At 38.2% G+C, this 144179-nt stretch overlaps 8 protein-coding genes, 2 long non-coding RNA genes and 1 pseudogene across 13 annotated transcripts in view; 7 read left to right on the plus strand and 4 right to left on the minus strand.

Annotated features, from left to right (window-relative positions):
• Positions 1–4371: 4371 nt before the first annotated feature.
• LOC112178904 lies at positions 4372–5211 on the plus strand. The gene has a single exon (XM_024317176.2). The coding sequence runs from the start codon at positions 4405–4407 to the stop codon at positions 4945–4947; it is 543 nt and encodes a 180-aa protein (XP_024172944.1). The 5' UTR covers positions 4372–4404; the 3' UTR covers positions 4948–5211.
• A 9845-nt stretch (positions 5212–15056) lies between these two features.
• LOC112178468 lies at positions 15057–16228 on the plus strand. Its single transcript, XM_040511575.1, has 2 exons — positions 15057–15568; positions 15823–16228. The coding sequence occupies exons 1-2, from the start codon at positions 15057–15059 to the stop codon at positions 16226–16228; spliced, it is 918 nt and encodes a 305-aa protein (XP_040367509.1).
• A 15088-nt stretch (positions 16229–31316) lies between these two features.
• Positions 31317–32178, plus strand: LOC112178469 (uncharacterized mitochondrial protein AtMg00810-like). The gene is made up of 3 exons (XM_024316610.1): positions 31317–31506; positions 31572–31867; positions 32002–32178. The coding sequence occupies exons 1-3, from the start codon at positions 31317–31319 to the stop codon at positions 32176–32178; spliced, it is 663 nt and encodes a 220-aa protein (XP_024172378.1).
• Positions 32179–42195: 10017 nt separating this feature from the next.
• Positions 42196–47649, plus strand: LOC112175755 (O-fucosyltransferase 7). 2 transcript variants are annotated; one of them, XM_024313489.2, is made up of 12 exons: positions 42196–42593; positions 43098–43175; positions 43360–43459; positions 43542–43609; positions 44210–44298; positions 44389–44569; positions 44668–44796; positions 44903–45036; positions 45118–45331; positions 46522–46706; positions 46804–46899; positions 47079–47649. In XM_024313489.2, the coding sequence occupies exons 1-12, from the start codon at positions 42438–42440 to the stop codon at positions 47218–47220; spliced, it is 1572 nt and encodes a 523-aa protein (XP_024169257.1). In that variant the 5' UTR covers positions 42196–42437; the 3' UTR covers positions 47221–47649. The 2 variants fall into 2 exon arrangements, with proteins under 2 accessions (XP_024169257.1, XP_024169258.1); XM_024313490.2 differs by having other exon boundaries at positions 42196–42557.
• Positions 47650–47873: 224 nt separating this feature from the next.
• LOC112175756 (thylakoid lumenal 29 kDa protein, chloroplastic) lies at positions 47874–52713 on the plus strand. The gene is made up of 11 exons (XM_024313493.2): positions 47874–48101; positions 48260–48358; positions 48553–48637; positions 48728–48762; positions 48874–48939; positions 49074–49114; positions 49670–49800; positions 50040–50146; positions 51392–51529; positions 51822–51956; positions 52344–52713. The coding sequence occupies exons 1-11, from the start codon at positions 48006–48008 to the stop codon at positions 52452–52454; spliced, it is 1044 nt and encodes a 347-aa protein (XP_024169261.1). The 5' UTR covers positions 47874–48005; the 3' UTR covers positions 52455–52713.
• A 9823-nt stretch (positions 52714–62536) lies between these two features.
• On the minus strand, positions 62537–69601 carry LOC112178470 (putative ankyrin repeat protein RF_0381). Its single transcript, XM_024316612.2, has 4 exons — positions 68971–69601; positions 65809–66152; positions 63802–64302; positions 62537–63603 (listed from the first exon to the last, which is right to left on the minus strand). The coding sequence occupies exons 2-4, from the start codon at positions 66119–66121 to the stop codon at positions 62537–62539; spliced, it is 1881 nt and encodes a 626-aa protein (XP_024172380.2). The 5' UTR covers positions 66122–66152; positions 68971–69601.
• A 1234-nt stretch (positions 69602–70835) lies between these two features.
• On the plus strand, positions 70836–76406 carry LOC121048771 (annotated as a pseudogene).
• A 21-nt stretch (positions 76407–76427) lies between these two features.
• On the minus strand, positions 76428–92163 carry LOC121050805. 2 transcript variants are annotated; one of them, XM_040512003.1, is made up of 9 exons: positions 91938–92163; positions 90274–90616; positions 88027–88527; positions 86582–87829; positions 86193–86333; positions 85436–85513; positions 79214–79261; positions 78695–79128; positions 76428–77061 (listed from the first exon to the last, which is right to left on the minus strand). In XM_040512003.1, the coding sequence occupies exons 2-9, from the start codon at positions 90608–90610 to the stop codon at positions 76447–76449; spliced, it is 3402 nt and encodes a 1133-aa protein (XP_040367937.1). In that variant the 5' UTR covers positions 90611–90616; positions 91938–92163; the 3' UTR covers positions 76428–76446. The 2 variants fall into 2 exon arrangements, with proteins under 2 accessions (XP_040367937.1, XP_040367936.1); XM_040512002.1 differs by having other exon boundaries at positions 78695–79140.
• Positions 92164–95039: 2876 nt separating this feature from the next.
• On the plus strand, positions 95040–99309 carry LOC112175757 (thylakoid lumenal 29 kDa protein, chloroplastic). Its single transcript, XM_040511576.1, is given in 9 exon segments — positions 95040–95101; positions 95533–95566; positions 95677–95742; positions 95871–95911; positions 96463–96593; positions 96829–96935; positions 98023–98160; positions 98459–98593; positions 98903–99309. Coding segments are annotated over 9 exon segments (825 nt in total). The 3' UTR covers positions 99014–99309.
• Positions 99310–119327: 20018 nt separating this feature from the next.
• LOC112175921 lies at positions 119328–120026 on the minus strand. 2 transcript variants are annotated; one of them, XR_002926708.2, is made up of 3 exons: positions 119878–120026; positions 119704–119790; positions 119328–119621 (listed from the first exon to the last, which is right to left on the minus strand). It is a non-coding gene; the product is annotated as an uncharacterized LOC112175921 (long non-coding RNA). The 2 variants fall into 2 exon arrangements; XR_005803969.1 differs by having other exon boundaries at positions 119704–119809; positions 119878–120021.
• Positions 120027–134284: 14258 nt separating this feature from the next.
• Positions 134285–144179, minus strand: part of LOC121050807 — a 10405-nt gene continuing 510 nt past the window's right edge. Inside the window, exons 2-3 of the long non-coding RNA XR_005803971.1 lie at positions 144129–144179; positions 134285–134604 (exon numbers count right to left, since the gene is read on the minus strand). The exon at positions 144129–144179 is cut by the window's right edge and continues 382 nt beyond it. This is a non-coding gene — a long non-coding RNA (uncharacterized LOC121050807). The remainder of the gene's footprint in view (positions 134605–144128) is intronic.

Below are 144179 nucleotides of genomic sequence, written 5' to 3' on the forward strand. Positions count from 1 at the left end.
TATATATATATATATATATATATATATTATTTATTATATATATTTTTATATTATTTATAAATAAATATTTATGTAAACTTCATCTTTTTGTCAATATTTAAATTCTATTAATAAATATGTTCAAAAAAAGGAAGATTCTTTTAATAAAAGATTTTTATCAACATGTTAATTTTCCTTGATTGAAATAAGAAATTTATTTTATCTTGATGTTTGATTTTAACTAGGGCTGTCAATTCCGACACGACCCGATAACACGACTCGAAACCCGCACGAAATAAAGAGGGTTGAATCCGCACGATTTAAAAGCGGGTCGGTGGTGGGTCAACCCGCCATGACCAATTTAATAAATGGTTCGGCCACGGGTCAACCCGCCAACACGAAGTGAATCCGTATAACCCGATTGTGCTATATTTCTTCTTGAAATTTTGGACGTTCGGAGTATTTGATCATAGGATTAGACAATTTTAAATATTTTGCTTTTTAATTATTGGATTTGATTATTTATGAATTATATATAATTATTTATATTTTTTGTCTTGTGGAGTTTTTAGTAAATTTAATCAATTTATGAATTTTTTTAATTAAATGGGTCCCATTGTTAACGATTAAATATGTGTCATTTTGTCTAACAAGACACGACCTATTTATTAAATGGGTTAAGCGGGTTGAAAACGGGTAACCAGTTTAATAAATAGGTTGGGTTTGGATTTAAATTTTTGACACGTACGATTATTAAATGGGTTAGGTTTGGGTTTATATCTTGCGACACGACAAATACCTTGACCCGATATAAACCCAACCTGACACGACCCATTGACAGCCCTAATTTTAACTTCATATTTTACAATCCATAATTATTTGTATAAATTTTTATATAATAAATTAGTAATATTGTTAACGGGGATTGGGACGGGTACGGGGACCTAATCCCCAATGGAGACGGGGATGGGGAATACCCATTATCTTATTACGAGGATTGGGGAGGGTAAGGGGATGGAGAATGAAGTTGGATATGGGGATGGTAATTTAATCCCTTACCCTACCCTCCCCATTGCCATCCCTATCTCTATTCTAACCTTAAGTTTGTTAATTCAATGTCATTCAAATTGGCAAGGTTCAAAATATAAATACTAATTTCATATCCATAACTTCTTTTACGTTGAGAGGTTATTTTATGGTAAAAGAAAATAAATACTGCAATTTTTTTTTATAGAGAAGTTGGGTGTCAATCCATTAATAATAAAGGTGGATAACATTACAAAAAAACAACTCACCCAAAAGGATGGCTACGACAAGATTGAGCCATCCTTAGGGAACCCTATAGCCGAAACCAAATGAAAACAATATAACTAGGGCAACTTAAAATGCAACATCATCCTAAGATTAAGACCAAAGCCAGTAGCTTGACACTGCTAGAGAAAGTGCTGGAACGGAACCAAGCATTAACCCTAATTTATTTCTTCCCTAGGAGGCTAACCTTAGAGAACAATGCTAGCTTAAAAATATAAAAGAATAGATTTAAAAACCCTAAAAGACTGAGCCCAAACCAAGTCAAGCCCAACCTCTAGCCCAGCAACATGGAAGCCTAACTTGAGGCCCAGCACACCATCCTCATGAACACAAACCATACTAGCAGCCACCATGCATCGCCGCCTGCACACTGTGTCTGACCCAACTCGGAAGCACAAGGAACCACCGCCCTCCGCCCTAGCCAAAGAAGATGACACAGTACCCACATAAATACTGCAACTTTAAAATGTTTAAGATAATGAAGAGTAATAGCATTATGATGTACTTGTTTAATTAATTGATCTTCCGGCAAGTTTTAGAAGTCTCAATCCAATCCAATCCAAATAGCTCAATAAAGGGATAGAGCTTTTGAAGAATAAGGGCTGTATCTAGTAAAAGGAAAGCTTCCAATTTATACATTGCATTATTCATATTCATTTCCATGTAGATCAATTCATTATCGTAGAATTGCATACACGCCAATCCTGCTAGAATGCACCTACCTCCACCTGATAGATAGTTGAGATTGGTCCCAGTTCAAGAGTTGGATATGTTATTGGGATTTCGGCCTTGTTAATAGGCTTTCGCCACCCTATGGGCCTCATCCAGTGCTGTAAGTTGGTAGACTTGCAACTTGTTGGGTTTTGGCCTTTTAATTTTGTATAAAAGTCCATCACCCACGTCGTTTATGGATTTGGGTTCGTCTTCTAATTTTCTATTGGAATTAATATCTTTGAAAAACTGCTGGGCGTATTAATCTGAGGACGGTCAACGAGTCTACCAAGGATATTTGCAGGGAAGATTTATTGTCAAGAAAATTAGTTTATTCTCTCTTGAATTTTTAAATAACCTTTATGGTTCCTATACTCATTTTTCCATACAGTAATTACTATGACTAGTGTAATTTTTAAACTATACGGTCATTTTTATACCCAACGTGTTATTTAATAATTTTTCCTTCACCTTTTTCCAAATTTCCCACGTAGTCATTTTTCTTCCACGTACCCAGTCCCATTCAAGTTGAGTAAGTGCAACCCTAATGAATTAAAAGTTGGAACAAAGAAGTGTGAATGAGTCAGATTTTAGTTTAGATACTTTAGATCTTTCCTATGTACCCAATTTCTCTCCGACTCATTCTCCCGATTCAAATTTAGTACACGCAACCTTAATGAAATGAAATTAAGTTGGAACAAAAAAGTGTGGATGAGTGAGGCTGGGGAGGCATGGCCAGCTGGGCAGGAGGAATCGATTATTATCCCATCCCACTGTCAAGGAGCTGGTATTCCGCGTGCCAATTAATATGAAATCGATCGGTGTCACAGATTGGTAAGGCCAAAAGCTGATCTGATCTGATGCCTCACCACTCACCATCACCACCACCAACCTCCAACCTTCCTTTGCTTTTGTTTATTCATCATCGCCTAGCTTTAAGTACAATTCACATTTGCATGCTGCAGTTCACACTCTCAATTACTAGTATAAAGGATATGATAGATTCTTTGGCCCAGTACTTCTGCATTCATATAATTATTTCCAGTCTCAACCAAATGTCTATATATAATTATTTTTGTATGACACTTTCTAATGCAATAGTCCTACTAAGCAGCTGGCAACCTGGTTTGTGATGCTGCGTTTCCACTTGCAAGGAGGTGGAGATGGAAAAACAGGAACAACGGATCCAGATCTTCCGCAGAGTGTTAATATTTTAGTTGTTAATTTGTCCGTCTAGTCTTTTTTGTTTTTTATTTTATATATTTTTGGTGTCCTATTTGCTCAAAATATGAATATTCTTTAATCCGGGACGACAAAATAACTACTGACTTACCATGTAACAAAGAAAAAGAACTTGCTCACGGTGAAGTGTTTGAGCTCATCAATTTTCCATCATTTTGTTGGGCTACTTAAACTCAATTTTTTCATTGATCTTATATATGCTTCATATATTATTATTATCTTGAATGCACATGCAGTGGCAGAAATGAAATAATTAACAAATATTAATTTGGTTGATCACATGTTTCAAATGTCCAAAAACATGAGAAAATTAATTTTAAAAATCGGTTTTATTCTATTCTTCATGAAACTACATACAACAATCGCATCATAAATTTTGAATTTTGAATCTTTGAACTCACACTTCGGTTGTGATTGAGAAAGTTGGATCATTAGGTTACATCCAAATGTCTTGGGAAGTTGGGATAAATCATAAAACGTGTGGGTTTATGACTTCATCATAGTTTATTTTTACCACCAATTAAGAAGCCCAAATTGTTAACCAAAAAGGACTTTTAGCTTTTTTCACGACTGATAATTTTTCATTCTACATGGCCTACATGCATAACATGCATGTTTGAAGTTTGAATATTAACAACCAAATTATATTTATATTTTTTCCTTGAATACTTTGAAAGGAATTAACATGAGATTTGACTTTTGACTATTTGAATTTCTGATTATAAACACAAGTTTTGTAATCCTACCCAAAAAAAAGAAGAAGAAGAAGAAGAATATGTATAACCCACGTCCTTTTTAGTTCATTTTCATACATTCTCTACGTCCTCAATTTCCACCTTTGATCCCGTCCACTCGGACACTTTTTGCCCTGTCGACGCCGCCCCCACAGAAAGCTCAAGACAATTTCCACACCTTCGCACACGCATCAATCCCAGCCATCCACTTCAAACCCTTGATCAATCACATCCGTCCATTCAGTCGTCAGCCCAAACTTTTCAAACCCACAACCCGTCAAAAAAGGTAGTAGGAAAACCCTCAGAAGCTCCCTTGAACTATCATGGAAATTAAGTAATATTTGTGACTCTAACTCTCTCTCTCTTCTCCTCTATCTATATATATACCAGACAAACAAACGCACATTTTGAACGCAGATTGCCCCAAATGGAAAATCTCAGAATCCGATCGAAGAAAATCCGACCCGACAGTGGTGTGTGCAAGAAGCACCCGAAACACCAGCAACCACCTGGCGTTTGCTCCATTTGTTTGAAAGAGAAACTTACGAAGCTCTCAAACAGTTCCGGCAGCTCACGTAGAACCTCTAAAACAATGGGGTCGGCCACTCCTTCCACGACGTCTTCGTTATCGTCGTACTATTCTTCTACAGACGCTTCATCTTGCTCGTCTCCTCCGGCGGAGGCACGTAATTTCCGGTTTGCTGATCATGAAAGGGAGAAGGGTAGTTCGGTTGCGAATTGGTTGCTGGGCGAAGGTGGGGAGAGTGATTATGTGCTTAAGAAGAGCAGGTCGCTGGCCAATTACTTTCCGAGAAGACAGAGAAGTACTAAAGAGACTGGGGAAGAGAAGAAGAGTCGTCGGTTTTGGTCAAGGTTACTTCGTCCGATAAGTAAGAGGAAGGAAGATACGGCAACTTTGGTGCATTCTAGGACTGTTAGAGAGGTCAGGGTACCTAATAGGGTGCTCTGAACTTTGAAGGAAGCAAGCTAGATATTAATTTCTTAATTGCTTTCTTTTATTTTTCACTTTGTTCTTAATAGAATGTATATTAGAATGAATTAGACTTCTGATCACAATTTTACATCAGAAAAATGAAAGCAAAGAGGAAAAGAAAATTGTAATTTTTGTGTATACATATTCATGTCCTTACCTTTGATGTACTACACACGGAATGGTGGGGATTTTAAGCAAGATCTAGTAATATAAGTTCAGACAACCATTTTTCCAGATTTAGTACATGTATCCAATATATGTCAAAGTCAATCAAATCAAAAGTAATTTAATCATTTGATCATTCCCATTACCAGCCTTTCAGTTTTCGATGATAATCTAATTGGTTTCCTACTTATATATTGTAATGTTTTGAATCGTGAAAATAACAAGGTAAAAGGACGAAAATGTATGTCGTTAACTTTAGTTAGTTACATATAAATTCTACAAAATAAATTCAATCAAATGTTAACAAATGTATACAAAATCACGACCTAATCTTCTTTTCCTTGAGCGAAATTAAAGAGCCGCTCAAGCAAATTTCTTTATCCGGAAAGCTAATCAACCTATTTTCTATCACGACTCAATTCATGAGACTGTTACATATATATTTATGTTCTTATGAGTTTTATTTATTATCTTAAGACTTCATTTGGTTTGCGGAATGAAAAATTTTACCCTTTTTTGTGTTTGGCATGCCTTAGGGGGGAGAGTGGATCCTCCCACTGTCCCACATACCGTGAGATTAATTTTTCCTACATTAATTATACATTAATTGCCTACTCTAAACACCATTTTAAGTTTATCCAAGAAACTTTTTATTCTTAAATTGTTTATGTTTTTGATAATAAGGATGCCATTGGAAAATTGATGTTATTTATTTCCTATTTTATGACAAACCAAACATCGGAAAGGAAAGTAAAATATATTTTTCAATTACTTTCCTGACATTCCAAAACATTTGTAGGGAAACTAGAGGAAAATTTATTTTTTCATGCTCATGAAAAAGATCAAAAAACCAGTCAGCAAGATCTAAAATGTTGGCTGGATATCACCTCACTCTCGATCCAAACTCTCACTAGCTAGTGTTTTAGAAAATTAAGAAAATAGGGCTCATTTCAGATTTGATTCCCCATAATAATTTGTTGTTATGCAGTTCATATCGAAGTTGGTGACCCTATTGTCTCTGCATAGTGATAAGACAAAAGTTCTATATACAACACCAAAGAACCAAACTGGCATGACTTGGTTGTTAGTGTGCACAGAATCACAATCTTTGCTAGCTTATGACCCTAGCTAGTTAATTATTCTCCATCCAAGAAAGTTCCTTGAGGTTACAAATTCAATATGATTAGCCCACAGTCTTTACTCTATCTTTATGGTTAATTTCCATATTAGATTAAATCACAGTGGAAAAAGCTAGCAAAGTTCTATTGTGACAGGTAGTAAAATATGGTACGCGCGCGAGAACAAGTTCTGGGCAAGTTCCATATTCCAATGGGTTGTAAAGTTCAAACTGTTAAGCTGGCGATAGGAGAATATTAAAACTTGTATTCAATGGGTTTTGATGACTCTTACCAACTTCCCCAAGGGTTTCAAAGTGCACTACTAATTGCATATTAAAATTGAGACGTGTGTACCAGAAAAGAAGAGCCGTGATGATAAAGGTTCAAATGCCAGACAAATATTCTATGGAATTTGCGTAATGTTCCGCTTGCATTACGTTCAAATGCAACACAAATTTAGTAATAATAATACGAAGGTTCATATCAGGCGATTATTTATAATCAAACTTAACAACACAAAGTAATAGTAAAATGCTTGAAATTTCATATTAGTTTACCAAATTTATTTCCCAAAATACAAAATATAATCACTCATTATTCAATTCACTCTTCATTTCAAATGCTCAGTTGATTCTTTTTTCATTATTCAATAATGCTCAATTTCTCTTGAAATACTAAATATAATCACTTATTTTTCAATTCATTTCAAGTAGTCAGTTGATTATTTATTCTTTATTTAATAATACTCAATTTCTGGGTTTACATTTATGATGAAAAATATTGATCCAGTTGGATGTGTTAAAAATGGGCCTGTTTGACAGTCTTTCTAGAGGGCCTAAAAAGCTTTTGGATTAAATAAAAGAATTTCATGAAATCTAATTGTCTAAGAGGCTCAAGGAACTTAATTTCTCAAAAAAAAAAAAAAAAACTTAATTTCTCAACGCCATACCTCAACAAAACGTACTCGACTAAATTGCAAGCAGTCTCCAAACTCATTCCAATACGGACAATTCTTAGATTCACCCCTAGGGTGAACAAGCATAGTTACCCCTATTGTCGATTAACATACTTTTACTTAATAAATTTATAACTCAACGGTCCATATCTTAAATAAGTCTTTAAAGATCATATCTGTAAAAAATCAATCGAATCAAAAATCGTTTAGTTATCTAATTAAATCCAACAAATGGATGGTTCTAACAACACTTACTACTATTATGATAAATCGTCCATGTATTTCATAGAAATGAATAACTAAAAGGTCTTCAATTTGATTGATTTTTTACAGAGCTAATATTTGTATTAGGTTATACAACATGAATAGTCTGATTAGAAAATTATAAAGTTATTATGTCTTAATTGCAAAAGAGTGTGAATATGTTCATTCACCCTAAAGGTGAACCTAAGAATTGTCCTTCCAATACCGATTACATATTTGTCTACTGAGTGTATGTTTGTATTTTTTTAGTAGTGATTTTAAGTTTGTTTAATTTTTAATTTTTTTAATTTCAATTAGTTAAAAGAGTATATCAATGTACTGAAAGGTCTGAAGAGCTAGCTGTCAACCTACTTGGCTTTGGGCTCTTGATTTTTCAAGACTAACCCTACCACCATCAATTATGACAAGTTGCAGACATCCACCACCATTTTGAATGGTGACAATCCATATAAATATACGACTGTTGAACGGAATTAATTTATCACACAGTTTCGGCAACAAGTGATGACGGGTAATTGTTTTTTTGTCCAGATTTGGTTGAAATGCATATTGTGTCAATTTCTGAAATTTTATGTGGGTGACTAAATCTGATGTGCATATGCGACTAAATTTGAATGTCGAAACAAAGTTACTACATGTCACATGAAGATACTTCAAATTTATCTGTCACCTGCTCATTCGCTCAACATGTCTGACAATGGTTGGCAAGTTGTTTTAGCTGCTCATTGCCGACTCATGTTACAATTTGTGATTTTTGGAATTAAATATATGGTACATACGCTGTTCTTGTTGACTTGTGAGTCATGTTGTGTAGAATAATTTTGGTTGCTTATAATCTTGTAGAAGAAGGAAACTTAGACGACAAGTACACTTGGAGAACAAGTTTACTTGGAGATCAAGATGTGTAATGTTGTAGTGTAGGGCTTGTATATATAACCCCATTTACACCATTGAATCAATATGAGAAAATTCATCACTCACAAATATCTCTTCCTTTCCATTTCATATTTTGACATGGTATCAGAGCTAAGATCTGATAGGACTTTGTCTCTTTGTTTTTCCTTCATTCTTCTTTCCTCACACTCTGGGGTAAGATTGTTCCTTCCTCTAATTCAGAGGTTAGGATTGTTCTCTATCTTTTAGAAGGTGAATTTTATCCTTGTAACGTCTAGCTTACTCGCCCAACACCACTAGGTCCATCCAATTAATGCGATGTCTAGGCCAAGGATCAAATAAGAGAAAGGTAACCAAAAGGTTGAAAAGTGAGCATTGCTCCACCAAAATCTTAACCCTCCTTATCTGGTCGCATTAAAAGGAGTTACGAAAGGTTGCGCGATAGGCAACACCTAAGGATAAGATTTATTTTCTCTTTACTTAGGAAGTACTGCTACTTCTTGACTAGTCGATTAATCCCTCTCGACTTGTCAAACATACCTTCTGTCTCAATTCCACTGCATATTGTTTTTTCGTCGGTATTCCAATGGCTGGCCCTGATGCTCCACTTCTAGAAGGAGGGAAAACCAACAATTCCGGTATTCAAAAAGTTGAAGTCTCAGTTCAAAACCCAGATTCTTCATCAGGTTCATTCGGAGGAGCAAAACTGAATGGAACTGGGAATTATAGGACATGGAAGAAGATGATTTCCGCTCACCTTCGTGGAATCCATAAGATGGGTCATGTCATCGGTACCATTAAGGCACCGGCGAATGAGGAAAGTGAAGAGTATGTCAAGTGGGAAGATGTTGATGGACTTGTACTGTCAATTCTGTACAAGGCCATGACTGATGAGGTGATCCAATTGATCATTGGGTGTGATACTGCTGCAGAAGTTTGGAAGACGCTCAATGATCTCTATCTGAATGAATGGGAAAAATCTATGAATTGTTGTGCAAGGCAACAAGGATGAATCAGGATGGGCAAGCAGTTTCAGTGTTCTACACCCAGCTGAAAAACATTTGGGCCGAGATTGATCAACAGCGACCAAACAAATTGAAGAATGCTGAGGATATTACTTGGTACCAGAAGGAGAAGGAGTTGGAGCGTGTGCACCAGTTTCTGAGTGGATTAGATGCTAGACATGACAGTGCCAAGGGAAAGTTGTTGCATCGGCAAGAGCCTCCTTCCCTCACTGAGGCTTTTACCTACATCCGCAAGGATGAGTCTCAGCAAGGTAGCACAAAGGCAGCTCATTCTGAAATCTCCAGCCTAACAATCCAAGCTAAACCCCCTCGGGCTTAAGGTCCACCTCCTAGCTTCAGCACACCACAATCAGGATTACATCCCATGACTCACGGTTCTTCTCCAAGCAGGTCTGTATGCCAACATTGCAAACTGACTGGACACACCAAGGAGACTTGTTATAAGTTGGTTGGGTACCCTGCTGGATACTTCAGCAAACCCAAACTAACTGAACCTCGAGGTAGAGGAAAGGCAGTTGTTCATCTTGTTCAGAGTTCAGAGGACTTTGGAGTCGCTAGGTAAGATCATACCACAGGCAGTGATGGCCCTCCCTCAGTCTCAATGGTTGCTAGAGGTACTGGTAAGATTGGTATGGCTTTAAAAATTTCTAACTTTGTAGGTTCAGATACTTGGATTATTGATTCTAGTGCTTCAGATCATATGACCTATGATAAGAAGTATTTCATTACCTTATCCACACCTAATGTGTCATATGTTACAAATGCCAATGGTGAATCATTTCCTGTTTTAGGTATTGGGTCCATAAGAGTCACACCTACCTTAGTATTGCATGATGTATTGTATGTACCAGACTTGTTTCACCACTTAATCTCAGTTCCCCAATTGAATACTCAATCCTTGTGCTCTGTGACATTTTTTCCCATGTATGTGGTGTTTCAGGATCTTCTGACCAGGGAAGTCATTGGCAAGGGGTATATGAAGGGGAGACTGTTTCATCTGGATCAAGATTATGCCGGGGAGAGACCAAGGAAGAATGTCCCAGTTGCTTTGACTTTGACTTCTAGAGAGCTTAATGAAGTCTGGATATGGCATAAATGCTTAGGGCATCCTTCATTCAGTGTAATGCGTAAAGCTATGCCCTCTTTATTTGTTGGCATTGATGAGTCGTCCTTACATTGTGAAACTTGTGTTTTGGCGAAAAGTCATAGAGTCAACTACCCATTGAGTCTTTCTAATAAAAGTTCTATGCCTTTTGAGATTATTCACTTTGATGTGTGGGGACCTTCCAGAGAACCCACTGTTTCTGGAATGCGTTATTTTGTCTTGTTTATTGATGATTGCACTCGGTTATCATGGGTAGCATTGCTTAAATCTAAGGATTCTGTGTTTTCTGCTTTTCAAGCCTTTCAAAAATTGATTCAAACACAGTTCAATGGTCATATCAAAGTTTTTCGTTCTAATAATGGAGGGGAGTTTGTTAATTGTGATTTTCAGGAATATTTCCAAGAAAAATGTATAATCCATCAAACCACTTGTCCTCAAACATCTTAACAAAATGGTGTGTCTGAGTGTAAAAATAGTCATCTTCTAGACATAGCACGAGCATTGCTATTTGGTGCTCACATGCCCAAGTATCTTTGGGGTGAGGCTGTTCAAATTGCCTCACATCTTATTAATCGTCTTCCTTCCAATGTTCTTCAGGGGCGAATTCCCTTTGAAGTCCTATCAACCCATGTCTCTATTCCTTTCTTCCATAATCTTCCTGCTCGTGTCTTTGGTTGTGTTGCCTTTGTCCATATACCAAAAAATCAAAGGTCAAAGTTTGATGCCCAAGCTCTCAAATGCGTCTTTGTAGGTTATGGTTCTCATCAAAAAGGCTATAAATGCTATCACCCACCTACACGAAAGTTCTATGTCACCATGGACATGTCATTTTATGAAGATATGTGTTATTTCTCCCCCAACAACACCACTCTTCAGGGGGAGAATGAGTTTTTTGAAGAGATGTTTGTTGGTGGAAAGTTGAAGATGAATAAAGGCATAGAAGAAGAGAGTACTGACATCCCGAAGTTGACTAGTCAAATTTCCCAAATCGACCAGTCGAACGAGGAAACCTGCGAAATGGGTAGAAGTGTACTAGACCAATCGAAGGAAATTCTCGACTAGTCGATTTCTAAAGAGGACTCTATTCCAGCTTCCCCCTCATCTGATACTTCACTCTCTAATGCTGAACTTTCTAGTCAAGAAGCTCCATCTCAAGTATATCCAATACCTTCACCTGGTAACCCTGTAGAGTCTATATCTTCTACATATGTGTTACCTAGTAGGACTACCCGTGGTCAACCAGCAAAAAAGTATGAACCTTCCATAACTGCTAAAGCCAAATATCCAGTAGCTAACTTTGTGACACACCATAGGTTATCTAAACCTTATGCATCATTTGTGAATTAAATATCCTCTGTATCTGTTCCTAACAAAGTGCAGGAGGCTTTGGGAGACCCAAAGTGGGCCAAGGCAATGGAGGAAGAAATGGAGGCATTAGAAAAGAATCACACCTGGGAACTTGTACCACTTCCTCGTAGTAAAAAGATTGTTGGGTGTAGATGGATTTTCACTGTCAAACATAATGCAGATGGCACAGTAAGTAGGTATAAGGCGAGGTTGGTGGCTAAGGGGTTCACTCAAACATATGGGATTGACTATGATGAGACTTTTGCTCTGGTAGCCAAGATGAATACTGTTCGGGTATTGTTGTCACTTGCAGCTAATCTGAATTGGCCACTTCATCAATTTGATATAAAAAATGCTTTACTTCATGGGGAGTTGAGTGAAGAAGTACACATGGGTCTTCCTCTTGGATATGCATCAGATACACATGATGATGTTGTTTGCAGATTGAAGAAATCCCTTTATGGACTTAAACAGTCACCCCGGGCATGGTTTGGCAGATTCACTCAGTCCATGAGATGCTTTGGATACAAGCAGAGCAATTCAGACCACACCTTATTCTTAAAGCACCAAAAGGGGAAGATAATTGTGCTTATTATATATGTGGATGATATGATAATAATAGGGGATGACTTGGTAGAAATTGAAAGTCTTCAAAAGAAGTTGGCTTCTGAGTTTGAGATGAAGAATTTGGGAGATTTGAAGTACTTCTTGGGGATTGAGGTAGCCAGGGGGAGAGATGACATCTTCTTATGTCAGCGAAAATATGTGTTGGATCTCTTGGCAGAGACATGTATGTTGGATTGTTCTCCAATTGACACTCCAATTGAGCAAAATCACAAACTAGCAGAATATCCTGATCAGCGACTGATAAACCAAGATACTAGAGGTTAGTGGGACGCCTGATATATTTGTCACACACTAGACCTGATGTTGCTTATGCAGTTAGTGTTGTGAGTCAGTTTATACATAATCCAAGTGAACGGCATATGGAGGCAGTGGTAAGAATCTTGAGGTACTTAAAGTCAGCATCAGGAAAAGGTTTAATGTTTTCTAAATGTCAGCACCTCAATGTTAGTGGATATACAAATGCAGATTAGGCCGGTTCTATCACAGACAGGAAGTCTACATCTGGGTACTTCACCTTTGTGGGTGGAAACCTTGTTACCTGGAGAAGTAAGAAGCAAAAGGTTGTTGCAAGGTCAAGTGCTGAAGCTGAATATAGAGGTATGACACATGGAGTGTGTGAACTTCTGTGGCTACAAAATTTACTTCGAGATTTGGGTTTTAAGCCTAAGTCAGCAATGCAATTGTACTGTGATAACAAAGCAGCTATTGACATATCACATAATCCTGTACAACATGACCGAACGAAACATGTGGAAGTTGATCGACACTTCATTAAGGAAAAGATGAATGCAAAGTTAATCTCCTTTCCTTTTGTTCCAACCGAGTAGCAATTAGTGGATATACTTACCAAAGATATATCTAGCAAGTTGTTCCATGACTCACCAGGCAAGTTGGGTCTTCGTGACATTTATGCCCCAACTTGAGGGGGAGTGTTGACTTATGAGTCACGTTATGTAGAACAAGTTTGCTTGCATATAATCTTGTAGAAGAAGGAAACTTGGAGGACAAGTACACTTGGAGAACAAGTTTACTTGGAGATCAAGATGTGTAATGTAGTAGTGTAGGGCTTGTATATATAACCTCATTTACACCATTGAATCAATATGAGAAAATTCATCACTCACAAATATCTCTTCCTTTCCATTTCATATTTTGACTGTTCTCACCTCAATTGAAGAATCTTTGACTGGCTGGTTGTTGTTTTGCTCTCATGGAGATTTGGAAAACACGTAACAAGCTTCACTTTGATAATAAGCCTCTTTCCTTAATGCGTGTCTTCTGCTCTATCAAGACTTGGCTCCAATTTGTTGCCCCGCATATACCAGGTCACTTTGGCTTATTGGATTCCCAACTGCTTGTGATTTTAGGTATTCAACCGGTTACTCGTAGATACATTGCTCCACGTCTGGTTCTTTGGCATCCTCCAATTTCTCCATGAATTAAACCTAATACAGATAGTTTGGCTAAGGGCAACCCCAGACCTACTGCTTGTGGAGCAGCATTTCGGGATGAGTGTGGTCGCTGTATTGGTGGGTGTTGTCAAGGGTTGGGTCATCATATGGCCTGGCTTTCTTTGCGGAAATAACACCCTCAAGTTCGGGAATTGAATTCGCATTTCAACTTGGATGGAATAATATTTGGCTTGAGAGTTACTCCACTAGTATTCTTGCTTGGATTGGTTATTCTTCTTTTGTTATACCGTGGCCTCTAAGGATTGTTTGGTTAACTTGTTTAATGTGTATTCACTCAATGACCTTTCATTGCTCTCATGTTCTACGTGAGGGGAATACGGTTGCCGATACGTTGGCAAACTTGGGCTTGGCATCGTCTTCCTTGGTTTGGTATACCTTTCCTCCATCTGCTATCTCTCTATTTTTGCATATGGACAACATGGGGTTTCCTCATCAACGTGAGCATTAATTGATGATGCGCTACTATTTTAGTTAGCTGGTCTTAGTGGTTGATATATATTTATAAGGAGGCTTTTCTATGAGTCTGTTGTTGCTGCATCATGCAAATTTACACCACTTTATAAGCTGTGTCATGCATAATTTGCACCTTTTTACAAGTTGCGGCTATAGCAGAGAAATATCGGTCTTAGGATTGCTTTATTCTCTTTTGTATGGTTCTTAATTACAATTTTTTGGGATGGGAGCTTAGTCTTTCCATCTTCTTTTTCCTCAGATGTACTTTGGCGAAGGCTCTTACCAACTCAACCACTACACCAGTACTTACCAAATGTTTAATCGACTGTTTTGACAAGAAGAAAGTGAAAGGACGCAAGGTTTTTTAACCAACGCATAGAATATACATGAATCAAGAGACTTAAACCTAAGAGAACCAAATTTAAAGCTACAGTCAACTCTTATGTGTTGGAAACGTGAAAAACTCCCATATTATGCATGCGCCATTTAAACTTGCATCTCATGCATGCACCTAATTAAGGAACTTAACTCCAAAAAATTTAAGAATACAGCTATCGATCGGATTCCCCGCCATTGCTCCCCAAGTTCGCAACTAATTTGCATTAGAAGGGAGGAAAGAGGAAAACAAATCACAAAGTTCGAGAGAAAGCAAAACGAAAGATGAGAGAACCAAACCAAGATGCAGTAGTTTCCGGCCGCAAAATTGGACCAATCATCGATGTTTGCAAGGAGGAAGGAATTAAAATTCCAGTCCCAACCAGAACTAGGGACTTCCCAGAGATTAGTAAGAAGATCAATGATAAGCTTACATATAGCCTGTTGGAACTTCATTTGCTGCCTATTCGTATTTCAACTGTTGACGAGGCCTTCGCCACTTTCATGCAAATTATGACGCTGACCAAAGAAACGCTCAGAAAAATTCTTGTGAGAGGAGAATTTGATGAGTTCCTAGATGATGAGATGCATGGCACTGGAAAGCTGGCTGAGATGCTCAAGCAGTTCTCGGATGAGCTTGACCAATTTCATCACGAGTATGGTCTTCGTGACCTCAAAAATAACTTCTTAGAGACCAAGATCAACTATATCCTTAATACTCGGGATGCTGTCAAACAAGATCATGTAGATGATGCAGGGAAGAACAAAGAGGAGCAATGCAGCCTTATGAACACGAGGTTTGTGAACATGGTCTGGACTTACATCGAGCAAGTGATGTTGGATGTGTTAATGAAACAAATAGGGAGATATACTCATCTTCATTTGGAGGTCAGCTCTCTTTCCTATATTCTTTTAGGCAGAATGAGGCACATGACGCAGCAGTGGATAAATGAGACTATGAGAGTATGGAAATGAAGGAAACGTTAGTGAAAGATGGGGGTTATAGGCCGGATTTTTTGTCTGAGCATAATAGTCTCGAATCTAAATGCAGGGAATTCATATATGGAGTTCTTGATGATATGAAAAAACCCTCCACAATAGTTGTGGAGGGCATTGGGGAGATTGAAGTACTTGAGGGTCTGAGGAAGTACTCACGAGATGTATTATCCCGAGCCTTTTGTGTCAAAATGAATGAGATTGCACATTGGAAAATGTTCGCAAGAATATTTGTTGAACGTTTGGCTTCACATTTGAAGTTAAGTGTTGCAAACCTTGTGGACACATACATGGATGTGGAGATGTCTGATATGCAGATGTTGAAGGGGCCAGAATATGGTTTCGGATTAAAGGAGATGCTGGAGAAATATCCTTTGGCGCGCAAGGATCTTCAAAAAAGAATCGAAATGCTCAAGAAAGCCAAGGACATTTGTGATGGCATCCATCATGGGTGCTTTTAATGTGCAATACTAGCTCTCTTTCTAGTTTTTATTTATTTATTTATTTATTTTTGGTATTTTATTTATCATGCATGAGTTCAATCTTCTTCTTCTTCTTCTTTTCGTTTTTTTACCTTGGCTAGATTTATGTAAGGATGTTATAATGGTGTTTGGATCAATTATGATCTGTTTCTAACTAATTAATTAGGCATTCAATTTGTTAGCTTATCTAAAATAAATTTATCAGTAGCTACTGGCTAATGGGCTAAGTTATAGCTAAATCTGGCCATTAATTTTTATCACTTATTAAAATGTATAGCTCATTCATTGTTTCTGGCATTATCACTGCTGATCAAAAAGGTCATGGTAATCCAACTTCACCTTCTCTTTTCGTGTTGGATGTTACGTACCGATCATGGAGTATTCCTGAAAGATAATACAAGTAACAGCAACTATTTTGAATGAGAGCTTCAACACCTCAATTGATGACTGCGGTTGTTGTTAGATTATGATAGCTTGTAATAACAAATTGTTTGGAGTTTAAAGTCAATCTTAACCTCAGTTTTATGGCATGCATGTTCTGATTGTATGATAGTTAATGCATACATACATACATACAAACAAATGGTATAGCACATGGCATGGGATATATGCCTTGGTGGACCGTGGAAGTTGGATTATACGTACATGCGCTTCATAGATTTAAAACTTTTATACATGCACATTTACTTGCTCTTATAAACACGTGAGATGCGTATATATCAAATATGTACTGCATATGTGTTGATAGAAGTAGTGGTCTCAAAGTCTCAAACTAAATAGTTCGCTTCATATTATAAAGTTGACAAAACCGAACTAGAAAACCGAACCATTTCTAATCGGTTCGGTTTGTGCTTTTTCTCGGTTCTTAAACAATCTAATACTTGCTGGGAACCATCTCTTTTCTAGGCCCCAATTTCTCAGCTCCAACCCTTCAAAGCTTATTTGAAAGAAATCAAGCAAACCCAAATAGAATCAGAATTAGAAATAAGGAACAAACTTATGAATGATTGTGAATTTAATGTATAAACTGTTTTTATAAAATAACTCAAACTGCCCAGCAAATAAAGAATTGAACTTTCGAATTCTAAGCCTGTGAATACAGCAACCACAAAAACCCAATTTTATCAAATAACCAAGTTTATACTCACTAACTTTACCGATGAACAATTCGTCCAGCCCCTACAATTCATTATTTCAATATCCACTAAAACCTACCTCAATGAGAGACTCGAGCTTCTGCTGAAGACTTTGCATTTCTCCTCAGCTTCCTTGAGTGCAGATAACAAACTCCACAGCCACTGGGTGCCAAAAGAAACTCGAGAATGAGAGAGGAGATTGAAGAATTTGATATCGTATCAGTGAAAGATCGGTTTTTGGAGACTATGAAAAGTTGGGAGTTTTAATCTGGGGGTTTCATGTTTGGGTTGGAGATGACTAATAAACAATTGGTGAATCTGTGGGTTTTCTGTTTTCATCGAGAGATGAGTTCTGGTCTTTGAGAGAGAGAGAGAGAGAGAGAGAGAGAGAGAATTAGTTCAGTTCTGCACAAGTTTAAAAAATAAAAACCAGAACCAAACCGTTATTGCCATATAAAGAACTGAACCGAAAAACATGTATGTCAATATATTGAAGAACCGAACCGAACTGGATTTTTCGATCCTGTTCGGTGCGGTTTATCTGGTTTTAAGGTTCCAGATCCCAGCCCTAACCTGATCTTGGCACAATTATGAAGCCAACACCATAGATGAGTCTGTCATATGCACTTTGGCTGTCATAGGCAACTTTAGCATATTCTTCTTGGCTCTTAAAGTTGCATTCTTGAATGACATCTGGTTCTAAATGGTTTATTTCAGGCTCCAAGACTTCTTCATTATTAATAACAATGTCTACATAAGTAATTTTATCTTTAAACTCTGCTTGGTCATCATGGATGATTTCTTATGGAGCTTCTTCCATTAGAAATTCTTCTAGCTTTTCTTTAGATAAACTATTAATCTCAACTGGTAAAGAAAACTCTTTGGATTTTAACTTCTTCTCAAAAACCTTAAGAGGGTAATTCTTGATCGAGAAATCTCTAGGCAAAAATTTTTCGCTAAAAAGACCTTTCATCTTGCACCATGTCCGAACACGCTATTTTCCTTGTCTCTGACGAGACCTCTGCAATTGATCCCACCAATAAGCAACATCTTTCTTCAGCTTCCAAGAAACCATCTTATCGTGCTTGTGTTCTGGAACATCTATGATCTCAAAGAATCTATCTACTTCAACCTGCCAATCCAGAAAATCCTCAATGCTCATGTGACCAGAAAAGTAAGGAATATCAACCTTGGTTATGAGATCCTCGGAATTATAATTAATATCACCTCCACCACTACGTGAAGCTCTAGCACGTTGTCCTTCCCAGCTTCTGTTACAGTTGTTCCTTCCTTCCAACAACCCACGAACTTCTGCCATTTGAGCGTTCATGGCTGCCATCTGAGCATTTATGGCAGCGATCATCCAAGTGGTAAGGGCATCCAAATTCACTCTTGTGATTAGAGCACGTTCATCAACCATTGCTACAAAGGTAAATAAAAGAGACAGGAAAGACCTTCTCTGATACCACCTGAAGTAGTTGGAAGTAACCTAGGTTTACAAGCAACAAACCTTAAAAAGATAAATCTGGAGTGTACCAGAAAATTTGAGAAAAAAACTCTCATTTACCCTAAAAAGATAAATTTGGAGTATACCAGAGAATTTGAGAAAAAACTCTCATTTTATTAAATTTGATATCATAAACTGATCTTAATACATAGCATGATGATGGTTATATAGGCATCCAAGTCATAATCATAATCTAACAAGGAATCCTAATGAATTTAAATTAAAAAGGAAACTAAAAACCTAATAATAAAAGAATCCTAAAACAATTTCAAAACTAGCTTAAAAATATTAAATTCCGAATCAGATAATTAAATCGATATATTTTGGCCTAAATCTGTTAGGGCTCACTAAAGTGAGTCTTCAAGATCTCGTCGTTCCCATTCTGAAAATGTATCATGCGTCTCGAATGAACATTCTTGCCAAAATTTACTCCAATCTGATTCACAATCAAAACTTGATTTTTCGCACGAGAAACCTGAAAAATCCAAAACCAAATATTCTTCAATATTCCAGCGGTTAGTAACCTTATTATGCATGAGTTACATATTTTCCAATCACTCTTCTTAATTCTACTCCGCTTCTTTATTTTTTTTAGTTTTCTGGTTCAACCATGCCCATTCTCATCCTACATTACACTTGGAGATCAAGCGTCTTTGTCTTTGGATCACACGGTGAGAAGTTTAATGGGAACTACAAATAACTCAACACTACTCAAACTTCAAGACTAATGCTGATGAGGCTTGGAATAAGGACTCTTTCCATGGAGATGTTGCAGTTATCTTATGGGATTCCTCATGTACTCTCCTTGCTGGCTCCACTAAGAGTGTTGATGCTATTTTGGTAATAGCAGTTGAAGGTTTTGTAGTCTTGGAAGCCTTGACTCTTGCTTCCTCTCTCAATTTTTCATCAGTTTTAATTATATCTGACAATCTCAATCTCATCTCTATGCTTTCGGGTCCTTCTGTAACAGTATATTAGTTAGTTCATCATTTAGTTCGGGCCATTTTGGTTTTGTCTCGTTATTTTGTTTCTGTTAGCTGACTTGGTCCAGCAGAAAAGCAAACTCAGCGCCTCATTGTGTTGCCGCTCTTGCTCATAGGAAGGTGTGTCCTCCAGATTGGGTTGTCAATCCTTCTCTTTCCTTGTCTCATATTTTGTTGTATGATGCTGCTCCTATTCCCCCTTGTGGTCTGTGTGTTTAGGATGGTTCTGGCCTTTGGCCCTTGTGTTCTCTAATTTGGTTTAATAGATTGCTCATTTGTCCAAAAAAAAAAAATTTAACTTTTTGGTAAAGTATATGTAAGGTCCTCGTTAGTAAATTAATTTCTTGTTGGAGTGACCGATTGAGATGTCAAATAATAATTGTATGTATTATAAAACTATCACTATAGAACTCCACCACAAATGTGTGTTAATCAGAGTAGCTAGAAAAACACCTCCAAATAGTAGAGGTTGCACCATTATAGCCACCGAGAACAGGTCATTGAATCACCCGAAGTAGCCTATGATTAAAAAAATCTGATATCCACTAGGTTCACCATTGCTTTCACTGTGGTACTCAACAAACACAAACCTCAACGAGAACCACCAAAAAAGACAAGGAGATGAGATCTATGTGTTGGCTCCACCCAAAAATCACGAGAATTAACAGACCATCGAAAACCATTATGGAAGTTGTCATCTATGCTTGCGATATTAAAGCTTAGTTTGGGATTGTTGTGCTGTAAGCGGAAGCACTTTTAAAATTGCTGTGAGAGGAAGCACTTCTGATTTTGCTGTGACAAGAAGCAGCTAAGTGTTTGGTAAACTGTTTACGAAAATGTTGTGAGAACGAAAAGCAATTTCAGAGTGTTTGGTAAACTGTGAGTAAAAAGTGCTGTAACGGTTTATAATTACTAAAAAGGACATAAATGTTGAAAATACCCAAATAAATAACACTAAATAAAAAAAATTATGTTCATCTAATTCTTCTTTTATTTTCTATTGATTTTTCCTTTTGTTTTTTTTGAATGCATTTCTCATTAAGGGACCAACCCAAAGAAACAACGAATGAATTAACAAAAAAAAACCACAACAACAACAACAAATAAGCTTAGAAACAAGACCCAAACAGTAAAACAAGACCATTATCCATCCTAAACACAACGATCAGGGCAAAAGGAAGAAAGCCAAATAGCCAATTTCATCTTCATCTTGTTGATTTTTCCTCCTTATCTACCTTTTTCTTCACATTTCCACTCCGTTTCTCACTCAATTTCATTTACCCATATTCGTTTCCCCTTTTTTTTTCACTTTCTCTCTCTTCACTCTCATGAATTCTGGATCTATGCTTTGTTTTGGGTTCCAAAATTTATACATGGTGAGATGCTGTGATGATTATGTCAAGTTTGTTCCCTGATAGGAAGGGGATTTTGAGTAGGCTTTTAATCTTGCAGGTGCCATTTTGAGTTTCCTTTCTGGTAATTTTGAGATGGTTTTTCTGGGTTTCAATTCGATGTTGATGAGCTCTTGAGATATGGAGATAGGTCTGAGTCTACTTTGTTGATTGATTTTGAGAGTTTGGGGTTATGGGTCAGATGTTTTACCTCTTCAAAATTGTGGGATGTTGCTCTCTTGAATTTTAGTGATCGAAGAGGAAGAGGAAGAGGCGGAGGTACTGTAGATGAGGCTGTCGAGATCTTTGCAGAGGGAAGAGTGCAAGAGAGAAGGATGCAAAATTGAGAAAAGCATGAGGACAATTCGGATATTCATCAAAATTTCATTTAACCTTTCGCATCCAGAGTTGATTCTTGCAGAAGCTGAAATTAAAAGCTACAAATTGTAACTTCTTCAATTCGGTGGTTGAGGGAAGCACTTCTGTTCAGAAGCTGAATATTCTCCATGGTTTACCAAACACCACCAAACAATTTCAAAAGTGATTTGAAGTCAAAAGCAGTCCCAAAATGGGCCTAACAAAGTAAGGGAGAGAGTAGTCACTTATAAAAAATACTTCTTAGTTGTAATTGGCTCAACGACTGACAAACAGCAATTGGATTCTTTGATTAGTCTTTTAGAAAATTACTCTTAAGTGTCATTTTAAAACTCTAATCATCTATAATCTTCTTCAGAATAGCAAAAGGAGAAGTGAGAAAACCAGTGTGTGTACCCTCTGGCGGCTCGCCCTCGTGACGGCGTTGTCGGACGGGTTTGGAAGGGGCCTAGTGCCCGGTGGTGGTTGTCCACGGAAACAATCCCGTCAGAGAGGAGGTTGCGTGGTGGTTTCGCTGCCCAAAATGTGAGGTGGCGGTGCTTGCGGGCTCGGTGGCTTGAGTGTGGGGCTGGGCTCGATCTCTTCACGACCGGAAGGAGGTCAACAAGAGGCATCGTTTCCCAAAGGTGTGAAGGCTGGATCTGAGGGGATCAGATCAGATCGAGGGGTTCTATATATCTGGTCTGTGTCGTTTGGAACCTTCAGGTGCAGAGGAGCGGATGGGAGTGGCGGCGATGCTTACAGGTGTGTTAGGGAGGATGGCAGGATGGAGGGGCTGCTAGAGTTCATTCGATGTGAGAGGATGACCGTCGGTAGTAGGACGGCCTGGATCTAGTGAGCTGGACGGTGGCAAGCTGCTCGGTTTTCCTCTTTGGTTGGGCTGACTGGGTTTTGGGCCTAAATTCCCTTTATGTTATTTACTTTATGTTTTATTGTTGTTGGTCTTTAGTAGGTAATGGTGGCTATATGCCAATAATAAGTCCCTGTCAGTTTAGGGCAGGGCGACGTGGGCTTAGTCCCGGACTGCACCTTTTGTGTGCCTGGTTTGCCCTAGTTAGGTGGCGAGTTCCCAAATGGTCGCACCCTCCTAGTGGTAAAATGAAACTAAGTGTCGCCGGAGCTATTCTCCAGCGGCAACTGATTACACGTATTTATATACGTGTAATTATATCTAAAACACTAGAATTAAGTTGATCATCAAGTCAATTATTATGTAATTAATTCATTTTTATTCATATTGTAGTAAATAAGTGGAATTGTGGAGTTCGGAAGAAGTTGTGCGAAAATGGAGCTAATTGAAATTATCGACAAAAAGATGAAAAATCAACGATGGTCAATCGATCAATGCAAGCAAATATGTGACAATCATTGGTTTGAGGTCGGGAAAAGGAAAAGAAGAAGAGGAGAAAAAAAATAGAAGAAAATGGAGAATTAATTAAATGAATTGGCAGATAATCTATTAATCAACCAATTAACTAATTGGTTAATTAACCCATTAATTGGTTAATCATGCCTACCAAAGCCAACAGCACCACGTGCTTCACCTTTTCTCTTATGACGTCAATCCACCCTTCAACCACTGCAGCATTGCCAAGTGTCCCCTATCCTTTCCTCTTACTCATGAAACCATCCGAGCCACCCAGATTTTATTCATTCTCTCCTCTCTCTCTTAAAAAGAGACCCTAGACCTATTCTCGAGGACTTCTTCCTCACCAACCCTACAGTAGCCGCACACCCCAATTCTCTCTTCCTTCTCCAACAGTGCCGAACCCACCTCCATCTCTCTCTCTCCTCCATTTTTAAATTTCTTACCATTTTCTCTCACCCATCACCTCAAACTCTCTCCTCTTCCCTTCTTCATTTGTTAATTCCAATCTTTTAGGATTGGACACTCAAGGCCTCAAGGGAATCATCATCAAGAGTACCACATCTAAATTTGGGTAGTTGGGTGAAGAAATTGCTTGATTCATACTAGCTCATAGCTAGAAGTGACCAAGCTAACTCTCCCCTCTCTTCCTTATTATCTATTTCATAATTTTTATATACTTTTGTTGATGGATTCTTGTATGGGTTGTGAGTAGTTCAATTTTGGGAGTTAGGGTTGTGAAGCCTTAACTCATCTTGTATAAATATTGATGCTTTAATTTTAATAAATGCAATTTTCATTGTGTATGCTTTAAATCCCAATGTATTGGTCCTTAGAAGCATGTTTCTAGGCTTTGTCACCCTTTGAAATTATGTTGTGGGCAATTGTGATGAATAGATTGCTAAATTGACAACTTATTGGTCTTGTTGCATCTAGGATTGAAGTGTGGTAACCATTAGCTAGCTTAATTGTAGCTAAGCTTGCTTGGGTCTCTATTATCTTGCACTCTAAGCCTCTAATTTTAGATATTGCGGCCTTAACCGGCGTAATGCCTAAGTTAGAGAGTTGATTGTGGCCCTAACCGTCATAATCGATACACCGAAAGGATAATTGGTTTAGTAGCCTTGACCGGTACTAAATACGGGACTTAACACATATAGGAAATGAATGCATTTGTGAAATTGACATCAATACTTGTAAGAGAGTTAGTGTGAATCACCCGACACTCCATGCTAATCCGAATTTAATTTCTTGCTTGATAATTAGTTGTTTGCTTTTATTTTAGTTTGCATTTAATTTAGTTAATTCTCAATTCAAAACTCTCAAACAAAATTCTACATTCCATTGTGCATAATTCATTTGGGCTACAAGTTAGTGGCTTTGATTAGGCTTAGTGTGAGCTAAGCCGAGCATTGCTGAGGCTTGGTGCCTTGTGAATATTTTATTTTATTTTAGTTTACCTTGTATGCTTTTAAGTTATTCTAGCGCCAATTAACTCGGTTAGGTCCAACGCCTAATCCCCGAGGTACGATAATTAAGGTTCAAATACTTCCTTTACTTGACAACGATTCGTACGCTTGCGAGAGCATATGCATCAAGTCAGCAACATAGGGGGAAAGGTGTGTTAAAGCTGGATATTATGCTATGTTGTAATCGGGTTACATATCGAGTTATCTTTCCGTTGTGTCACTGCTATGTTAAAGCAAATGGAGTAGCTATTTGTGCACTCTTTGCTAGTTGGTGCTTGTTAGAATACAAGTCTCTTGTAGAGATTTCTGATATTATTTCAGAAAATACTCTAGATACTTATTGTAATCAGGGGTTTAGGCTCAATGTCCCCCCCCTGTATTCAACAGTTTCATTAATCAAGGTTTGAGGGCAGCCTCACCAGCCCTTTATTCAAAAAAAAAAAAAAAACACTTGCATCCTCAAATTGTTTCATCCCTGACGATTTTGCCCTTCCACCTAAGAAAACCAACTACTCAGATTAATATATATATATATATATATATATATATCTCTCTCTCTCTCTCTAAATCCTATACTAGAATCTAACTTTACACCACCATCGTCACCTTTGATTTCCAATTCGGCTTCAATTTTCATTAAGGCCATCCCCAATTTCAACGTGGAAGCACCCCTCCTTATTTCTCTGCTGCTCCAATTTGAGCACCACCACCTCTACGTCTTGGTCTCCGCCTCCGATTCTAGCAACCACCGGCACAGCGCAATCGAACCTTGCACCACCATCTTCACCTTCAATTTTCATTGAAGCCCTCCCCAATTTCAACAAGAAAGCTCCTGTCCATGTTTCTCTGCTGCTCTAATTTGAGCAAAACAGCCTCCACATCTTGGTCTTCTCCTCTGATTTTGGCGACCACCAACATGGCTTTGCTTGTTGTGAGGTGGGGGACGAGGTATAGGAAGCAGTACGCGGGAGAGAGCAAAGGCATCACTGAAGAGATGAGAAAACCTGCATGGCTACAGTGACAGTGAGAAGAAGACCTGGAAGCCTAGTACGGAGGAGTTTCTCAAGTACTTGGAGTTGGGACAGTAAGCTCATGTTTGAAACCGTGAGAAGGTGAAAAGGTGAAATCTGATTATTTGAGGCCATGGCCTCTTTTTTTTATTGGTGGGAGTGAGAGTAAATGGAGGAAAAGTTATGCAATTTTGTTTGTTTTTTGGGGTAGAGAAAAAGAATGAGAAAAGAGTAAGTGAAACGGCTCTCGGTGTTAGTGAGAATAGTTTTTATTGTTGGTCAGAGTAGTTTTTGGTGTTTGTGAGAGTAGCTTTTGTTGTTGGTGAAAGTCATTTTGGTTGTTGTTCAGAGTAGCTTTTGGTGTTGGTCATAGTAGCTTTTGACGTTGATGAGAGTAATTTTTGTTATTGGTGAAACTGTAAAAGTATCTTTTATTATTGGTTAAAGTAGTATTTGGTGTTGGTCAGAGTAACTTTTGTGATCTTGCCATACAAAATACATTGTTTTGTTATGGGCCTGATTTGGTGTTTCTTGGCCCAAAATATCGTATTGGCCTGTTCTTGTTTTGGACTTATACCTAAAAATGCTAAAAACATTTGGAAGCGATTTTTATCTAGTGTCGGTGAAAAATACAACCAACAAATCGTTATCGAATGCGTCCATCATTTGATGGACAATTGCAAGAAATGATAAGGATGTGATTTCGCTGCAAAACATCACTTAAATTGAGTCTAGTTCTAGCTAGCTGCCTAATTATATATTCTAGAATGAATGATGTGTGAAAGCTCGGCAACACCAATTTCAATTATTCTTAAGTGGTTTGGCTGTCACTTGGGTCATTAAGCTTGTGCTGAGTGTGTTCATGTTTATTTCTATGCTTGGATCTACAAGACACAGCTAACACCATCAAAAGTTGATGCCCCGCAGACTATATATAGCATTCACAAAGTTAACTTAGATACAAACTTTAAACTTACACAGGTTATGTTAAATGAATTATACAGGTTAAGGGTTATTATGCGGATTCAGAGTGGATGTCATCAAATGTAAAAATTATTAACGGTTCTGATTATTGAGTTACATGATTAATAGACTAATGTCAACCTGGTAAGCTTATCTAATGACTGTTTAGTGGTAGGTGAGCTTAACTTACGAGTTCTACCACTCAGAAACAACCAGTGATGATTCCAAAGAAAACCCGGACGTTTTGTCGCAATATCACATTGGTATTGGTTTGTACATTTGTCATGATAAATTTGTTTAATGCATCAGTTCGCCACTTCTAACTGGACTCATTACCTTGTTGTTATTCTTAATACTCTTCCTCAAATTTCAATAGTAGCTGAAGATTCATTTCTGAGAGGACCATCATGCAGCTCCAACAATTTATTGGAAAACCTTAATAAATAATAATATCACTAGTCACCCTGCTTTCATATCCTCGCTAAATTTTATCTTGACATAGTTAATTATTAAAAGGGGCCTCAGTGCCGATCATGTAAGTTATATGCATGAATTAATTAAAAATAGTGTGTTATCATGCTTAGATTGCAAATGGGCATGGATTGTAGCATTGTTGGAGTGGAAGGTCTTTGACCCTATCAGATCATCGTGACGTGTGTGTATACGTGTAATATATTTTCAATTTAGTATCTTAAACGAGTCAGGTTGTGTTCGAGAGTAAAAGTTTATTTTTATTTGAGAAGAAGGTAAATGTCTCTTTGAACTCTTTTTGAAGTGAGAAGATATTGAAGAAGGGGATAAACATTAGTTTCACGCTTACATAATTTCTATATATAAATAGCAAAAACACCGGTACGATCTAATAAGATTTTTTTTTTTTTTTTTTTTCCGACTAGGTATGATCTAATACGTACGATTGCTAATTGATCGATGAACAATTAATTGAATATCTGGATTTAAACAGCCGGGCCGGATGGTTCTCTAATCCGAGTAAGTACCTCGTACGCATGATCGATGTTAGAAAACAATAACAGAATAACTCAAAAAATTTAGTTCGGAAGGCGCTTTCTATTATACAGTTTGTTTCATCCTTTTCACTTCGTCGTCGATCTTGATTTGTGGTTTTTGTTTTTATAGGACATGATGATTGTGATGGAAATGAACTCGATCGAATTGACAACCATGAACTTGCCTTGCGCCGTATGACTTAAGTTGATGACTTGTGGAGACTCATGAGTTCCAAGTCTTGTTGACTTTGACGTTAGCGGGTTGGGGACCCATAATTCATGGTCTTTGTAAGAAAGGAAACATAAAACCCTAGAAAAAAAAACTACGAAGGTAAATGGAGAGACTCTTGCATCCTGTACGTTAGACCACGTAAGTGGTGACATAAACACGTAAAAATGCATGCAGCTCTTATATGAAACAACATATTTTCTCTCAATATGATCTTGTGTTACATTTAATACTTTTAATATGATCTTGTGTTACATTTAATACTTTTAAGTTTACACCTATAATTAAAGTGTATAAACTCTACATTAATCTGTTGTGAGTCATAAGTTATTTTAGGAATATTCGTATGAATAGGATTATATCAATTGTAGAGAATAAGGATTAATTACTTTCCTTGTTAGTCTAGAATTAGGGTTGTATGAAGTTGTATAAATATGCCTCTGTACAAGATATAAAAGAGAAGTGAGAATTCATCCTCCAAAGCTTCTTGTTCTCTAAATCTTCTTGTTCTCTTAGTTTCAACTTGGTATCAGAGCCAAGAATCCGATCTGGGATTTTTGGTCTTGGTTTTTTGTTCGTTGCTTCCGCAGTGTAAAGGTAGAAGCTTGTTGCAGTTCAGGTATCATGGGTGGAGAAGAGAGTTCCAAGCAGATTGTGACTTTTGATGTGCAGAAGGTGGAGGCATCTGTGAATCAAGAATCTTCAGGAGGGGGATTTGGGGGTGCCAAGCTGAATGGCACGAATTATCGTACTTGGAAGAAGATGATGACTGCTCATCTTTGCGGTCTGGACAAGATGGGATATGTGAATGGATTGATTAAGACATCGGATGAAGAAGATGTAGGATATGCATAGTGGGAAACTCACAATGATGTCGTGATGTCTGTGCTCTACAAGGCCATGACAGATGAGGTGGTAAAATTAATCATTGGGTGTGAAACTGCAGCAGAAATTTGGAGTACTTTGAAGCAATTGTATCTGAATGACTCAGATTTTGCACAAATACATGAGCTCCATACTAAGACGTTCATGATGACTCAGGATGGACGACCTGTGGCGGTATACTATGCTGCCCTCAAAGGCTTATGGCTGGAAATTGATCAAAGGCTTCCCAACAAGATAAAGAATGCTGATGATATCAAGTTACACAATGAAGAGAAGGATCTAATGAGGCTGCATATCTTCCTTCATGGTCTTAACGACAAGCATGCTAGTGCCAAGGGTGAGTTGCTTAGACGTGGAACTCTACCTACTCTTGAGGATGCCTTTGCATATATACGCAAAGATGAGGCTTAACTTGATAGCAGCAAAGCAATCCATTCAGAGTTATCAAGTCTCACTATCCAATCCAAGCCTTCACCGTCAAAGTATGTACCACCACCCCAACAACTTCGACCACAATCAAGTTCTCAAGGAGGAACACGACCATTTTGTACTTTTTGCAAGAATTATGGGCATTGGAGGACTAAGTGTCATCGATTGAATGGGTATCCCAATCAACAAAATACCTGGAATAAATCAGGATCTAATCAACAGGGCCGTACCACTGCTACAAATTTAATTCAGAACCTAGACTACCAGGGTATGGAGGAAAAGGATCAGAAGCCGGGTAATGCTTCAGTTTCTTTTGTTGGAAGAGGCAAGTTTGGTAAGGCCTTATTTTCCTCTGACTTTGTTGGCTAAGATACTTGGATTATTGGTTCTGGTGCATCTGATCATATGACTTACAATAAATCATCCTTTACCTCTCTCTCAACCTCACCAGTGTCCAAAGTTACTAACGCTAAGGGCGAAGCCTTTCCCGTCTTAGGAATAGGAACTGTTACCTGCTCGAGTCTTTGGGTGCATTGCCTTTGTTCATATTCCTAAGAACCAACGCTCAAAATTAGAATCACGTGCCTTGAAGTGTGTTTTTGTTGGGTTTGGAAATCATCAGAAGGGGTACAAGTGTTTTCATCCTCCTACCAAAAAATTCTATGTAACGATGGATGTCACCTTTTTCGAGGATGCCTGCTATTTTTCTCCCACTCACCCTTCTCTTCAGGGGGAGCAATATAGTTACTTCGAAGAGCTAGTTAGTGGTAGTGGCAGCAATGTAGAGGACAAAGATGGAATAGGGACAAAAGGAAAAGCAATAGACCGAAGGGACCCAGCAAGAGGAAGAGAAGAAAAAGAAATAGACAGAGAAAGAGAAAAAGAAAACGAAGGAAAAGAAGAAACCGGAAGAGAAGAAAGAGAAAGAGAAAGAGAAGGAGAAAGAGAAAAAAGACACCGACAGCAAAGAAGAAGAAAGAGAGACATAAAGCACAGAAGAAGAACGCGAAGGAGAAGGAGATTGACTGCCGGTTTTGGGTCGAAGGAACGACCGGCGTGAACTGGACGCTGGTGGTAATATGGAAACGGGGATCAAGAAGCGGTCGGTTTTGGGTCGAAGGCACGACCGACGTGAACTGGACGCCGGCGGTAATCTGGAAAAGGGGATGAAGGAGCGATCGGTTTTGGGTCGAAGGCACGACAGGCGTGAACTAGACGACGCCGGCAATCTGGAGAAGCGGTCGGCTTTGGGTCGAAGGAATGACCGGCGGCGTGAACTGGATGATGCTGGACTGGACTACGCCAGCGATCTGGAGACGGGAAACGACGATGACGTCGTTTGTGGTGAACTGGGGAACGCCACCGTTTTGGATTATGGACCGAATAAAGTTGTTTCAGATCAAGGACAGAAGTCTCCTCCCTCTTTTTCATCTCTCCCCTAGAGCCAAACTCTCCAAGGTTCTGAAGGTCAACCCGAGGTAATCCTTGAACCTAATTTGTCTGTTTACCTTCCCGTTCTACTCGTGGTAAACCACCAAAGAAATATGAACCTAGTCTGAAAGCTAAGTCTAGGTACCAAGTTGCCAATTATGTATCTACACATAGGTTGTCCAAGTCATATGAGTCGTTTGTGCATCAGATTTCCTCTGCATCTATTCCTAACAAAGTGCAGGATGCTCTGAGAGACCCAAAGTGGTCAAAAGCGATGGAAGAAGAGATGGAAGCCCTCCAAAAGAATCACACTTGGGAATTGGTGGTGTTACCTAAAGGGAAAAGATCAGTTGGATGTAAATGGGTCTACATAATTAAACATGATTTAGATGGCTCAGTTAGTAGATATAAAGCTAGATTGGTAGCAAAAGGGTTTACACAAACATATGGTGTAGATTATGATGAGACATTTGCACCGGTAGCCAAGATCAATACTATCAGAGTGCTTCTCTCTCTGGCAGCTAATTTGGATTGGCCTCTTAAGCAACTTGATGTGAAAAATGCTTTTCTCCATGGAGACTTGGCTGAAGAAGTGTATATGAGTCTGCCTCCTGGATATGAGACTGCTGATAAAACGGATGTTGTGTGTAGATTGAAAAAGTCACTCTATGGTTTGAAACAATCCCCTCGTGCATGGTTTGGGCGTTTTACTCAAGCAATGAAGCGATATGGTTACAAACAGAGTAACTCGAATCATACCCTCCTCCTGAAGCATCAGAAGGGTAAAGTTACGGCACTGATAATCTATGTTAATGATATGGTGATCACAGGTGATGATTGAGAGGAAATTAGGAGGTTGCAGCAACAGTTAGCTTCAGAGTTTGAAATGAAAGACCTTGGTGACTTGAGATATTTCCTTGGGATAGAGGTAGCCAGGGGGAGTAGCAGCATCTTCTTGCGTCAACGGAAATATGTTTTAGACTTATTGTCAGAAACGGGCATGTTAGATTGCAGGCCTGCTGATACACTAATTGAACAGAACCACCGGTTAGCTGAGTACCCTGATCAAGTCCCAGGTATCAAAGGCTAGTTGGTAGATTAATCTATTTGGGCCACACTAGACCTGATTTGGCATATGCAGTGAGTGTGGTGAGTCAGTTCATGCAAAATCCAAGTGAAGACCATATGGATGCAGTCGTGCGAATCCTGCGGTATCTAAAGAGAGCTCCTGGGAAGGGCCTTATGTTCTCAAAACATAATTGCCTGGAGGTGAGTGGTTATACTGATGCTGATTGGGCTGGTTGTATTACTGATAGGAGGTCGACCTCAGGTTACTTTACGTTTGTTGGAGGGAACCTTGTCACTTGGAAGAGTAAAAAGCAAAAAGTGGTGGCGAGGTCGAGTGCAGAGGCCGAGTATAGAGGTATGGCCCATGGAGTATGTGAGTGTTATGGTTACGTAACTTATTGCGTGATTTGGGGTTCAAGCCAAAACGAGCTATGGAGTTGTTTTGTGATAACAAAGCAGCTATTGAAATTTCACATAATCTAGTGCAGCATGATCGTATGTAGCATGTGGAAGTTGACCGGCACTTTATCAAGGAGAAGTTGGATGCAAATCTGATTGCCTTCCCATTCGTACCAACCAAGGAGCAGTTAGCAGATATTCTGACTAAGGGTGTATCAGTCAAGGCATTTCATGACTCACTTAACAAGTTGGGTATTCGAGATGTGTATGTTCCAACTTGAGGGGGAGTGTTGTGAGTCATAAGTTATTTTAGGAATACTCGAATGAATAGGATTATATCAATTGTATAGAATCAGGATTAATTACTTTCCTTGTTAGTCTAGAATTAGGGTTGTATGAAATTGTATAAATATGCCTCTGTACAAGATATAAAAGAGAAGTGAAAATTCATCCTCCAAAGCTTCTTATTCTGTTAGTTTCAACCTAATCTTGTGTGTATTCATTAAACCATGTCATGACCCTACACAAAACTGTATTAATATCATGCGTACATGCTTTTTTTTAACTTACAATTATGATAGCAGAGTGTACACTCAGGAGAAAATATATTATATTATCAAATTTAATCGTCTTAATTCGTGAGAAATGTAGTTCGACAAGCATATTATATAATGGTAATATACTTGGAGGGTGTGTTTTTTTAATGCATCGTGCTAAACCTTATAAAATACGATATGATCTTACTAATGCGAATTAACAAGTCATAGGTTAGGACTAAATCAATGGATATGCTTATGAACTGATTAAAAAACCTAATTTTTATCGTCTGCGATACTTGTCGAGGGGGCTACATTCACATGTGATCATTACACTAATCTGGTTGAGTTGTTTAAATCTCAAATCAAATCAAAATCATGGTTGGTGCTCGTCATAATCACCTTACTCCATCCAATCTCCACCGTCCAATGTGGTCGGTAATATCAAATGAGAATGCAAGTTTATGTGCACGTGCCCTAGTTTCTTTGCTCTTCGACAAGTACCCTACAATTCAAATGGACAATTTTTAGATTCACTCCTTAGGTGAATGAACAGATTCACCATCTCTTGCGATTAATGCATAATAATTTTATAATTTTCTAATCCAACAATTCATGTTGTATAATGTAATGCAAAGATTAACTCTGTAAAAAATCAATTAAGTTGAAGACTTTTTAGTTATTCATTTATATGAAATACATAAACGATTCATTATAATAGTAGTAAGTATTGTTAGAACTATTTATTTGTTTGATTCAATTAGATATTTAAACGATGTCGGATTAGATTGATTTTTTACAGAAATAATTTTTAAAGACTAATTTATGATATAAACCATTAAATTATGAATTTATTAAATACAATATGTTTACCCTGAACCGGAGAATTTTACGATTCAAATTCTTCAATATATGTGTCTCGTACATACATCAGCCTTAGTTTCCACTGAAGATCTTCTGCCACGTGTGGTACGATTATTCCCCAGCTTTTAATTTTTAAACCTAAGCTGTCACTTTAGCATAACAAAGTTGATGACAATCATTGGACCATACTATATAAACACGACACGTAGCTTTTGTATCAGAGGGCGATCGATGCCTTGCCGAGTAATCACGTCAAAAGTTGGTCGTTCTTGAAAGGTTTCCAGAAAATTAAAGGCCAAAAATATAAAACAAGAGTTATAAAGAAAAGAAGAATCCAAAGAACCCGAAAAATACAAAGGAATAATAAAGGAAGAAGCAAAGCAAACACAAAGGCTGCAAAGTGTTGTTATCACGTGTTAGATCTTTAATGAAAGGCTTAGAGTGCATGGAGTATCATTACTTTTTTTTTTTTTTTTTTAATTAGCTTATAGATGATCGAATCGGTTTTGATTTAATGTAAGCGAAAGTTTTGTATTCACTTGTATGTCTTTTTAAGTGAATATGAATATATGTTTCAATTGAAGCCGGCCTTACTTTGTCAGTATATTTGAATTTCTATGCAACTTGTGACTTGTGTTAGGTTGAAAATATCTTTGATTCTGCTTTGATTGTAAAAGCTTGAAGGAAATAGGAACTAGGAACTATGTACTTTGACATGAACCCGTTTAGAAGTGTATCATATGTTCGGTTTGCTTTCATATAATATCTAGAATGAAAGTCTTGCAAAAAATGTATACAAAGCAGATTTTGTAAAATAAATTTTGTCAACCCTCTTTTCATGTACATTATGCAATGTATTTCAATAAAACGTTGTTTGTATACATTTTCTACAATAATCATTCTGCAATTTTTTTCTTCTTCATATTGTACTTCAGTGAGGTCGATTCTTCACATTGTATATCCTCGTGAAGGTAATAAGACTACCCATGTGGTAGCTCATCAGTATGTAACCAAGGAACAAGGGGCGTGTTTCAATTCTAAGTTAAAGATTTGACCTTCTTAGATCATGTCGATTACCACTAATAAAATTGCTATATGTATCTCGTAGGATCTATGGAATTGCATTTGATTAATCAGACCCTCCCACCTTAATCATTTGTTTTTGGGAAGTAAACCAAGCGGTTCACCTAGCCAGCATTATCCCCCAATAATGATGTCATGCTATTGGTGAGGAAGAATCTAGCTTTTAAGCGTTTGTCCTCAATATGACGCCCTTTGATGTATGTATTGGATACTGATGGACATCTTTTATTGCCAACAGATAGGTCTATGCACTATGCATATAGCTATATCACTACTTTTTCTCTTTCATTTCTTCTGGGTAAAGCTTGAAGCAGTAGTCAATAGTCAATACTTTCTGATATGTCACTATATCAATTTAAATGTTGCACCTAGAATGGTAAGACACCCCTTTACCAACCCCCCTCTGTCACCACAATAATTATGAAGGTACCGTTTTAACTACAAACCGTAAGTTTGGTAAATGGTTGAATGCATTCTGCAGAATAACAAATCTGAATTGCTAATAGCAGCATATGACATCAACACTCCATTAGGGTGGTTTTGTTTATGAACAGTTTTGAATTGCAAGCCAAAATCATTGTTACATATTACAGGTAAAGCTCTATGGACCCCAAAACGCCGTTGCAAGCAATAAATGTTCTAGAATATTTGTTTAATTTATACATGAATTATACAAGTATATTCTAGGGGAAATGATTATTTACCCAATTTTAGATTTAAAATTGCCCACTTACTTAAACACTCTAAGAGATTATCCACTTATCCAAACACTCTAAGAGATTATTTCCCTAATACCCCATTAAATATTTTTTTGTTCTTTTTTATTTATTTTTGGGACAATTTAGTCCTCTCCTTTTTTGTCACTTAATGAGAGAAGTCATTGGAGACCTTGCCTGACTCCGGTGACCAGTGGCCGGCAGGGGACTCCGGCGACCGGAGACCGAAATCCAGCGACAGGAGACCAAAATCAGAGATCGGAGACCGGAATCAAGGGACCGGTCACCGGAATCCCGAATCCGGCTACTGGACTAGTGACCGGATTCCAGCGTCTGAATTTATTGCCCCTCAATAATCCCTCAATTACCCAGTAACCATATTATTGCACCCCAATAATTATATTATTGCCTCCCAATAATCATATTATTGCCTCCCAATACTCTTTTTATTGCCTCCTAATAATCATATTATTGCCTCCCAATTATCATATTATTGTCTCCTAATAATGATATTATTGCCCCCCAATAATCATATTATTGCCCCCCAATAATCATATTATTACCCTCCAATAATCATATTATTGCCCTCAAGTGAATTGCATAAACACCCAAAACCAAAATGAATACACTATAGACACAATTGATTAATTTTTTTTTTCTTTCTTTTTTTCCTTCCCCATTATAGGAGCTCACATTATACCAAAAAAAAAAAAAGTGCTCTGGGCACCCATCGGAGTGTGAGGCCGGTGCAGGAGTGGTCGAGGAGTGGTTGTGTAAGGGGAGTGGAGTCGAATCGGGCTGGGATTGGAGTCAGATGGTAACTGTTAGATCTACTCGCACAGGCGTCGCTCATGGAGAAGATCTGCTCCCACCGCTGCTCATCGTCGTCTTCCGACGATCTAAGAAGGACGATGTCATCAAGAAGACCGATGATGTCAAGCACAAGGTTGACTGGCTGAGGAAGACGACAAGTCATCTGCGCATGATTCCGTCAATTCCAACAAATTCAGGATATCTCTTGAGTTGTGGCAATTGGCCTTGGATCGTTGGTTTAGGTGACGAATCCTGATGCAGTCGTTGGATCGGTGGTTTGGGTGACGGCGGCGCTCAGAGTTTCAATTCTAATCCGGATGTAGTCGTTGGATCTTTGGTTTGCAGAGGTCGGAGGTTAAATTCGAATCTGGATGCAGTGCTCCGATCTTGGGGTTGGCTTGGGGGACCCATGACGGTTGAGGTCGTCTCTGATGGCGGTGGAGACTTGATGGAGGTGTTGGCCAGAAGATGGAGGTGGGGCGCCGGAGCAGCCATGGCAGAGAGAGAGAGAGAGAGAGAGAGTTAATTAATATGGGCAAAACTGTCAGTAGATGTTGGATTGGGTAAATGAGGTTAAAAAACTCTCAGTGGAGTAAGTGGGCAATTTTTAGGCTAAAATTGAGTAAGTGGTCACGACCCCTATATTCTATGATGGATAAACACACAAATACGATACTTGGTTTATTTGTAATGTATATCGGATATATCACGCGTTAATGTCATTGATGTATCCGACGAATTGATGTTTAACATGTGATCAATGTTTTTTCTTTTTACATCTCACTCTGTTTGAGCTTAAAAGTAATTTTGGAGAGCCAAACACACTCATCGTTTAAGGTTTAGAGTTTAGCTAATAAAATTTTTGACCATATTAACAATTTTATGTCTAAAAGTATTGAATCGTATTTACATTCTCAAGATATGATAACATACTCATCATTTAAAATTTAGAGTTTAGCTTATGAAGTTATTGATTGGATTAACATTTTCATATCCGATGGTATTGAATTGTATGTAAATTCTCAAGGCATGATAACATATGAAGTTATATTTTGTTAAACACATCATTAGATATAATGTCATATCATCTACATCGTACTTACTTTTTACCGTTTGACATTCACTTTGAAGTGGATTACTAATCATGTCGGTATGTCACGAACGGCCATTCTCAGCAATGGGAAAGTTGAAGGATAATACTTAAAACTTTGGTAAATCAACCTGAAATAGATTCTAAAAATAGCAAAGGCATGGGAGAGGTGTGAGATGTCTCCTTCTTTCTTTTTTATTCAATTTTTTTTTTTCAAGTTTTTCCTCGCTTTCCAGCTACTGTATTTTTGTCTAGACATGGAAAAATGTCACATGATGAAAGCTAGGGGTCCCTAGAGAGCAATGTGATCGATCATCAAGTGGTGGTATTACGCAGGATAGAGTGAGAGGGTGTCACGAGAACTAGGAGAGTTTGCTGGCAAAGAAATGCATTGCTTAAAGTCTTCAAGATATACACGCTTTCCGAATATTGCTTTGTCTTGTGCCAAGATCGTTTTATCGTTTTGTGATCGAGTACGTAGTTGCCGAGTTGCCGTTTGGATCTATTTTCTTGTAGCTAGACGATTACGTACGGTTGTAACATATAACCTTCATTTGTATCGATCTCTCCAAATCTCATTGTAATTATAGTATCTTGGCTTTGTTTGGGCCACGTACTTGAGATTTCTGTTGGAGAGGAAATATCTCATATTGAAAAAGTGACAAATAAAATATAACTTATAAGTTGGTGGATCTCACCTAATTGTACCGAGACATTTTGTTATTAAAACCCAACACCTATGGGGTGGTTAAGTTTGGACAATATAGGTATAATGATGGGCCACAAACCACGCTTATCGCTGTTTTAACATGGTATCAGAGCGGGTCTCTCTCCAATTGCTTCGTCATCATGGACCTGGATATGGGTTCATTCATTAATTGATTCACCAATCTCCTCTCCAATCATGGACCTGATATTGAGAAATTGACTGTTAACTAGTTCGGGCACATTGTTAATTCATTAATTCAGTTGCTTAATAATTCAGGAGGAAATTTTCCTACAACTGAGAAGAAAACGGAAAATTGGAAAAGTAAACTTGTTAATTGTTATATTCCAACAGTTAATTTGGATTATTTTTCAACAATACGTGAGTAGAGAGGATTCAAACTATTGGAAAACATAATCATAGAGTTACTGGTCAATTACTTATACTCCAAGAGCAAGTGCAGCGGTCTCGTTTTGATCGGGCATCAGCATTGAAACATGATGTGGTGACCGGACATTTCCATTTCCACTCCTTCACAGGGCCTAATTTACCTAACCAAAACTTGGCTTTTGATGACCCAAGGGAAGAAAAGGGGCAAAGCCCTGACTAATTTCTTGACCAGTCGAAGGAGAGGCCCAGCTGCCACGTTGGAAGGGGAGAGAACATGGCTGACATCACAGCACAGAGACAGACGCGGAGATGGCAGAGACTGGAGCGCACGAACGAATGAGATACTTCCAGCTGGCGTCTGCATCTTTTTTGTCTCCTAGCACACCAGAATTAGCTGGTTTGGAATTTGAGGGCCCAACGGTCAAATGATCTAGACCGTTGGATTGAATAGTGAAGGCATATCTGACAGCTAGGCAATTAATATGTATGATTATATATGTGAGGTAACAAAACAGTAAGGAAAAAAATTGTAAATTTTTTTCTATAAATACCTAGCATTTTCTTTATATCTCACACCCAAAAAATTCAAGTTCATAGTTATACCTTCCTCCTCTTCATATAGCTCTCATCATCCAAATTTTTCATTATCCAATATGGCCGAACAGTGAAAGTGAACAGTAAAAAAATTGATGAGCAGTGAAAAATAAACCGTCTTGACCGGTCAAGAAAAAAAAAGGTGCAAACCTATGTCCAGTGGCAGTGAACAGTAACTTGACTGGTCGAATTCTTGACTTTTCGACCTTGACATTTCTTGACTACAGGTGAATTTGCTCTAAAGTAGCGAACAATCAAACAGTTTACGGTCTTCTGGATCTATATTACTCTCCAAAGATCAACGGCTGTTTTCTCTTATAGATCGAGCAAGACTTTTGGATGCCATCCTCGGGTTGTTGTTATAACTACACGTCTTGCATGTAGACTTTCCACATTGAAGGAGATTGTTCTGTCGAGTATTTCAAGTAGAATCTGAGTGATCGATTATCGGAGTGCAAAGCACGCAATTACTATATATTATCAGATTGTGTAGAGGAGGCGCACATGGATACCATTCTTGTTTCATCAATGCAAGTACTCATTTTGACTCCATCATACATCTAATTCTTCTTGAGATCCACATTTCTGCACTCACATTTCTGCACTCACATTTCTTCCCCTCCATCACTCCTCCACAGCTTTCTATACTTCGGCTTAAGACTTTGGCACATCTAGGGAAACTCACAACCCAACTATTTTATTTTTTGTTCATTTTATTTTGTATGCTAGATCAAAGACTAGTCCATGCCAAAAGTATAAAAGGGTTTTAGAATCATTTAACTTTGGATTTTTTTTTTAGTTCAAATATATTTCATTGAAGAAAGACCAGAACGACACATACAAACGGTCCATAAGGACACCCGGTACCATTCACTATTACATATCTTGCTCAATTATTCAGAGAGCTTGCTAGAAACTAAACTTAAACTAGGCTTACTCAAAATAGTTTTGACTTGAACCTCCCTTTGTCAATGCAAGCAATTGTGGTGCACCAGGAAAATCAAATATTTAGTGTAAAACACATAAAAAATTTAGTGTGCAAGCTAAAACCAAACTTACAAATTACTCAATCTCTTTCCCCTTGCCATTATCTGTAGGGCTAGAAAAACTTGGTGAATAGGTGAGACTCAGTGGAGGAGTAGATTTTTTGTCATTCTTGGTCTTTGGGGGATTTTTATTTAGGGCTCCAAGAGGACGCCCCCTTTTCTTCTTTGTCTTTGCAGCTGCAACTGGCACTATTATACCTCCTAGTATTTCCTAAAGCCCTAAAGATTTTGCAATAAATTTGGTAGTGAATTCAGACATCTTGAGCGTCTTTGGTTGAGCCATTTGTCCCCTGTTTTCATCGATTAGAACTAGGGTTTGCACTCTCTAAGGTGAAGGGGTAGGAGTGCGTCTACCTCTCTTGCTGGGCATATGTTCTTCAACAGGCACAATAGCGAAACCATTACCTTGTCTTTCTTCAAGCTCACGAAGCACAATAGATCTTTTGGCTTTACGAAACCCTGTGTCTTTCAGATTCACAAAATGTGATATAGCAATAACAGTTAGAATAGAGGATTTAGTTGGTATTGATTGAAAGAAAGAAAATGAAAATACAAAGTTAACTACACTGTTATTCGTTTTAATTAAAGTTTTTCAACCGATTTTGGTTTTTTAAAATCAAAGCTAACATTTTACTTCAATTGTTGATACTTGATATGAATGTACGCCATATACTTTATTCTTGAAATAAGGAAAGTAGGAAATACAGACTTCGATCCACCAACTTATAAGTTATATTTTATTTGTCACTTTTCCAATGTAAGATATTTCCTCTCCGACACACCCCCTCACATGCAACCTAGCTCTAGGTCTGCACGTGAAATTAATTAACAATCCAATTCTCACTTGGAAATTGGGACACAAGTCTCATATTGGATACTTGGTCAATATAACAATCCAAGGCCCACATTGGACACTTGGTAACAATCCAATTAGAATATTCCGACAACAATATAAGGAACCCAAATTTGGGCTCATGACAATTGGAGACGCAATTGGAGAGAGACCTGCTCTAATACCATGTTAAACAACGACAAGCATGACCCGTAGCCGACCATTGTACCGATACTGTCTCAACTTAACCATATGTTAGGTGTTAGGTTTTTAATTACAAAAAGTCTCGGTACAATTGAGTGCGATCTACCCACTTATAAGTTATATTTTATTTGTCACTTTTTCAGTGTGAGATCTTTCCTCTCCAACATGAAATCTTTTCGAGACTTTAAGGACAATATTGAGTGAAAAACATAATATAAAAGTGAAAATCTTAGCAATTTTAGAGGATACAAATTCTAAATAGCCATGAAAAAGCAAAATTTAAAGTTGGTTTTTGCCCAAGTGAAAGGACGTGAGATATTTAATCCATATCTACAAACTTATTATTGTTTTGGTTTTCGTTAGAATGAATGTCACATTTAGGAAAATCAATTTATTATTCAAAGAGGACTCAATGGCACCTCCTTATTAAAAATAAGGGTCATGTATGAGTTTTGGAGTTGCAAATGTGCATTTTGCAATTTACAAAAGAAAAAGAAAGTAATTGTTCTTTCAGTTCTTCGATGGATAAGCCATACTTTTGCATGGCCAGAGCTCAATTGACCCAGCTATTTGGAATTGCAGGACTAGTTCAAGCACACTTGTATTGGTATGGGCTGGTGGCTGTGAATCCTGTGATCACTTTGAAAGTTTGAATGCCACATACATGTACCAGTCATTTACTAGTACGAGTAAAAGGCTTTTATTACCTTCATAAAATGCTCGTAATGGAAACCTTCACTTTTGTACCTAAAACTTCACCATCACGAGCCAAATATACCTAGATGTGATTTCTTTGTAACATTTTAAGCTGAATAGTGCAAAACTTTGAGTTATCATTTTCTAAAATTTTTGGAGCTTTAATCAATTAGAACCTAATCAAATAATTTTCACCAAATATTGGTAGTTGAAAGGGTAGATATGTAATTTCAATCTATTAATATAGCGTTTAAGAAATGTTAACATGCGAAAGAATATTCTGACTGAATTTTTATGTCTATTTACTATTTATATTATTCATGAAAATAATGTCTTAGTCACACAATAATGTCCTGGTCACACTCAAATTATTAGCCCTTTGAGTGATCTTCTATTTGTATTTGATAGTTTTCCTTGGGCATAGATCATGACATTTTATCTATTAATTTTAAATTTTATAACAAACATTTTAGTACAATTCTTTTTTAATTAAAGTGTTTTTGCTCACCTCTTGAACAAAATTTATAAACTAAACACCTACATAGGAAATAAAAAACTGTTCTTATCCAAATACGCTGTAAATTGAAATTCCCAAAAAAAAATGTGGTAAATCTTGCTAAAAATAACCAAAAGAAAATTATGGCTTATTTTCTCTTCTCTTCTCTTCTCTTCTTTTTGGATTTTATTGTTTAAATAACCGAACACTGTCCCTGCCGCTTGCCATTACTAAATAGACAGACCAAACTACCTAAAAGCAAAAGCGGCAAAACCCTTAGAAACAAAGAAGAAGAAGAAGAAGAAGAAGAAGAAGCAACATCATCAAAACCCAAACACATACCAATCCAGCTTAAAGACCCCACAAAACCCAGAATCCCATAGACACAGTCTTCAACCCCAAGCCTCGAGTCTTTTTGGGAATCTTCGTTTTGGTGATGGCTACTGATTCTTAAGAGACGATCCCACACCACAGATGCAGAAGAACAAGCTGTTAGCATTGGCGGCACTGAGGAAGCTGCTAACGTGCGCCATATGTGTAATAGCTTTGGTGGCTCTCTTCTCTGTCCACGTCCCCATTTTCCCTTCCTCTAAGGTCCCTAACTTCTCTGACCCCTTCAAGCTCCCCACGGTGATTTCTCTTCTCTTCTCTTCTCTCTGTTTTTTCACAAAACTTGAAAACCCAAATCATTCAATTCAGGGTTTTTGGTGTAATGGGTGCCAAGTGTTGTCTTGCTTTTGGAAAAAAGTTTCTGTCTTTGTGGATTTTCTGCATACCCTTTTATTCAATTCAGTGGGGTTTGGATTTTGATCACCGCCATTTTTGGTTCTACTAAGATTCTGGGTTTGTTAATTCAAGAAAGGTTGTGCATTTTGGTTCTGGATCTTTGACTCAATCTGTGAGTAGTTGTTGTTTTGTGGTTTCATTTTTGTTGGGTTTGTTTGAGATTACCATGGGCATTGACTACAATTGACTTCCCATTCAGGAAGTTTCTTTAAAGAGTTTTACTTTCACTCAAAGAAAAGAAGCACCTTTCGTGTTTTTCATTTTGTTTTTGGAAAATAGTTTGTTTGTTGATCTGAATTGTTATGTATATGTATACTGATTTTGAAGCAACATGATTTTATATACCAGAAGTTGACAACTGAGCAGAGCTGGACTCAGGAGCTTGCTCCACCTCATCTGTGGAAAGCGCCTCTCCCTTCTCGCAAGGTTGTATTTTGTTCTATACTTATATGATTGATGATTCCTTATGTACTCCATTTGATTGCTAGTATGTAAAAAAAATTGAGCTCCCTATTCTTTTAGTTCGGGCTGAGGCTTAGAGATTTACATATGCTTATTGATGTGAAAAAGTTATGCATATGTCATGTTTTCACTCCTTTAGACTTGACAGTTGGATCGTTCAACTGGAACTTTGGAAACTGACAAGCTATGGAAGCCTCCACCAAATCGCGATTTTGTGCCATGTGTAGAGCCAAGTACCAATTATACATGTAAGTTACTGGAATAGTTTTATTTTTAGCTATGAAATATCCTTCATGTTCCTGATTTCATCTTTACTGTTGCTTATTTCAGCTCCTACAGAGTCCCAGGGCTACCTTCTGGTACATACGAATGGTGGGCTGAACCAGATGCGTGCTGGGGTCTGTAAATACTCTTTTTCTTTAATGGCTCTCACTCTTTGTAATTTATATTGGCTGATCACCATATGAAATATTTTGTGTTGAGTTTCTGTCCTTTCTAGATTTTGATTTTAATGTTTAAAAAAAAAATATTGTGCTTTTTTCATTGGTGACTGCAGAACAAAGATAGCAGGGTAAATAAAATTCCTTGCAATGCACTTTCCATTGATAGACTGATTGGTTCATAATAGTGTAATCTTCCAATTTGGATGACTGTAGGAGGTTTTCTATTTTTTTATTCTTGTTTTTACTTGGTGAGAGTGTGTGTGTGTGTTTCTTTTCTTCCTTCTAACTAGAAATATGTGCTCCAGATGGTTGATTGCTAGATTTCTAGGAGTTATGACCTTGTGTTCGAACAAGATTCAGAAGAAAAATATGCATTTATTCCTGTTTCTTGCTCTTACCAAATGCCTAGCTGATCGATGTTTTTCAACTTTGTCGGACACACGGCCAATAGACTGTTTTTATTGATTATGCATATGAATGTTTTACTACTAGTTATCCCATTACTTGATAACATCTTACTGTTGTATGGATCTCAAGAGTGTCCTTGAATTGCAGATATGTGACATGGTAGCTGTAGCCCGTATCATAGATGCCACTCTTGTAATTCCGGAACTTGATAAACGGTCATTTTGGAAAGACTCTAGGTAGCATTTTTGTTTGTCTATTTTATGAATTTTTTTCATAATTTTATGTCATTGGTGCTATAATTTTGTTACATCTTGTTTGGCACACAGCAACTTTTCAGATGTTTTCGATGAAGACTATTTTATCAATGCTCTATCTAATGATGTCAAAATAATAAAAAAGCTTCCCGAGGAACTGGCGACTGGTACCAAAGCCGTTAAGCATTTTAGAAGCTGGTCTGGTATGGATTACTACCTAGATGAGATAGCTAGCATGTGGGAAGAATATGAGGTGTGATTTCTGGAACCCTCTTGAACACATTGTTTATAAAGTGTTTATTTTCTTGAATTGATAAAATCACATTCTGATGAACGTTATTCTTTTCCAAGGTTATTCGAGCTGCAAAATCTGATTCTCGCTTAGCAAATAACAACCTACCTTTAGATATTCAGAAGCTTCGCTGCCGTGCTTGTTATGAAGCGCTACGTTTTGCACCTCATATTGAAGCAATGGGAAAAGTAAATACTCAAATCTAAATGTTTGATTTACATGAAGTTGACTTTTGGATAACCATCATAATTTTTTTTTTTTTTTGGATTTTTTGTTTTGTTTCTATTGTTGTAGTTGTTAGTGGATCGGATGAGGTCCTTAGGTCCTTACATAGCTCTGCATTTACGATTTGAGGAGGACATGCTTGCTTTTAGTGGATGCACGCAGGATTTATCACCAGCTGAAGCTGATGAACTAAGAATCATTCGGTACGAAGTGCTTACATGATTGTCATTTTGTGAATAGTCCTTGGCATATGTGGTGCCTGACATATATATTGAAACTTGTAGAGAGAACACCCCATACTGGAAAGAAAAGGAAATAAACCCTGTAGAACAGAGATCCAAAGGATATTGCCCCTTAACTCCAAAGGAGGTTGGAATTTTTCTCACCGCCCTTGGGTACCCATCAAGCACACCAATATACCTTGCGGCTGGAAAGATATATGGGGGTGACTCTCATATGGCAGATCTGCGATCCCGTTTTCCGATACTTATGAGTAAGGTATGAGTCCTATGACTTGCATCATATTGTTGCTTGATTGTCATGTTTGATTTCTCCATTTTGTTAAATCCTATAAGTTCCAAATATAAATAGGATTTGGAAATGTTCGTGGTTGGGCTTTGAGGCGAACATTAATACATAACCTTTCAAATGTACAGAGTTTATATATAGAAACTAGATTACTATCCTGACTGATTTAATTTAGAAGTTGTACAGACTGATTAATCCAAAACTGGGCCAGAAACATGATTACTATTGTAAACTGATGGTAGTAATTATCTCCTTACTCATATGTATTGTCCTGCGGAATAGGATCCTCTACCTTCCAGTGATCTGATTGTACAGATTTTCTAAAGCTGGCTACAGAATATGGATTCTTTCCTGACATCATTGAAACTAGAACCGTTGTCATAAGTAGGATTGATCAGAATTTGACCTATAGAGCTTGTGAGGGATTCAACATTAGTATTTTGGAACATGTTAATAGGAACCTGCTAATAACGGTGTCTACTATCAAGATAAGATGACCAACCTATTGAGTTGAGAGCCATGTATATCAATATGCACAGTTGTTCAATTTCTTTCAGAAATGTGGAAAATAATATTTCTTGGTTGACACTGGAGCATTGGTTAATTGCCCCGATGGATGAAATAACAATATAAGCCACGAGTCATTTATGGGTGTCAAAGTTAGGTTTGAATTTACCTTTCTTTTGGGTGTCAAAATAGAGTTCCTACAGGAGCCACATTCCTGAAAGAAAGAAACTTTGCTTGTGGTGTTACGTTGTTGCTGAGCTTAAGCAGAAGCTTAAGTGATATGTTGCTTTGTGTTAAGCTAGTCATTCATCTATTACTACGAGGCAATTAAGTGAACTTATTGACTGATAGACTCTGTGGTGGGGCTAACAGATGAAAAAAGTGAGTGGTGTCTATTCTCAGCTATAATTTAAGTAGGAATCACTGTCTATCATTCTAAGTGAGGGAAGGTCAGATGTCGATGTCCTTGCATGATATGTGGAAAAAGTCTACATAAATTCCCATCACTATGTGGAAGACTCATTTGTATATTTTCATCTCTATATATCTAATTTGATTTTATGGGGGATCGGGTGGGGATTGCTGAAATCCATCTATGGATTATTCTGTCATGCTGGTCTTTTATTCTTTCATTTCCTGATCCTTCCTTTCAGGAAACATTGGCATCTGTCGAGGAGCTTGAATCTTTCAGCGATCATGCATCTCAGATGGCTGCACTTGACTACATTGTTTCAGTTGAAAGTGATGTATTTATTCCTTCATACTCCGGAAACATGGCGAGGGCAGTTGAAGGTCACCGTCGCTTTCTTGGTCACAGGAAGACAATATCTCCTGACAGGCAAGGAGATTTATTTTCCGAGCAGACTCCAATATAACATTCCTATGGCCATAAAATGATTACTGAATCTGTTTTTATGCTTCTCTTATTTCATCAGAAAAGCCCTTGTTCGTCTGATTGACAAACTTGAGCAGCGAACCCTGAAAGAAGGAAAAAATTTATCAAATCGAGTTATTGAATTGCACAGGAGACGGTATGTAATCTCTCACCAAAACCTCCGAAGTTTGACCAATCACTTTAGATTATGTTTCTCGTTATTGTGTACTTTTAAGGACATTCACCAATAAAGACTTCCTGTTCTCAAATCTATTACATGACGGGTGTCCCCACTTTTCAAAAGTTGACTTTGTTGGTGATGTTGGTTATGCACAGGCAGGGCAACCCGCGGAAGAGAAAAGGTCCCATTTCAGGAACCAGGGGTACAGAAAGGTTCCGTTCAGAAGAACCCTTCTATGTTAACCCTTTACCGGATTGTTTGTGTAAGAAGGAATTGCCGATGCAAGCAACTGAGTAGGGGTCTCAGATATTGCAAAGCAGTGCTTTTGAAAAAAGTTCCTGTGCTGCAGGGTGGTGACACATCATTCTTTCCAATACATTAATGTAACTCTACAAGCTAGTGTTATGATAGGCATAGGGACGCGGATGTCTATGTATATCCTGAGTTTAGGTATAGCTGGGTTGGTATATCATGGTGTCGAAGAGGAAAACGCAAGAGTGTCATGTCAGGGATTGAATTGCCAGAGATAGCAAGACAGGGCCTTCCATATATGACCAGGGCATCGTTAATGTGCTTTGTGAAGTTGGCCTGTTTTCAAGGATTTGATAAAATGATTCATTGGGGAGTACTGTACTGGGTTTAGGGATGACTCCAAATTTACTTCGCACTCTTCATGTATTCATAGTCATCTGAATCAATAAAAATGAAAAAGAATTTGATTGCGTATTTCTGTTGCCGTGTACGTTCTTCTCTTTCGGTAGCTGTTCTTGATGATGTGATTGCAATTAGGATCTTGGGTCATTTTGACTTTGTTTCCCATTACCGATCTACCGTGAACCATTGTATAAGCCCATTATAGGAAGCCTTTCTTGTTTGTAGCGGGTTTTGTCTACTATCATCCAGATAATAAAAGATAGGATAGCAAATATCATAAACCACATACAAACCATAAATCCACCAGAGGGCCCCATTCTGATATCCTCTCCATTTTGGCTGTCTCCAGTCTCCACATTTCAAGAACAGTCTTGATTTCGAAGTAGACTGTAGACAGCTTCTCAAATTTTCTTGAACACAGGAGGACAATGGCGGTGTCTTTCCTTTCAACTGTCCCTAACCTGCTTCCTATTGTCCCCGTCAATGCTTCCATTACCTCTGCCCCAAGATATCCTACTCTTGGTGTAAGTTTTCATTACCTATGTTTCTATGTGCCTTTTGAGAAAAGGGTTGATGTTAAATGACAGAAGAGCGTTGGTTTGTCTGGTTTTTCGTGTGAATCAAATTGTTTGACATTGTTTATATAGATAGTGATTATAGCTTCCTGAATATGGAATTGTAGGCTACAGTTCGTTGCAGTAAAATTGAAGCTGATGCTGATAATGAGGAAAGGTTTAAGCGGAGGAGCATTCTTACATGCTTTGGTGCCACTGTCGGCTTGGTGAGAGCATATTTTTTCCTCATTATAATCTGCGTTGAGTATGATTTCAGTCTTCGCATTATGAACTCAGGAGAAATGTGATTAATTTAAGAGTTAAAAAGAGATAACTTTTAAATTGATGACATAGTATATGATGAATTCCATATATTAGAGTGAATTGATGATGAGTTTCTGCAGTTGTGGTATCATCTTAGGAACTAGTAAGAAGTTCAGGAACATTTGTTGAAATGGCTGAGGCTGCTGATTTGATACAACGCAGGCAGCGTTCTGAATTTCAATGTAAGTTTTTAGAATGGTTTTATTCTCAATGCTAGAGTGGAATCATCTACAATCTCCTGCTGATCCAGATTCATATTCCTTACTAAACAGCAAGTATCAAAGATACCTTATATAAAGCTATAAAGGTAATGGTATTGGTATCCTGTATTTTTAGATCCCATTCACTATGTAGATGATTCATCATCCGTGTTCTGTATATGGTCTCCTCTATCTTATCTGTCTTCTTTCCATTTCAGGAAAATCCAGATGTTATCCCTTCCTTACTCACTTTGGCATTGAATGATATTATGACTTATGATAAGGTCAGGCAAAAAACTTTGCCCTGTGATTGCTGTGAACATCATAGTATTTCCTTGTCTGGTTATATATAGTGATTACTCTTACACAAATACACAGGGAGGAAAGAAAATACTTACTTTCTCATCGTGTTTTTCAGGCTTCGAAAACTGGTGGCCCAAATGGATCTATCCGATTAAGGTAACTGTTATATATAAGATATTGTGTAATATAAGTTTGGCATTAAATTGTAAGATGAGTAATCTTTTATCCAAACCGGCCTCTGGACTACATTTCCACTTTTTTTTTTTGGATTAATATTTCGTTTAAGAAAATTAAAAGTGAAGAGAACTCTGATACATGAACATGAAAGAAGAATCCAAACATTTGCTCTTTCGAAAGAACCTAATGACCTCTTCGTATGTTTGTAAAATGATTTGCTTAGAGAAAGTGCCATTTACTAGTTTCTCCATCTACCTGGTACAAGAGTCTGTCATTCATGTTGTGTAGCTCATCCTCTCCCAGTCTCCCTTATCTGTCCATTGTTCCTTTAGTTCGTCGTCTGGATGTCTATTTGTGTTTAGAGCTTGTTAGGGGTGCCAACTGAAACGAAAAGGGTTGAAAATGCAAACCTGCACTAAATCATTGCGTATTAGTTTCAGTTTCTGGCTGTTTTATTTCTTTCTGTTCAATTTGGTTTTAAATCCTTGTACAAAAGCTACCCTCAATTTCTTGTCCATGTTTTCTTGCATGAAGCTCAGAGATCAGCAGACCTGAAAACAAGGGACTTGTTGGTGCTTTGAATTTAGTAGAGGAAGCAAAGAAGGAAATTGATTCGAATTCCAAAGGGGGGCCCATTTCCTATTCTGATCTGATCCAATATGCAGGTTTACATTTTAAATATCACCAACTTTGAGGCATGCATCATTAACATTAACATGACACTGACATAGCTGGGACTGTTTGTTTGTTAAATTGGTATCAAGGTAGATATAGGTTGTTAAATCACCTATCTAGCATAGGTTTATGCATGAAAGATGAACAGATTGTGGGCTTGTGCATGTGGTTGGATGGGTGGAGGTAAGGAGGCTGGTACCCTTATTTTAGTTTCCTTCATTCTATGCAGCACAAAGTGCCATTAAGCAAACCTTTCTAGCTTCTGCAATTCGCAAATGTGGAGGAAACGTTGAGAAGGGCAATTTGTTATACACTGCATATGGTTCAAATGGTCAGGTTTGTTCTCAAAATTTGTTGTTCCATACTGATATTACAAGTATCATTAGATTGTTACCATTTATTATAATTATACTCGGTGCTTCACATGGCGGAAATAAATTGCGGAAGTAAATTTTGGTTGTTATATCTGCTTAATTCTTAAAGTAAACTCTTGGTGTTTGTTGAAATTGTGTTGAGAATGATTCTTACATGTCTAAGTTTTGTTGAGAGATAACTCTCAGATTTACATTCTAATGCTCTATATATAACTCGTCAAGTGGATGTTTATGCAACGTGTTTTGTGCTGTGTGAACCCAAAAATTGGCATTTTCTACCCCTGGAAATGGTTTCCCTTTCACTCTATAACCATGCTCTTGGTGGAGTATATTTAACCTAGGTCTTTTCATTCCCTAATTGATCTAAAAGCATTTATCACTAATGATAGCTTTGGTTTATTAGTGAAAGTTTACGTAACCATTTTAACTGCTTAACATGTCTTGTTTTGACAAATCCGTGTATATGAGTCCAAGATAGTGAAGCTCTGCTCTTTGGTCTCTCATCTTGGCACTTGAATATCTTTTAAGTAATTTATTTGTGATGACGTATGTTTCTGTAAGTAGATAATCTCATAGGCATAGGATGTCTATTATTTTATTTTTCCAGAATCAAATTCTAACATGGAACATTGTCATGCTTTATTTATCAGTAAGCTCAAACGCAAAATGTTGATTTATTTGTCTCTCCAACCTTTTGAGGGGCAAGTTTGTTGTCTTCCCCTTGCACCGTCTTGATGTACTAGTTTTTCTTTTTCTTATAATATTTTTACCTCGCTTTGTCGAGGTTTGCTAAAAAAAAAAAAAAAATTTATCAGTAAGCCACGTTCTCGTTTTCAGTTACTGATTTGGTCGATGGAACTAGCCAATCATGGATAAGACAATTATTCTCATAGGATTGATTTTGTACTCTCAAGTCTTATAGGGTTGATTTCACAACTGTTTATGAATATTGATTCGTAATGCATTAATATGTACAACAGAACTGGTAATGATATTGAAAAGTGTGTGGTTGTACGCTTGTATCAAATTTGCAACTGTTGAAATGATTAGTTTCACTGCCTTACCACATGGCACGGTGAAGTTGCTTGATGCAGGCATATTTGTTTCCTAAGCTCACAGATGCTTCTGCATATAAGTAGCTATTCTTTTTCTTATTATCTAAATTATGGGTTAAGGCATATAATTACAACCATTGTTGTGCCAACAGTGGGGCTTATTTGAGAGGAATTTTGGAAGGGCAGATACCCAAGAGCCAGATCCAGAGGGAAGGGTTCCCCAGTGGGACAAAGCAAGTGTTCAAGAAATGAAAGACAAGTTTTCTGCCGTTGGCTTTGGCCCTCGCCAGGTTCTTTGTTAATTATTTAGCTGCATATGCATTTTAGTTCTTCAGCACGTTCAACCATGAATAGCAAAAAGAAACAGATATTCAGTCCAAAGAAACCTGTCCATTGTGAATTTTGTGGAATTTTAGATGAAGAAAAAAAGTTAGTTATGTACGAAATGATATAATGGTGCCAAGGAGCTATGCTTAACCTAACATCTTTATTTCTGACTGCTCCATAGATCAATGCCATGATTATTCTAATTGTTAGTTGGAAAGTTCCCCATTACTGATACGGACATTATTGTTATCCCAGCTAGCTGTTATGTCTGCATTCTTGGGTCCTGATCAGACAGCGACAGAAACTTTATTAGCCACTGATCCAGAAGTTCTGCCATGGGTTCAGAAGTATCAGCGCAGCCGAGAAACAGTGTCAGAAACAGATTATGAGGTCAGTGCCTCAGTAATTTTCTCTCCCACAGCTAAGTGAAGTGAAGTGACACAGTATTGTTGTAAAATCAACATGCTGATTGATAAGAGGAATGTCCTCTTACTAGATATATGATATTTTATATTGCCAGCCTACCATACATAACACATTCAAACAAAATACTTGGCTAATCAATGATAACCCAGTCTGCAAGCTTTCATGCATGTTAGACTAAATCGATTGTATATGTATTGCTCCATATCAATTGACAGCATTTCTAAATAGATTTCTCTTTTTCCAAATCTGAAGATTCTTGTAACCTCTGAACATGTACTAGGAATTAGGACTATCTGCATTCTCTTGTCAACATCTCAGTTCTCATTGCTGGGTGGAAATTGATTCTTTCAGGTTGATTTGATAACTACGCTCACAAAGTTGAGTGGTTTGGGCCAACAAATCAATTATGAGGCATATACCTATCCAGTCAAAAAAGTTGATTTTAGCAAACTCAAATTGTGAAGAGAGCACCCGATGCTTATCAGAGAAGTACCATCTCCTTGATTCTTCAACAATTTTACAGGAGATTTTTGTTTGGCCTACACTTACAGCTAGATGAAAGGTTATGAAAACTCACTATGGGTACTTTTTCTGGATTGACCTGAAGAAATTGTCAATGTGTTGTATTGGGTGACATGAAGTCCATGTAGCTGCAAAGCATACAGACATGGGATAACCCGCTTTGATATGGATGAAGTTGACCAAATTCTTTATAAACTCATAGACAATGTCCATTTTTTCCATGTGGAATTCATATTCTCAACAATATGCATGACGTTTTAATCGAACAAAATTTGACAGTAGTTTCGTTTAGGATCATAAAGATAAAGGATCCATTAGTCCTAAGATATACCATAGAAGTCCTAAACAAAATCCAAATTCCATTAAAATACAATTGAAATTGAAATTGATAAAAATCCAAATTCTATTAAAACACAATTGAAATTAAAATTGATATAGGATCCATAAGATGTTCTCGTCAGATCTACTACCATCTTACACTGACTAGCTAGTAAAACAGTAAAACCAAAGATGAACATCAAGCCTTGCATCAAAATTTATTTAATACCAAGGTTTGGTTTTCTTGTCAAATATTCCTGGCCCATAAGTAGAAATGAAAGTCCTTAGAAGGAGGGGAAACTGCACCCACACAAATGAGGCAATTGGAACACATACAAGAAAAATGCTCGGAGCAACTATCCAACAGTATCTTCCATGAAGCATAATGATAAGGGCAGAAGAAAATGCGATCATCATGGTAGCAATAGAGATGAAAAGTGTAAGAAGGCCAATCATCAACTTTCTAGGCAACGATTTGAGAAAATCGTCTTCTGCATAACGCGATGTAAGGAGTCCCAAAAATATAATCACTGAAGTTGTTGAAGACACAAGTGATAGAGTATCTGAAACTATAAAAATTAGAAATAGTTTTTCTTGTATGAACATGGGGATGCCTGTATTATCATTGTTTCCACCAGGAACTGTGAATGCTGCGGCAAAGATCATGGTAGCAATGAGAGAACCTACAACTGTACAAGAACTTGCCGTTTGTTTCACTGATTTTTCTGCCTCTTCCATTATTTTCTCGTGACTCTTGGTAAATAGTTGACGAGCTGTCAAGTTATCTACATGTTCCCTGTAGTTGTGTAGGTCAGGAGGAACAATACTCTCAACTTCCTGCATTTCATTAAACGGAGATAAAAAAATGACCACAAAAATCTTCCTACATTTTACTGAATAGACTGAATTATAAAATATGAGATAATTATGTTTCATTTACTACAGATTTTCAGCGTATGAACCAAAATCAAAACAGGAAAAAAAAAAAAAAAAGTTAACCCCAACAGAAGATAAAAAGTTACCATTTAGGCATTTACCAACTACTATATTATACGAATGTCAACCCCAAAATTATTGACATGGATGCTGATGCCCGTGATAGTATACACTCGTAAAGCAAACCTCACATCTCAATGCAAACAAAATGAAACATATCATTCGCCAAGGTGATAGTCAGTCGCACAATCCAATTAACCTTTTTTATATTTATCATCAAATATCGTTTAGGCCTCTGTTAAAAGATCATCTTCATTGATAGAAAAAAAGAAAAAAATCATCTTCAAATTTGAAATATGTGAACTCTTTTGAGCAAACCACCTCATCCATCCCCATTCAATCTCTTAGCCATTTTTTTCTTTAACGGTAAACGATACACTAGAGAACCTATAACTGTACAAAAGAAAGAAAATACATTAACAAACCCCTCATGGGGGAGCAGAGAATGCATCAGACAGTTCAGACTGCATAATATGTAGAAGGGGAGGTGGATTCTGAATCCAGTTCAGAATTTGCAGCATTAGTCATTTGACCAATACCAAATCCAGCAAAAGATGATCATTAGTACTTTCTCATTCAAGTTTTGTCCGACAAATTGTAATTTTTTTACACAATTTACTGACCAAGAGGTAATCAGTTTGGTTGCTCTTCAAAGAGGTGATTATTAATTTAGTGAAATTACTCTTAACAAGTCTATGCTATGAAGTCAATCTACACGATAAAGTTATGAGAAATTCTTACGTAGGGCAAACGTACCACGTGTTTGGTAGGGCTGACCAATCAGTGCACATGCAGATAGGTGTTTTGAGCATTTACTTTAATTTTGAAAAGGATTGATTTCATTAGTAATCAAACCATGAAAACAGGTCAGAGTCTAACATAACTTACATAAGAAATCCCGGGACAAACCGGATATCCTATCTAAGCCACCACTAAACTCATTAAAGTCTAAGGGGACGCTCGCTGAATAGCAAGCCTAATCTATGCAAGAATAACCTCGCTCCCTAAGGAAAAAATATTCATCTATTTTAATCTGCCAATCACGCAATTGTGGTACAAATATCAACTAGAAACATTTTAGAAAAGCTTATAGAAATTACCCATACTTCAAAAGGCTTGAATCCAGAATATCTAAAAGCTTGGAGGACTTAGGAGAGCGCAAGTCCCTTCCCCGTAGGGTTGGAACCAGCACCTTCTGCTGCCTCCTCAGTAGCCAACAACCCAGGCATCAGGTTGCTCCTCGGGCTATTCTTGAGAGTCTGCAGCATATAGCCCCCACTTTCAGATTTGAGCCCAATCATTGCCTTCGGCCCAGGTCTTGCCCTAGGCCCAGTCTTCTGCCCAAAGACTAGCCCGGTCAAATCAGTCGGAACTTCTTGTCCACAGCCTTTCACTGCACTGACCTCCAGGGGCGGATCCAGTATGTAAGTGGGGCGGGCTAAAGCCCGTCGCAAGATTTTGGGCAAAAAAAAAAAACTAGATGTATATATATATATTTTTTAGTTGGGTATTGTCTATAACTCCAGCCCAAGCCCGTTCACTCTACTAGTCGACTAACTCGACTTCGATTCTTCGAGACTTTGTTTAATTAATTGGGGCAATGATTCAATGTAAGATTTTGTTTAATTAATTGAATCAATCCAATTTGGGGCAATTTATAGGGTTTAAGGATTGATGTGAAATTCATGTTCCTAGGTTGTATTCAGGTGAAGATTTCATGGGTTGAACTCATTGAAGAATGAAGATTTCATGGATTGAACTCATCTTCGTCTCATCGTCTGGAATTCTGAAAATCTGGTATGCAAATCTGCAATTTAACATTTTATTGTTTAATTGTTATGGACTGTGGGTTAAATGTGATGTGGGTAAGTGGGTTTGAATGTTTGATTAATTGATTAAGTGGGTTTGAATGTTTGATTAATTGATTAAGTGGATGATCTGACTGGAGATTAAGTGGATGATCGGACTGGAGATAATGTGTTGATGAAGTGGGTTTGAATGTTTGATTAAGTTGATTAATTGATTAACTGTCAAGCGGTTTCATGGAAGATGAGTTTCTTGGTGATTGTATGGTCATTCATATTGAGAAGGAATATGCTGAATCTATTGACAATGAATCAGTGATCAAAGAGTTTGAAGCTTGTGGAACTCGTAGAGTTAGATTTAGTTAGTTTAGGTTCTTGTATTGCATTGCACGTTTATTTTGTTATTGATTTTGTTTTTTAGTTTTGTAAAGATATGCATTTGAGGGGTAAAGCTCACTACGTCCCCCCTTGACTAGGTGTATATTTTTCTTAAATTAATAAAATTCTCTCGCACCGTCGAGATTCTCTATAATATATATATATATATATATATATTTTTTTTTTTGTTGAAGAAATCCCAGCCTGTCCAAATTTTCAATCCTGGATCCGCCCCTGCTGACCTCTAACATCCCACCCGGCCCAGGCACCGGCAGCGCTTGAGAGACTCGCCTCGGTCCACCTATTGCCACCACAAAGCATGGCACACTTGCATCCCGGTAGCCTGAGAGGAGGACGTCCCAGCCTGACACAACTAAAGACATCGAGCAACGCTGCCACCGCCCAGACATCTGCAGGCGTCAACACAATCGTCTCCACTCCAATCAGATCCTCAAAGTCGCGGTCACAACCTCACCCTCAGTTGAGAATCTCTTCAACCGGAGCCCTCGAAATCCTTGATCGAGACCCCAGCGTCGCTACAGGAGAAACCATGATCTCTCCAAGTTCGCGCCGCCGTTGCCTCGCCATTGCCCGGTCTGGAGAGCACGAGCCTCCCCGTCGCTATCACGAAACCTAGGTTTCGCCTTCCTGGGTCGCTCCGCAAGTTTCGGAGTCCCTCTCATTCTATCCCCCATATGCTATCCACGATTTTGACTCCAAGGCATTTTGAGCATTTACCACTACTAGAAAAAGAGGCCATCACACACGGATTTTGTTCACACAAAGATTCACACGGAGAGAAAATCGTGTGAATAACTGTGTACTCACACACTTATCTGTGTCAAAACATTTGAAATAGACTATTTCATATCTTACTGAGGGTAAAAATGTAATATATTAATTTTTTTTTCTCCGATATTTCACACAAATATCCGTGTGAATGTGTTTGATTAGACTTAAGAGAGCAGAGATTCCTGTCATTGTGTCAGAATAGTTGCATTAATATCTACATTTAAAGACAGATTTCCGTGTGAGTGTATTAAAATATAAAAATAACTTCAATGTTCACACACAGAAATCCATGTGAATCATACTTCAAAATAAAACAAAAGGCAAATTAATTACACAATTTATGAATGTTTATTTATATCTGACACACTATTTATTGCAGGCTTCATGTGTTCATGTTTCACACAAAAATCCGTGTGAAACTGTGAATCCTTATCAATAACTTTCCCAAAATTCCCATTTATCTTCATTAATTCAAGTTAGACTTTAGACGCGTTCTCATTTATCCTCACCAAAAACCCAAGACCACATTCACCATGATTTCTCTCTCTAAACCCTCCCAATGGCCCTCAAACACCCAATCCCTCACCCTCCTCCGACTCTTCGATCTGCTCCACCTATACCCTAACTAAATCCCCACCCGACCCGCAAACCCCTAGACCCAGGCAGCTGCTTCGGGTTCGGAGCCCGGAAAAGCCCAAGGACATGATCTGCAGAATAATGGCCAATCTGGGATGGACGACCTCCAGATTTCCAGATCAGCATCTCATCAACTCCAAATTTCCAGCAAAAACTCAAGGTACTCATGAAGTGAAAACTTTTCAATTGATTATGAGTCTCCCATTTTCCGGAACTTCCAAATGTTTTGGTTAATTTGATTTTCAGATTCAACTGATTTCAATTTGTATTACTTGCATGGATCTTAGATCTGCAGGTAAGGGCATCTGTGTGGATGTTGAACACATCAATTTTCATTGATCTTAAGTGGATCTCTGGAAGTCTTTGTTTTCTATCTTATTCTCTAATATCCCTTATGGGCAAACGAAGAAATAGTCTTTTTTGGGAGATTGAGAGATTTGGGTTATCACTTCGGCTCTGGTCAGGAATGTCAAATTCCCTTTGCATCTGGTACGTGTTTCTCTCTGAATTGGTTGATTGGGTTTTGGGTGGTGTTGATTTGTTTGACTTCTGTTGAAGATATTATTTTTGGGTTGTGGTTGAGTTTTGTGGTCTTAGATCTACAAGTAAATAAATGCCTCTTTGTGGCTGTTGAACACGTTCTTGGATCGATTTGCTAATTTTACTAGGATTGTCTTGCAGAAATTCATTGGATGCAAACAAAGACTCAATCTCTACATAACACAGGTTGGATCTCAAGATTATTCCTTCAAGATATGGAGAATGACCATGAAGAACAACCTTTCAAGTTCTGCAGAATCACCATGAAGAACAAAGGGGCCGTGACCACTTACCTAATTTTAGCTTCAAAATTGCCCACTTACTCCATTAAGAGTTTTTTAACCTCATTTATCCAATTTAGTGTTAAATGACAATTTCAACCTTCAACTAAGTAAAAAATCTCTCCTCTATCTCTCTCTGCAGCTGCAGACTCTCTCTCTCTCTCTCTCTCTCTCTCTCTCTCTCTCATCTCTTTCCGGCGAGGAACATCCCCATCGATTTGGCGGTGCAGGTTCAGATCCTGATGGCGACGGAGACTGCGGTAACACGGTGAGGCTGAGTGATGCCGACGACGCTGCTTTTCCCTTACTGCTTTCCTTTCCCGGACAGAGGCGATCTGGATAGAGGCGACGCTTCGAAGCTAGCTCCATCTCTAAGTTCGGGTCTGGGCTTTGCTCGGACACTTCAACATCGCACAGACGGCGTCGTTCTCTAAGTTCGGGTCTAGGCTTGAAGTTCTCAGAGCGTTGTTCTCCAAGTTCTCACACGTTGACTCTTCAACGTCGCTCAGACGCATCGTTCTGTTGGATTTTTTTTTTTTGGTTAAATATGGCATAAGGCTTATACATGTCTATGGAAAGAGGAAAGAAGAAAGAAAAAAAAAAAGGTTTTATCGAGGAGTTATGCATGTCTATTATGGGTCAATAATATGATTATTGGAGGGTAATAAAATTATTATTGGTAATAATAAGATTATTACGGGGCAATAATAAGATTATTTATTTGAATAAACCTACAAAAACTTTCAAAATTATAAATATTTTCATTTTTCACTAATTATTGATCCTCAATACCCTTGTTATTGGGGAGCAATAATATGTTTATTGGGGGGCAATAATATGATTACTGGGTATTATTGGGGGGTAATAAAATCAGACGCCGGACTCCGGTCACCGGTCGCCGGAGACCGCAGCCGACCACTGGTCACCGGAGCACAGCAAGGTGGAGGATGACTTCTCTCTCTAAGTGAGAAAGAAGGAGAGGGCAAAAAAGTCCCAAAAATAAATAAAAAGAATAACAAAAGAATTAATTGGGTATTAGGGAAATAAGCTCTTAGAGTGTTTTGGGTAAATAGGGTTAAAAAACTGTTAGTGGAGCAAGTGGACAATTTTTAAGCTGAAATTGGGTAAATGATCATATCCCCAAGAACAAAAAGAACAACTATGACTATAATTGAGAATAAACGGAGGAATTTAAAATAAGTATCTAAATATGAATAATTGTAATACATTTATTCTGAAATATAAAGATTAATTATAATTTGGAAATTTGGAAGTTAATATAATTGGGATTCATACGGGACCCACCTAATATAGCTCACACAGATAAACTTTCCATGTGAAAGTGATTTAGCAACGCTCGCAACACGTACAAGTTGTGAATCCGTGACTGTACTGTGTGAAACTACTCATTCACACAGATTTCCGTGTGTATTTCAATGTATTTACACAGAATTCATCCGTGTGAAAGGACCTGTTTTTCTAGTAGTGTACTTTAATAAAGTAAGGATAGTTTTGAAATACACTTAAAATTTTCTGGATTTTGATTGGACTACCCCACCGTTATGTGGTACGTTTGCCCTATGTAAGAATTTATCGAAAGTTATATATAAGAGATTACTATCAAACTCATTGTGCAATCACATTAGAATGATAAAAACACATACATTAAGCCATACAAATATTAAAAGATCTGTGAAGAAGACTAGCCAATTCAGAAAATCTTTTAGAATTTTAACAGTGCCAAACAAATGGATAGACATAAAATTCCCAATCAGTATTCTAGATGATTTCTTGTTTCACTTATTTTAGCAAAGATGATCTTGCCTAAAAGATAAATTTTCGAACTTTCAATCCATTATGACAATTATGTATAATATTTTTCGCATCTAATTTTTTAAATATAAAAAGAAAGAAAATCAGAAAAGAAATGCGTATACATAAATTATGATGAGAATCTAACCTTAAACCTATGTAGTTCTCTTTGCATTTGCAGACTTGCACCTTGAATATTAGTCAATTGTGAAAGTGGGGATAAATTTGCTACACTGTGTAGCATAGTACCGTTGCTTTCCTTCCCCATCGACATCCTTGTCAATCTATCTCTTTTTTCCTGCTTGAGACCATATATAAGACTATAAATCTTTTCTTGACGACAGTTAGCGGCACATTGAAATATGTTTCCATATCTTTCTCCGTCTATGCTGTGATCCAGGAGTTTCGGATTTACTGCACATATATGAGAAACAAATTCAACATTCCCTCCTTCTACAGCTTTGAAAATTGATGTCCCCACCTTGAGTAATTCCCCATCCGTAAGATTGCCATCTCTGGTCACTTCACACATGAAACGTAGAATCTTAATGATTTTTTGATGAACCGATTTCATTTTATACATGTCATTGATTCCTGTGTTGACAACTAGAACAACATTATTAACAGGCTAGGTTTTATATTCCAAGCTTGAACAAAGGAAAAAACGTGGATGAAGCATACCCAATAATTTAGAGAGACCCGTAAGAGGTTCTGTGAACCAACTCATGTCTGCATTTCAAATTCAACATTGTTAGTCAAAGATGTTCAAGATTGGCACACGATAACAAAAAGCATAATTAATGTAGGAAAATAAGAAAAAGAAACAGGAAGAGGATATATCAAATCTATGATAAATTCCGTACATTCATTCACAAGGGGTACTTGGCAAGATTTTATATAGTCATATGCTATGCGCTCTTATAACTTAAAATGGATCAAGTGGGTTGATAAAATTTACTTTTATGTGTAAATCGGCCAAATATAATTTATGCTAGCATGACGTTTTTACCAATTGAGTTGTGTGATCCTTTTGGATTCCAAATTCGACACATTTATTAATTGAGTCGGGTTGTGTACGTTTGCATTTTACCACATGTTCAGTATATTGACAGGACATGACACGATCGATTGTCACCCCCAATTCAAAGCTTATAATGTTAATACTTCTCTGAACCTTTTGGCATCCTTACAGGTGCCAGACTTTCTAAATAAGTGTATCCAATAAATGAACACCTTCCCGTGAATCGAAGCCATGCATTTATTTCTTATAATTGGTTGACTAATGAATTTTCAATTTGATTGACTCTTTGTAGTGACGATATATATAACATATGAAATATGTAGCTTTTTTTATAAAAATATGAAATATGTAGTTCTGAATCAAAGTTTTGAGACTTTTGGCTCACAACGTACCTGAGAAAATGAGATTCCTTTGATTACCTTGATCATCTTCAAAGTTTGGAAAATCTGCATAAGTCTCATGCATATTTAAATCATTTGGCGGTTGAATGCGTAGCCCTATTAAGAAGAGAATGGAGAACAAAATCATTATATGCTTCTTCTAAATTCCTTCATTACATGTGTGTGTATAAGCCCTCGATCCTTACTGAGGAATTCTGTCTTTGACCATTAGAATTTTAGGTCTCCATGAGTAGATTACTTATATAATTTTCAGCTAAATTAAAAATCGTTAAGATATTTATCATCGTGATTTATTATTATGAATATGTACGGTTCAAATAGATTTAGTTCATCCATTTATTTGATCTATTTGGATATCTTAACAATTATCGATTTGGCTGAAAATTTGCATGAGTGATCTATTGATGGAGACTTGAAAATTGGACTGTTAAGATGCCAGTATATAATTGAAAAGTGAGTCCCATAGGCGATCCTTAACATGGCAAAAAAGATCCTTTACTAGAATGGCCTATATATACACACACACTTCACCTATTGTTGAGCACAACTGAGTATGTGAACAAGAGTGAGTGTGTGTGTGTGTGTAGATATGAAATGTAGGAAAGAATGTTCAATAGAAAAAGAGAATGAATGAATAAAGATCACAAAAGAAGAAAATATGTATTAACTATTGTATATCCATGATTGCCAGAATGTGAGTCGCACTCCACTGAAGAATGCATAATGTGCACAAGCCAATGCGTAAATAGGAGAGACGTTTGAGGGATGTATTGACAGTCTTGGGAAAAGTTGTAGTAAATCCCATGCCAAATCTAATGTAGAGTGAACAAAATTAGAAGAATTATAAGTAGGGGAATAAAATTCATACTCTCTATTTTACAATCCATACTTATTCTTTCTTTTTTTGGTTGAAATTTTGATGAGACAAAATTCAAGTAACTAAAGACAAAAGTTCGATTACTAAAAAAAAAAATATAGAATGTGAATTGTAAAATGAGAAGTGTGAATTTCACTTTCGTATATATATTTCAATTATCAATAATTAATTAATGATATTTAAAACACCCTTACCGAGCGCTTTCAGACGTTCAATAGCAATAGTAATAAAATGAGCGCCGTCAAACCCGTTTAGAGCTTCACGAGGAGTGACGAAATAGAGATACTGAGTTAATTTCCACTTGCCCCAGCCAGCAGCCCATACAACTGGAATGTCTCTACCCGAGCGCATGCCAAATACTTTTTTGTTCTTTCCAGCCATGAATTTAGCCATTTCCCAAATGTCTCCATCTATGGCGGGTAGCTCCATAGCACAACCTAAAGCTGTAAAACCTTCACCATTTTTTATTTCCATCGCTTGTGGTCTCATCAACGACATCAACTCTCTCACAATGTCCATATTCTTATTCTCCATGACTGCAAGGTGAAGAGCATTGGAACCCGCGTCGTTTTTTACTTCAAGACCCTCTTGTCTCATCACCAATACCAACTCTTTCACAATCCCCATATTCCCCATCTCCACTGCTTGGTGAAGTGCTGTGTAACCAAGAGCACCTTTTACTTCCAGACCTTCTCGCCTCATCCGCCGGACTATAATCTTCACAATATCCACATTTTCGTTCATGACTGCTTGGTGAAGAGCTGTAAAACCATTATTATTTTTTATTTCAAAACCTTCTTGTCTCATCGAAGGTACCAATTCTTCCACAATAGACATATCCCCCTTACTGACTGCTTCGTGAAGAGGTGTATCTCCAAAAGCATTCTCTAGTTCTAAAACACGGGCAAGCAGTATCTCATTCTGTTCAACCATGTACTTAGCCATTTCGACGACTGCTCGTTCACTGAGGTCTGCATTTAAATTACCCGTGGAAGGATCAGCATTTTTCACTTCCAAATCTTCTTGTGTCATCAACGACACCAACTCTTTCACAATATCCACATGCCCATGCTTGATTGCTAAGTGAAGAGCCGTGTTCTCATTTCCATCTCTTGGATCTCTTGCTCTTACTGCCCTGTAGGGATCTAGATCTCTAAGACAATAGTTTGCATTATTCCAATCACCGTCAATTACAGCATTAGTAAACGGTATATAACGGTCAAAGTCATCATCTGCCAATAAATGAATGAAGTTTGAATTATTTAACCATACATCGATCATTTAATTATAATTGCATCATATCTTCTGTTTAATTATAACTTATTACTTAACTTGGAAAAGGGCAAATTTCATTAACAAGAGAAACAAACTAGAAAAAAAATATGTGATGTCAATACTATAAATTAATGAAGTCAAATTCGTAATAATACCATGCGGCAGCAACTCTTTAATAGTAGACACATTCCCCTTCTTGACTGCTATGTTCAGAGCTGTAGAACCATCGTTGTTTTTTAATTCCAAGTCTTCTCTTTTCATTAACTTCACCATCCACTCTACAGTGTGTGGTTGCTGCCTAATTAATGCCATGTGAAGAACCGTGTTACCATGGCAGTCTTTTACTCCTCCCATCAGGGGCAACAGCTCTTTAACAATGTCAAAGCGCCCGTTGAAGAATGCTACATGAAGAGCTGTGTAACCATAAGCGTTTTTAGTTTGTAAATCATCTTGTCCCATCAGCAAGACCAACTCTTTCAAGATATGCAGGTGCCCTTGCCCGGCTGCTATATGAAGGGCTGTGGCTCCAAATTGGTATCTTGCTGTTATTGCATCTGGAAGTTTTGTAAGACACTCCTTTGCATTCTCCCAATCACCATTTATCACAAAGTTAGAGAAGGGTATGTAGCGCTCGATTTCCTTGGCATCGTTTTCAGCTGCAAGAAGACTTGACATTAACTTTAATAATATATGGATGTCTGCGATATTTATATGAGTTTTTCTATTGGGACATCTAAATTCCCTCAATTGACATCTCTTCTTTTTGAATTATTGAATTATCAAATTACTTATTTATCCTAAAATAAAATTACTATTATGGACAACAATTCATAGACAACAATAATTTCTCTACACCTCCTAATTGATGCAGAGAGGATGGCGGCTCAATTTGAGCAACAGTTAGACCGTGCTAAAGGAGGAAAACGAAAAGTGACTAGTAGACAGGAAATGGCAGTTCGGTGTCTGATTGGGACGCACCTTACCTTTCCGGAAAGGGAATCGCGCCAGAAACAAGACTCATCGCTTTGCCATGAACTGTAGCATTTTTCGGGCTTTTGGGATCGTTTAGGGCCTCAAAACGGTATTTTTCTATTTTACCCGTTTTTGGTTTTCTTAGTTATTTTTGGATTGTTTTCGTTTTTATCCATGGGCCTTAGGGTTTCGTTGTTAGTCGCCCTAGGGTACTTTTCTCTTATTTCTTGCGGCTGCAGAACGCATTTTTCATCTTTTAATCAATAAAATAGAGATCTTCTCTTTTATCTCTGGTGGACTCCAGAATCTTTTGCTTAGGTTTATTGCTGGTAAACCTAGTTATAAATCCGACTGCGTCACTAATTTACAAATGACAAACCCTATTTTCATCTAATTTATACAACAATTACTTTTTAAATTCATGACGCTAGACATGTTACGGACATAACTACTTCAATGTTTATTATATAGAAACAATATTGTTTATTGAAGTGAATACTCAACTTCAAAGTTCTCAATATGTAGAACATTGACCAGATAGATATGCAAGTAACCCATGAAAAACTATACTAATTTATACACTAACATTTATCTGCATGAATATAATTGATTAAATGAGCATTTTGATCCATGCCCTAGGCACATAAGACAAAAAAAAAGACCTTTATGAGTCAAAACACCACCAAAAAAAAAAAAATTGTGTTAGGAACACCTTCAATTGGGTTTGTAGACAATTAATAGTTTAGCTTTAGAGATAAAACGTCATGGAGGTTCAACAAAAATGGAAAATCAGCCAAAAAACAGGAAGAAATAATATATGTAAAGAAAAATTATTGCATAGAGCTATGGTGAGTAAATTCACCTCAAGTTTCTATGTATTACAAAATTTCTATGTTTTTTGTATAAACTATATGAATAAGGCTGTGTTAGTAATTTAAGGGAGGCATAGTGAGAATCTGTTGTTTAAAAAGAAAAATGGAGGTGGAGCATAGGAAGTCTAGAGAGAAAATTTGGAAGTCTCAATAAAAACTCTCTATCTATATTAATTTTAATAGCAATTTTTGTAATTGATTTTTTTTTAAAGAACTTAATTATGCTGAAAAATATTAAATTAAAAGTGATGATGATACCTGAAATTTGGTATAAAATTTTAAAGTTGAACATTGTTCATCTGACCAATAGAGCATTACCCTTTTGTTTTTCCTTGCATCCTTTTTCCAAAGCCTCCCAGGCACTTTGTGCGCTGCTAATTTCACAGATAAGAGAGAACATATCACTCCCGCATGAATTCAGAATTATATGCAACACTTTCGCATTCTTCCTTGTCCAATCCTTATTTTTTTTCACCATCATTGTCTTGTTCACCATTGTTTTCTTGTAGTTTATGAATCTCAGTGGTGGGTTCGATAACGTCCCAGAGGTCTTCAGACAATAAGTACGTTTTGACCCACAGACTCCAATGTTTATAATTAGTATGGTTGAGAAATTGAGGTATAATCGCATTCGGGACAACTGCAGCACTTGCCATGATAATCTGCAATTAGTCCATGGTTAATTTAGGTCAAGAGCGCATATATTAGTTAAATATTTCGGCAAATAATTAAATTGAAACCAAGTAGAACTAACTTTCGATATATAACATAGAAATCTTTAGAAAGTGTTCGTGAATTCCAAAATGCTCCTCAATAGTATGCACACTTCTAATTTATAGATGAAAACTGATGTTCATCTATATTCTTTGTTAGCCAGAGTGGATGTGAAATGGCAATAAAACCCTTAGATTTTATATTAATTTTAAGTAACTTTTAATAATTGGGTACCATATTTTTATTTTTATTTTTTTATTTTTTTCTAAAGAGAATCAAAGGGTTTCACTCCTGAAACCATGGTGACTCGAACCTATGACTTCGTACATAGGTAGTGGGTGCTCGAACCACTGAGCTAACACCATATGATAGATAGCAAAATAAAAAATTATATGAAAAAGAAAAGAAAATATTTTTTTAGAAAGTTAGCTACCCATGTCTGCAATAACTGCGTATAACTCAAATAACTTACCACTTTCTTTTTTCTCAAATAACTTCTATTTTCATCTCATTAATATAATAAATAAAAATAAAAAATTACACATGCAAAGCATGTGAGCGGAAGGGGAGAGGATCCTCTCCTGAGCTAGATTTCTAGCTGAGCTTCCTGACCTTTCCATCTTGCTCCGCCACGTGTTCAAAAACACATCCAACGGCTCCTATTTTATATTGTACTTATTTTATTTTTTGCAGCTTAATCCAACGGCTGTAACCAAACCAAAACATTCTCATTCTCTTAGTGTCTGCTCTCTCTCTCTCTTCTTCTTCTTCTACTTCTTCTTCTTCTTCGTCTTAATCAACTCCAGTCCTCCACCTATCTCTTTCTTCTTGATCATTCTGATTTTTTTTTCTCTTCCTTGCTCTCTTCAATTTCATACAGACCCAAAAAATAAAAACAATCATTCAGATCTCAGGAACTTTGGTAACTGAGATTGAACCTCAGCAAAATCTCAAGCTTGGTTAAAACCGGTGCCTGGGTCTTACCCAAATCTCATTCTGATTTGATTTGTTTCTGTTTCTGAGAAAAGAAACCAGTTTCTTGGTCAAATCTGAGATTGAACCTCAGGCCCTCATCAAAATCAAATCAAATCAAAACTTTGGTAAAATTATAATCGTTCAGTTTAATCCATTAGCATTCAGCGTTGGCATTCACTCTTTTCTCTTCTTACCCAAGTACCCAGACCAAATTAAGGTTGTATTTTCAATTAAATATCAACCGGAATCTCTAAGAAATAGAAGATGAAAATTGAATCTTTTGAGAAATAGAAGATGAAAATTGAATCTTTTGAGGTTTTTCTTTCGAGACCTGGGTTTGATGAGGCTTTGTTTTTTTATTTGATTTTCTAAGTGGCTGTGAATGGGAATTCGAAGCTGGAGCAGATGCAACAACATGGAGTTTGATGAGGCTTCAAGGCATAGCAGATGAGAGAGAGAGAGAGAGAGAGAGAGAGAGAGAGAGAGAGAGAGAGAGAGAGAGAGAGAGAGAGAGAGAGAGAGAGAGAGAGAGAGAGAGAGAGAGAGAGAGAGAGAGAGAACATGTGCCTCAAATTGGGTTCTGGGAAAATAAGATCGATTTGCAAGAGTGAGGGAGAGGAGATGAGGTATGGTCAGGAGTAGATGTGAGCCATTAGATGTGTTTTTGGACACGTGGCCGAATGAGATGAAAAGGTCAGGAAGCTCAGCTAGGAAACTAGCTCAGGAGAGGATCCTCTCTCGAGCGGAAGACTGTCTATCTTTATGCATGTTCACCTACAATAAAAAGATTCAGCAATTAAAAAATACTTGGGCAAGACTTGATTAATAATCTCTAGAACCCTAATTATAAATAATAGCTTTCCATGAACATCAGTACTCTTATATTTATTTTTAAGAGGTGAATGTGAAATTTTATTCACATGAGATACAAGTATAGAAGATATAAGTACCAGAGTGTCAACAATGACACCCAACAATCTAATATGAAAGCCAAAAAATAAAATCTCATTCACTACTAAACGTTGTGTAACTCACAAAAATACATACTTAAAACCATAAAATAAGAGAAGTGGAAAAATATCTTCACTTCTCCTCTAAAACTTACTCTATAAGACACAACACAAATGATGGTGGCTCATTAAAAACTTACTCGGATAAAACTCAATGAGAAAGACTCCGAATGAAGAAAAAAGTATCACCGACAAACAATTAAAATAAAGTTTATTATAATAAGTGTAGTCCAAAAGCACTGAAAACGGACACACCAAAAGACCAAAGTACCATGAAACAGCTCAATCATAGTCACCAAAGAACCTTTGATATACGAACGGGAGGACAAAAAACAGCAGCAAATTCCATGAACTTCATCAATCAAACTTAATTGACTGTGAAAACATTAATGTCTCTTGCTCTCTTCCAAGAACAATACTCTTATAAAGACTGTTTTTGGCCTACACTCTACAACTACAGCTAGCTTAAAGATATGAAAATAGGCAAAACTATTTCATTTTAAAACTCAATCGAAATTTAATGAACCTGATAAACTCATACTAATTCGTCCAAAAAAAAAAAAAAACTCGTACTAACTAACAGAAAATAAAATATGGAAACTAATTAATCGAACCGACTTAATATGCTTATCAAATAAAAATGACTGAAAAAATAACTGCAGAATTGCAATGAATCTGCATAATTGCAAACTCTAATCTTAATTTATATCCATGTCCAATATACAACACAAATGATAGTCCAAGCCCAAATTTTCTTCTCTTGCTTTCTCTGAAAACTTACTTCTCGATCTGAAGAAATAGCTGGTAAGAAGCAGGTTGCTCGCAAATCCACCGGCGGCAAAGCTCCTAGGAAGCAAGGAAGATTGAGAGTTTGAAAAGAAGAGCTGAAGATGAATTGGGGGGTTTTTTTGGTTTAGGGATTTGGTAGAATTCTTAGAAGACAGAGAACTAGGGATCACAATTCTGGTCGAAGTGTTGCTCGTAGAGGTCACTTTAGCTTGTTATACCGGTCGTTAAAAGAAGGTTGTACCATTCCCTATACACAAAATTTAGTCTTTCAAGGAAGAAAGGAATCAACTCTAATAAAAAAAGAAACGATTTGAAGGAAGAAACGAATCAGAGTCATTTTTTTTTCCTGGGTACAGTGGAGGCAAAAAACCCAAACAAGAACAAACAAACTAGCCAAGATGGCTTTTACAGACTTGCCTAGGTCTAGAGACACCTAGAATATCGTCAAGCAAAGCTTCCATAACTAGACTAGGAGGTCTATGAAAAGTACAAATCCCAGAACTCCAGAAGCATGCTGCATGCTGCATGCTCTCTTTGGCAAGAATACCTGCTACCACGTTCCCCTCAGCACGTATATGCTTGAGGAGCAGAATATCAAGTTGATTCATCGGCCTCTTACAGTTAAGAAGAATTGTTCCCAAAGGATGTAAGTCCACATTCTCACTATTTAAAAATTAAAAGAGTCACCAAATTTGCAGAATCAGATCAATATCTAATCTTTTAATATGTAAAAAAGAAACCAAGTCTTTGAAGAAAGGAATTAGACTCATATAAAAAGAAAAAAGAAAAAGAAAGGAATCAAACCAAAAAAAAAAGGCCAGAAAAAGAAAAAGAAAAAAAAAGGGAATGAGTTGCCACATGTCACAACCTATAAGAGAACCAATGTTAGTGTGTCATTATTGGGCTTGGCGGGCTTGAATGTTCAAAGCCCAAGGCTAGTTCGAAGTTTATAACTTATCAGTCCGGATCGAACGGTCCGGGTCATGTCCGACTGGGCTAGGTTTTCAAAATTTTAGGCTAAAATGCCCCGGCGCGTAGACCCAACTGATTGGCAAGATTTCACAACCTTGCCGATCAATAAACTGGCAATCCCCCCGACCAACTGGTTGTCGATCTGGCTATCTCAACAACTGACTGGCAACATTACTTACAAACCCTATCACCATTCACCACATTGTGATGATTCCACAACCGCCTAATCAGCATTTTCACCGATGAACCAATTATCTTACCAATCAATCAGTGACCAAAGGGTTACCTCACCGACCAATTGAAGACCACTAATTTTGTGAACTCCAGACTCCCAACAATTTTTGTGATCGAACTCCCTGATTTCATCTAAAATCACCCTTCCTGATTGAGGTCGGTCAGCTGATCGTGACTTGCCAAACCTTTCAATCCCTCCCTAAGCGTCACTTACAAACCCCCATATGGCCGTATCAAAACAGAGATGCAGCATGCCATGAAAAATTGCAAAAGCTTCACTAGCACTTGGTGAGATATTCAGATGGTTAAGAATTCAAAATTATCGCTCAAATGAGGCTTATACACCCACAAAAGCTTCACGGTCTGTGTCTGCTAGTCTACTGGGGCTATATTTCTACTTGTAGAGAGTGGCTTAGAACAAAACTTTCTTATACCCAGCACTGGGAAACACATACCTAGATATATAGGCAATTCGAAGGAACTATTGGCATGCTAGATGAGTGTGTTGCCTAGTCCAACTCATCTTAAGGTCTATTTGAGATTGTATTTCGGAGACCTAAAAAAAGCAATTTTAAATTAACTAAAAATATTGACTAATATAAAAGCATTTTAAAACGGGTCAAATGAATATAAAGCACTTGAAAGAAGTTTTGAGAAATGATGTCCTGTACAAAAACTGAGTCTGTTTTTCTGCTTTCTCTGATTTCATCAGAAAAGCACTTGTTCGTCTGATTGACAAACTCGAGCAGGGACCCCTCAAAGAAGGTGAAAATTTATCAAATCGAGTTATTGAATTGCACAGGAGACGGTATGTAATCTCTCACCAAAACCTCTGAAGTCCGACCAGCATCACTTTAGCCCATGTTTCTCGTTATTGTGTACTTTGAAGGACATTCAGCAATAACAACCTCCTGTTCTCAAATCTATTACATGATGGGTGTCCCCACTTTTCAAAAATCTGACTTTGCTGGTGATGTTGGTTATGCACAGGCAGGGCAACCCGCGGAAGAGAAAAGGTCCCATTTCAGGAACCAGGGGCACAGAAAGGTTCCGTTCAGAAGAACCCTTCTATATATGTTAACCCTTTACCAGATTGTTTGTGTAAGAAGGAATTGCCGATGCAAGCAACTGAGTAATGGAAAATCCATTACTAGTTTCTCCATTTACTAGTTTGGAGACAAACTAGTAAATGGGTTTGTCTCCATTCGGGTATATGGAACTTTAACCCCTGTGGCTACGCCTTCATTGCAGAGCAAGGCCATTTCAATTTCTCCCGTGCGAGTTTTGATGAATTGAACAACACTGAACAGATTCCACTGGTTGCTAATTGGGCAATTGGGAAAGACAAAGACCCCTGTGATGAAGCTCAAAAGAGGAAGGATTTCGCTTGCAAGGCTAAAAGCAGGTGCTTCAACAGGCCTGACAATGGGTCCATAGGTTACTTGTGCCAATGCTTGCCTGGTTACGAAGGAAACCCTTACCATCCAGATGGTTGCCAAGGTGATCTTTTATTTTTAGTTTACATGCTCAAGCGTTCAGCTAATATATATGCAACATTGCAATTTCACCAAATTAATTGATTTGTGATATATTCCTTTCCTATCTTCCATTTCAGATATTGATGAGTGCAAGGCTCCAAACCTCTGCCAGCATGGAAAGTGCTCAAATTCACCAGGAAATTACTCTTGTTCATGTCACAAAGGTTACAAACATGACCGCATGAATGACAAAATTTGCGTGAAGGACGATCCCCTGCTTATTGTTCTATTGGGTATGTGTACTTCCATACTACCATGTATTTGCATCATCCTATGACCATAGCCTAAAATTCTAACCTAAGCTTTTGGTAGACAGTAATTTTGGACACCAATTTAATTATCTACCTGAACTATTTTTGGTTCCAATTTCTTTTAAAAAGTTAGTAAAAAGAGGATGAATACACACACACATGCACAGAAGCTTTTTCTTTAAAAAGTTAATAAAAACAGAATGAATATATATATATATATATGTGTGTGTGTGTGTGTGTGTGTGTGTGTGTGTCACTGTGTGTGAGAAACCTTTCTGCTCAAATTTTTTTTATTGCATAAGAAAAACTGCAACAACAAATTAAGGGGGAGAAGCATCAAAACCTATAAAGCATGCTGATCAACTAGGAAAACATAACAAGTTAACAACCATCCTATACCTCTAAACAATATATGACAAAATATACAAAACAAAATTATTAAAATCAATGAATTTTCAATTATTTACAGGTGTAAGTGTAGGCTTCTTGGTTTTATTTGTTGGAATTTCATGGTTATGGTGGGGAAATAAGAAAATACAGTTCATCAAATTGTTTGGAGACAAACCCATTTACTAGTTTCTCCATCTATCAGGTACAAGAGTCCATCATTCATGTTTGTGTAGCTCATCCTCTCCCTTATCTGTCCATTGTTCCTTTAGTTCATTGTCTGGATGTCTATTTGTGTGTAGAGCTTGTTAGGTATGCCAACTGAAAGGAACAGGGTTGAAAATAATGTGAACCTGCACTAAATCATTGCATATTAGTTTCAGTTTCTGTTTGTTGTATCCTCTTTTCTTTCTCTGCAATACGGTATCCTATATTTTTAGATCCCATTCACAATTTAGATGATTCATCATGCATCCATGTTCTGTATATGGTCTCCTCTATCTTATCTATTTTCTTTCCATTTCAGGAAAATCCAGATCTTTCCTCTATCTTATCTATTTTCTTTCCATTACATGAATATGAAATAAGAATAAAAACATGTGCTCTTTTGAAATAACCTAATGACCTTTGGTATGTTTGTAAAATGATTTGCTTAGAGAAAGAGCCATTTACTAGTTTCTCCATCTACCAGGTACAAGAATCCGTCAATCATGTTGTGTAGCTCGTCCTCTCCCAGTCTCCCTTATCTGTCCATTGTTCCTTTAGTTCGTCGTCTGGATGTCTATTTGTGTTTCGAGCTTGTTAGGGGTGCCAACTGAAAGGAAAAGGATTGAAAATGCAAACCTGCACTAAATCATTGCTTATTAGTTCAGTTTCTCGCTTTTTTATTTCTTTCTGTGCAATTTGGTTTTAAATCCTTGTACAAAAGCTACCCTCAATCAATTTCTTGTCCATTTTTGCTTGCATGAAGCTCAGAGATCAGCAGACCTGAAAACAAGGGACTTGTTGGTGCTTTGAATTTAGTAGAGGAAGCAAAGAACGAAATTGATTCGAATTCCGGGGGGGGGGGGGGGGGGGGGGGGGGGCGGCGGCGCTATGCAGGTTTACATTTTTGATATCACAAATTTTGAACTATGCATCATTCACATGATATTGACATAGCTGGGATTGTTTGTTTGTTAAATTGGTATCAAGGTATATACATTATAGGTTGTTAAATCACCTATCTAGCATAGGTTTATGCATGGAAGATGAACAGATTGTGGGGTTGTGCATGTGGTTGGATGGGTGGGGGTGAGGAGGCTGGTACCCTTAATTTAGTTTCCTTCATTCTATGCAGCACAAAGTGCCATTAAGCAAACCTTTCTAGCTTCTGCAATTCGCAAATGTGGAGGAAACGTTGAGAAGGGCAATTTGTTATACACTGCATATGGTTCAAATGGTCAGGTTTGTTCTCAAAATTTGTTGTTGCAAACTGATATCACAAGTGCCATTAGATTGTTACCCATTTATTTATAATTATACTTGGCGCTTCACATGGTGAAGTAAATTTTGGTTGATATATCTAGTTAATTCTTATTGTAAATTCTTGGTCTACTCTTGGTTTGTTGAAATTGTGTTAAGAATGATTCTCACATGTCTTAGTTTGGTGAGAGATAACTCTCAGATTTACATTCCAATGCTCTATTCTTCAAGTGGATGTTCATGCAACTCGTTTTGTGGTGTGTGAACCCAACAATTTGCAATTTCTACCCCTGGAAATGATTTCCCTTTCACCCATGATGGTTATACTCTTGATGTGAGTATATTTAACCTAGGTCTTTTAAATCCATGATTGATCTAAACCCATTTATCATTAGTGATAGCTTTGGTTTGTTAGTGAAAGTTTACGTAAGCACTATTACTGCTCAACATGTCTTGTTTTGACAAATCGGTGTAGAGAGTCCAAGATATTGAAGCTCTGCTCTTTGGTGTCTCATCTTGGAACTTGAATATCTTTCAAGTATTTTCATTTGTTATGGTGTATGTTTCTGTAAGTAGATAATCTCATAGGCATAGGATGTCTGTTATTTTATTTTTCCAGAATCAAATTCTAAAATGGAACATTGTCATGCTTTATTTATCAGTAAGCCATGTTCTCGTTTTCAGTTACTGATTGGTCGATGGAACTAGCCAATCATGGATAAGACAATTATTCTCATAGGATTTATTTTGTACTCTCAAGTCTTATAGGTTTGATTTCACAACTGTTTATGAATATTGATTTTTAATGCATTAATATGTAGAACAGAACTGGATATTGAAAGTGCGTGGTTGTACACTTTTATCAAATATGCAACTGTTGGAATGATTAGTTTCACTGCCTTACCAAATGACATGGTGAAGTTGCTTGATGTAGGCATAGTTGTTTGCTAAGCTACACAGATGCTTCTGCATATAAGTAGCTATTCTTTTTCTTATTATAAAAAATTATGGGTTAAGGCATAAAATTACAACCATTGTTGTGCCAACAGTGGGACTTATTTGAGAGGAATTTTGGAAGGGCAGATACCCAAGAGAGGGAAGGGTTTCCCAGTGGGACAAAGCAAGTGTTCAAGAAATGAAAGACAAGTTTTCTGCCGTTGGCTTTGGCCCCCTCCAGGTTCTTTGTAAATTATTTAGCTGCATATGTATTTTAGTTCTTCAGCATGTTCAACCATGAATAGCAAAAAGAAACAGATATCCACTCCAAAGAAACCTGTCCATTGTGAATTTTGTGAAATTTTAGAAGAAAACATGTTAGTTATTGTATGAATTGAAATAATGGTGCCAAGGAGCTATGCTTAACCTAACATGTTTATTTCTGAATGCTCCATAAATCAATGCCATGATTATTCTAATTGTTTGTTGGAAAATTCCCCATTATTGATCATTGATACGGACATTATTGTTATCCCAGCTAGCTGTTATGTCTGCATTCTTGGGTCCTGAATAGCCACAGAAACTTTATTAGCCACTGATCCAGAAGTTTTGCCCTGGGTTCAGAAGTATCAGCATAGCCGAGAAACAGTGTCAGAAACAGATTATGAGGTCAGTGCCGTAGTAATTCTCTCCCACAGCCAAGTTTTTAAGTGACACAGTATTGTTGTAAAATCAACCATGCTGATTGATAAGAGTAATGTCCTCTTACTAGATATACGATATTTTATATTGCCAGATTATTTCTTATATTGCCAGACTACTATACATAATATACATTCAAACAAACCCAACAAACCCAATACTTAGCTAATCAATGATAACCCAATCTGCAAGATAACATGCATGTTAGACTATCTAAATCGATTGTATATGTATTGCACCATGTCAATTGACAGCATGTCTAAATAAATTTCTCTTTTTCCAAATCTTAAGATTCTTGTAACCTCTGAAAATGTACTACTAAGGAATTAGGACTAGATATCTGCATTCTCTTGTTAACATCTCAGTTCTCATTGTTGGGTGGAAATTGATTCTTTTAGGTTGATTTGATAACTACGCTCACAAAGTTAAGTGGTTTGGGCCAACAAATCAATTATGTGGCATATACCTATCCAGTCAAAAAAGTTGATTTTAGCAAACTCAAATTGTGAAGAGAGCATCTGATGCTTATCAGAGAAGTACCAGGTCCTTGATTTTTCAACAATTTTTACTGGAGATTTTTGTTAGGCCTACACTTACAGCTAGCCCAAAGAAACTGGATAATATATGTAATAAAGTAATTGTCTATGTGTTATATTGGGTGACATGGAGCTCATGTAGCCGCAAAGCATCCACACGTGGAATAACCCGCTGTGATATGGATGAAGTTAATCAAAATCCTTATAAACTCATAGATAATGTCTATTTTTTCTCCCGTGAGTTTCATATTCTCAATAATATGCATGATGTTCCAAGTTCTAACCAAACAATGAACATCCTAAATAAAATCCAAATTCCATTTAAATACAATTGAAATTGATATAGGATTCATAAGATGTTCTCATAGGATCTACTACCATCTTACATTGACTAGCTAGTAAAACTGTAAAACCAAAGATGAACATCACGCCTTGCATCAAAATTTATTTAATACCAAGGTTTGGTTTTCTTGTCAAATATTCCTGGCCCATAGGTAGAAATGAAAGTCCTTAGAAGGAGGGGAAATTGCACCCACACAAATGAGGCAATTGGAACACTCGCAAGAAAAATGCTCGGAGCAACTATCCAAGAGTACCTTCCATGAAGCATAATGACAAGGGCAGAAGAAAATGCAATCATCATGGTAGCAATGGAGATGAAAAGTGTAAGAAGGCCAGTCATCAACTTTTTAGGCAACGATTTGAGAAAATCGTCCTCTGCATAACGTGATGTAAGGAGTCCCAAAAATATAATCACTGAAGTTGTTGAAGACACAAGTGATAGAGTATCTGAAACTATAAAAGTTAGAAATAATTTTTCCTGTATGAACATGGGGATGCCTGTATTATCATCGTTTCCACCAGGAACTGTGAATGCTGCGGCAAAGATCATAGTGGCAATGAGAGAACCTACAACTGTACAAGAACTTGCAGTTTGTTTCACTGATTTTTCTGCCTCCTCCATTATTTTCTCATGACTCTTGGTAAATAGTTGACGGGCTGTCAAGTTTTCTACATTTTCCCGTATGTTATGTAGGTCAGGAGGTACAATACTCTCCACTTCCTGCACTTCAGTAAACGGGGATAAAAATATGACCAGAAAAAACTTCCAACGTTTTATTGAATAGACTGAATTATAAGTATGATATAATTATGTTTCACTCACTACAGATCTTCAGCATTTAAACTAAAATCAACAGAAAAAAATAAAATAAATAAATACAAACCACAACACAAGACAAGAAGTTACCAAGGTGAGTCAGTCGCAAAATCCAATTAACCTTTTTTTATATTTTGTCATTAAATATCGTTTAGGCCTCTGCCAAAAGATCATCTTCATTGATAGGAAAAAAAAAAAAAATTCAAATTTGAATATGTGAACTCTTTTGCGTTTTGAGCAAACCACCTCATCCGTCCCCATTCAATATCTTAGCCATTTTTAACCGTAAACGATACAACAGAGAACCTACTATTGTATAAAAGAAAGAAAATACATTCACAAAGCCCTCATGGGGGAGCAGAGAATGCATCAGACAGTTCAGACTGCATAATATGTAGGAGGGAAGGAGGTGGATTCTGAACCCAGTTCAGAATTTGCAGCATTAGCCATTTGACCAACACCAAATGCAGCAAAAGATGATCATTAGTACTTTCTCATTCAAGTTTTGTCCGACAAATTGTAATTTTTTTACACAATTTACTGACCAAGATGTTCTCAGTTTGGTTGCTCTTTAAAGAGATGATTATTAATTTATATTTTAATATTAGCCAAATTACTCTAACAAGTCTCTGCTATCAAGTCAATCTACAGGTTAAAGTTAGTTATGAGAGATTCTTACGTAGGCAGACGTACCATGTGTCTGATAGGGCTGATCAATCAGTGCACATGCAGAGGAGTGTTTTAAGTATTTACTTTAATAAAGTAAGGATAGTCTCGGAACACACTTAAGATTTTATGAGTATTGATTGAATTGCTTACCATCATGTAGTACGTTTGTCCTATGTAAGAATTTCTCTAAAGTTATATTTAAGAGATTACTATCAAACTCATTGTGCAATCACATTGGAATGATAAAAGCACATACTTTAAGCCATATAAATATAAAAGATCTGTGAAGAAGACTAGCTTAGAGCATTTTTAGCAGACTCTCTATTTTGACTCATTAGCTATTTTGGAGAGCATATTTAGTTTTTTATCTATTTTAGCAGTTGCACCAGACCCCTAAGAGCAGCTTTAGCAATGCTAGCCATCTTTAAGTCAAATTTTAGCCAAAGTAGCTAAAAAGTCATTTTAGCTAGCCATTTTAGAAATACATATGTATCAGTAGCTTCTATTTTAGAAATACATCTGTATCTGATGCAGACGTATTTCTAAAATGGTTAGCTAAAATAACTTTTTAACTACTTTAGCTAGAATTTAACTCAAAAATTGCTAAAGATGCTCTAATTTAGAAAATCTTTTAGAATTTTAACAGTGCCAATCAAATAGGTAGACATAAAATTCCCAATAAATACTCTAGATGATTTCTTATTTCACTTAGTTTAGCAAAGAAGATCTTGCCTAAAAGATGAATTTTCGAACTTTCAATCCATTATGACAATTATGTATAATATTTTTCGCATCTAATTTTTTAAATATAAAAAGAAAGAAAATCAGAAAAGAAATGCGTATACATAAATTATGATGAGAATCTAACCTTAAACCATTGTAGTTCTCTTTGCATTTGCAAACTTGCACCTTGAATATTAGTCAATTGTGAAAGTGGGGATAAATTTGCTACACTGTGTAGCATAGTACCGTTAGTTTTCCCAGCCGATACCCTTAGGAATCTCTCTCTCTTTTCCTTCTTGAGACTACTATAAATCTTTTCTTGACGACAGTTAGCGGCACATTGAAATATGGTTCTATATCTTTCTCTCACCATGCGGTAATCAAGGAGTTTCGGATTTGCTGCACATATATGAGAAACAAATTCAACATTCCCCACTTCTACAGCTCTGAAGATTGATGTCCCCACCATGCGAAATTCCCTATCCGTAAGATTGACATCTCTGGTCACTTCACACATGAGACGTAGGATCTTACTGATTTTTTGATGAACCGATTTCATTTTATACATGTCATTGATTCCTGTGTTGACACCTAAACAATATTATTAACAGGCTAGGTTTTATATTTCAAGCTTGAACAAAGGAAAAACGTGGATGAAGCATACCCAATAATTTAGAGAGAACCGTACGAGGTCCTCTGAGCCAACTCATATCTGCATTTCAAATTCAACATTGTTAGTCAAAGATCTTGAAGGATTGGCACACTATAACAAAACGCATAATTAAAGTAGGAAATGCACATATGAGGTATCTGACGACCTATTAGGAGACTTCCGGTGAGGTTTTTAGTGACTGGAGACTGGAGTTCGAAGTCCGGTGAAATCTCCAATGACTTTTTTCTTTTTCACTCTCTTTCTATCTCTATGTGACAAAGAGAGAGAGAGAGGGCAAACTTGTCCCAAAAATAAATAATAATAATAATAATAAATTAATAGAACAAAAAATGTGTAATTTGTTGGATAAGTGGACAATTTTATAAGATGTTAGGAGTAATACTTCTCTTAACCTTTTGGTACCTAGCACGAGCAGGTGCCAGACTCTCTAAATATGTGTATCCAATAGGCCTGGGCGTGGTCCTAGCCCGACATGGATTTTGTAGGGATCGGGACCGGGACCGGAATGATCGGGTCGGGCCAAAATTACAATTCCAATAATCAGGGACCAGGAAGGCCCGGACTGAAAGTATATAGGCCGATCCTTCGGGCCTTTCGGGTTTCAAGTGTTAGAATTGACATACAGGTGGTAGAACTGGAAAATTTCCAGAAACAACTTCTTTCTCTTGCTTTGCTTTCTCTTCGCTGAAGGAAGAAATATATTTGCCTCACCTCACTCAGAATGGATGGAAGCTGGCACCATCTAAGTCCCCAAGTGGGAGTTTCTGTTTCCATGGGATTTTTTGATTTGGAATTGGGAGGTTGGATTTGGATTGAGAATCTGGGATGGAGGAGATTTGGAGGGCTAGGGTTCTATCTAAATGAAGGAAATTGGTCGCTGAGATAGGCTGGGTATGGGATTTGACGAACTGGGTATGGGATTTAGGGTTCATTGGGTTTAAGCTGAGAAAGGGGTGCATATTGAAGGAGGGTGGGATCTTTATTTTTTTTGTGATGTTTGATTCTAAAACGAGGCTTGGGGCTTAGGATAGAATTGGGAAATTAGATTTTCGACGAAGACATGAAGGGGATTGAAGGCTGGGTTCGACGAAGGAGATTGAAATCTGAAAATTTAGGAATTAGGGTTCTAACTTCTAAGGTTTTTCGAAACTAGAGTAGAAGGGATTGGGGGAAAAAGTGGGAAAAAATGAAATGTATGGGGATAAAACTGACAGAGCATATAGGTGTAAAATTGAACGGGCTTTTCGGGCTTTCGAGGTTTATGGATTCTAGGGCCCCCGTTAAAACTCAAACGGTTCGGGCATTATTTTTTGTGTGTTTTTTTTTTCCTCAAAGCCCGGCCCGAACCTGACAGTCCGGATCGGTCCAATCTGGGCTTTCGGGCTAAAATGCCCAGGCCTAAAGTAGTATCCAATAAATGAACACTGTCCCACGAATATCTTTGTCGACCGATTAAAGGATTCTGGATCCTCTCTTTGGTTAGTATCTCTCCTTGGCTGTCTTTGACTTACAATCCCATCCCAATATTTCAAAATCCAAGGGTCATTAATTATACAACTCAGCATCTCAGTCTTTATTACCCAAAAGTGGGGTTTACAAGACTAATGCCGGTTACTCTCCCTGTCATCCAGGTTCTCCATCTCTTCATCTCTCATCGTTTTCTCAATTTTCTTTTTTGTTCTTCTCTTGCCCATTTGGGTGATTATCTTCAGATTCAAAGGTTGATAGCGTACTAATTGACAATATAGATGTATGACCCATCTTGAGTTCTCCATCTCTTCAAAATCCACTAATGTCGTTCTCAATTTGGTGAAGCCGAGTATACCAATCAGCCTCCTCTTCTGCTCATCTTCATCGTCGGGTAACAACAATTATCTACTTGAGTCGACATGATCTAGATTAGACCCATTCTAGTCCATTTGAAAACTGATCAATCCCTCTCTGTTTGTGGCCAATCTCATCTCTTGTAATCTATCGTACAATTTCTTTTTCTTTCACCTTGGCCGATTGCTTCAAATTGGGGTTTAATTAGGGTTTCCAACACTAAGCATAAGGCACCGTCCAATTCATGGCTCCTAGTAAGAAACCCAATTCTTCTTCTACCGTTTCGTCTCGGAAATCGAACTCGAAAGTTCAAACTCAATATTTTTTTGAGCGCCGCACCTAGAACTCTCAAAACCCCCAAGACACCACCACTTCCACTCCTCAGAACCCAAAGCCCCCAATTGCCTACTCACCATTGTTCCGCAGAAATTGATTCTGGAGATGATGTCATCTTGATTATCCTTCTGTTAGTCTCGATGCCTTGGCTTATTCTTTTGATTTCAAAATCTATCACCGTCCTCCATTTTTCTGATTCAATCTCGAAATCCAACGAAAACTCATGAGAGATTCTTACTTTTGAGGATTTTGTCAAATGCCTTCTTCTCAAATTTGAAGTCATTGTTATTGAGCGAGAAAATTTGAGAAGAAGGCATTTAGACCAAAAAGTATGAGAAGGAGTAAATCTTGAATTAAAATATGCCTTCGATAGAAGAAACCGAAGAAAATTTCGTTTGTATAGAAAACCCAAAAGTTGGGTTTTCTAAAGGTTTAGCTGCTGACGTGGGTGCCTTCGGATTTGAAACAAACGGATGGGATTGTAAATCAAAAACAGCCAAAGAGAGAGGCTAGCCAACGAGAGGATCCAGATCCTTGATTAAAACCATGCATTTGTTTCATATAATTGATTGACTAATGAGTTTTTAATTTGATTGACTCTTTGTTATGATGATATACTAAGAAGCACCGAAACGGGTACGAGTTTCCGGATACGATACGATCGGAAACGTGGAAACGGCAAATCTTAAATGTAATAGGAAACGGATACGTGAAGGAAACGCCAATTAAATATATATATATATATATATATATAAGTAGAAAAAAAAAAAAAAAAAAAAAAAAAAAAACATACCCAAAGTGTATAGCAGCAACAATTATACTGATCATATATATATATATATATGAGATACCCACAGTGTATAGCAGCAACACATCGCATAACAATATCAGAACAAATAAGGAACGACCGCACTGGGGAAGAGGAACGACCGACCGAACTGGAGGAGAGGAACGACCGGACCGGACCGAACTGGAGAAGAGGAACGATTCCGAGCATAAGAGGAACGACCGAACTAGAGAAGAGGAACGACCGACCGAACTGGAGGAGAGGAACGACCGAACTGGAGAAGAGGAACGATTCCGAGCATAAGAGGAACGATTCCGAGCATAAGAGGAACGACCGAACTAGAGAAGAGGAACGACCGGACTGGAGAAGAGGAACGACCGAACTGGAGAAGAGGAACGGCCGGAACTGGGTTGCGTCCGAGCAGAAGAGAAACGATCGAGGGTCTCGTTTCCGGACTGGAGAACGACCAGAACTAGGTCTCGTTCGGAAGTGGGTCGCGTCTCTGGTCTCTCTCGATCTGGTTGATCTGGTATTTTGTTTGTTTATTTTTTTTTTCAATTTTTGCCTAGTAAAAAGTCATTATTACCCCACGTTTCCTATTTATTTACATTCTGGCGTTTCCGAATTGGATACGTACGTTTCCAAACCGTTTCCAAATCCGGATACACGTTTCCTAGCGTTTCCGGGCGTTTCCGACCCGTTTCCGACCCGTTTCCCGTTTCGATACGGGAAACGAGAGCATTTTGGCGTTTCCGTGCATCATAGATGATATATAACATATTGTGACCTAGCAAAGCGCTCTGATAGGGTTTGTGGAGCGGTGATCCTTCTTGTTTGTCGCTACCTACACCTACTCCTTTCATGGAGAAAATCTCAGGCTTCGGCCTCCTCATCTTCGTCTTCGTTGTCTTCGGAGGTAGTTCTTGTGAGAAGAGTTTGGGTGCGGCTAAGGCTGAGGCTGTGTTGGTAGGCCAACGAACTGCTGGTACTGCATCAGTGGTTGGCGGTGATTACGGGGAGGAGTGGGATCCGGGTAGAAGCCACTGTGATCTTAGTGGGTTGCCTCCTTCCGGCGGTGCTGCTGAAGCGGTGGTGATTCAGTGGGTGTGAATGGGAGTTTTCTTCTGGTTGGATGGCATGACATTGTCGGTGTCGGGTCTGACTTGTGGATCTATTGGTATTGACGACTATTGTGATGGTGATCGGGTTTGCTCTCTGGCGTTTGTCGCGGAAGGTGGAGAATGGATTGGTTCCCAATCTGGGAAGCTGCGGACGTCCAGTGGTGTGGGGTGGCTGGGTTCGATCAAGTCTGGTGTGATGGAAGCGGTCGTTACAAGATCGGCGCTCTCTATGGGTTGGTGGTGGCTTCGAGTCCTAGATCTGGAGAGGACGAACATCTCAGCTGCTGATGGAGACGATGCACTCCGACAGTGGCGTAACTCAGTGTGCCGGAGTCGGGCTGGTGGGTTGGGCGCCCTGAGCACTTTTTTAGGGGACTGGAATTGGGCCTGTTGTCTAGTCTCATGGGCTGCATTAGGGCTCTTTGACTCTAGGGGCTTGGTGGGCCTGCTGGGCTTGTTTATTTTTAGAAGGAAATCACCTTCCATTCCTAGCTTTTAGTTTCTTTAATAGGTCGCAAAGCTCACATCCTCTGAGGGTTCATTTTACTATTGCTTCGGAGGATGCTGATCTTTGTTTGAAATAAGGATGCGTTATTTTCCTCAAAAGGTGGGTGTACTCGGGGTGGCCAGGGGCTTGTTATTGTCATAGAATAGGTGTTTAGGGTTCTCTAAGGAACGATTCTTTCTGTCGACCCCATTGGAGTGTTTCGTTTTTGTACTGCTTGCTGAATATATATAATGGGCTGACCTCTTTTGATAAAAAAAAAATGATGATATATAACTTATGAAATATATTATAGAAAGCAGTCTAATGCCAACGTCAAAAATAAAATAAAAAAGTTGTGGTTAGAGAACGCGCTCCACGCGCTGGCAAAGTAGAGAACGCAGTCTTTCGTCCCTGTCCGGCTGCTCCTTTGCCCTGGTGATGGCCTCTGGCCTAGCCGGAGCACGATGGGTGCGGCCGAACGGGTGTCCCATTTCATGGGCGTGTCTCGATCTCGAGAGCTAGGGTTGGGAGGTGGTGAGTTTTTCCTGCTGTTTCGGTCGAATGGGGCGGCTGTGTCGTGGTGGTGGGCCATGATCGGATCGGGGGCAGGTCAGAGCGGCGTTTGGTGGCTGTCCGTGGTCGGAAAGTTGGGTTCGTTGGCTGGCTAGTGTAGATCGACGGCTTGGTGTGTCGTTTGACGGAGATAATTGGTCGCCGGATGCAGATCTTCTCTTACTCGGTTGGTGTTAGGTTAGGATCACGGCGATTGGCATGGCCTCCCGATGGTCGGCCGATGACGCTAAGTCGACGGCGGCCCGACTTCAGTGGAAGGGTGGGGCGATGCAGACGCTGATTTGGGCCGAGAGGGTTGGCAAAGACCCACTTGCTGGTTTGGCTTCTCGGGCTGGGATTCTGCCTATTGGCCCAATCTGGGCTGGAGTTTGGGGTTGGGTTCCCTTTGTGGGCCCTGCTTCAGTTTTTATTTTATATTTAGTTGTTATTTACTTATGTTTCTTAGTTTATTTGTGCTTTTTGAGAGTAATAAGTCCCTACAGTAGTTATGCAGGGCTAGTCGGGTTTTGTGCATGTGTATGCACTCTAAGTGCCTTGTCTGCTCTAGGTAGGCGGCGAGTTCCATGCTTCGTCAAATGGTCGCTACCGCCTAGTGGCAGGGTGAGACTAAATGTCATCAGATCTATTCTCCGGTGGCAACATAGTAGGAAAGCTGTGCTTATGGTAATTATGCTACGCTGTAATCGGGTTACACATTGAGTTATCTTTCCGTTATGTCACCGCTATGCCAAAGCAAATAGAGTAGCCAGCAGAGCACTCTTTGCTAGTTGGTGCTTGTTAGAATACATGTGTTATGTAGCTTGATACTATTTCAGGAAATACTCTAGATGCTTATTGTAATCAGGGGTACGTTAAGGCTCAATGTCCCCTCCTTGTATTCAACAGTTTCATTAATCAAGGCTTGAGGGCAGCCATTTATTTCAAATATATATATATATATATATATATATATATATATATATATATAACATATGAAATATGTGTTTTTTTTTTTTTTTGAAAAAAAATATGAAATATGCAGTTCTGAAACAAGTTTTAAAACTTGGCACACAATGTATCTGAGAAAATGAGATCACTTTGATTACCTTGATCATCTTCAAAGTTTGGAAAATCTGCAGAAGTCTCATGAATATTTAAATCGCTTGGAGGTTGAATGCGTAGGCCTATTAAGAAAAGAATAGAGAACAAAATCAATATAAACTTCTTAATTTCTTAATTACATGTGTGTGTATAAGCCCTTACACGAGGGATTCTTTCTTTGACCATTTTAAGAAATTAATAGTGAATTTTGATTACACGTCGGCAAACTGTTAGAATTTTTAAGTCTCTATGAGTAAATCACTTATATAATTTTTCAGCCAAATTAAAAATCATTAAGGTATTCATAATCGTGATTTATTATTATGAAGATATACGATTCAAATAGATTTAGTTTGACCATTAATTTGATCTAGTTCGATACCTTAACAGTTATCAATTTGGCTGAAAATTTACACAAGTGATCTATTGATGGAGACTTGAAAATTGGACGGTTAAGATGCCGATATATAATAGAAAAGTGAGTCTCATAAGCGTCCTTAAAATTAGAGGGGGGGGGGGGGGGGGGAGGGAAATCCTATGAGGGCCTATATATAGTCCTTAAAATGGCAAAAAAAAAAAAAAAATCCTTTACTAAAAGGGCCTACACACACAACCCCCACACACACTTCACCTGTTGTTGAGCACAACTGAGTATGTGAACAAGAGTATAAGTGGGTGTATATATGGAATATTGGAAAGAATGTTCAATAGAAAAAGAGAATGATGGATCAAAGATCAGAAAAGAAGAAAATATGTATTAACTGTTGTAGATCCACGATTGCCAGAATGTGAGTCGCACTCCACTGAAGAATGCATAATGTGCACTAGCCAATGCATAAAAAGGAGAGTTTGAGGGATATATTGCCAGTCTTGGGGAAAGTTGTAGTAAATCCCATGCCAAATCTAACGTAGAGTGAACAAAATTAGAAGAATTATAAGTATGGGAATGAAATACACATTCATTTTACAATCCACTTTTTTTTTTTTAATTTATTTTGAAATTTTGATAAGGAGATAAAATTTGAGTAACTAAAGAGAAAATTTAAGTTACTACAAAAGAAAACATAGAGTGCAAATTGTAAAATGAAGAGTGTGAATTTCACTTTCATATAAATATTTCAATTAATTAATGATATTTAAAACACTCTTACCAAGCGCTTCCAGACGTTCAATAGCAATACTAATAAATTTAGCGCCGTCAAGCCCGTTTAGAGCTTCACAAGGAGTGACGGAATAGAGATAGTGAGTTAATTTCCATTTGCCCCAGCCAGCAGCCCATACAACTGGAATGTCTATACCTGAGCGAGTGCCAAATACTTTTTTGTTCTTTTCAGCCATGTATTTAGCCATTTCCCAAATGTCTCCATCGTTGTGGCCTACCTTCATAGCACAACCTAAAACTGTAAAACCTTCACCATTTCTTATTTCCATCGCTTGTGGTCTCATCAACGACATCAACTCTCTCACAATGTCCATATTCTTTTTCTCCATGACTGCTAGGTGAAGAGCATTGGAACCCTTATCGTTTTTTACTTCAAGACCCTCTTGTCTCATCACCAATACCAACTCTTTCACAATCCCCGTCTTTCCCATATTCACTGCTTGGTGAAGTGCTGTGTAACCAAGAGCGCCTTTTATTTCCAAATCTTCTCGTCTCATCAGTGAGACCAACATCTTCACGATGTCCACATTCCCATTCATGACTGCTAGGTGAAGAGCATTGGAACCCTCGTCGTTTTTTACTACAAGACCTTCTTGTCTCATCAACAATACCAACTCTTTCACAATCCCCATATTCCCCATCTTGACTGCTTGGTGAAGTGCTGTGTAACCAAGAGCACCTTTTACTTCCAGACCTTCTCGTCTCATCCGCCGGACTATAATCTTTACAATATCCACATTTTCGTTCATGACTGCTTTGTGAAGAGCTGTAAAACCATTACTATTTTTTATTTCAAAACCTTCTTGTCTCATCGAAGGTACCAATTCTTCCACAATAGACATATCCCCCTTACTGACTGCTTCGTGAAGAGGTGTGTCTCCAAAAGCATTCTCTAGTTCTAAAACACGGGCAAGCAGTATCTCATTCTGTTCAACCATGTACTTAGCCATTTCAACGACTGCTCGTTCACTGAGGTCTGCATTTAACTTACCCGTGAAAGCATCAGCATTTTTCACTTCCAAATCTTCTTGTGTCATCAACGACACCAACTCTTTCACAATATCCACATGCCCATGCTTGATTGCTGAGTGAAGAGCCGTGTTCTCATGTCCATCTCTTGGATCTCTTGCTCTTACTGCCCTGTAGGGATCTAGATCTCTAAGACAATACTTTGCATTATTCCAATCACCTTCAATTACAGCATTAGTGAACGGTATATAACGGTCAAAGTCATCATCTGCCAATGAATGAATGAAGTTTGAATTATTGAAATATACATCGATCGTTAGCATAATTGCAGCATATCTTCTGTTTAATTATAACTTATTCTTAATTTGGATAAGGGCAAAGTTCATAATTAACAAGAGAAACAAACTTGAAAAAAATATGTGATGTCAATACTGTAAATTAATGAAGTCAAATTCGAAATAATACCGTACGGCAGCAACTCTTTAATAGTAGACACATTCCCCTTCTTGACTGCTAATTTCAGAGCTGTATAACCATCGCTGTTTTTTAATTCCAAGTCTTCTCTTTTCATTAACTTCACCATCCACTTTACAGTGCGTGGTTGCTGCATAAGTAATGCCATGTGGAGAACCGTGTTACCATAGCAGTCTTTTACTCCTCCCATCACGGGCAACAGCTCTTTAACAGTGTCAAAGCGCCCGTTCCTAAATGCTAGATGAAGAGCTGTGAGACCATCAGCGCTTTTGGATTTTAAATCATCTTGTCCCATCAATAAGACCAACTCTTTCACGATATGCAAGTGCCCTTTCCTGGCTGCTATATGAAGAGCTATGTCTCCAAATTTGTTTCTTGCTGTTATTGCATCTGGAAGTTCTGTAAGACATTCCTTTGCATTCTCCCAATCACCATTTATCACAAAGTTAGAGAAGGGTATGTAGCGCTCGAATTCTTTGGCATCGTTTTCAGCTGCAAGAAGACTTGACATTAACTTTAATATATGGGAGCTGCCATATTTATATGAGTTTTTCTATTGAGACATCTAAATTCTCTCATTTGACATCTCTTCTTTTTTAATTATCAAATTACTTATTTATTTTAATATAAAATTACTATTATGGACAACAAAATCATAGACAACAATAATTTCTCTACAGCCAATTTCTCTACAGCTCCTAATTTACAACTGACAAACCCTATTTTCATATAATTTATGCAATAATTACTTTTCAAATTCATGATGCTAAATATGTGACAGACATAACTACTTCAATGTTTATTATATAGAAAGAGTATTGTTTATTGAAGAGAATACTCAACTTCAATGTTGTCAATATATAGAACATTGACCAGATAGAGATGCAAGCAACCCAAGAAAAACTATACCAAGTTATATACTAACATTTATCCGTGAATGTAATTGATTAAATGAGCATTTTTATCCATGCCCTAAGCACATAAGAAAAAAAAATACGACCTCCAAAATAAGTTCACCTCAAAAAAAGAAATTTGTGTTAGGAACACCTCCAGTTGAGTTTGCAGACAACTAATAGTTTAGCATAAGAAATGAAAAGTCATGGAGGATCGGCCAAAAAAAGGAAGAAATAATATCTGTAAAGAAAAATTAATGCATAGAGTTATGGTGAGTAAATTCACCTCAAGTTTCTATATGTTACAAAATTTATATATTTTTTATATTGAATAAGGCTATGTTAGTAATTTAAGGGAGGTCTAATGAACAAATTTGTTGTTTAAAAAGAAAAAAGAAGGTGGAGCATGGGAAGTCTTGAAAGAAAATTTGGAGGTCCCAAATTCCCAATACTATATTAACTTTAATAGCAATTTTTGTTAATTAATCTTTTAAAAAGAAATTAATTATGCTGAAAAATATTAAATTAAAAGTGATGATGATATCCAAAATTTGTTATAAATTTTGGGAGGAAATCACCTGTCCCCTTTAACCCTGTGCCAATTCTGTCACACGCCTTATAAGTTGCCATCTGTCCTCTTACTTAACGATCTGTTAACAGAGTTAGGTGCTTTGATAAATTTTTGTTTCAATCGAATAAAAGAGAAAGACTAAAAGAAAAGGAAATTTGAGTAATGAGTAATCTGTCTGAGGCTTAAAAAGACAACTAACAAATTGAGATGGGTTTGCAATCGATTTAAAAACGGAAAAGAGATGTTTCATAGAACTTAAAATAACAAGATTGTTTGATGGATTAAAGGGTGCTGAGTTTTTGCAGAGGTTTCGAAAGAAGAAGAATACAAATAGGACGAGGAAAAGGAAGAGGTAGAAGCTCATTGGGTTTTGTTTTTCTTCAATAGTTAATTAAATTTTTATTGAAAATTAAATTGATATCAGACTTACTTAACGGTGTTAACACCAGTTAAATAAAAGGACACGTGTCGCTTTATGGGAACTGTTACAGAATTGGCACAGGTTTAAAGGGGACAGGTAATTTCCTCCCTCAAGTTTCAAAATCTCAAACATCAGTAATGTTTATTTGGTCAGTAAGTGACCAAACATATTATGCTCAATCGCCATTAGATGTAAATTCAATGATGGAAAACAAAACAACCCAACTAAAAATTAATTTTTTCCACCATTAGATTTACATTCCCATGATGGTTGAGTATAATTTTCTTGGTCAGTTATTAACCAAGTGAACATTATTGTCTCAAACATTGTTCATCTGACCAACAGAGCATTACCCTTTTGTTTTTCGTTGCATCCTTTTTCCAAAGCCTCCCAGGCACTTTGTGCGTTGCTAATTTCACTGATAAGAGAGAACATATCACTTCCGCATGAATTTTGAATTATATGTAACGCTTTCGCATTCTTCCTTGTCCAAACCTTTTTTTTTTCACCATCATCATCTTGTTCACCATCGTTTTCTTGTAGTTTAGGAATCTCAGCGGTGGGTTCAACAACATCCCAGAGGTCTTTAGACAATAAGTACGTTTTGACCCGCAGACTCCAATGCTTATAATTAGTATGGTTGAGAAATTCAGGTATAATTGCATTCGGGACAACTGTAGTACTTGCCATGATAATCTGCAATTAGTCCATGGTTAATTTAGGTCAAGAGCACATATATTAGTGAAATATTTCGCAAATAAATTAAAACCAAGTAGAACTTCCGATATATATATGAGATAGAAATCTTCAGAAAGTGCTCGTGAATTCTAAACATGCGTTATAAGTATGCACACTTCTGATTTATAGATGAAAACTAATCTCTAGAACCCCAATTATAAATCAATAGCTTTCCGGGTAATTGATGGATCGGGTATGGGATGGTTTGCACAGTGGTCAGTTGAAGAAGAACATGAAGAAAGATTTCCACCATTTACGTCTGTTTTTTCTTTGGATTTCCTCCCTCATCCTGCTACTGCTTTATTCATTTCTACGAACCCTTTTCTTTACTTTATTTGGGCCCTGGGCTATCGCCCTGCCTGCCCTGGGCCAGGGCCGGGCCTGAGCACGGGACTACCAATAATGACACCCAACAACCTAATATGAAAAACAGAAAACAAAAGTGCATTCACTACTGAACGGTGCTTAACTCTCACGAAAATACATATTTATAAATATAAATTAGGAGAAGTGGAAAAAAAAAATCTTTACTTCTCTTGTAAAACTTGCTCTATAAGCCACTTGGTTGAAAGAACACAAATGGTACAGTGGTGGCCTCATTAAAACCTTACTCGGATAAAACCCAATGAGAAAAACTCCAAACTAAGGAAAAAGTACCACTAAAAAATAATTAAAATAAAGTACACAAGTGTAGTCTAGAAGCAGTGAAAACGGACACACCGAAAACACCATAGCACCATGGAACATCATAGCCACCAAAGAACCTTTGACATACGAAACGGGAGGTCAAAAAAGAGAATTCCACAATCATACCCATAACTTTCCACAATCAGCAGCAGCAGCAAATTCCATGAACTTCATCGATCAAACTTCATTGACTGTGAAGACATTAATGTCTCTTGCTCTCTACCACAAACAATATATACTCCTATATAGACTCTGTTTTTGGCCTACACTCTACAACTACAGCTAGCATAAAGATATGAAAATAGGCAAAACTATTCCATTTTAAAACTCAATCGAAATTTAATGAACCTGATAAACTCATACTAATTCGTCCAAAAAAAAAAACTCATACTAACTAACAGAAAATAAAATATGGAAACTAATTAATTGAACGACTTAATATGTTTATCAAATAAAAATGCCTGGAAAAATAACTGAGGAGGATTGCAATGAATCTACACAATTGCAAACTCTAATATTTATATCCATGTCCAATATACAACACAAATGATATTCCAAGCGCAAATTTTCTCTTAGTTTTATGAAAACTTACTTCTCTAAAGAAATAGCTCGTACGAGCAGATTGCTCGCAAATCTACCTGCAGCAAAGCTCCGAGGAAGCAAGAAATATTGAGAGATTAAATGAGTGGATATGGATTTAGGATTTGAAAAGAAGAACTGAAGATGAATTGGGGGTTTTTTGGTTTAGGGATTTGGTTGAATTCTTCGAAGACAGAGAACAAGGGATCACAATTCCGGTCGAAGTGTTACGAGGTCACTTTAGCTTGTTGTACTGGTCGTTAAAAGAAGCTTGTAGCAATTCCTATACACAAAATGTAGTCTTTGAAGGAAGAAAGGAATAAACTCCAGAAAAAAAAAAAACGACTTAAAGGAAGAAAGGAATCAAACTCTTATAAAAAAGAAACCAAGTATTTTTCTTTCCTCTTTTTTTTGGTACAGTGGAAGCAAAAAGCCCAAAGAACAAACAAACTAGCCACGATGGCTTTTACAGACTTGCCCAGGTCTAGAGACACCTAGAATATCAGGAAGCAAACTTCCATAACTAGACTAGGAAGACTATGAAATGTACAAATCCCAGAAGCATGCTGCAGACTCTGTTTGGCAAGGATATCTGCAACCACATTACCCTCTCTATGTATATGCTTGAGGAGCAGAATATCAAATTGACTCATCAGCCTCTTATAGTTAAGAAGAACAGTTCTTAAAGGACGTAAATCTACATTCTCACTATTCAAAAGAATCACGAAATTTGAAAAATCACATCAATTTCTAATCTGTTAATATGTAAAAAAAAAGAAATATTTTTTTAAATTTTTTTTTTTTTCAGTTACAAAAAAGAAACCAAGTCTTAGAAGAAATGAATCAGACTCTTATAAAAAGAAAAAAGAAAAAGAATGGAATCGGACCAAAAGACAAAAGAAAAAAAAAGAAAAAAAGCAGTGAGTTGCCACATGTCACAACCTATAAGAGAACCAAAAGAAAAAAAGTAAAAGAAAGGATTTCAGACCAAAAGAATATTTAAGGAATGAGTTGCCACATGTCACAATATATAGGAGAACCAATGTGTGTGACTATCAGGCTGACGAGCTTAAATGTTCAGAGCCTAGGACTGGTTCGAACTTCGAAGTTTAAAACTTATCGGTACTCTTTTTTATGCATTTCAAAGACCGAATCGAACGTCCGGGTCATTTCAGGCTGGGCTGGGTTTTCAGATTTTCAAGCCAAAATGCCCGGGCGTAGGCCTACTCAACCAACTGACTATTGTCAACTGGACAACAACCTTGCCGATCAATTAACTGGCAATCCCCCCGACCAACTAATTGTCGATTTGGCTACATAACTGGCTATCTCAACAACTAACCGGCAACAGTACCTACTAACTTACAAACCCGACCAGCACATTGTGATGATTCCGCAACCGCCTAATCATCATTTTCAACCAATTATCTTACTAATCAATCAGTGATAATTCTGACCAAAGAGATAGCTCACTGACCAACTGAAGACCGCATTACTAATTTTGTGAACTCCAAGACTCCCATCAAGTTTTGTGAACTCCCTGATTTCATCTAAAATCACCCTTCCTGATTGAGGTCAGCTGATCCTGACTTGCCAAACCTTTCAATCCCTCTCTTAGCGTCACTTTCAACTTCATGACAACAAACCCCCCATATGGCCGTATCAAAACAGATATGCAGCATGCCATGAACAATTGCAAAAGCTTCACTTACCACTTGGTGAGATATTCAGATGGTTAAGAGTTCAAAATTATCGCTCAAATGAGGCTTATACACACAAAAGCTTCACATAGTCTGTCTCTGCTAGTCTACTGGGGTTATCTGTCTACTTGTAGAGATTGGCTTAGAACAAAACTTCCTTATACAGTTATACCCAGCATTGCCTAAATAGGCAATTCGAAGGGTGAAGGAAGTATTGGCATGCTAGAATGCTAGATAAGTGTGTTGCCTAGTCCAACTCATCTAAAGGTCTATTTGAGATTTGTATTTCTGAGACCTAAAAGTAATTTTAAATCAACTAAAAATATTAACTAATTTAAAAACAATTTAAAATTAATGTGTCAAGGAATATAAACACTTGAAATACGTTTTGAGAAATGATGTCCTGTACAAAAACTGAATCTGTTCTTCTGCTTCTCTGGTTTCATCAGAAAAGCCGTTGTTCGTCTGATTGACAGACTCGAGCAGGGAACCCTCAAAGAAGGCAAAAGTTTATCAAATCGAGTTATTGAATTGCACAGGAGACGGTATGTAATCTCTCACCAAAACCTCTGAAATTCGACCAGCATCACTTTAGCCCATGTTTCTCGTTATTGTGTACTTTTAAGGACATTCAGCAACAAGAACTTCCTGTTGTCAAATCTATTACATGATGGGTGTCCCCACTTTTCAAAAATTTGACTTTGTTGGTGATGTTGGTTGGTTATGCACAAGCAGGGCAACCCGCGGAAGAGAAAAGGTCCCATTTCAGGAACCAGGGGCACAGAAAGGTTCCGTTCAGAAGAACCCTTCTATATATGTTAACCCTTTACCAGATTGTTTGTGTAAGAAGGAATTGCCGATGCAAGCAACTGAGTAATGGTCTCAGATATTGCAATGCAGGGTGGTGACCCATCATTCTTTCCAATTTATTAATGTAACTCTACAAGCTAGTGTTATGATAGGCATAGGGATGTGGATGCATATGTGTATCCTGAGCTTAGGTATAGCTGGGTTCGTATATCAGTGTCGAAGAGGAAAACACAAGAGTGTCATGTCAGGGATTGAATTGACGGAGACAGCGCCTTCCATCTATGACCAAGGCATCGCTTCTGTGCTTTGCGAAGTTGGCCTGTTTTTGATTTTCAAGGATTTGATAAAATGATTCATTGGGGGTTACTGTACTGTACTTTGATTTCTTCCATTACCTCTGCCCTAAGATATCCTACTCTTGGTGTAAGTTTTCTTCACCTATGTTTGGGTTATTAGAAATTAGATATATGGTATGTGTTTCTATGTGCCTTTTGAGAAAGAGGTTGCTGTTAATTGACAGAATAGCTTTCGTTTGTCTATGGTTTTTCGTGTGAATCAAATTGTTTGACATTGTTTACATAGATAGTGATCGTAGCTTCCTGAATATGGAATTTCAGGTTACAGTTAGTTGCAGTAAAATTGAAGCTGATGCTGATAATGAGGACAGGTTAAGCGGAGGAGCATTCTTACATGTTTTGGTGCCACTGTCGGCTTGGTGAGAGCATATTTTTTCCTCATTATTATCCGTGTTGAGTATGATTCAGTCTTCTGCATTATGAATTCAGGAGAAATATTGTGATTAATTTGAACTGTTCCGGCGAGAAGAGTTAAAATGATTTTTGAATTTGATAGCATAGAAGATGTAGAATTCCATATATTAGAGTGAATTGATGATGAGTTTCTGCAGTTGTGATATCATCTTAGGAATTTGTAAGAAGCTCAGGAACATTTGTTGAAATGGCTGAGGCTGCTGATTTGATTCAACGAAGGCAGCGTTCTGACTTTCAATGCAAGTTTCTAGAATGGTTTATTCTCAATGCTAGACTAGAACCATCTACAATCTGCGGCTGATCCAGATTCATATTCCTTACTAAACAGCAAGTATCAAAGATACCTTATACAAGGCTTAAAGGTTATAGTAATGGTATCCTGTATCTTAGATCCCATTCACAATTTAGATGATTCATCATCCATGGTCTGTATATGGTCCCCTCTATCTGATCTATCTTCTTTCCATTTCAGGAAAGTCCAGATGTTATCCCATCCTTGCTCACTTTGGCATTGAATGATATTATGACTTATGATAAGGTCAGACAAAAAACTTTGCCCTGTGATTGCTGTGAACATCATAGTATTTCCTTGTCTGGTTATATATAGTGATTACACAAATACACAGGGAGGAAAGAAGATACTTACTTTCTCATCGTGTTTTTCAGGCTTCGAAATCTGGGGGCCCAAATGGATCTATCCGATTCAGGTAACTGTTATATATAATATATTGTGTAAAATACGTTTTGGCATTAAATTGTAAGATGAGTAACCTTTTATCCAAACTGGCCTCTGGACTACAATTCCACTTTTTTTTTTTTTTTTGGATTAATATTTCGTTTAAGAAAATTAAAAGTGAAGAGAACTCTGATACATGAACATGAAAGAGGAATCAAAATGTGTTGTCTTTTGAAAGAACCTAATGACCTTTTGGTATGTTTATAAAATGATTTGCTTAGAGAACCCATTTACTAGTTTCTCCATCTACCAGGTACAAGAGTCCGTCATTCATGTTGTGTAGCTCATCCTCTCCCAGTTTCCCTTATCTGTCCGTTGTTCCTTTAGTTCGTCGTCTGGCTGTCTATTTGTGTTTAGAGCTTGTTAGGGGTGCCAACTGAAAGGAAAAGGGTTGAAAATGCAAACCTGCATAGCTGCACTAAATCATTGCATATTAGCTTCAGTTTCTGGCTGTTTTATTTCTTTCTGTGCAATTTGGTTTTAATCCTTGTACAAAAGCTACCCTCAATTTCTTGCATGAAGCTCAGAGATTAGCAGACCTGAAAACAAGGGACTTGTTGGTGCTTTGAATTTAGTATAGGAAGCAAAGAAGGAAATTGATTCGAATTCCAAAGGGGGGCCCATTTTCTATTCTGATCTGATCCAATATGCAGGTTTACATTTTAAATATCACAAACTTTGAAGCATGCATCATTAACATGACACTGACATAGCTGGGACTGCATGTTTGTTAAATTGGTATCAAGGTAGATACATTATAGGTTGTTAAACTATCTAGCATAGGTTTATGCATGGAAGATGAACAGATTGGGGGGCCTGTGCATGTGGTTGGATGGGTGGGGGTAAGGAGGCTGGTACCCTTAATTTAGTTTCCTTCATTCTATGCAGCACAAAGTGCCATTAAGCAAACCTTTCTAGCTTCTGCAATTCGCAAATGTGGAGGGAACATTGAGAAGGGCAGTTTGTTATACACTGCATATGGTTCAAATGGTCAAGTTTGTTCTCAAAATTTGTTGTTCCATACTGATATTACAAGTATCATTAGATTGTTACCATTTATTTATAATTATACTTGGTGCTTCACATGGTGGAAGTAAATTTTGGTTGTTATATCTACTTAATTCTTAAAGTAAATTCTTGGTCTACTCTTGGTTTGTTGAAACTGCGTTAAGAATGATTCTCACATGTCTACGTTTGGTGAGAGATAACTCTCAGATTTACATTCCAATGCTCTGTATATAACTCGTCAAGTGGATGTTTACGCAACTCGTTTTGTGGTGTGTGAACCCAAAAATTTGCATTTTCTACCCCTGGAAATGGTTTCCCTTTCACCCCATGATGGTTATACTCTTGGTGGAGTATATTTAACCTAGGTCTTTTCATTCCCTAATTTATCTAAAAACATTTATCACTAGTGATAGGTTTGGTTTATTAGTGAAAGTTTACGTAACCATTATAACTGCTCATCATGTCTTGTTTTGACCAATCTGTGTATAGAGTCCAAGATAGTGAAGCTCCGGTCTTTGGTGTCTCATCTTGGGCTCTTGGCACTTGAAGATCTTTTAAGTATTTTCATTTGTGATGGCGTATGTTTCTGTAAGTAGATAATCTCATAGGCATAGGATGTCTATTATTTTATTTTTCCAGAATCAAATTCTAAAATGGAACATTGTCATGCTTTTTTTATCAGTAAGCCATGTTCTTGTTTTCAGTTACTGATTTGGTCGATGGAACTAGCCTCTAATGGATAAGACAATTATTTCTCATAGGATTGATTTGGAACTCTCAAGTCTTATAGGGTTGATTTCACAACTGTTTATGAATATTGATTCGTAATGGATTAATATTTACAAAAGAACTGGTAATGATATTGAAAGTGCGTGGTTGTACACTTGTATCAAATATGCAACTGTTGAAATGATTAGCTTCAGTGCCTTACCACATGGCATGGTGAAGTTGCTTGATGTGGCATAGTTGTTTCCTAAGCTCCACAGATGCTTCTGCATATAAGTAGCTATTCTTTTTCTTACTATAAAAATTATGGGTTAAGGCATATAATTACAACCATTGTTGTGGCAACAGTGGGGCTTATTTGAGAGGAATTTTGGAAGGACAGATACCCAAGAGCCAGATCCAGAGGGAAGGGTTCCCCAGTGGGACAAAGCAAGTGTTCAAGAAATGAAAGACAAGTTTTCTGCCGTTGGCTTTGGCCCCTGCCAGGTTCTTTGTTAATCATGTAGCTGCACATGCATTTTAGTTTTTCAGCATGTTCAACCATGAACAGAAAAATGAAACAGATATCCAGTCCAAAGAAACCTGTCCATTGTGAATTTTGTGAAATTTTAGATGAAGGAAAATGTTGGTTATTGTACGAATTGATATAATGGTGCAAAGGAGCTATGCTTAACCTAAGATTTATTTCTGGGATGCTCCATAAATCAATGCCATAATTATTCTAGTTGTTAGTTGGAAAATTCCCGTTTATTGATCACTGATTCGGACATTATTGTTATCCCAGCTAGCTGTTATGTCTGGTTTTTTGGGTCCTGATCTGATAGCCACAGAAACTTTATTAGCCACTGATCCAGAAGTTTTGCCGTGGGTTCAGAAGTATCAGCGCAGCAGAGAAACAGTGTCAGAAACAGATTATGAGGTTAGCTCCATAATAATTTTTTCTCCCACAGGCAAGTAAAATGAAGTGACGCAGTATTGTTGTAAATTCAACCATTCTGACTTAGCTATTCAATGATAACCAAGTCTGCAACATAACATGTTAGACTATCTAAATCGATTGTATATGTATTGCATCATATCAATTGACAGCATGTTAAATAAATCTCTTTTTTCCAAATCTGAAAATTCTTGAACTTCTGAAAATGTACTAGGAATTAGGACTAGATATCTGCATTCTCTTGTTAGCATCTCAGTTCTCATTGTTGGGTGGAAATTGATTCTCTTTCAGGTTGATCTGATAACTACTCTCACAAAGTTGAGTGGTTTGGGCCAACAAATCAATTACGAGGCGTATACCTATCCAGTAAAAAAAGTTGATTTCAGCAAACTCAAATTGTGAAGAGTCTCCGATGCTTGTTAGAGCAGTTTCAGCTCTAGCTAGTCATCATTCATTCTTGCAGTAAATTAATAGGAGACTTTGGCTCAAACTTCATAGCTAGCTGAAAAGTTATGAATGAAAAGTTATGAAAATTAACAAATAAATATTTTCGTGTACAGGATGGTGCGTGCGTGTACGCGATAGAAATTCAAAACACTATATAATGAGTAATGCTAGATGAATCATCTTTTTGGTAATTACTTGTATCCCACATTGTTGTGTACCTTTTCTTGAGCAAGAGATCCCAAAGAGATAAATGACTGAGACATATGCTGTCTTCCTTTTGTAGTTTCCCTTCATATTATGCATGATCTTTTAACCAGAGAATGATGCCACTGTTGCCACACAACAACTAAGGTTAACAGCCAAGTCCTAAAAACAAAAGGGTTGAACTATTTGAACTCAGCAAATTTCTAAGTGTACTCAGTCCTAAAATTTTTAATTTACTATTTCCAATTTTACCCCCATTTTATAAATATTTGTATTTCATTGTCAACACTCATCTTCTCTCACACACCCGATTTGAAAGCTACCTAGAGTCCCAGATTCATTAACACAGGAATCAATATGTTTGCAAGACCTCTTGTACACATAGTATATAAATCTAGGAAAAATTTCACAAATGGTCACTCAACTAAGATTCATTCGACACTTTGGTCACTGAAGTTTCAAATATATTACTTTGGTCACTCAACTATTACATTGTCAATCACTTAAGTCACTTTGTTAATTTTTTTTCATTAAAAAAATAATAAAAAATACTTTTTGGGTGACTTAAGTGATTGACAATGTAATAGTTGAGTGACCAAAGTGATATATTTGAAACTTCAGTGACCAAAGTATTGAATGAGTCATAGTTGAGTGACTATTTGTGGAATTCTCCCATAAATCTATTTGCAATATATTAAAAGCATAAAAGGAAGAGGATTAGCTTCATCAATTGGTGTAGATTTGATATACGGAGTTCTTAGTCTCCATACTAATTGAACAAATTCAGGCAAGCAGAACTCTTTGTGATAACTGGCATTTATATCTATCAATTGGTATCAAAATGATAATTAATATTCGTGTATCCAAATCCGAAGATATATGAGGATTTCAATAAGCAAGAGTGCAGGGTGTAAATTCCAATAAGCAACAGCACAATCATATATGCAAGACTGTAGGGGGAGTAAAATCATATATGCACGGTGGGGAGGTGCCGCTGGTAAATATCCATAATAAATTGGGAGAAGTTGGATGTACCGAGAGATTTTTTTTTTTTCATTTAATTAACTAAGGGTAAAATAAGAAATTAAATTTTTGCTGGATTTACTTAGGCATTTGCTGGGTACATTTAGTAAGACCCAAACAAAATTACGTAGAATACAATTTATATTGAAACTGAAGTAGGATCCATATCACATTGGTCTCACATTGGCTCAGTCGTGGCAAAACCAAAGCGGAACATCACACCTTGCATCAGAGTTTTATACGAAGGCTGGGTTTTCTTGTCAAATATTCCCGGCCCATGTTTACTATTAGAAATGGAAGCACCTGTGGGGAAACTGCACCCATACAAAACAGGCGATTGCAACACTTCAAAAAAAAAAAAAACTTGGAACAACCAAAGATTATATCAGGGGATATTCTGAAATATATATATATATATATATATATATTTTAAAAGAGTCAATTTATTGGATTTACATATAAATAAATAGGAATGTCAACTTCATGTACATCCAAAAAGATACTCTAGGTGGTTGAAAAGTCGCTCGCTGGTCTACGAAGGTACAATAAATAGACCAAGACATATGACCCATATAGTACAAATTGTAGTGATGAACATGATAGTTATAAATTTCTTTGAAGCTACTAACTGTTTTCCCTGAAAATGGATAATAAAGATAAATCCAACTGGATGACTGATCATCTATTTTTCCGTATTTTTTTTTTTTGAGAAATAGATAACTTCATTACTTATCCATGGCCAGAAGGCACGTACATCATACGCTGTCTCACACCAAAAGAATTAGTTGGCACAAGCCGCCAAACATATGACAGGTGACCCTCATTAACAAACAAAATACGCACAGTTCATAGTGCCTAGCCAAATGAAACAAACTCCAAAACTATCTAAGTTCTTGCCATAGCAACCCTAACCACCTAGAGACCTCAATTGGTGTTCGATGAGAGAAGCTAACCTACATAGCACCAGACTCTACCTCAAATACTAGACACAAAGAGAGGAAAAAACTTAGAGTTTTCCTTTGCCCTTATCTAGGGCCAGCTTTCTGAATAGTAGTAGCAGATGGGTAGGTGAGGCGTAGAGGAGTTATCCCCACCTTCTTTTGGGACCTAGGGCCCTTGTTCTTATTTCCAAGCGGCCTACCAATCTTCTTCTTCAGCTTCACAAGAGCAACATCATCCTCAGCTGCAACTAATCCAAGGGCATCAACATGCAAAGTGAGTATCTTACCCCCCAATATAGTCTTGAACTTCTTCGGTGAGGGAACACAAGCTCCTGGCGCCCTCGCTTCTTGTAGGTCAAAACTTGCTTCTCCACAAGAGTCCCAGTAGTAACAGTTAGGTCATCTGACCCAGGTTCAGACGCTACCATCGAAACCAACGCAATGGCTTGATCCTGCAACCCAGCATTGCAGTTCATATGTACCAACTCTACCGTGTTAGCCACAGTATCCTCCTGAGCAGCAGATTCAGAAGATGATCTTTCCATTTGCCGAATAACTAGTTTCGTCTTCTTTTTCAGTAGGGTAGACGAGGGCATAGGCAGATCTCGACTATTCTGGGCTGAGAAAGAGAAAACTCCGCCGGAGGTGACAGGACTACCACCAAAATTCAAAACCCTAGGGGTCGAAATAACAGCATTGTGTTCCTCACACTTCTCTCCAGCATGCGTAACCAGTCCACACTGAGGGCAGCGACCTTTGAGATGTTCTAACTAGAATTGCAATATCGGCTCAACACTTGGAGCCAAGAAAACTCGAAGCTCCAACAGAAAGGGTTTAGAAACATCATGAGAGAACAGGATACGGATGCTATCTTTACGGAACTCCTTCTTGTCGTAATCCAAATAGCCCTCGAGAAAATTTCCAATAAGTATGAGGTTTTCCGGTTCCTCATAGAGAGGAGGGACACCAGAAACCCTAACCCAAATTCTGATGTGTTTCATAGGGATGTCCACAATGGAGAGAACACCATCATATTCTTCCAGGCAGACCAGAGCCTGATCATAACACCACATCCCACCCTTAAGAACCTTGTTTCGATCCCGGACAGAACCAAATGAAAACAGGAAGCGGTTATCTACGCGTTCTTGAATCCTGAATTCCTTTTCCACCATCCATGTCCGAAGGAAGTGGGATTTGAAAGCAGCGGGATCAACAGGTTTGTGAGTGAGCGGCTTTCCAAGGAGAAAGGACTGAGAAGACCTACGAACTGGACCTCCTCCAAGCTTCCCCAAATCAGGGTCGTTTCCCCCGTCAGCAAGTGCTAGAGAGGCAGCAAAGCTAGTAGTCACAGCGTTGATGGAAGCCATTGAGGAGTAGAGATCGTTGAGAGAAGACAAGACTGCTGCCTGGGGTGCTAGGTTTGTAGAGAGAGACTAGGATTCAAGAGAGAATCTCGGCTTGAGTTTTTTTTTCTTTTGATATTGATACGTTTCGAGATCTATTTTTCCGTATTGATTATATTAATAAGCGTTATAGTCAAATTAATTGTTGCCTTCATGAGATTCATTTAAGGTCCCATTGCGCTCTGTGCCTAAACTGATAGAGTCAAAACCTAAGGCAACTGAAGAAATATCAGATGGGGTACTTTGGTCATCAGTTGCACCTCTAATCCTCCTCCCATAAACAATCTTCTATTGAGCATCCTGACCAACTGTTCTAATACAAACTAAACAGAGTCACATACTACACAGTACCAAATGATTCATATAATTGCACTTTATTTTTTACACTTTTGTGTAGATCATAACTCAATAGTGTGTTCTCCTCGTCTGTAATCTTCATATAATTGAGAAAGATGAAGTGAGTGAGTTACTTTTTCAAACGTGGCTCCATCAAGTTTGTTTGTTTGTTTTTTTTTTTTGTGCTGATATTGCTCCATCATGAATTCTCCTCACCCAGATTTGTCATGGGAAATTTCTCCTCACTTAGATTCCACTCCGTACTAGGATTTCCCTCAAAGGGAATACTTCTCACCCAGATTCACTTTGAGGAGATTTCTCCTCACCCATATTTGCCTTGAGGAGATCTTTCCTTACACAGATTTGCAATTATGGAATTACTTCTCACCTAGATCCTTCTTGAGAGAATTTCTCCTCAAGCAGATTCGCCTTGAGACGATTTCGCCTTACCCAAATCTGCTTCAAAGGTTTCACTTCAAGGTATTTTTGTTTTTTTTTTTCCATCAAATTTTATAGATACTTCTTCATTTTATCTAGATATATCCTAAATATCTTATATATTGAGAATATTTGACGATATCAGGAAAATTTCGCAGAAGATAAAATATTTTCTCTCTATGATATATCGGTTTTTCAAAAAGGGAGATATTGGAGAATATATCGCAAATATGACAAATATTTCAATCCTTAAGAACAACCATCCATGAGTAATGATGGCTAAACAAAATGTAATCACCAATACAACCTAAAAATATCCAAACTACCCTCAATTCTCATAAACCAACATCCATTATCAATCAGTTTAGCAAATCAACGATCAAGATAGCACCATAGTTGATTGACCTCGTGTCAAAGATCAATGTCGCGTTATACACCATGACGAAGGTCTAATGTAGCAACATGTGACCAGATCAACTCTTTAATTTAGATGCATTAGGAATTTGGTTAAAAGGTTTATGGGTTTTATTTAAAGGAAGGGACTGATGGGATCCAACTACCCTTCCAAAGCTGCACTGAAGAACCATCCCTAATCTGACATAAAAAACCACGATGAAGAACAAGACAATCGCAACCAAGAGGTGCATAATAATTTAGGAATTGAATAATGATTTCATGTTATAAATTATTTAGCTTCTCTAATTCATGAGAGCATCTTAATGAATTGAATAATCATTTCATCTTGATCTTTTTTTTTTAGGCATATACAAATATAGCAGATGGATTATGAACATCTTATCAAGTGTTGTAAAGTTAATGTTGGGAAGAACAAATGCAAAGATATAGAGAAGAGACAACCTAATTCTATCTTTCTAATATAGATGTCTCTTTTAGTCATTTTATTTGCCAATTAAATTTGATTTGAAATATGAATATTAGGAATGTGTATTAAGTAAGTAATTAGATATGTGTATATAAAATTTCTCTTAAAAATATAAATAATAATATAAATTGTGTTTTTTGTAAACGTAAAATGACAATTGAAATTGGTCCACTCATTTCATTTCATAGTCCCTTTATATAGGGATAGAATTACAACGGAAATATTGATTACATTAATGATACTAAATGCTGATTGATCCGTAATTGCGCTGATTGATGGTAATCATTGATTCCTTGATTCCCTCTCCGTCAGTCGCTTTGACGAAGACACATAATGTGTTTTTCCTTTAACACTCCCCCTTGTGCCAAGTCAAAGACGAAATGGTGCATGAGTTGTTGCCTCACTAAAAACCTTGCCAAGTAACAACAAAAACCCTGTGGGACAAAAAATAAACCTTGGTCGAAGGAAAAGAGCACAACGCATCTTCTACATTTGAGGATGACACGTGTGTGTTAGACTCCCCCTAATGTCTACACCTCCCCCTAATACTTGCATCAATCAAGGAAGCTTGGAAAGACTTCACATTCCTATGTTTTTCACATGTTTCTCAAATGTGGCCTTGGGTAATGATTTGGTGAACAAATCTGCCACATTCTCCTCAGACCTTATTTGATTCACTTGAATCTTGAGGAGAGCCTGTTGTTGCTATTGTAGAACAACTTTGGCGATATGTGTTTTGTATTATCCCCTTGATATATTCTAGTTTCATCTGTTCGATGCAAGCTGCATTATCATCATCAATGCCAGTAGGCTCTTCAGTGGAAGAACTCAAACCACTAGTCCCTCGAATATGTGTAATGATAGCTCTTAACCATACACACTCACGAACTGCCTCATATAGAGCAATGATGTCTGAGTGGTTCGAGGAGGTAGCCACAAGGGTTTGCTTAGTTGATCGCCAAGATATCGCCATGTTCCCAATGGTAAATACATAACCAGTTTGGGAACGACCTTTATGTGGGTCAGAGAGGTACCCAGCATCAGCAAAACCAACCAAAACATCATTTGGCCTTTCGATGTAGTAAGTGGCGCTTTTGCCATCAACATTTCCTTTAGGGATTGCAGTTCCATCTGCGGTCCCTCTTGTCTCTCTGTAAGAAAGGAACAGTCCCAAGTTAATGGTTCCTTTTAGGTATCGGAAAATGTTCTTGATACCATTCCAGTGATGCTGCGTTGGCACTGAGCTAAATCTAGCTAACAAGTTCACTTGAGAATGTAATGTCTGGTTGAGTACATTGGGCTAAGTACAATAATGCGCCTATTGTACTTAGATAGGGAATTTCAGCTCCCAACACTTCTTCGTCATCTTCCTTTGGATGAAATGGATCTTTCCTTGCATCCAAGCTTCGACCTACCATGGGAGTGCTAGCAGGATGCGCTTTGTCCATGTTAAATTGCCTGACTTTTGGACATACGCAGACTGGTGGATTAGTATTCCACAAACTCGGTGTTCTAGCTCAGGGCCTTAACAGAATCGAGTTTTCCCAAGATCCTTCATCTCAAATTTGGATTTCAAGTAGCTCGCGGTTTCTCTTATTTCATCAAGAGTACCTATTATGTTCATATCATCGACATATACTGCTACAATTGCAAATCTGGAACTTGTTTTCTTTATGAATACGCAAGGGCATAATTCATCGTTCTTATATCCCTTCCCAATCAAGTAGTCACTTAAACGGGTATACCACATCCGCTCGGATTGTTTCAATCCGTAAAGTGAGCGTTTCAACCTAATTGCAAGTGCACTCTGTGATTTAGAGTCACTTGACTTGGGTAATGTAAGGCCATCAGACACTTTCATATATATATATATATATATATATATATATATATCTGAATCTAGATCCCCATAGAGATATGTAGTAACCACATCCATGAGCTGCATTTTCAGTCCTTTGGAAACTACTAAGCTAACTAAGTAGCGGAACGTTATAACGTCTATTACAGGAGAATATGTCTTAACGTAGTCAATTCCAGGGCGTTGTGAGAAACCTTGCACCACAAGGAGAGTCTTGTACCTCAGGACTTCATTCTTCTCATTACGCTTTCTGACAAAGACCCATTTATGTCCTACAGGCTTTACACTTGGTGGGTTTAGCACCACCGGACCAAATACCTGTCTCTTTGTCGAAGAATCTAATTCTGCCTGGATTGTTTCTTTCCATTTAGGTCAATCTGCTCTTTGTTGACATTCTGTAATAGAGCGTGGTTCGATATCATCGTGCTCTATGATTTCTTAAGAAACAGTGTATGCAAATACATCATCAATGTGTATGGAAGATCTTTCTATCAACTCATACGCACTCTCATAATCCATTGAAATTTCTTTGTTCTCTGGAATCATTTCAAACATCGGAGCATCCTCCAGTATTGATTCATGGACATAACTATAATCAGAGACAATCTCATCAGAGGGATTCTCTATATTGATGATTAATGGATCGGTTTATGCCTCACTCGCCCTCTTCTTCCTTGGGTGAGTGTCAATCGAACCAAGTGGCCTCCCCCTCTTCCTATGGGGAGCCACGGCCTCAACCACACCTCCACTAAGTGTGGTTGCAGTGCCTCTATCTGCTTCACCGTGCCCCTTGTTTGGAACTTCTAACCTTGCAGGCACATTTGCAGTTGGTATATGTGATCTCGTCACTTTTGCGATATCAGTAAACGCATCAGGCATCGAATTTGCTATGTTCTGAAGATCGATTATTCTTTTCACTTCACTTTCACATTGTGAAGTGCGGGGATCAAATTGAGACAGACTGGGGACAAACCACGACAATTCAGGTCGTTCCCTTAGAAAATCCTTTTTCCTATCTCCCCCTAATGACGGGAAGACTATCTCATCAAAGTGACAATCCGCAAATCTAGCGGTAAAGAGATCGCCTGTCAAGGGTTCCAAGTAGCGGATAATTATTGGGGATTCGTATCCAACATAAATACTTAATCGTCTCTGAAGACCCATTTTAGTGCGTTGTGGGGGCGCAATAGGCACATATACTGCGCAACCAAATATGCTTAAGTGTGAAATGTCAGGCTCATATCCAGTTACCAGTTGGTACGCAAAAAATGGTTGGCTAGTTGTGGGTCTGAACGAATAAGTAAAGCTGCGTGCAATATTGCATAACCCCATGCAGATATAGGCAGGTTGGTGCGCATAACCAATGCCCTAGCCACCATATGTAGCCTTTTAATGGTGGCTTCTGCGAGACCATTTTGTGTATGCACATGGGGTATAGGATGCTCTACATCGATCCCAATGCAATAATCATCAAATGCTTTTGATGTAAACTCTCCAGCATTATCAAGCCTTATAGAGTCGATAGGGTGATCAGGGTGGTGAGCCCTTAATCGTATAATCTGTGCTAGGAGTTTTGCAAATGCAGCATTTCTTGTGGACAATAAAACGAAATGTGACCAGCGTGTCGAAGTATCCACCAGAACTATAAAGTACTTGAATGGTCCGTAATCTAAATGGATAGGTCCACAGATATCTCCTTGTATCCTTTGTAAGAATGGAATGCTTTGTTTTGTATCTTTAGCATAGGAAGGTCTCGATCCTGTTTTTGCTAAAGAGCAGGCTTTGCAAAACGAGTGATGTGCCTTTGAAATAGTCAATGAGGCATAATGGGAGGGAGGTAGTGCTTCTGGTACTTCAGAAAGCAATGGCTGCATTTGAGCAGTACTAGGACCGACACCTTGCATTGTGGTGGATTTTTGTCCCATTTTATTTTTCACTCAAAAAAAGGGATGTCCGTGTGATTTCTTTAAAATACGGATCATCATGTCACGACCTGGATGCCCTAAGCAGTCATGCCAAAGCCTGTATGAGTCAGTGTCCCACATTTCATTGTTGGTGACAGTATAGGATTCAATTATCCAAATCATAGTGAGGTACAATCCACTAGATTGACTCATAAGTTTCTCTAAAATGCGTTTCATTCCACATTCATTAGAGGTAATATAAAGGTATTCAAGTCCATTCTCACAGTGTATTTCTACATGATAACCGTTGGCACAAATATCTTTGAAACTTAACAAAGTTCGATTAGCTCTTGGTACATACAGAGCATATCTCATTTTCTTTAGAGTATTTCTATTTAGTTAGAATGATAATCTTTTCATTCGAATAATTTTTCTTTTTCTAGATGTATTGCTTTACATCTTTATAGTGCTATTTCGAACCATATAAATATGTGTATAGTAAATAAATTTGAATAAATTTAGTGCTTCAGAATAAAATTTGAAATTTATTAATAAGTCAACGATAATCAAATCAAGGTCTTGTTCAGAAATCTAATTCATCAAACCATTATTGAAATAAATTTTAAGACCAAGTAATAGTCTAATTAAAAATGAGGCATTATGCCTTCACAACTGTCTTTGGAAAATAAATAGATAAAGCAGATCAGTCAAAATCTAGTCTATCCATTGACTGAGCAAGTTCCTTGTTGCCATTGAAGTCTGCAATTGTGAGGTTGACGTCTAGGTCATGGCCTCCTTCTTCCATATAGTGAGCCTCTTGTTCTTTAAACTCCCTATACCTCTTGTAATTGGCTGCTACTCTGTTGCTTGCTTGGCAGTTCTTGTACCAATGCCCAATGACTCCACATCTATAGCATGGTTCATTGCCAACTCTTTCCTGTTTGACTGAAGGGTTCTTAGGTGCCCTTTGCACCTTGTTGTCATGACCACTAGGGCCAGCACCACCATTTTTGCGCCATACATTGGGAGGGCCTCCACGGCCCATATCACAACCCCTACGTCCCTTGCCACGTGGTGCATTGTTGCCACGTGTGATACCTTGAAATTAGTAATTATTTTCCGAAAATTTTCCGGAATCAATTTTATGGTTATTGGACGGTTTCGTGGCTCGTGGATGGAGTGGAAGCATTTCGGGCGAATAATTATTCGAAGAATATGGTTTTAGGGGGGTTGCAAAGGTTGACTTTTTATTCGTTGGGATTCTCAGAAAACTTCCTTCACAAAAGTTGTAGAGCGCGTCAATACGAGTTCGTGGACATGTGGAACGCGAGAATCAGAGTTTGTATGAGAAAGTTATGGCCATTGGAAGGAATTTCCATTTTGGTATAAATAGAAGTTTCCCAAGTTGAAAACTTACTATTTTCATTATTTCCATTTCCGGAAAACTCACTTTCTCTCTCTTCTCTCTCGACTGCACCTTCAGAAATGAAATAATCAGACTGACCCGACCCGGACCCGGCCGACCCGACCTGGCTTTTCCTGTGAACTGTGGCGGTCTCCGGCGACGAAACTTTCCAGATAGGATCGTCTCCTCCGTCTAGTCGTCCCTGTGGTGTCCTCTAGCACCGATTTTCGGTGGTGGTGGCGGTAGAAGGCGACGCAGTTGAGTGTTTTCGGACCCGATCGGTTCTCCGATCTCGGACGTCGACGGGGCTTCAAGTTGAGCTTGGGGAGCTCAGGGCAGCCTCCTTGATCGATCCTGGGTGGTTGTTTGGATCGATTCACGTAAAACTTGGTTCAACTTAGATTGGATTACTGTTCACGGCTTGTGAGGTAGTTTTCGACCCTTTATGCTTGTTTTCTGACTTCGAGCTAGTTATGAGAATTCACAAGCATGCTTAGATGAAGCTCTTTGATGTTGAGAGTTTTCTGAAATATTGAGTTTTGGCCGGCGGCGGTGCGCCACCGCCTGTGGCAGTGTTCCGGCTATGTAGGGAACTGTTTTTGGTATTATATATATTCTACTTGTTAATACGAGGGTTTCGATATATAATACGCATATTTTGGAGTTCGTATGAAATTGTTATGATTTTTACGATTTCATATCGGTGAATTTATTTGATCCGTGAGGATTCAAGCTTTTGATCGACTTGTGGTTTGGACACCTAGATCGTGGAAGTACTCTGGAGACTTAGGAACGTCTCAGATGAGGTTTTGCCTCGATTGGCATTACTCATGGGGATTTAGTTCAAAACGAGGGTTTCAAACTTTAATCACTTTGTGATTCGTGCACTGAATCAATACCTTATGTGTTCAGGTGCTTGTTGAACGGATTGCGGCGATTGTGCTTGTTTTGGTTCTTGTGTGAAGATGCAGCGGGATTCAAAGGTGAGTAATCTCACAAGGTTCATTAATGAACGGATTACCTTTATCGTTTGGTGAGTAAATCTCACGATATTTGTTATGAGTAGGATCGATATTTGTTATCAGCAGGATCGATATTTGTTATGAGCAGGATCGATAATTGTTATGAGCAGGATCGATATTTGTTATGAGCAGGATCGATATTTGTTATGAGCAGGATCGATAATTGTTATGAGTAGGATCGATATTTGTTATGAGTAGGATCGATATTTGTTATGAGGAGGATCGATATTTGTTATGAGCAGGATTGATATTTGTTATGAACATGATCGATATTTGTTATGAGCATGATTTCCCTATTGTCTTGGAGTTATTAGGTTAACTACGACTATAGTTGGTATTAGTGGTATTCCTAAGTGAATGACTACGTTTATATATATATTATGTGAAATATATATGTATTGATGAATCTTTGTGATGATTGTCATGTAAAGCTTGTGTAGAAATATCTGTGTAATGAATCATTGAAATCAGTGTGATGAATCTATGTGATGATTGCTATCTGCGTGATGACCGGAAAAATCTATGTGATGATCGCTATCTGTGTGATGATTGGCGATATCTGCGTGAATCTATGTGATGATCGCTATCTATGTGATGACCAGCGCTATCTATGCAAGGTTCTAAAAATCGGCCTAGGCGGCCGCCTAGGCGCTAGGCGCAGCATTTCCGTCCCGATTCTCCCCTAGTCGAGAGAGCTAGGCGCTGGGAGTAAAGTCAGCCGCCTAGGCTGGGCTGGGCGGCACTGGGAGGGCTCTGGGCGGTCGGCGCCTAGGCGTTTTGTAATTTTTTTTTCCTTAAAATCTATTAATTAGTTAAGAGCTTAAGATCTCTCAGACTCGATCTTGACCCTAAAGTCAAAACCTAAACTCGAACTCTCGAGTCTCGACGAAATAGAAACGCCGTTGCTGAACGCCGAACGCCGCTCCCTCGTCCCTCAGACTCTCAGTCTCTCTCCGAGTCTCCGGCCAGCTCTCTAGCTCTCCAACTCGCTGATAAATCGGATTTGTGTGTTTGTGTTTCAGTCGAATTTCAATTTCTAGGGTTTCAATCTCATAGTTTCTGGGTTCGATTTCTTTTCAGGGCTTTCTGGGTTCGATTTATGGGTTCAAGGCTTCTAGCTCGGTGATTCTTCAAGGACGAAGCCTGCTGATTCTTCAAGGACGAGGCCTGGTGATTCTTCAAGAGCCATTTCTGGGTTCGATTTCTGGCCTTTTGGGTTCAAGGCTTCAAGCTCGAATCTTGAAGCTTGATTCTTGAATATTGATTCTTGAAGCTCGATTCTTGAAGCTCTATTTGCATAGCTCGCCAGCCCCGATTCTTGAATCTTCAATTTATGGGTAAGTTGCTGCCTTGGTTAGTTTCTTTTGGTTAGAATAATGCTTGGTTGAATATTGAATATTGAATATTGAATATGCTTGAATCTTGATGCTGCCTTGGTTAGTTGCTGAACGCTGTTGGTTCGAATAATGCTTGGTTGGAATGTTGCTTGAAGCTAGATGAATATTGAATTAGATATATTGTTATATTTACACTTTGAATTGCATATTTGGATTTGGTTACTGAATTGCAGATTTGCAGTTTTGGTAAATTGAATTGCAGGTTGTTTTTGCAGTTTTGGTTAATTGAATTGCAGGTTGTTTTAGTTAATGTGTAACCTGTGATGGACTTTTGAGTTTTGAATTTTGCAGTTGGTTTGGCTTTGTTTTGCTGCTTTTGCAGTTTTATACTACTACTTATTTTGGCTCATAATGCTTGGGTAGTTGTGTCACTATTAGGAGATGAGGAGAGCTACTCACTCTTCCCTACAGTATAAGTATTACTATGCTGGAGTGTAACTGTGTTAAGTGTATATACTCTTCAAATTGGAGTGCTAGAGTGCAGTGGCCAGTGGGACAATTTCCGATTGCGTTCATGCTCCCTTAAAAACTTATCAATTATCATATTTGATGACCACCATGTTTCGAGGAAGCTTCTCTAGAAATGATGTTTTCCATTGTCTAAGGGAGTTGAAAAGCATTTCCTTTCAAGTGCAGCATGTTTTGAGAAAACGCTAAGAAGGTCAAAGTATGAACTTTTATATAATTATATGTTATAAAAATAAAAATAAAATAAAAATAAAAAAACCGCCTAGTCCCCGCCTAGGCTCCCGCTATCATCACATAGATATCTGTGTGATCGCTATCTATGTATGGGTTAATCCTGCAGGTCAGGGAAATCGTGGTTGAAGCTGAGATGGCACCTTTGCAGCTTTACGGTAGGAAGCTATCTTTGTGACTTTACCGTTGATAAGGACTTCCGTTGTATAGTTACTTTGAGCTGCATTTACGTTTTATTTTGTTGTTGACAATTTAATTTGTAAGCATTGTAATATATGATTCTGTGGAGCGGATCAATATTGACATAGTGAGTTCAGGGTATCAATATGTACTTGGGTTAAAAGGGAAAAAGTTTCTAGGTATTTTGTATTGATGGCTGAACGTTCACGCATATGTAATTATGGGATTATATATATCGATTTTCATGTCAGTAAAATCAGGGGCGTGACACCACGTGGGTAGGGATCAGCACGTCCAACCCCCTTTGCATTGGGGTTCTTTCTACCTTTCACTTTGCTATAATTAGCCTCGGGAATTTTCTTTGTCCCAACAGGCCTGGCATTGTTGTTCAAAAGAACCTCATTATGCCTCTCAGCCACTTGCAGTAGGTTAATCAGCTTATTGAATGTTGTGATTCTTTTGTTGTCATACTCCAGCCTATACTGGTTCGCTAGTATAATTTCTGAAGTAGGAAAAGTAGAAAGAGTCTTCTGGATCATATCATCTTCTGTGAGTTCATTTCCACAAAAATTTAGACATGCCTTTAAGCGCAACATATCCTTGTTGAAGTCATTGACCCTTTTATAGTCAAGCAAGCGGATTTCATTCCACTGAACGGTTAGTTCTGGGAGCAAGGTGTCATGAATGTTCCCAAAACGTCCCTTAAGGGCATCCCACAATTCTTTGGGTGTCTTCAACTGAAGGTATTCCCAGCGTAGGTTAGGATCAATATGTCGCTTCAGAAACATTAAGACATTTGCTTTCACCTTGTCAGACGGTCCATCGTCTTTCAGGTCAATGGGAGTTTTGATGGTGGCAGTGTAGTCTTTTGCCACAAAGGCAGTTTCTACATCAGAAACCCAACGGTGGTACTCAAGTATGTCTGAGTCCAAGATGTCAAATTCAGGTCGAGTTGGATCAGCCATCTACATAAACAAGAGAGAAGATATAAATTACGCAGTCATAAAGACATCCACGTAAATTTTTTTCCAAAAATGTGAATTAGATTTCAAGACCAAGATTTGTAATGGTCACATTTTTTTCCTTTCGATGCTATGTGAAAATGATTTATCACAGTAAATGTGTATGGATAATGCACATGAATTTTCATTATCATGGCAAAACGGAATTTATATGTTGCATTCTAGAAATAACAATAGCACTAATAAATAAAACATAGCATATATAGAAATAAATTACATGACATGCTCAAATTTTACAAATATACAACAAAATATATGCTACACATAATATATCATGTGTAATACTATAAACAATAGCATAATATAAAAACATGCTTAGGAATAATTATATAATTGTAAACAAAAATCACAAAACATGCACAAAAATTTCATAAATGTTGAAGGAAAACCTAATTTGTGTTTAGCCCAAACTCTAGGTTACTTGACCTAGTGGTAATAGGATTTAATTAGAAGGATCTAGAATCCTAATCAATGTAGAATTACTTTCCTTGTATGATTGAGATTCTATGCATTGTAATCCTCTATATAAAGAGGCCCCTATTATCAATGAGAACACATAGCGAATTTCTCTCAATTTCAGTTTCTCTAAAACACGTTATCAGCACGAAGCCCTAACCCTGAAATCCTAAATTCGTAGCCTACAAATCCCAGAAACCACCGCCGCCCACCTTGAAGATCCCAACTTCAGAAATCCAGAACCGGCGGCCCCACCCCAAGAACCGGCCGGAAAACCACCGAACCGGCCACCGGAAGTATCGAAAGTCCCTTTGCCCGGTTCGATGCTTTCCTCCCAGCCAACTGCTACCAAACTTCACCAGCAGCTGTAGCCGGACCCCAGACCACCGGATCCGAAAGATCACCACCGGAACCGGTCTAGATCGACTCGAACCGGCCGCCGGAACCATCTGAGCCGCTGAACCGCCGCCTGCACCTCCTATCTGTGCTTCGGTCAACAAAACCCAACTCGGTCAACCCTAGGCCCAGCTGCGGTCAGCCCAAGCCCCTGTAGCCTAAGTACTCGGCCCAGCAGCCTGAAGCCCAATAACCTGAGGCCCAATAATCTGAAGCCCAACAGCAGAAGACCCTGACGTCATCTGCCACGCAATCATCCATGTCAGCATCAGCAGTAGCCACGTCAGCACCAGTGCCACGTCAGCGATCCGGTCAACCACGGTCAACCTCCGGTCAATGACCGCTGGCGACTTTTCCGGCCAACTTCCGGCGATTTTTCAGGCCACTTTTTAGTATTTTTCCGGCGACTTTTTCCGGTCAGCTACAGTAACTTCCGGCATCTACAGTAATTTTCCAGCGACGATTTTTCCGGCCATCTTTTAAGGTAATTTTTCTAAAAGTTCCCGTTTTTGAAGTTTTTTTTTTTCAATTTCTTCTTTTCTCGGGGACTTCCAACATCCCTCCTTCTACCCCCCTTTCTTCTTCATAGGGGAGACCAATAGTCGAACTGTGGGGGTTCGTGCTCACTCCAAGCTTGGAGCTTGTAGAGTCCTCCAAACTTAGAGTTTGTTGAGAAGAAAACGATCGACCATATACATCGTCGTTTCGATCTAATCCAAAACCCCTCTTGGAATCGGATTTTCTTGGAAGCGACTACGCTCAGAAAATTCCTAATTTGTTGGAAGCGACTACGCTCAGAAATTTAATAGTTTTTCGTGGTAGCCTTTTTCGCTCCGAAACTAACCCTAATCTTGTGTTGTTTTTCAGGATGAGTTACCTGAACAAGTTGAACTTTGTTCCACTCGAGACAACTGGCGCAGGATACCATAGGTGGGTCCGAGATGTGCGCCAACATCTTAAGGCTGATGGAATTCTGGAAACCATCCAAGAGCCTAGTCAGAACGTGCTCTCCATTGAGCAAGCTACTGCTTTTGAAGCAAAACAAGCTAAAGCCATAATTCTCATGACAAGGCACATGAATGACGCGCTCCAAAATGAATACCTCAATGAGGAAGACCCAAGAAAGCTATTGGTAGAACTTGAGCAGCGATTTGGCAACTTTCGTGGCTCCTTGCTTCCTGATTTAGAAGTGCGATGGCATAGCCTCCGCTTTCGTGATTTCAAGTCTGTGCTTGATTATAACTCAGAAGCTCTTCGTATCAAGTCTCTGATGGAGTATTGTGGCCAAGCCATAACTGATACGATGTTGATCGAGAAGACTCTCTCTACCTTCCCCGTCTCTGCACTGATGATTTCAAAGAATTATCGGATTGATGTAAATGCAGGACGTATCACAAGGTTTCATGAGCTCATTGGCGCCATGAACGTAGCTGAAAAGCACGATAATATCCTTGTGAAGAACTATAATGCTAGACCCGTGGGAACTAAGCCTATTCCGGAGTCTAACTATAGTCGCGCCCCCAATGGAGGACGCAAGGAGCGAAACCCTAAAGATAGGGACAATTCTGGACGTTCTGGTCCATATGTTCGCCCTAAAGAGGAAGGAAATCGCCAAGAGAGGCGTGCACGGAACCGTGGAGGTCAACGTGTGAAGAGAGAGAGAGGCGGAGCCTCCGACCATGGTGGTAACGCCACCAAGAGGATAGGTCGTCCAAATTGCGCCCTAATGGCGCCTTGATCAAGGGAGCCTGACCATAATGATGTTTGTTTTCGATGTGGATCAACTGAACATTGGGCCAAAACATGTACCGCACCCCAGAATGTTGCAAACGCATACAAGACGTATCGTGAAGCAAGGGAAGCGAATTACATGGCACAAGAAGATCAAGATGGCAATCTAGATCTAAGGGTGGAAGACTACAAGGATCAAGACCCAGAAATTGGCGATTTTGATTAAGTCTTTTATTTTTCGAGAGATGTAGGCGATTGCCATATTACTTTTTATTGGATTAGATTTTCTTTGATCATAGAAACAATGATGTATTCCGTTGGCTTATGAATAAAATTTCGAGTTCTTTTCATTATGACTCAATTTTGATTCTGAGCATATGACTTTGTGACTACGATGGCTAGACCATCAATATTAATTCAAGGACATGGAATAGCCCAAGTTCCACTTACCAAATGGCACCTTGATTACAATTGTCACAGAAAATGATGATCCGTCTACAAAAGACTTCACATGGACATCATTTCTTTCGAGCGAAACGAAGCATGAATCACAAGTTGATTTCTAGACTAAGTGTGACCGACGCTGCTGCCTAGGGCACCGCCTCAGTCCACCACCAGCCTAGGGCTGGCGTAGTCCCTATCCATGACTCCATGGATGGCGTCCATCATGGTGATGGTGCCCTAGGTGATGCTGCAATCACTAACTTGCTTCAAAATAGCGTTTCAGACGCTCAGGCCTAACCAAAATTCTCATTGGTTGCTTCTAAAGCCTCTCGCTTGTTTTACTAAAGCCTGTTCCTTAGGGAAATTAGGACTGAGACCGTCCTATGCAAAGGATATGACATTACTCATTCTGTTCTTACAAAGAATCCGTAGGGATTTTGTGGATTGATTCAACCAACATGCGGACACTTAAATATTTCATGATGTTGGTTGACACGCACACACGCTGGTCACGTGTTGTGCCATTGTCCACATATAAATGCTGCTTACGCTACACTCCTAGCTCATATCATATGACAATGGGCTCACTCCCCAGATCATCCTATTCAGTCAATTGGATTTGACTATGCTAGAGAGTTTACATCGAAAGACTTTCGATGGATATTGCAATGGGCTTGATGTTGGACATCACATTCCCATGTACACACCCAATTGGTCTCGCGGAAACTGTGGCGACCCGAGAGAGGGGTCCCACAGTGCCGCGACTCCGAGCCAATGAGGAACCGACATGTCACGAATGACATCCCGATAACCCATCAACCCGAAATCGCAAGGCCTTTTAGGTTCAGTCTGTTGGTTTACAAAACACTTTCTTGGACAAGTCGTTCTAGCAACCCAACAACACATTTTCAAAGGCGGAATTTGAAATGGGCTAAGTGTTGTGGGCTTGCAATCGGAGCCCAGTTTGAAAAATAAAACAAATCACTAAATAACTACAAGCATGGGAGACGCGCCCCAGGGTTACGAGTCTCCCGAAATTTTTGGTAAGCGAGTAGGAAATAAATAAATAAATAAATAAACAAATAAGTTACTTCGAAATCCGATAATGGACCAAAAACCGTACTTTAGTAAAGACAAAGAGGAATACGCCAAGCCGGGCCATGTGCCTCTCCTATACACTTCCCGACCACATGCTCAAAACCTGCACACTGTTGTAGGGGTGAGCTTTCGTCCTCGCATGCCCAGTAAGGGCCGACCCAACCATGCTAGGTTTGAAAATAATAATATACTTGAAAATATTTACTACATAATATTGTGCACGTTTCTCGAAAAATACTTTTGATAAGAGGCAACCACAAACATTTATTTTCTTTTATAAAGCATATGCAGTATGCTTCACACAATTTGGAGCTCCGAGATACTTACCTGCCGGCTAAATTCAAACACAACGGTGACCGACTCGGTTCGTCATCCTTCGAGAACCGGCCAACTACTCTGTAGTACTTCCGACTACAAGTAGCGAAAGTGTCCATTTCCTAGCCCTGAGTCTCCTATGACTGGTTCACTGTCTGTACTCACCCTTCCTCGACAAACATAGGAGCACGGCCCCCTCCAGAGGTTCACGGTTATCGACACCGTGGGATTCCTAGGAATCTACGCGTCTAGGTCCCATTCACTTTCAGGTCACAAGTATAAACATACAAGGGTACAGTATCTCAACATGCAAGTCTAGCCTCGGTTTTCGCAATTAGCAATTATCAGTTCTGAAAACACATGTATCACGAGGCATCGACTAATGAACAACCAAAAACGCACTTGCAGGCAACATACTATCTTAGTATAGCATTCCACATATATCGAAAACCTCTAACAAGGAAGGAACAGCTCACCCTACCTGGAATTGGAGTGCTCATACACAATTAGCTGCGTTTCGAACTTTCGATACTTCTTCCAACTTCACGTGCACACGCTCGAGTCCTTTATAATAAAAGTAAACCAATAAGTAACTTGACGTCATTAACTTAATCAATCGAGCACCTAAGGCATTCACTTAATTTCCTTGAAGTCCATTGAATTAACCTTTAACATAAAAATATACTATCCATTCCCAAATAATCCAAATGATATTGCATTGGAACCATTTGGGATATGGTGGTCATGCTTAGCACTTTGGTCTTTATTTCTTTGCCCTTTTTACTTTAAGAAAACAAATGACAAATTCCATTACCGAACAATTCACTTAACGTAGTGAGCTCATTCGATAGATGGTGATCACACTTCTTTCCATGTTAAAATTCCGGTCAACCGGTTTGACCTCATTTTACTTAATCATTAAATACTAACAAATAAATAGTAATTACCATTCCCGAATTATTACATTCTTACGATAACTTCGGGATATGGCAACACTAGAAACTCCGATTTTAACCTTATTTCATGAACGTGAATCCAATATCCTAATTTAGCTCAATCAAATAAAATCCACCATTTTCATTACCCACCTCCACTTAACATTGATAGTTACTCATGCTCAACATTTTCTTTCACAACAACGATTTAACTTGCAATTTACAACTTCTTTAAAGAGCTCACTGATTTAGTCATTCACCTTATAACAATGACATTTCCAACATAACCAATCACTCAATTACCATAACCAAATTTATATCACGCATACTCAATAAAACCATAACTTTGATCAGTACAAACAGTACACGGCCAAACAGTTTCCAAAATACACAGTCCCTTACCATTCTTCTTTTCCCCAGCCAGAGGCTATTTCTAGTTGCTGCAGTCCATCACTATCAACCCATTCGGACCTCTAGCAGAAAAACAATACTATCAATATTCAACACTCAACCAATTTCACATCCAGAATAGAGTTTGAGGTCCTTAGTTCTTACCTTATTCGATTTCAACCAAAGCTACCCCTGTAGCTCATCTTCTCCGATACTCCAAATTGCAGGTATCCAAGAACCTCAAGTCTCCATCTCCACAACAGAACAACAACTTATTTAATTAGTCTCAAAGTCCAAACAACAATCAAACTCTTAAATTCATAAGCCTGCATTCCTTACCCATTTTTAGTTCTGCCGAAACCACAAACTCCATAACGTACCGCTTCTTGCAGTCCTTCTGTATTCTTCACCATCCCACCAAAACTGAAATCGATACCAAGACAAGAAGCTCCCCTCTCATCTCAATTCCCATCCTCCAAGTCCCGAATTCAAGAACATCAACCAAAAGATTTGAACATCAGCAATCCACTACTTTGGAAATGAAACTCAACCAAATAACGAAAGGGGGCTTTAAAAACGGCTTACCAGAATAAGAGGACTACGCCGGCAGAGTTCACGGCGGCATCAAGGATTCTCACGGGCCGGCGCCGGCGGCGCGTGTGGCGGCTCTGGTCGGAATCGGAGGTCGGGTGTTTGGACTTTTGGAAAACGTGAGACGCTGATTCCAACCATGGAGGTGGTTTAGCACGATTCGCGTTGGAGATTAGAGAACGAAGGCATGCAGAGCTCGGTTTCCGGCGATGTGTGTTCAACGTCTTCTGGCGATGGGATGTCGGGGGCTTGATGGTCGGCGCTCCCTGAGCTCACAGGAGGCTACGGTGTATTGAAAAGGCGGCCAGAAATTGATGGAGGTTGAGTGGCAGCAGCGTCGCAGCCTTGGGTGGTCACGGGTAGAGGCTGCCGGCGATGTATTTCGACGTTAAGGCTCGGGCTTGGGTTGGTTTTGGATGCTGCGTCGATTGGTGAAGACGGTGTGGGGAGATGGTGGCCGGAGATGGAGTCTCCGATGGTGGCAGAGAGAAGGATAGCGGAAGAGAGAGGCCGGGTCGATGCATGGCTTCGATCTCTTATGGGTTTAGGTTGGATTGAGGTGCTGCTTCGATTGGTGGTAGCGGTGAGGTGAGGCGGTGGCCGGACGATGTGGTTCCGGCGATGGCAGAGGGAGAGGACGAGAAAGTGAGGTCGGGGAGAGAGAGAGTGTACGGCCGAGAGTGAGGGAGAAATGGCTTTTAGGGTGTTAGGGTGTCCAAGTATTCTATTTATACTCACGTATGAGAAATGTCAAATTTGCCCCTTCGACGAATTACACAATTCTCCTAGCTGATTGCTTTCGGTTTTGGGCTCGTGACGTTTCTTTTATTCGTCTTTCGTCGGAAACTTTAACAAACAGTCGCCTCATTAATCTTCGATAACCTTCTAGGCCCAAATGGAAGAATATCGGCCCAAACTTAAATTGTCAGCCCAATAGGTGGTCTCGATACCAAAATAATTTCCAAAATAAATTCCTTCACTTAAATTATCTTGCGGAAAAATCTTATTGGCGAAAAATTATTTTCGGAAATTAACTAGAATTTTCAGGGGCTCACATAAACGACTACGATGGTAGTCCGAACATTGATAATGCGCACCAATCTTCTTACATCCGCTTAGGGTGATGCAATATCGCATGCAGCTATGCTAATTCGTCTACGACCTACCGCCACACAATGTACCTCTGCGTTACAGCTAGTGATTGGGTACACGTCTTTTGTACTTACGCACATTTGAGTGAGCCATTTATGTGCCAATTGCGCCGCCACAGCGCCCTATGATGGGTCCTTACAAGACGAATGGGCAACTACGTTGGATTTGAGCTTCCAACAATTGTCCGCCACTTAAATGCCCTTGCTAGGCGATCTCCTTACCGCTAGATTTGCGGATGTCACTTTGATGAGACAGTCTTCCCATCGTTAGGGGGAGATAAGAACACGAATGTTCAACAGGAACGACAGGAATTGTCGTAGTCTGTCCCCACTATGTCTCATCTTGATCCCTATTAAAGTGACGAGATCACACAAATATGCTGCAAACATGCCTGCAAGGAAGGACGTCCCTACGAGAGGACGTAAGCGCCACCCTACACGGAGGTAGGCATAGCGCCAATGCCAAAGAGAGTGGCACTCTGGCGTTACAGGCCATGGCCCCAGCTAGGATGCGTGGGAGGCCCGTGGGTTCGAAGGATACTTTGGCACATTCCAATCCTTTGATCATCAAGACTCAAAATCCGTCTCATGAGAATCTTCCGGGTTATGGTTATCGTTGGGGGACCCCTCAACGTCAGAACCTATTCCTGAGAATATAGAGCTCTATGAAACTTACACTAGTGTACATGAGACGTGGGATAGAAACTCCATCATAATTGATGATGTAGTTGTGCATTTCGTTGCGCATGAGTTTGTTGAGTCAGATGATATCGAACCACGCTCTGTTGATGAATGAATGCCAACGTAGAGAGTTTTTAGCCTAAATGGAAAGATGCGATCCAGGTTAAGATGGATTCTCTAACGAAGAGGAAGGTTTTCGAGCTAGAGATGCCAACACCTCCTAACATAGAACCTGTTGACTAATGGGTCTTCGTTAGAAAGCGTAGTGAGAAAAAGAGATGGTAATCTCGCCTTATGGCGCAAGGCTTCTCACAAAACGCTCTGGAATTGACTACGATGAGACATATTCTCTCGTAATGGATGTCATTGCACTCCACTACCCTGTCAGTTTGGTAGTTTCCGAATAACTGAACATGCAGTTTACAAATATGGTCACTACGTATCTCTATAGGGATCTAGATACGGAATATACATGAAGGTTCATGGCGAACTTCATTTATCCAAGTCAAGTGGCTCTAGACCATGGAGCGCGTTTACAAAGAGGTTGAAACGCTCACTAAAGTGACTACTTGATTGGGAAGGGATATGCCCACGCGTTTCTATGACAAGTTTCTGATTCTATCGCGGTTCATGTTGGACATGATCTTCATTAGAAGCCCTTAAAGAGTTAAGGGAAACCCTGAACACTTGAAATCTGAGTTTGAGATGAAGGATTTTGGGAGAGCACGATTATGTCTCGGTTTAGAACTTGAGCATTGTGTCGATTGATGCTTAGGCATTTTGACAAGGTCAAGCCTTCAAGCACCCCCATGATCGTCCGTAGTCTTGATCCTGAAAAGGACCCTCTTCGTTGGAAGGATGATGACGAAGATGTGCTAAAGGCAGAAGTGCCTTACTTAGTACAATATGCGCATTATTGTACTTATCCCAATGCACAAGACCGGATATCTCATATGTTGTGAACTTGTTAGCTAGATATAGCTCTGCGCCAACGCGACGCCATTGGATTGGTGTAAAAGGTATCTTTCGATACTTGAGATGTATGAATGATATGTGCTTGTTCTATCCCTATAAAGAGATGATGGATTCGGACCCATCACACACCAGAAACGCCGCCAACGCTGGCCTGCGTTCTCTATCCCCATCCCAAAACGACATGTGTTTTGGAAGGTTTTGCTGATGTTGGGTATCTCTCTGACCCACACAAAGGTCATTCCCAAACTAGTTAAGTGTTCACCATGGGAAAAGACCGTGACATCTTGGAGGTCTACATAATAGACCCTAGTCACTATATCTTCGAACAATGTAGAGATCATTGCTCTTCACGAAGTGGTTCGTGAATGTATATGGATTGGATCCATAATTACGCATGTTCGAACAATTGTGGTTTGAAGTCTACCACAGATGAGCCTACGAGCATTTAGGATAATGCTACTTGTTTTGAACAAATGAGGCAAGGCTACATCAAAAGCGACAACACCAAGCATAATCAGCAACAACAGAATCTCCTCAAGATCAATTTGAACTAGATTCAATCTGAGGACAGTATGGCAGACTTGCTCACTAAGTCATTGCCTAGATTCCACTTTCGAGAAACGTGTTTGTAGCATCATTTACGGAAGTTATCCGATCTCCCATGACCGTTGTCATCAGGGGGAGATGCAGACATCAGGGGGAGATGTCTACACGTATGGTCTCGAATCGTGAAGGGTGTGTTGTGCTCTTTTTCCCCTTCGACCGAGGTTATTTTTGTCCCACTGGGTTTTTGTTACTCGGCAAGGTTTTTAACGAGGCAACGAGAGAAGCACCGCGTTTGGGCAACACAAGGGGGAGTGTTGAAGGAAAACCTAATTTGTGTTTAGCCCAAACTCTAGGTTACTTGACCTAGTGGTAATAGGATTTAATTAGAAGGATCTAGAATCCTAATCAATGTAGAATTACTTTCCTTGTATGATTGAGATTCTATGCATTGTAATCCTCTATATAAAGAGGCCCCTATTATCAATGAGAACACATAGCGAATTTCTCTCAATTTCAGTTTCTCTAAAACAATAAATAATATATAACAAAAAATATATATGGCATGTTCAAAATAAAGTATAAACCATAGCATAATTAAAACATGCTTAAAAATAATCATGTAAAACATAAATAACAAGACATGCTTAAAAGGATCAAAATTATAAATAATGAAATATACCATAGTATAAAAATAAATAAAAGAGAACATACTTGGTTTCGATAAAATAAAACAATCCTAGCGCACGCGCGTGTTGATGCAGGCGTGTGTAGCGATGTTTTTTGGCTTGAGAAAAACTGGGCCGCTTCCTCTCTCTTTTCAGTAGTGGGCCTTGTTTTTGTTTTTCCTTTGTTTTTTTTTTTTTTTCTTGGGCCTGTTTGTTTGTTTGTTTTTTTTTCTCTCTGAGCCTCAGGGCCTTTTTTTTTGGGCCGGCTCTTTTACTTTGGGCCGGGTCACTTTTTTTTTTTTAAATTCAGAATTGTTTTTTTTTTCTATGGGCCGGACCTTTTCTTTGGGCCGGCTCACTTGTTTTTTTCTTCTTTCTTTTTGTTTCCTCTTCTTTCTTTTTTGTTCTTTTTTTTTCTCTCTTCTTTTTCGCGTGTTCTTTCTTCCTTTTGGTTCCTCCTGGATTGCAGATAGGTATCTGCAGTGATGGTGCTCCTTGGGGAGTCTAGAAGTTGGGCCGAGGCTGGAATGGTGGGTCGTCGGTGTTGGGATCTTCTTCCACTCGATGATGGGATCTACAAGATGCGCTGGGATCTTCTTCCTCCTCCGTTTGATTTGCAGATGGGTTGAGTAGATCGAAATCGATCTGGCCTTCTCAGGTCATGGGCGAGCAGGCGGTGGTTGCGCAGACAGTGGCTGAGGCTGGATTGAAACGGTGCTGGGCAGCGGGGGCTCTGCGCAGGTTGGAGGCTACAGCCGCTGGGTTCTGCTGTAAGGCCGGTGCTGCTGCAAGACCGGGTCGGGGGTCGGAGGTCGTAGGCACAGGGAGGGGCCGCACGGTGATGGAGGCCGGTGGAGGAGAAAAGGGGATTTGGAGGTTGAGGGGCCGTTGGTGTTGATGGCAGAGGAAAAGATTTTTTTTTTTTTTTTTTGAGAATTTGTTGGTGGGAGCGATAGAGAAGAAACAGTTTTTTTTTTTTTTCCTTCTAGGGTTTTTTTCTTGACGGGAGAAAGAAATAAACTTAAAAACTAGGTTTTTTTTTTGTTCTTGGCTATTTGCTCTAAGCGTGCTGATAACGTGTAAAAGTAAAATGACAATTGGAATTGGTCTACTCATTTCATTTCATAGTCCCTTTATATAGGGATAGAATTACAACGGAAATATTGATTACATTAATGATACTAAATGCTGATTGATCCGTAATTACGCTGATTGATGGTAATCACTGATTCCTTGATTTCCTCTCCGTCAGTCGCTTTGACGAAGGCACATAATATGTTTTTCCTTTAACATTTCTATTATTATTAAGCTTTGGAGAGAGAAAATATTTTTTTTTTGAATAAGAGAGAGAAAATATTTATCTTCTCAATAATTTGTTGTTTGTAACTTAAAAGCAGGAGGTTTAGTGAGCAAATTGATTATGAGTCCCAATAGAAACTCTCATGTTTAAAACACCATAGTAGTCCAAATTCAATCGGAAGTGAGAAAAAATAAGAGTTTAAAATTTTTCTAAATCATGAATTCATGCTTCCCTATAATTTTAGAGTTTGTTATAAATATAGAAAATCAAACATTCTCTGTCTTCAATTTGTCTAAACTAGAAAGGAAAGTTGTTGGAGCAAAGGAATGTCTACTTTTCCCTAAAACCAACTTAATTAAGGAAAGCAGTTGAAGTTAAATTTAGCATCACAACCATTTAAATTTCTGTTTTGTCTTGTCTGTTTTCTCCAAGTGCTTATGTATATTTACCGGTCCAAATGCATTACCATCAGAAACCATTTGATGCCTTGCACTCACTGAAACAGAGTAATTGATTTATTGATAATCCTAGCTAGAGCATTAATGAGCTTAATTTTGACAATTAAGAGCATATATATGCAAAACTCTTTCCAAAGCCTCCCAGGCAGTTTTTTGTGGAGACTCTTGGTATTATTTCGGGATGTTCTCATTGTGCTTATTGTAATCTGGAGTTTAGGCTCTACATCCCCCCCTTGTATTCTACAGTTTCATTAATCAAGGCTTGAGAGGCAGCCGCACAAGCCCTTTTTTTCCAAAAAAAAAATAAAAAAACTCTTTCCAAAGCCTCTCAGGCAGTTTTGGCCGTCCCAATTTCACTTATGAAAAAAAACATCTCCCTCCTGCAAGAGTTTTGGATAGCGTAGAAAGCCAGTATGAAGAAAGCTAAAGTCTTTTATCGTACATATATGTATGAAAGAGCCAGTATGAAGCAAATTTCATCCTTAATACACAACACACTGATTAAAGCCATTCTTGCACACATTCTATTGGTACGTTCCCATAAGGACAATCACTTGGAATCCAATATATTAATCTGTATTTTTATCGCCAAACAGAATGCAAACTTAAATAATCAGAAATTCAAAAGAATTTACATAGGATCCACAATCATATACTACATTTGAAGCCTCTTATCTTTCTACTATGAAATGAACGAGCAAAGTTATTTTGTTTACATAAGTCATACTCATAAGGATGAGCATCAGAGTTTAATCCATGGTTTGGCTTTCTTGTTAAATATTCCTGGTCCATAAGTTGACCAGAACATCTCAATAAGGAGGGGAAATTGCAACCATATAAATGAGGCAACTGGAATACTAGCAACAAAAATGCAAGGAACAATGGCCCATGAGTATTCTTCATTAAGAATAATGATGAGGGCAGAAGAAAAGGAAATCATCATGGTGGCAATAGAGAGAAAAAGGGTGAGCAGGCCTATCATCATCTTTGTTGGCAAATTCTTGAGAAAATCATCTTCTGCATAACGTGATGTGAGGATTGTAAAAATAACCATATACATGCTCACAACATATGCACACAATCATAAAAGGGATTAAGGCTTACCTTCAGCAATTACTGGCATGGATTCCATCTTATGCAACTGCAAACACGAACACTGAATATAGCCTTCTGTTACTTACCAACTTGCTTCTCAATGGACAGAACAATATGCAAAACGTCGGTAGTAATCAGGGACCAATTCATCTGTATATATAGGTGACTTAAACCTCAAGAAGCTTCCCATTAAAGCTATCCATATCGGTTTAGGTTTCCTAGTTAGATTCTTAATGTATCACAACTTGTAGCCTTCCTTGTAGACTAAGCAATAGATTACTATCCTTAATGAATTGATACACTATTCATTAAGTCACTAGTATTGATTTACTGTTTGTATCCATGTTAAACTAGGATTGATATTAAGCTAATCATCAATTACTTTATGATGATATGTGTTATGTCCATATTTGATCTTACAATCTCCCCCTTGGACTCACACATATCATGCTCGATGATTTGCACTAGAGAACATCAAAACCTACTTAACTTACTGAAGTGCGCGCCAGATAACAAACTTAAATCGAAAATCCATTCCAACATGGTCAGATCACAGTTACTTATGCAGAGCAAGAAACAGTATACATTTTAACAAAAATGCAGAGTTTCAAAACCACAAACACAAGCTCCTGCAATCCACATATGTCAAACCAGAAGTGATACAATATATGTTAATGTGTATCAACAAGTAAACATATATTAGGTCCTACTTTATGTTTCTAAAACCAAAAAACTCAAGCAAATTTACTGAACACTGATGGCTTAAAGATATTGCTTGAACCTTAACATCATGCTTCACATGATTTAAGCCATCTGATAGCAAGTATAACTTTAAACACAAAATCGATAATTTTCAGAACATTCAACAAAAACTGCAGTAATAACCAAAATCTGAAAATACCTCAAAATTTATTAATAATAAAATCTGTCATTACAAACAAGTTGTGATAAACAAAATAAAAGATCACAACTAAAACACAAGAACTCAAAAACCTTAGAATTTTAAATGCTCCAACTGGACTAACTCTCTACTGAACCTAAGCATCTAAATTAGCTAAAATTCCAATGCTTGCTGTATGTTTCTGGAATGCTGCTACTGACAATGCCTTAGTGAAAGGATCTGCTAGCTGTGAATTTGTGTCAATACTCAAAACAGCTATTTCACCATGCTTTACTCTTTCTCTAACACTGTAATACTTTAGATCAATATGCTTGGAATTATTTGACCTTTTACTGTTCTTGCTAAAGAAAACTGCAGCCTCATTGTCACAATAAATTACAAGTGTTCCAGCCACAATGTGACTCAATACTTTGGTCTGCATGAGAAAATTCCTAATCCAAAGTCCTTCACACACAGTTTCATATACTGCAATAAATTCAGCTTGCATAGTAGAAGTTGAAACAAGTGTTTGTTTCATGGTTTTCCAAGCAATAGCACCTCCTGCAAGCAAGAACACATATCCACAAGTGGACTTCTTGGAGTCTGGATAATTCCCTGCAAAATCCGAGTCTGAGAATCCAATGAGTTTCAGATCCTCCACTTGCCTATAAACTAGCATGTGACTTTTAGTTCTCTGCAGGTATCTCAACACTTTCTTCCCAGCTACCCAATGTTCATGGCCTGGATTAGATTGGAATCTTGACAAAATCCCTACTGCAAAAGACAAATCCGGCCTAGTGCAGACTTGTGCATACATGAGACTTCCTACAAGTCTGGCATAAGGCTTTGACTCCATATTTTCTTTCTCAACATCACTATTGGGACTTTGCTTCTTGGTTAACTTATCTCCTTTGGACATGGGAACTTCTCCAGCTGCACACTTCTCCATACCAAATCTCTTTAAAATTTTGGTAACATAATTCTGTTGAGACAAACCAAGTAGTCTCTGTGCCCTATCTCTTTTAATCTCAATACCTAGTACATAGGATGCTTCTCCTAAGTCTTTCATGTCAAAATTCCTTGATAGAAAACTCTTGGTATCTTTAAGCAATTTAATGTTACTGCTAGCCAAAAGTATATCATCCACATAGAGTACCAGAAAAATAAAATTGTTCCCAACAGTCTTCAAATAAACACACTCATCAACAAGATTTTCTGTAAATCCAAAAGTAGAAATCACAGAATCAAATTTCTTGTACCACTGTCTAGAAGCTTGTTTTAGGCCATAAATTGATTTTCTTAACTTACACACTAAGTTTTCACTTCCAGCTCGCACAAACCCTTCTGGTTGCCTCATATAAATCACTTCATCTAGTTCACCATTCAAGAAAGCTGTTTTAACATCCATCTGGTGCAGCTCCATATCAAAATGAGCCACTAAAGCCATGATTATCCTAAACGAGTCTTTTGTAGAAACTGGAGAAAAAGTCTCAGTAAAATCAATGCCCTCCTTCTGTGTAAAACCCTTGGCAACTAATCTTGCTTTATGTCTCTCTACATTGCCATTTGCATCTCTTTTGGTTTTGAAAACCCATTTACAACCTATAGGCTTCTGGTTGGGGTCAGGTTCAACTAATTCCCAAACTGCATTTTGACTCATGGAATTAATTTCTGCTTCCATTGCTAGCTGCCATTGATGAGATTCACTACTTTCAATGGCCTGATTAAATGTAGTTGGATCATTGTCCTCTGCACAGTCCATTTCAATTTCTGCTTCTTGTAGATAAACAATGTAGTCACTCTCTTCCCCCCATAAGTTGGTTTTCTTGCTCTCTGTGATCTTCTAGGTTGAGCTACTGGAGGATTTTGAGGTTCAGTTACTTGACCAGTTACGTGGTCAGTTACTTGGTCAGTGACATGGGCAGTGACTTGACCAGGTACAGTTACTTGGGTAGTTACATGGTCAGTGACATGGGCAGTGACTTGACCAGGTACAGTTACTTGGGTAGTTACATGGTCAGTGACATGGGCAGTGACATGGGCAGTGACTTGATCAGGTACAGTTACATGGTCAGTGACTTGGTCAGTTACTCGACCAGGGACAGTTACTTGGTCAGTGACATGGTCAGTCACTTGACCAGTTACTCGACCAGGGACAGTTACTTGGTCAGTGACATAGTCAGTTACGTGACCAGTGACATGATCAGTTACATCTTGTTCTAAAGGCAATGCTACACTTAAATTCTCATCTGACACAATTTCCTCAAAAACTGAGGTTAAATCCTCAAGGTTTGTATTGTGAACTTTTTCACTTAGAAACTTTACTTGATGTGTTTCAAAAATTCTAGGTGAATGATGAGCAGAATATAACTTATAGCCTTTAGATTTATCTGGATAACCTACAAAATAGCAACTAACAGTTTTGGGGTCAAGTTTATTCAAGCTTGGATTATAAATCCTAGCTTCTGCATGACATCCCCAAACATGACAGTGATGAAGACTAGGTTTCCTGCCACACCAAAGCTCAAAAGCAGTATTTTCTATGGCTTTGCTAGGTGTTCTATTGCAAATATAATTTGCAGTTTTTAAAGCCTCACCCCACAGAAATTTAGGCAAACCAGTTGTACACATCATGCATCTAACCATGTTCAAAAGAGTCCTATTCTTTCTCTCTGCAACACCATTCTGTTGTGGATTATAGGGTGTTGTGTATTGAGCTTTAATTCCATTGTCTTGCAAAAACAAGGCAAATGGACCCTTTTGTTGGCCGGATTCAGTGTACTTTCCATAGAACTCTCCCCCTCTATCTGACCTTACTGTTTTGATTTTCTTTTCTAGTTGATTTTCTACCTCAGACTTAAAGATTTGAAAGGCTTTCAATGCTTGTGCCTTTTCTGAAAGTAGATAAATATAACTGTATCTAGAAAAGTCATCAATGAATGTGATAAAATACACATTCCCACAGATAGTTTGATGCCTAAATGGTCCACATATATCAGTGTGTATGAGTTCTAATAAATTTTGGCTTCTATATGCAGTCTTCTTTCTAGTATTAGTTATTTTTCCCTTAAAGCATTCAACACAGTCTGTTAGATCAGAAAAATCAAGTTCATTTAGGATGTTGTTTTTCACCAAAATTTTCAGTCTCTCTTTTGAAACATGGCCGAGTCTTCTATGCCATAAAAATGCAGACTTTTCATTTAGTTTGGTTCTTTTAACACCTATTAAAGTGTTAGTACTGTTTGTGTTATTTTCAACAAGTAAAATTTCTTGTTGAGCCATTGAACAATTTAACTGTAAATAATCATTCATAATAACACCAGAACCAATTTGAACAGAATTTTTAGAAATAAGAATTCCATTACTATCCATAACAAGTCTACAACCAGATTTTACTAAAAGAGAAACCGAAACCAAATTCCTTCTCATGGAAGGTACATAAAAAACATTGTCCAAAACTAACAATTTTCCTAATCCTAAATCGAGCTTTAAGGTTCCAATAGCCTTGACTGCCACTCTCATGCCATTGCCTACACACAGGTTCACTTCATCACTTTTTGGGATTCTCCTCCTTATGAATCCCTGCAAAGAATTAGTAATATGAATAGGTGAGCCTGAATCTATCCACCAAGACTGTGGTTCAACATTTATAAGATTAATTTCTAAAGAAAAAAACTGTATTAGAAAAAATCTTACCCTTTTTGGCTAACCAATTTTTATAGCCAGTGCAGTCCTTTTTCATGTGTCCTACTCTTTTGCAAAAGTAGCACTTGAACCTAAATGGCCTATTTTCCTTGGCCACTGCAGCTGTTGAACTCTTAGTTATGGCTTTGATAGGCTTGAGCTTATTTTGGGGCTTTTTCCTTTTAGGCTTCTCAATGAGGTTAATGGTTGTAGCAGGTTCCTTTTCTTCCTTGATCCTAGATTCTTCATCCACACAGATGGATATAAGTTCATCTAGAGTCCAGTTTCCCTTTTGAGAGTTGTAACTGGTCCTAAGATGACTAAAACTGTTAGGCAAGGAATGTAGTGCATAATGCACTACCTGCTCATCCCTAACCCCCATCAAGAGCTCCCTGAGTCTGCCATTTATATTGATCATCTTCATAATATGCTCTCTAACTCCCCCTGAACCCATGTACTTCAAATCATGAAACTCCTTGGTTAGCCTAGCAGCTTCTGCCTTTTCACTTTCTTTAAACTTAGCACCTATGAGTTCCAAAAAATCTGATGCTAGCTCAGGTTCTTCTATACTTCCTCTGACAGTCTTGGACATAGAGGTACGAATGAGGTTCTTAGCCATTCTATTGGATCTATGCCACTTCTTGTAAAGATCAGTTTCCTTCTTAGTGCTCTTTTCAGTTAACTCTTCAGGTTTATCCTCAGTGAAGCAATAGTCTATGTTCTCATGCATTCCCATATAGTTCTCTACAGAATCTAGCCAAGCTCTATAGTTGGTTCCAGTTAGCATCAAGACACTGTTCAAGTTCATGTAAGAGTTACCTAAGGAGCAAAACAAAAATTCGTGTGAGTTCTCAATTTGTAAAGAAAATAACTTTAAGTTTTCTGTGTTTTATTTAGCTTTAAGCAACCAAAACAAGAACATACAGAAAACCTAAACAATCCATACTTGCATTCATATCAGTCCATAACCAAAAATAATGTTAAGCAACACTTTTGAGCAGAAGCATAACATCCTGGAGTTCTTTATCAATATACCATGTTCAATGAAAACAAGTTATCCATAGAAATTTATCCACATCTTTAGACAGAAGAAAAATTTCTAAGTATCCGTATTTATTTTCATCAAGCACGCATATTGCTGTTTTGTATTCTAAAACCATACTTGACCACTTCTTTGGAAGATAAAACTGAAGCATAGTTTTAAAACACAAAACACAATTTCAGTTTTGTTATTCGATCAGTTACTTGATTAGTTACCTGACCAGTTACTTGGTCAGTGACCTGGCCAGTTACATGGTCAGTGACCTGGCCAGTTACATGGTCAGTGACCTGGCCAGTTACATGGTCAGTGACCTGGCCAGTTACATGGTCAGTGACCTGGCCAGTTACATGGTCAGTGACCTGGCCAGTTACATGGTCAGTGACCTGGCCAGTTACATGGTCAGTGACCTGACCAGTTACATGGTCAGTGACCTGACCAGTTACTTGGTCAGTGACCCGACCAGTTACATGGTCAGTGACCTGACTAGTTGGTCAGTTACCTGATCATCGTTTTCTGCCAACATCAATGAAGAATGCTTTGTGCATCATAATCACTTATGCCAACAGAAAACCACAAAACCCATGAGCTTTTAACTTTATATTCTACCCAGATTCATCCTTGTAAGAAAATTAAGCTCTCGTATCTGTCAATTTTAATAATGTGTAAACAAAATCTGGGAGATTTTTGTTCTTCATGCAATTTTTACACAATCACAGATACAATACCATATCATCAATCAATTCATCATGCATATTCAAGCACAATCAAAATTGTTTCGATTCCAAGAAACCACAGAACAATCAAGAAATTGTAAATTTCATCCGGTCACCATCTACTCTAACCTAACGCACGCCGGGAATGCAACTAGTGTTCTTGAGCACAATCAAAATTCAATTATCATGCTATGAATCGAAATCAATTTCACAGAAAAACCTGTTTTTTGCTTTTTCCCCAATTTGCTGCTAAAAATCACAGCGGAAGCGTGAACTTGATATTTAACCAGATGCAGCAATTGACTTAAGTAACTTACCTTGATCAGTTACATGACCAGTTACATGGTCAGTTACCTGATCAGTGACTTGGTCCGTAAAGCAAAAACCCCTTTTTTTTTTTTTTTTTTTTTTTTTTTTTTGTGTTTGTTTTGCAAAACCCTAAAACGATTTTGATACTTGTGAGCCTATGCTCTGATACCAATTGTAAAAATAACCATATACATGCTCACAACATATGCACACAATCATAAAAGGGATTAAGGCTTACCTTCAGCAATTACTGGCATGGATTCCATCTTATGCAACTGCAAACACGAACACTGAATATAGCCTTCTGTTACTTACCAACTTGCTTCTCAATGGACAGAACAATATGCAAAACGTCGGTAGTAATCAGGGACCAATTCATCTGTATATATAGGTGACTTAAACCTCAAGAAGCTTCCCATTAAAGCTATCCATATCGGTTTAGGTTTCCTAGTTAGATTCTTAATGTATCACAACTTGTAGCCTTCCTTGTAGACTAAGCAATAGATTACTATCCTTAATGAATTGATACACTATTCATTAAGTCACTAGTATTGATTTACTGTTTGTATCCATGTTAAACTAGGATTGATATTAAGCTAATCATCAATTACTTTATGATGATATGTGTTATGTCCATATTTGATCTTACAAGGATTCCCAAAAATAATATGACTGAAGTTGTGGAAGAAACTAGTGATAGAGTATCTGAAATTATGAACACCAGAAACAACTTCTTAGCTTGAAACATCGGGTAACCTGTATTACCATTGTTTCCACCAGGAACTGTAAATGCTGCAGCAAACATAATGGTAACAATGAGAGCGCCTACAACTGTACAAGAAGTTGCTATCCCTTTCATTGAGACTTCTGCCTCCTCTTTTAGTTTCTCATGATTCTTAGTAAATAGTTCATGTGGTGTCATACCATCTGAATTTGGAATTTCATGCATCTCCTCCGGTACAATATCCTCCACCTCCTGCATTTATTTTGGGAGGTTACATTATTGAAACGACTTAAGCTACATTAGAGTTTAATCTATAGTATTTATGTTAGCCACTGACCTTTATTATAGGTAAGTTTTGTAAAGAGAAGAATAGACAATTTGACCAAACAAGAGGATGAAAAATTGAAAGAAGTAACTACCGACATGCACGTCAAACAATTGCTACGGACCATAGAGTAAATAAAACAGGAATTTTTTTTTTTTTTTTTTTGGTTCAAATATACTTCTATGTAGCAATGTCATTCTTAAAAATTAATACATGGATAAGAATTTTTTATACATGTAAGGTTTGTAATTGAGTATCTCTATATTGACTTGAAGCAATCCCCAAAGTAGTGGTTTGGAAGGTTTACAGTAGATATTATCAAACTAAGGGCTATTTTGGGATTGCCGTGACTTTAAAAAAAAATATATATATTGCTGCTGTGTTGTGAGAATAATTAGCTGTGAATTAAAACAGTTTCGTGTTTGGTAAATAATATTTTTAAAAGTGTTGTCAGTACATAAACAACTGCAGAGTGTGTTTTGATCCACATCAGCTTCTTAAAGAGGTTGCTTCCATAATAAATAAATATATAAAAACCAAAGAAGACCAACAACTCATAGTTTATGATCCGAACGGGAGGAATGCATTGCAGAGATAATTCGAGATGAATACCCATGGTTAGTTGAGATATTTCTTAGGATCTGAGGTAGCTATATCTAGATATGAAATTTCACTATCGTATAAAAATATGCGTTCAACTTATTAACAGAAACGAAGACACCTAACTGCAAACCCACTAGACTCCCAGTAGGATGAAGGTGAATACACAAATCAAGTTTCAACTGGGTAAAAAAAAAAAAAAAAAAGGAAGTTCAGAAGAAGAAGAAGAAGATGTGAATGCCCCACACTTAATGACGCATATGAATACGGAAAATATATAGAATTTTTATCGTCCGGCGAACAAACCAAGAACTTGCATCAATTTAAAGACCAAGTACAACATAACCCAGCAACTAGGTACAAACATACCTCAATCTAAACACAGAGAAAGAATGGCCCAAACCCAAAGAAGAACGATCCGGTTCAGTCTAGGCTTTTAAAAGTATCAAAAACGAGCGAGTCAGGGTTCAAAATAATTCATAAACGTGCCAGTCCCGATCCTTAATTCAATTAATACTTTTTTTTTTAAATTTTTTTTATTAGTCCTTCTTGTTAATTACTTCTGGTCTTTTTCTTTAGAATACAAATTCTTCTTTCTTCTTCCCCATTGTATGCATACTATTCGTCTGACCCTTTCTTCTCAGTCTCCTTCTATCACAGAACCCAGTCCAGAAATGTTCCTGAACCCATAAATTAAGAAGATCGATGACCCCAAATCGATGAAAACAAACTCTCATTCTCTCCCTAAACAGCCTTATCATTACTCATCCCTAAATTGAAAACCTAAAAATCCCCAATTCTGTCCCCAAGCACCCTAACCCCAAAACGGAGAACCCTAATCTTAATCCCTCATTTTCCATCATCGAAATCTTCAAATTCCCATTAATCTCTTCTTCCAATCTGAACCTGCTCGATGATTTCTAAATATCAATCTCCACCTGCTACGGGCGATTTCAGAATCATGGACACCATTGCCAACCAACACTTTGCTGATGGCTGGGAAGTCGAGGTCTTTAATTTTAGGGATATAATGTATATGTTCTCGCTTAATTCTCTGTCAAACCCTATATTTCCAGCTGTAAGCTTTTAAAAAAGATGTCTGAATGAAGACTTTGGTTTTTAACTTTTGATTAACGATTTATGTGCCTGTATGTTGTGGTTATTTGCAGCTACACATGAGGCTAGTCAGGGTGGGCCTGATTTAGAAACTCAACAAAATAGGCCCAGAATCCCGAAAAACTGGCCCTAAAACAATAGGCCGGGCCTCATTCAGTCCTGGACTTTAGCACATAACTATAGGCCGGGCCTGACAATTCGGTCCGAATTCGGGCTCTCCAAATTTTTAGGCGGCCCGGCCCATACCCAGCTCAATGAGATAGGTGAAAAAGTTAGATCTGGGAGCAAAAGAGAACCATTGAAACAAAGACTAAGCAAGAAAGAAATAGCAGAAAAGGAAAGGGGAGGCCAGATGCCTCAGATCTAGGCCAAAGCCCAGGCAAAAGCGCCCATGGTGGGCAGAGGGAATCACCACCGACTTTCACTAAGAAAGAGAGAAAACCAGAGCAACAGGATTTTGAGACGTACTCAAATCCAAATATGCTTGATTCATGTATTCTTTATCTTATTCTCTTCAGAAACTTGGCTGGTTGACGCAAATACTTAGCTGCCCGAGTGGATCTTGTAGTAGATTGGGTCTGTAAGTGATGACCCAAAATGGGGCTTGGTGCAGCCAGATTCAATGATACATCTTGTTGCTCTCTTGATAAAGAGTTGCATTTTTTCTTGGAGGGTGAAATTACATACCAATTTTTACAAAAATAATCACACCCCTGTCCTTGTACATATTCATTAAAAAAAATTGTGTCAATTCCAGTCTTGTTTTTTCTTTGGCTAATTTAGTTGTCGAAGTTGGGATTCTTGCCACTAAATCAAGGTGGACTTCATGGCTCGAAGACAAGTTTTGTTCCACTAAAGCTGAGCTTTATGTCCCTGGAACTAAAGTTTTTTTTTTTTTTTTTTTTTTTTTTTCAACAGAGGAACTAGGTTTAAGGCAGTAGTCTATACTCTATAGTGGGGAGCAATGTTGGGTTCTATAACATTGACGGATGGAGGTATGGAGGTGAACTTTTTTAGTTGGACGTAATTTCTCGGATTTTGTTTAGAGAGTAGTAGCATTGACGATAGAGCAATATTTGGGTTCTATTTTCTCACGTCTCACCTCACCATCTTTCATGTCAGAGACCTCGGTCTCTCTCATTCAGGCATTCAGCATATCATCCTTATCTTGTTTTCTTGTTTTGTTATGGGTTTAGTTAGGGTGAGTGTAAAGTTATTACAGTAAAAAATACTAGAGACGTTGCACATCTACTAGGGTTGAGAAGATGCTAGGTTTTTCTAGCCATTCTAGCAAATTTAATGAGCCTCTGCAATGGCTAAGGATATGGTTGCTCGTCTATCGACGACACTGGCGTTTACCGAAGAGGCGGTAGTAGATTTTGGATAGGTGGGATTGACGGCAATCGCCAAAACCTACTTATACTTGGTTGGGAGAATGCTGACCCGGAAACCCGGGGATGACAGAGGCTACCTGGAAGTCTGGAACATTGGCGGCAATGTGGGAGTGTTAATTACTGCTCATGACGATAGTCACTTCTTGTTCCGATTCAAGAGACATGAGGAGTACAATTGTGTGGTTTTTGGTGGTCCGTGGCACTACAATGGTGTATGGTGGTTCTTGGTGAATACGACGGGCTAGGGATGTGGCGGTAGTGCCATTTCAGACGTTGGAAACCTAGGTGGTAGGAAGGAAGCTGCCATTTTGTTCGAGGACAGAAAAGTCACTCATCCTGCTACGGACGTCCATGGGCCGATTTATGAGAGGGGATCAGGTTGTTCTGAAACACTGTAATGCTACACAACATTTTCGAGCGGTGGTTGATGTTTGGCGGCGACTCTAGACGACGAGGTCTTTCCGGTTTTCTTCGGTGGTTCGGGCGGAGTTGGATCTACAATATGAAAGGGGCAAAGCATTGTGTCAGGCTTGTGTGTGGTTCAACAATGGTCTTGAAGGGTGTAATATTCAACATGCAGGCAAATCAAAGCTAGCAGCTGCGGTGGTACCAGTGATAGGTTCTGAGAGGAGAATGTGCAATTTGAAGATTGTCAGCTTACCAAACTGATTCCATCTAGTGATGGGGTATTAGCTAGGTTTCTATCCCTAATCTTGTTGTGGTGATAGAGGCTCAGAGGGGGTTAGGGGCAAGGCTTCTTAGCCAGCCTCAGATTATGCTAGTGCAATTATTGGGCTTCTGATTAGAAGATTTTCATAGGCTATCCCAGGCTGGGGTGTTCAATAGTGGCAGAGCCCCTCATTGGTTGCTCAAGTGTCTAATCTAGCAACTCAAACTATAGAGATCCTATATGAAGCACATGTGGAGATAATAAAGTCGGGTAAGAAAGCCAAGTTGATGGATGCGGCGCTAGTTTTATCTTCTTTGGATGTGGAGTACAACAATGGAATAATGCATATATCATAGGTTAAGAAGAGGAGGGGAAGACCGAAAGGTCGAAAGAAAAAATCAAGGTGATTGAGAACGGGCCTAAACCAAAAAAGAAGAAGTTTCTCAGGAAGCTCAAGCTGATTGATGAGGTAAAGGTGGAAGAGGCTGCAGGTGATGTAGTGGAGGGTGTTGAGATTCCAAATGGGAGTGATTGATGAGATGACACCAAAATCTATTCAAGTTTGAGATATGTCACCAAGGGTACTTGCATTTCCTGTGTCATTTGGTTCTAACCATGGGTTGTGTTGGGTAGTTTTTGGATAAGCTTCATTATTATTAAAAATGTTTAATTGCTTAGGTAATGACTATTTTGTCAGCCTCACTGAGATGGGTCGTTATTTATAATTTAGCTAATCAATAAATGAGTTGACATGATTCTCTTAAAAAAAAAAAAAGTGAGTATAAAATTGAAGTTCATTTCGAGAGGTTTTTATTTAATACTATTTGAGGTTCATTTGTTTTTATACTCGTGCAATTTGGAATTTCAATATTTTTATATTAGTTTTGAAGGTGTTTTTTTTTTTTTTTGGGGGGGGAGATCTCAATGGACCAGTCAAAATCAAATAAAATTAGTTAGTTTGGTGGTTTTGTGATAATCCGGTCTTTGATGAAATCTTACTATTTCTCATTAAAGTTCATAAACTATTTTTTGTACTACCAAAAAATCAAAAAGTAGGGAATTGAAATGTACATCGGCCAGCGGTTGAGCAACATGGACCAAATGGCAGGTCGGGCAACGATTTCACAGGGGCTGATCCAATGTTTTAAAACGCTGAAGGCGTACCCGAGGCGTTTTCGGGAGAGCCTTGCAGCCTTGAGGCATAAGGCGCATAAGGCGTAAGCCTTTCGTATAAATCACATATATGCATGTAATTTCTACTCTTATACATACCACATTAAGAGTAACCAAAATAACATTACTAATGGTCATTCACTCACAATAAATTAAGTACTAGAAGCATATGATTCAACAAAATTACCAATATAAAATGAAATCAAGCATGATCTCATTGTTGTCCCATTAGTAGTAGTACTAGAACTCATTGTTACCTGCATTATAACATAGCATCCTATCAATTACATATAGTATACGACTGCTATTGCACAAAATCATGCAATCTGCCAAAAATCACAACATTACTAAACGAGCAGCATATCAATTAACAGTTAACACTCAATTATTGTGAAATATGGTACTAGACTCTACTGGTATTATATAATTGGTATCATACACAAGAGACAATCAATATCTTCCTGCTGCTGTCAATTAACAGTTTAACACTCAAATTCCCACTGTGCAGCTTACCAAAAGAAAAGAAAAAATCTCCTATTTTGATCTCTCTCCCCTGCAGCTCAAAATGAGTACTTGACTCATACACAAGAGACAATCACTCAATTAACATAATCATATAGCTAATCATATATCAATTAACACGAGATAATCAGATAGCTACTCGGCCTCAATATAGTAAACCCAGTTCAGCCCATCTCAATATCTTCCAGCTGCTATTTCAAAAGAGGACTGAGAACAGAGCATCCAAAAAGGATGCTGGAGAAGAATCCCATCCTTAACAGGATCCTTCAAACGCCATTTTTAAGCTACTCACTCCCCGAACCTTCACCCAATAAAAAAAGATGAAGTCTTTACTCAAAACTCAAACTGAATCCAACAAAATCTAAATCAATTCCAATGGGATCACAAAATCTGCAAAATTGACAGTAACCCACAAACAAGAATATCTAAAAGTAGAAAAATCTGCAAAATTGAGTAATTGACAGTAACCCACAAACTCTTGCAACCAAATTAATGGGGTTGCTGGACATATATGATTGTCTAGACAAGAACAACTCAAACCCAAGTAAATATAGACGGGAAATCGGGAATCATACCTTCAGAAGTTCAAATGGCCTATTCCGAATCGACCTCCAATCAAGCTCAAATTGACTGCTGCGTAGAGAGGGGCAGAGGGCTGAAATCGGGCTGAAATCGAACTCCTAACTCGAACTCTGGGTTAGGGACTTAGGGATCGAATTTGAAAACAGAGAGGGGCAGAGGGCTGAAATCGGGGCTGAAATCAGATTTGGGGTAGCAGTCGCGACCTAGACAGCGTTTAAACTCATTCTATTTCAAAACGACGTCACTTCACTTTTTTTCTGCGCGTACGCCTTTCGCGCCTTGGAGGAAGCCTTTCGCGCCTTGGAGAACGCCTCACCAGCGTCGTCGCCTAGCCCCTGACGCACACTCATTTTCAGTCTAGAAAATCGCTTTTGGCGCCTCAAGGCACGCTTTTTAATTCATTGGGCTGATCAATAGTGAGGGTTTTGGATTTATTTGGTGGCAGTCGGCAACAGGTGACAGCCTCAGCCTGCCGAATTAACTGGCTAGGCTGGAGTATGAGTTAAGATGATGATGACGCATGCATGAAGTTTAGTGGTGCCACACTACTGCCACTATTCTTGTCCGAGCTTGGTCCTGGTCATTTAGGAGCGACGATAGCGGTAGTGTCAATGGAGAAGACGATCGGGTTACATGGGCAAACAAGTCTTGGGCTTGGGTTTTGGTTTTGGTTGACCTAAATATGGGCTTTCCTTATGCTAGCTAGGTGGGCTAGGGTTTCACTTTAGTTCCAAATTGGGATCTAGGGGAGTTTGACAGAACTGGAATCTGGGTTTGTGCTTGGTGTATGGGTCTTGTTCTTTGACCCTAGAGGTCGGCCTCACTTTGTCTTCACTTCCGTTTTCTCAGCTTGGACTTTCTCTTTAGACATCGTAACCTTTGCAGGCACCAACATTCGACCTGGTACGTGTTTCCCCCCACCCTAGAGACTTGCTTGTGAGCCGAACTGCTGGGATCTTCACTTTCTTCATTGGAGCAGTAACATTCATCCTCCCCTCAAGCACATCATTTAACAAGATTTTCAATTTGGAAAGGAGAAGGGTGATGCAGGACGACCTTACTTCAAGGATTTCGATGCATAATTTACAGGGAGCAATGGTTGTGCCTCATCTACTAGGACCAGCGCCAGTGCATGATCTTCCCTATGGGAAGATTTCATATCAACATTTCGAATGACCACCGGCTTGAACAGTTTATTGGTATCCTTAGTACCAAAAAGATTTCGAGCAATAGGGGGCAAGATTGGTTTATGTATACCCTTGAGCCTAAATGCACCATTTGTAAAGCGTACCTATGTAAAGCTTTCGAACGGACTACGCAACTCAAGCCTCTTTTCTCCAACCGGTGCCTCAGCTTGTTGCAATACAGGCTTCTCTGCCATCTTACAAATAACGCCCTCATGGTAAATCAAGTGACAAAGCCGACACTTTCCAACTAAATTTCAAAGAAAAATGACATCTCTTCCACAATTCCTAGAGCCAGTCTTAGGGGTTTTTTTTTTTTTTTGACTCACTGTAGTAGGGGCCATCAAACCATCATACTCCAGAATAATCACAGAAGCACGATTGAAATACCAAGGGCCACACCAAAGCACCTTGTTTCCATCCTTCTTGAGATCCAAAGTAAACAAAAATCTTTTCTGGGCTCGCTCCCGGACCCTAAACTTGCTACAAGGACCCACACACATTTGAAATGACGTTGCTAATCAGTCACTTCAAAGGGTTTCACCGTTAGTGGCCTTCCCAGCAAGTATGCTTGGAAGGTGCCCTGCGTTCTAGAACCATTCATGCACAAGATGTCAATGACATCGTTCCCTGCCAGCACCAAAGATGCCACAAAACTGGTGGTGACTATCTTCAATGGAGGACATGATGAAGGGGGAGTGATTACAGAGGTAGAAAGGATCGCAGTTAAAAAGAGTTCAATGCAGACAATGCTGTATTAGGGTTAGGGTTTTTCCTCTTCAGTAACGATAGAGCGGCACTATTGTTTGATTTCTTAATTGATTTGATTTATATGAAAAAATGAATATGGTTGAAATTAGTTACTTCTAATATTGAATAATTTGAATATAGTTATATATGTTGTATTTTTTGTTGTTTTGAAATGTAATTATATATGTTGTATTTAAAGGCACTAGGTCCCTCCCCACCGCCTAATTACAGTGTAGCAATTTTTAAAACATTGATCACATATAATATCTATGTTATGTAAAGCATCTAACAAAATTATGCAATCACACAATTCTTATAAATTGATGATCGATAATATCAAGAAAATTATAAACAAGTTTACGACAAAAAAGTCAGGGTTTCTCGAACAACAAGCTTAAGACAAACAAGCTTAAATTTACATAATTTTTCTAGTGTACCTCTAATATATTCCCTAAAAATCTCAATTTCTAAAAGTTTTCTACCACCTCAGCGCATCTCCAATAGTTTCCCTAACTATGATTTGTAGAAAGAGAAGAGAGAAAAGCATTAAAAATTCAAAAAGAAGTTTGCCTATAACTTTAGAGTTTGTTGTGGAAATTAAATTTTGTACCTAAAATAAAGAAGATACGGAGAACCGGTGAGCTTCTGGGCCTTGCTGGTGGTTTTTAATTATTAGTTGTATTGTTTCCTGTTGTTTGCTTACGGTTGTTGTTTTGTTGAAAATAAGTCCCTACAGTAGAAGTGTAGGGCTAGTCGGGCTGTGTACCCGTGTGTGCACTCAAAGTGTCTTGTCTGCTCTAGGTAGGCGGCGAGTTCCTTACATTTGCAAATGGTCGCAGCCTCTTAGTGGTAGTAACAAGTCTGCCCTAAGTACGCAGCGAGTTTCTTGCTTGGTCAAATTGTCGCTGCCTCCTAGTGGTACGGTGAAACTTAGTGTCACTGGATGTATTTTTCAGTGGCAACATGATGGGAAAGCTGTGAGTATGGAAATTATGCTATGCTATAATCGAGTTGCAGATCGAGTTATCTTTCCATTGTGTCACCGCTGTAAAGCAAATAGAGTCGCCTGTAGAGCGCTCTTTGCTAATTGGTGCGTATTTGAATACAATTGTTTAGTAGATAGTCATCATATTATTTCAAGCTATTCTCTAGGTGCCTATTGTAATTAGGGGTTTAGGCTCAATGTCTCCCCTTGTATTCGACAGTTTCATTAATCAAGGCTTGAGGGCAGCTGCACCTGCCCTTTATTAAAAAAAAAAAATGGAGAACCAGTTGAAGAAAATAAAAAAAACTTATTTTCACGATATTGAAAAGTTATATATATATATAAGGCCGATGTTCATTCTTTTAAGTACGTTGATGCTTAATTTGAGTTTATATAGGCAAACTTTGAGCTGGTAGATAATGGATTTCTAAGTAAACTTATGTATAATTAAACACATGTATTTAGAGATACTGACCTTAAACCACTGTAGCTCTCGTTGCATTTGCAAAGCTGCACCGCGAATACG

Source organism: Rosa chinensis, chromosome 7 (genome assembly GCF_002994745.2).
Source record: "Rosa chinensis cultivar Old Blush chromosome 7, RchiOBHm-V2, whole genome shotgun sequence".
In the NCBI taxonomy this organism is placed as follows: Eukaryota; Viridiplantae; Streptophyta; class Magnoliopsida; order Rosales; family Rosaceae; genus Rosa; species Rosa chinensis.

Bases quoted from the DNA above. Each gene is read 5' to 3' on its own strand.
- LOC112178470 (XM_024316612.2), bottom strand. From the start codon at position 66,121: ATGCGATTATACCTCAATTTCTCAACCATACTAATTATAAACATTGGA. The intron at 64,303-65,808 runs GTAATGCTCTAT...GTCTTCTTGCAG, and splicing joins ATGCAAGGAAAAACAAAAGG to CTGAAAACGATGCCAAGGAA. The intron at 63,604-63,801 runs GTATTATTACGA...ATTTATTGGCAG, and splicing joins TAAAGAGTTGCTGCCGCATG to ATGATGACTTTGACCGTTAT.
- LOC112178468 (XM_040511575.1), top strand. From the start codon at position 15,057: ATGAGAGAACCAAACCAAGATGCAGTAGTTTCCGGCCGCAAAATTGGA. The intron at 15,569-15,822 runs GTTTGTGAACAT...ATCTAAATGCAG, and splicing joins TGCAGCCTTATGAACACGAG to GGAATTCATATATGGAGTTC.
- LOC112178904 (XM_024317176.2), top strand. From the start codon at position 4,405: ATGGAAAATCTCAGAATCCGATCGAAGAAAATCCGACCCGACAGTGGT.
- LOC112175755 (XM_024313489.2), top strand. From the start codon at position 42,438: ATGCAGAAGAACAAGCTGTTAGCATTGGCGGCACTGAGGAAGCTGCTA. The intron at 43,460-43,541 runs GTAAGTTACTGG...TGCTTATTTCAG, and splicing joins GCCAAGTACCAATTATACAT to CTCCTACAGAGTCCCAGGGC. The intron at 45,332-46,521 runs GTATGAGTCCTA...CCTTCCTTTCAG, and splicing joins TTCCGATACTTATGAGTAAG to GAAACATTGGCATCTGTCGA.
- LOC121050805 (XM_040512002.1), bottom strand. From the start codon at position 90,610: ATGGCAAGTACTACAGTTGTCCCGAATGCAATTATACCTGAATTTCTC. The intron at 86,334-86,581 runs GTAAGAGTGTTT...ACTCTACGTTAG, and splicing joins TGAACGTCTGGAAGCGCTTG to ATTTGGCATGGGATTTACTA. The intron at 79,141-79,213 runs GTATGCTTCATC...AATATTGTTTAG, and splicing joins GGTTCTCTCTAAATTATTGG to GTGTCAACACAGGAATCAAT.
- LOC112178469 (XM_024316610.1), top strand. From the start codon at position 31,317: ATGAAAGACCTTGGTGACTTGAGATATTTCCTTGGGATAGAGGTAGCC. The intron at 31,507-31,571 runs GTATCAAAGGCT...TGGCATATGCAG, and splicing joins GTACCCTGATCAAGTCCCAG to TGAGTGTGGTGAGTCAGTTC. The intron at 31,868-32,001 runs GTATGTGAGTGT...GATCGTATGTAG, and splicing joins ATAGAGGTATGGCCCATGGA to CATGTGGAAGTTGACCGGCA.
- LOC112175756 (XM_024313493.2), top strand. From the start codon at position 48,006: ATGGCGGTGTCTTTCCTTTCAACTGTCCCTAACCTGCTTCCTATTGTC. The intron at 48,102-48,259 runs GTAAGTTTTCAT...ATGGAATTGTAG, and splicing joins CAAGATATCCTACTCTTGGT to GCTACAGTTCGTTGCAGTAA. The intron at 48,359-48,552 runs GTGAGAGCATAT...GTATCATCTTAG, and splicing joins TTGGTGCCACTGTCGGCTTG to GAACTAGTAAGAAGTTCAGG.